Source organism: Aquarana catesbeiana, linkage group LG04 (assembly GCF_042186555.1).
Source record: "Aquarana catesbeiana isolate 2022-GZ linkage group LG04, ASM4218655v1, whole genome shotgun sequence".
NCBI classification, from domain to species: Eukaryota; Metazoa; Chordata; class Amphibia; order Anura; family Ranidae; genus Aquarana; species Aquarana catesbeiana.
This window is the reverse complement of record NC_133327.1, coordinates 138,950,810-139,072,705: the sequence shown is the minus strand read 5'-3', so window position 1 is coordinate 139,072,705 and position 121,896 is coordinate 138,950,810. Positions and strand designations below refer to the sequence as shown.

General features: G+C 43.1%; 1 protein-coding gene across 2 annotated transcripts; it reads right to left on the bottom strand.

The window, feature by feature from the left end:
- Positions 1-887: 887 nt before the first annotated feature.
- HDLBP (high density lipoprotein binding protein) lies at positions 888-95,741 on the bottom strand. 2 transcript variants are annotated; one of them, XM_073625773.1, is made up of 28 exons: positions 95,651-95,741; positions 64,728-64,794; positions 62,101-62,201; positions 61,854-62,023; positions 56,530-56,745; positions 53,667-53,873; positions 53,365-53,580; positions 50,440-50,646; positions 50,249-50,356; positions 50,013-50,117; positions 49,806-49,884; positions 47,060-47,199; positions 41,876-41,980; positions 41,607-41,720; positions 33,024-33,110; positions 32,418-32,549; positions 24,448-24,666; positions 17,034-17,255; positions 8,888-9,106; positions 8,658-8,802; positions 8,417-8,565; positions 8,194-8,298; positions 7,150-7,284; positions 4,545-4,688; positions 3,912-4,091; positions 3,274-3,390; positions 3,001-3,135; positions 888-2,060 (listed from the first exon to the last, which is right to left on the bottom strand). In XM_073625773.1, exons 3-28 carry the CDS (start codon positions 62,174-62,176, stop codon positions 1,926-1,928), a joined length of 3,867 nt encoding a protein of 1,288 aa, XP_073481874.1. In that variant the 5' UTR covers positions 62,177-62,201; positions 64,728-64,794; positions 95,651-95,741; the 3' UTR covers positions 888-1,925. The 2 variants fall into 2 exon arrangements, with proteins under 2 accessions (XP_073481874.1, XP_073481875.1); XM_073625774.1 differs by having other exon boundaries at positions 61,854-62,008.
- Positions 95,742-121,896: the final 26,155 nt, after the last annotated feature.

Sequence of the window (121,896 nt, the reverse complement as noted above, 5' to 3'; positions counted from 1 at the left end):
GTAGATGTGCAAAGCTGGTAGAGACATCCCCAAACAGACTTGCAGCTGTAATTGCAGGGAAAGGTGGTTCTACAAAGTATTGCCTCAGGGGGGCTGAATACAAATGCATGCCACACTTTTCAGATTTGTAAAATATTTTAATAACCTTTATCATTTTCCTTCTACTTCACAATTATGTGCCACTTTGGGTTGGTCTATCACATAAAATCCCAAATACATTTATGTTTTTAGTTGTAACATGATAAAATGTGGAAAATTTCAAGGGGTATGAATACTTTTTCAAGGCACTGTATGTGCTGAATCCCCAACTATGCAGGAAATCCCAAAAGAGATTGGAAAGTACAGCCTATAACACAAAATAAAGAAAATGGTTAAAGTTTGTTTATTCACGGCAAAGGAACGGTGTAAGGGCAGCATTTGCCAGCCTGATAGTAATAGAGGTCCCTTTGCAGCCAATTGCTGCCCGATACTTGGTGAATAAACTCACGTTTCCTGGAATCCTTTTCCCAGGAATTCAATACATCTAGGGGATGTCCGTAGTTCTGTATCTCTTACTCTTAAGCACAGTTTGTGAGCACATTCTCATGACTGGCTATCGTGGTCAACTGGCATTTGGCTCTGTGCAGAAGGCTTGCCATGTAATGTTTCAGGTATTTTCAGGGTGTTAGATGTCCAATTATGAACTCCTACTGAAAAAGGTTTTTGCTCACTGCACCTGAGAAGCCTGCTGAAGCACATACAGATCTCAAGCCATAATTGTAGACACATTCTAGCGCCATTCAGCAATTACATCAGAATTACCCATACGTTCACAAAAGTAAACAAGATATTACCCAAAAGAAATAAAAAAACGGCACGTTTCACATTATTCCAGTAAAGAACAAGACTTTGGCTTTTATAGGATGTTTATTTCCTGAACTTTGTGTACAGGAAGTTGATACTGAGGCACAGTAAGAAGAAATGTCCAAGGGTTAGGGGGGCTGAGGAGAGGTCTGGAAAAACCTGGAGCTAATGTTATCCCCCACCCAAACAGGACAAAACATGATCCCTTTCCCCGGCATCAGAGGTAAGGGGACAAGAGGAAGGGCTGTGACAGGACTATTGAGATGCGGTGGGCTCTCTAACCAAGTCCGCTCATGGCATGTCTTCCATCAGCATCAAAGGGGTAAAATTCAGTTTCAATGCCACCACTGTAAAATTCTAGGCTTCTCCACAGCTTAGAAAACAATTGCCTGTATTGACTTAAAACCGAATGAGAGGAAGCGGGAGAAAGGTGTTCACACCCTCTAAACCCCCATTTGTGCATATCCTACCCCCACAATGGCTCTGGCAGTGACAGGGTTACAGGACACTTTACAATACATTCTGCACTGCAGCAGGACAGCAGTTGTATTAAGACCCAAGTGTATTGAGGACATCAGGATGGCACCCAGGAGACTTATGCAGCTCTCCAAGTCATCCCACCCTCACACTAAACATTCATTTATGTTTTCACTTTTTATTTTAAACACATAACTACCAAGTATATCACAACTTTGGGCCAATGGTTATTTCTTCCAATGGTTTGGTGCATTTTATACTATGCATAGACTTTAACCATTAAAATAGGGAAGAAGTCTTGGTAATCAAGTTAACACCATTTGCATCTCTGGAGAGTAGCAAGATGCTGTGGTGGCAGTTTGCGCTTTCAAGCAAACCACTTTAAATTGCTAAAGCTGTAGGGACAAATAATTTGCTCACTATGGCCTATCCTGTCACTACGTTGCCCATTTATTATTTTTCATGAGGAGCCAGAAACCCAGAAGTGCCAAGTAAACCCCTGCAGCATTGACCGGTTATACAAGATTCTGGGAGGCAAAGGAAAGGGGTGAAGAAGGAGATAAGGAGATGACGGGATGAGTGAATCAGACACAGCAACTGGAGAATTAACAGGAAGCAGACATGTCAGCAGGCATCAGGCCCTTTCCACCGCTGTGTCTCTTGGGGCCCCATGGAGATGTTTTAGGGGGGACCGGAGCCCCAAAACTGGGGAAATCCTCTGAGCTGGTCATGTCAGGAGCCTAGAAGAAAAAAAAAAAAAAAAAAAAAAAAAAAAGAGAATGTAAACTCTTTAAATTGATTGACAAAAACATTCTTATAATAAAACAGGTTTTTATTTACCTGCTCTGTGCAATGGAATTGTACAGAGCAGCCTGATCCATCTCTCCTGTCCCCCCCCCCCCGCTAGTGCTTCTGGCTTCTCTTCTTGGTGTGCACCCCCACAGCAAGCTGCCTATGGGGGCACACCTCCAGGCTCACTCCCAAACCGAGTTGCCTGCATCCACAGACATTGCAGCTCAGACAACGCCACAAGATTTGGACTAACAGCAGCGTAAGCAAATGGCTCCCGCTGCCTCAGTCATCACCTGTGAGCAGGGAAAGCTGCTATAGATGGGCACAGCTTATGAGTATGTATAAGGGGGCATACTGCTACCGCAATATTTTATACCTTAATGCAAGGAATGCATTTAGGTATAAAAAATATTTTGGCTTTGGAACCACTTTGAAAAGAAGCCTTTCACAAAATGGCTGTTCAGGGACAATTATCTGCTGCAAGAGACGTCATTGAAAGGAAGATAAGAGTCAACAGCTAGATGTACAAATTCTTCATAACTACCTAATTTTAGACACATAATGCATTGGTCATTATGTAAAGGCAGCAACAGTTTGAGCTTGGTGTGTGCCAGCGGGTATCAAAATTTCCATATTACATATTAGATTTGAAACAGTTGATTTGCAACCTTGGACTACAACAACATGAGCCAGATTAAAACATTTTAAACTGGTGTGACCCTGCCTTTTTAAATAAAACCACACACTTTAAAAGAAGGAATGTCGGTGCAAATTATCTAAAATGTATTAAAAGCACCCACTTCTCATACTTAAAATGAACCTTTACAGCAACATATGACCATTACATTATAGAAGGCACTTTCTATAGGGGCCCTTGTACAATCTCACCTTCTCATTGTTGCCTGTAGATGCCCAGGGGGCATCACGCACCACAAAGCCCTTGGATGGCTGGGGCTTGGACTCTTCCTGAGAGTGGGGCTTCAGGTATGACTGCATCACTTCATTCTCCACCACATCAGACATCTGAAAAAGTAGTGTCAGATAAAGCTCATTAGTTTCAAAACAATGTTTAACCTGGAAGTATGCAGATCATGGCATCTGAAATTATGAGTACCAGCAGACATAATCCAAGTAGAACAGCCCTGATCTGGATATACTTACATATTCCTCCTCTAAATTCAGTAAGTGATCAATGGCTTCATCTACATCCTCAGGTTTTCCCATTACAGTCACACAGCTGGGGTCAGGGGCACCAGTCTGAGGGAAACGAATATCCACCTGGGGAAAAAGAAGAGATTGTTTAAAAGTGTACCTTTGCATTTTGCTAGCAAGCACACATTGTGAAACCTTATAACCTGCATCTTTGGGTGAAGGAATGCATTTGAAAGTGAGGTTTGGCACAGTTCTTTTTTGAAGTCATCAGATAAGCTCTCATCTCCATAACCAATTTCTCCCCTGGCTGCTGACACACAGCTGTCACAGGAAAGGTAGATGTGTCTGACATGCAAGCCTTGATGGACAGGTTTGCTTCACCTTCTCTATCCTATAGCAGGCATGATGGTACTACCCAATAGGGAAAGACCTGGGTCTCCGTGGACAGACTTTTTGTTCACTTTTCAGGCACCAGCGAGTGATTACAAGCTGAATAGTTAAATTATGGTTGCAGTTTCTGGAAACATTTTCCATAAACGATGGAAAGGGATTGAATACTTCAGGTTTAGGTTTCACAAAGTACAAAAGCAACAAAATACATAGTTTCCAATCCCCTCATCCAGAAATAACCCTCTGAAGGTACTTGCCTTAAATTCATCCATAATTTTGCGTATGGCTTTCCCTCTGGCCCCGATAATGCGGGCATGAACACGGTGGTCCAAAGTAATGTCTTCAGACACCATTTGTTCCAAATCACCAACAATTTGTAGGATTGCTTCTTTAGCAGCCTCTGTGTTTTTCTCATAACCGGTGATTGTGATCTGTTCCTGTAAAGATTACAAATATGGACATTTAATACAGGAATTGTATGATAGGAATAACAAGCAACATGTATACAGGGAAAAATTGGCTACATCTTCTGCACAATCAACTTATGTTGTCACTCACAAAGGAGGTTGTACTTTATCTTGCTCCAGGGAACATAAATACACCAATTCAAAACTCTCTCTGCAACCTTATAAGCCTATAAATACATGATGTGGCACGGCTCAACTTACAAAATAAAGCAAATCTGCCAATTTTTCTATATCCATGTAGATCTAGGATCAAACAGTGCTGAATGCAAACATTACAGCAATCAAATAACCTCCCAATCTCAATTAAGTTACAGTTGTAGCTTTCCAATATTTTATACATTTTTACAATTATAATCATGTTATACTAAATATTTTGGTTGTGATGTTTTGCAGAAACAGACCTCAATGCATCAAAGGTTTTACCTGGCTTTCATCATTCTTGTCTGGAAACTGGATGTTAACATCATGCTCAGTGCGAATCTGGCTGATAACTGCCCCCTTACGACCAATAATCTTAGGATGAAATTTGGGGTCAACAGCGATAACCAGTTTAAAGCTTCTCAAAGCCTGCAAAACAAAATGTTAAAAATAAACTGAGGCCCAGAATATATGGTTACTCCCCTTGCTGATGCCAAGTTGAAATGTATAGGCATCCTCATGTTAGAGAGTGGATAGTTTGAAGAGAAGTAAAAATGGGGAAATTCAAGAAATTCCTAACATGTTTCTGACACTATGGTCCTTTAAAATTGCCTGTGCCAGATTCAAAAGCCCTTTCAGTAGATTTGCCAACATGTGCAACAGATTCAGGTAGTTCCTAACAGAGCCATTTTACAAAAACTGAGCTATTACGGTACTTCACCAAATAAAAAAATGGTTAAAACAAACAAAAAAAAAAAAAAAAAAAAAAAAACAAACTTTGAAGCTGATCTAAGTTTACTGCCCCTTTAACTAGTTCTTTTGGGACAAGCTGACCTAACCAAGCTGTTTTCTACAACAAGCGTGCCCTGTATAAACTGTATGTAGCTTTGGCTACATAGTCTTGTGTTCGCTTGAATACAAAGTTCTCTGATTGGCTAAGTCTGAGATTAACAGATGCCACAGTCTCTCTGCCTCAGCCAGGGGAAGCTTTGTATTTATTCAGAAAATACAAAGCTGCCTATGAATGGCTGAACATTGCTCAATTTTTGTTCCAGGTGTGAGACAAAGTTTTCATCTCACTGCAGAACACAGGGCTATATACTGTATGTTGCAGAGGTTAAATACAGTTTATATAGGACACCCAGAGGGCGGGTAGAAAATAGTGTGTTTGGGCCAGCATGCCTGGAAATCCATTTTAAGTTGGTGTACAGAGATCAGCAGAGTGCCTGTATCTGTATGCTGTGTAGCAGAGTTGTATATCTGCCACATTCAAGGATATAAAAAAATCAAATGGCTTCTTCTTCACAGCAGAAAGGTTGGACTCTGCAACAAAGTTTGTTAAAATCCCTGAAATGTACATAGACCACCCACAGTGAATGTTTTTTTTCTCAAGAGTGGAATTACTTTTTTGTTAAGACCAGTGCTCAGTACATCTCTCTATGCCTTAATGCACACTGACATGCTGGATTTCCATCCATAGTTTCTTACTAAACACGTACTTTGCTTCCACACTGCCCATTCCCTGCACATACGGGTTTCAGATTGTATGGAAGCAGCGTGTACAGTAAAGCTTTTACAAAAAATTTGTTAATCGTTGAACAGCTTCCTTTCGTAATGCAACTGAAGCACCTTTTAGCTCCAAATCTGAGGCCATTAACAGTAACAAGAGTGCTGTCTGCACGTTATGTGCTGGTAGGTTATAAACAAGTTACCAGTATTTTTTGGCATTATTTAATGCCATTGTATAGTCAAAAGGCTTCAGCAATAGTCTAGAATGTAAAAAGTCCACATGCGGCGCTAAATAAGTGAAACAGTCCTTTAAATAGAAAAGAAAGGATGAACTCCCAGCATCAGCTGCAATGTGTAATAGCAGCACACCACACCAGTGACAATCAAATCTCCTTACCAGAAGGGGGAATGATAACAGGCATATAACCAAGATCTGATAAACAGCTCCCACTCCAATCACTTTATGAAAAGCTCAGTGCTGTAGCAGCTTGTTGGAAAGGCTTACATCAATCACCACTCTGGATAGGAAAGTCTTAGGACTGCAGGTAACCAGGTTCACTCGCGTAATCACTCTCAATCATGAGGATGTTACCAGTAAAACAATGATGCAGCACATAGTAAAGCCTTCTTCATACTCTGGTATGTTGGATCCTCTCTATCCAGCCATGCCTGGCCACAATTAGTGATGTCCAGTTCATGAACAAATTGTTCTTTTGAATAGATTCTTTTCAGTCAACTGAAAAGTGAAGGTGACATCATCCTCATGATTGAGAGTGATTACACCTTGGTTACCTGAAGTCCTAGCCAACTTTACTATACAGAGAGGTGATTGATGCAAGCCTTTCCAAAAAGCTGCTACAGCGCGGAGCTTTTCATTAAGTGATTGGAGTGGGAGCTGTTGATCAGATCAGATGGTTACATACCTGTTATCATTCCTGATAAGGATTTGATTGTCACTGTGGTGTGGAGTGCTGATATTACACACTGAAGCTGGTGCTGGGATTTCATCCATCCCTTTCTATTTAAAGGACAGTTTCACTTATTTAGTGCCGCGTGTGGACTTTGTTTTTATTTGTAAGTCAGGCTGTGCTGGCTGCTTTATATTCTGTATTAGGTAGTAGTTGATTTGGTAGCGCAGATACCCCTCATGCTTTTCAATAGTCTAGAATGATGACCAACAGGAAAGTCTGTGTCAGTACTTAACATTAGAAGCAAAGCATCAAAGTCATTAGAAATATTTCCAAACCATTTGCTTACAAAATATTGATTCTAGGAGGATTCTCACAAACATGGTTTGCTTTTTCGAGATGTTAATGCTAACAAGACTGGGAAATGCCCACACAGGACAGCACTGAACAGGTCACATTTTTATAGAACTCACCCGATCCTCCTGCTCAGCCTGAAGTTCCTTCACTCTGTCTAGAAGTCCAGCTTTAGCTCGGTCTAGGTTACTGGAAAGGCCAGTGATGATGATAATGTCAGACTGGAGTTCAGGAGCAGGCACTTGGATGTTCACCTGTAATACGAGAATTTGCATAACGGTGAAGCACTTTTCATTCTAATATATTGCTTAAAATTAATTATAGAAAAAAAAAAAAAAAAAAAAAAAAAAGGGAGAAACAATCATGATCAGGTTCAAACATTTAAATGTGCACTAAAAAGGACAGTAAACTCACTTTAATAAAATAATGCAGTATGTTTAAATACAAAGTAGAACGCGCTATCTTTTGCCCTTGTCTATTTTTTCAAAAGCTAGCTTTTCATTCTGTTCTCCATGCCCCCCTTGTGAACATAGGCACACTTTTCTGCTCACCCCCAAAATGGACTACACATCTTCATGCAGGCACAATTCAGCTCTATGGAGGTAAAAAAAAGTGCAGAGCAGGTGACTAGAAAGGACACCCCTGAATTAAGCAGGTAGCATGTAATATCATCAAATCAAGTCAGCTGTCAGGACAGATAGGGTCAACTCCCAGGATAGCCATACCCGTATAGATATGTCCATTTATAAACAGCAGCGTGTGAAAGTTTGACTTTCAGAACATCATGCTGAACTTTGACTATTCAAGGGCAACATAAATATGTAACACTGTAATCAATCCGTGCCTTTCTGAATGCAGTTTCTAATTCACTTTTACACAAATCAGAGAGGAGATTAAGAAACTTCCACTGCAAGCTACTGTATTCAAGCAGCTACAGAACCCGAAGAGTGACCGCAATAGAGTTATATTAGCAGCCCAAACAAGCCTTGTTTTTGGACAGCAATGTTTCTAGTCTCAGACTAATTGTTCTAGGTAAACCATGCCAATAAAATCACAAGATACAGATAACTGCAGACTGGTTCTTAATTCGCAATAAAGCATTATAAAAAGCAGATACTTCATAAAAGACTTTAGAAGTCTTTCTGCTTTACAAACATACCCACCTCAAACTCATCCATCATCTTACGAATGCCAGACCCCTTCTGTCCAATGATGTAACGATGAAGATCGTATGGGACCTCTACTTCAATACTGACAGGTACAAGAGCCTACAGAAAGGATAGACTAAAGTTAGTAAAAGTAACAAGCAGTTAAAACACAAGGTGTTACTTCGCATGGCATGGGGGTAAATGTTCAAAAACTTAATGAAAAACAGTGTTCACTTACCTTCAGTGCTTCATTGGCTCCATCACATCTCTCCTTCCGGCCAGATATCAATATGATGTCACACTTCTTAGGTGAGCCAGGCTCAGGAGCAACTTTAGCTTCTAGCCCTTCCTCCCCATTCTCCTGTGCTGGTGACTCAGCATTGGGTGCTAGTTAAAAAATATGCAGAATGAGTTAGAGAAAGCCCATGTTTAATTACATTGGTTTTCATACTACAGCACTAGCGGTGAGCTTGCGTTACCTCCCTGAGGGTTCTCCTCACGATCAGGAAACTTAATCTGCACACCATGCTCTCTAGTAATCTGCTGGATTCTAGAGCCTTTAGGTCCCATTATAGAGCGATGGAATTTTTGAGGAATCATGCACTCAATGGTCACTTGAGCCTCCTGGATAATAGTAATAAGCACATTATTGCCACAGTTATTCTTAAATGCTACACAGATAGCAACAAGCTGGTCAGCTGAATCTTACCAAATCTTCAATAATGTCTAGGATCCTCTTCTTTGCAGCTTCAACACATTCTTTTGCACCTTTCAGGGTAACACGATCACTCTGGACGCCAGAGCGAGGAAAGCTGACAGCTACACCGCCATACTCCTCTGCGATATCACGCAGCACTTGTCCTCTCCGGATCACAAAGTAACGATGGTGTTTAGGATCCACAGACATGGAATCTTCTACAATGTTATCCTAAAAAAAAAAAAAACATTTTAATAATATATACAGCTTGTATAACAGTGTAAATTTGCTGTCCCTTCAAAATAACTCAACACACAGCCATTAATGTCTAAACCACTGGCAACAAAAGTGAGTGCACCCCTAAATGAAAATGCCCAAAGTGTCAATATTTTGTGTGGCCACCATTTTTTTCAGCGCTGCCTTAGCCCTTTTGGGCATGGCGTTGACCAGAGCTTCACAGGTTGCCACTGGAGTCCTCTTCCACTCCTCCATGACGACTTAACGGAGCTGGTGGATGTTAGAGACCTTGCACTCCTCCACCTTCCGTTTGAGGATGCCCCACAGATGCTCAATAGGGTTTAGGTCCGGACTCATGCTTGGCCAGTCCATCACCTTTACCCTCAGCTTCTTTAGGAAGGCAGTGGTCGTCTTGGAGGTGTGTTTGGAGTCGTTATGTTGGAATACTGCTCTGCGGCCCAGTCTCCGAAGGCAGGGGATCATGCTCTGCTTCAGTAGGTCACAGTACATGTTGGCATTCATGGTTCCCTCAATGAACTGTAGATCCCCAGTGTCAGCAGCACTTATGCAGCCCTAGACCATGACACTCCCACCACCATGCTTGACTGTAGGCAAGACACACTTGTCTTTGTACTTCTCACCTGGTTGCTGCCACACAAGCGTGACACCATCAAACTCCCCTCTCAGACCACAGGACATGGTTCCAGTAATCCATGTCTTTAGTCTGCTTGTCTTCAGCAAACTGTTTGCGGGCTTTCTTGTGCATCATCTTTAGAAGAGGCTTCCTTCTGGGACGACAGTCATGCAGACCAATTTGATGCAGTGCGGCGCGTATGGTCTGAGCACTGACAAGCTGACACCCCACCCCTTCAACATGTGCAACAATGCTGGCAGCACTCATATGTCCATTTCCCAAAGACAACCTCTAGAAATGACGCTGAGCACGTGCACTCAACTTCTTTGATCAACCACGACGAGGCCTGTTCTGAGTGTCTTGTTAAACCGCTGTATTGTCTTGGCCACCGTGCTGCAGCTCAGTTTCAGGGTCTTGGCAACCTTCTTATAGCCTAGGCCATCTTTATGTAGAGCAACAACAATTTTCAGATCCTCAGAGTTAGTTGCCATGAGGTGCCATTTTGAACTTCCAGTGACCAGTAAGAGTGCAATGACACCAAATTTAACACACGTGCTCCCCATTCACACCTGAGACCTTGTAACACTAGTCAGGTGACATCAGGGAGGGAAAATGGCTAATTGGGCCCAATTTTGGCATTTGGGGGGTGTACTAACTTTTGTTGCCGGCGGTTTAGACATTAATGTCTGTGTGTTGAATTATTGAGGGGACAGCAAATTTACACTGTTATACAAGCTGTACACTCACTACTTTACATTGTAGCAAAGTGGCATTTCTTCAGCGTTGTCACATGAAAAGATATAAAATATTTACAAAAATGTGTGTGTGTGGGGGGGGGGGTATTCAGTTTTGTGAGATACTGTGCATACACACACATATATACATACAGGGCCACCATCAGGGGGGTACAGCCGTTACAACAGTAAGGGGCCCGCCCGGGCCAGAAGGCAGGACGGGTGAAGTGGAGCTGTGCATTACAGAAACAATCTCACAGCATGTGCCCTCTGTGGCATTGTGCTAAGACATCAAGCTCTTTACTGCCACCTCTGGCTACTATGTGCATGTGCACCCCTTGTGTACTGGGCTTTTCTGTGTCAGCAACATGTCAGCTTTGTGAAAATGGGCTGGGACCAGGTAGGAAGAAATGCTTTACAAGTAGGGGCTGTGAAGGAAAGGGAGAGGGGCTGTTTGTGTACAGCGAGGGGCCAGAGCCTTGTGCGTTTACAGATTTGTGTATGTGTGGGGCTGACATATACACACACACACACACACACACGTGTGTGGGGGCTGGCATATATACAGGCAGTGGCGGTGGGCCCATTAAGGGATAATGTGCCCAGGCCTAAAGCTGTTTAAGGGGCCCAAAAATTTCTGATGGCTGTCATCCATCGCTCCGTGCAGTGCTCTGCCTGGTGGATAAAGCCCCCTCCCCTTACTCGCCCACCGCAATATGCAGTGAGATGACACTGAAGCAGAAAGTCCGCTGATGAGCTGACATCCAGGAAAATGAAGGGGGAGGATCTCGAGGAGACCCCACTTCAGGAGAGGCTTTACTGGAGGCACCAGAAGGGAGGGGGGAGGCAGAGACACACTGAGCATGGAGGAGGGGGAACTGACTGACAGAGCAGGTGAGTGCCAGTGTCACTGATCACATCCATCCCACTGCCCCTGATCCCATCCCAAAACGACCATCCCTCTGCCCCTGATCCCATCCACCCCCACCACCATCCCTCTGCCCCTGATTCCATCCACCTCCACCACCATCCCTCTGCCTGATCCCATCTCCCCTACCACCATTCTTCTGCCTGATCCACATTTTCACAGCTCTAACGGCAAATAAGCCTGTTTTTCCTCAAGAGCCCTCCCCAGATGGGATATGGAGCCAACAGCAAATTAAAATAAAAGCATGGAGTTCTGACTGCTGGAATTTTTGAACATACACACACGTTAAAATGGTCAGGTTTCTGATGGAAAGAGATCATTTCAGAACTTTCCACCATTGTGACCTCAAAACTGTACAACTCAGTTGAACAACAAACTGAAATCTTTTAGGTGGAGGGAAATAAAAACAAAATAAAAAATAAAAATATCGTTGCATAAGTGTGCACATCCTTAAATACTTTGTTGAAGCACCTTTTTATTTTATTACAGCACGCAAGTCTTTTTGGGTATGAGTCTATCAGCATGGCACATCTTGACTTGACAATATTTGCAAATCTTTGCAAAAACACTCCAAATCTGTCAGGATTGCGAGCTGTTCTCCTGTGCACAGTCCTCTTCAGGTAACCCCACAGATTTTCAATTGGATTCAGGCCTGGGCTCTGGCTGGGCCATTCCAAAATTTTAATCTTCTGGTGAAGCCATTCCTTTGTTGAATGGATGTATGCCTTGGGTCATTGTTCCTCTTCAAGTTCAGCTTTCTAGCAGAAACCTGAAGGCTTTGTGCCAATATTGACTGGTATTTGGAACTGTTCATAATTCCCTTTACCTTGACTAAGGCCCCAGTTCCAGCTGAAGAAAAACGGCCCCAAAGCATGATGATGCCACCACCATGCTTCACTGTGGGTATGGTGTTCTTTCGGTGCAGTGTTTTTGCGCCAAACATATCTTTTGGAATTATGGCCAAAAAGTTCAACCTTGGTTTCATCAGACCAGGACACATTTTCCCACATGCTTTTGGGAGACTTCAGATGTGTTTTTGCAAAATTTAGCCGGGCTTGGATGTTTCTTCGCAAGAAAAGGCTTAAGTCTTGCCACTCTACCCCATAGTCCAGACAAAGGAAGAATACGGGAGGATTGTCACATGTACCACACAGCCAGTGTTAGCCAGATATTCCCGCAGCTCCTTTAATGTCGCTGGAAATGTCTTGGCAGCCTCCCTCACCAGTTTTCTTTGTCTTTTCATCAATTTTGGAGGGACGTCCAGTTCTTGGTAATGTCACCGTTGTGCCATATTTTCTCCACTTGATGACGGTCTTCACTGTGTTCCGTGGTATATCTAATGCCTTGGAAATTCTTTTGTACCCTTCTCCTGATTGGTACCTTTTAACAATGAGATCCCTCTGATGCTTTGGAAGCTCTCTGCGGACCATGTCTATTGCTGTAGAATGCGACTAAGAAAATGTCAGGAAAGGATTACTAGAACAGCTGAACTTTATTTGGGGTTAATTAGAAGCACTTTAAATGATGGCAGGTGTGCACTGACTCCTATTTAGCATCAGTTTGAATGCAATTACTTAATTCTGAACACAGCTACATCCCCAGTTATAAGAGTGTGTGCACACTTATGCAACCACATTATTTTAGTTTATTCCCCCCCCTTAAAAGATTTCAGTTTGTTTGAGTTGTACGGTTTATAGGTCACATTAAAAAGGTGGAAAAGGTTCTGAAATGATTTATCTTTGGTCTTTTTTTTACTTCACAGAAACCTGACAACATTTTAATGGGGATGTGTAGACTTTTTCTAACATATACACACCCCTCTCTGTCTATCTTCTACCTATCATCTACCTATCTTTATACATTTATACGTTGTATCTTTCCATCTTAGCTTATGTCATTATGTATACACATGTGCTCATTTCTTGTGGATAGCTGTGATTTTTTATTTTTTGTTCAATAGTTTTATTGAAAAAGATTTGTACAAAGAAAACTTGTACAGTAAACCGTATATTAAGGTAAAGAACATAACAGACATCTTACAGATATGTTCTTGGGTTGTACACAAAGTATAGAAAACAACTCGTAATTATATAAGAGGGCTATCCCAGTGTTTCTCAACTCCAGTCCTCAAGGCGCCCCAACAGGTCATGTTTTCAGGATTTCCCTCAGATGACACTGCTGTGGTAAATACCAAGGCAGTGAAACTGATCAAATCACCTGTGCAAAATAATGGTAAGCCTGAAAACATGACCTCTTGGGGTGCCTTGAGTACTGGAGTTGAGAAACACTGGACTATCCAATAGAGCTGCACGATTCTGGATAAAATGAGAACCACTTTTTTTGCTTAGAAAAAAAAAAGATCACGATTCTCGTGGCGCAACATCTTTCACATTATACAAAAAAATGGGCTAACTTTACTGTTTAGTTTTTTTTTTTTTATCATTATTAATTGAAGTGTATTTTTCCCCAAAAAAATGTGTTTGAAAGACCGCTGCGCCAATACAGTGTGACAAAATATTGCAACGTCCGCCATTTTATTCTGTAGGGTCTCTGCTAAAAAAAATATATAATGTTTGGGGGTTCTAAGTAATTTTTAGCAAATACGTTTAACTTGTAAGCAACAAATGTCAGAAAAAACTTTTGTCTTTAAGCGGTTAAGCTGCCCTCATCTACCGACTGAAGTTCATTCCTTTCATCTAAAAGAACCGAGAGATACATTGTACATCTTCTCCATCTCTCAGCGCTGAGGAATGTTGAGATAACAATTTGTCACAGCCGATTAGCATCACTGGGGGGAGGAGGGGTTGAATCGGGATCGTAATTTTTTAACGATTAATCGTGCAGCTCTACTATCAACATTCTGATAATTCAGTATGAAAAATAATAAGTCTCCATGTAGGTTACCATAAAAGGTTTTCAGACAAACAAAAAAAAAAACAAAACAAAAACAAAGCAAAAAAAAAAATAAAAAGGGAGGGTGTCACAGTCCCACCCCCCCTCCCCCCCTCCTCCTACCACCTGCTGCTCCCCTCAGCACCTGCTAAGGCCACAACCTGTTGCCTCAGCTGAGCGCCAGGCAGTTGGCTTCCCCGCGGAACCTGCATGTGGATTCCTCACAGGCATACCACTCTGTGCCTGCTGGAGACAAAGGCCGCGCTCCCTGTGCAGGCCCGGAATGGAAAGGACGGGGCCTGTTGCCAGGGTAACCCGCCGCCAAGTCTCAGGTTACCTGGACACAGAGAACACGCCCCGCTCAGGGAACAAAAGCGCCTGGAGCAGGGCATGGGGCTGCTGTTGTCCTGACCTGGTGCTGCATCCTAGGTGATCCTGAGCTGTGGCTGGAACCCCCCCCCCCCCCCCGATACTGTTTGTCCCCTGGGATATCTGCCTGCCCTGCTGTGCTACTGATCCTGGAGCTCTCCTCCTTCTGCCCGGTGACTGCACTCGCTGTGGTGCCCTCTTCTGTGCTGCTCTGCCAAGGACTGTTAACCCCTGCCGTGCCAACTTCTGCCTTTGTTGCTCTGCCAGTGCCAAGGACAGTTAACCCCTGCCTGTGTCAAAAGCCCTCACCCCTGGTTGGACCAAACTCAGATTTGCCAGTGCGCCATGGATTGTGGACTATCGCCCCCTTCTGCTGGCCCAGATTGCCACCCCGAAGACCTCTCCCTTGCTGTGAACTGTCTGTGATCTGCCTCTGTGTGCTCACCCTGCACTCCTAGTCGCAACAGAGGCTATAAGACATAAGAGGTAGGAAAAAAATGATAAAATAAAGGGAGGGAGGAAAGGTCCTGGTCTCAAACTGCAAAAGACAATCACAATCAATCAAGTAGATAGACACGGAAGGTTGGTAGACAAGACTGAGATAGGTAGACAAGACTGAGATAAGTAGACATGTTAAAAGAATAAAATATCATCTACCTTTTGAGTGATGGACTGAATCGTTTTAGCATAGCAGTGATTTAAATTGGAACCACAGTATTTTCGGGGATAAATATCAATATTTGCAATTTATGTACAATTAATTTTTGATGTGGCTAATTTCCACCTGCATGCTGTTCCATATTTTCAGTAAACAGAGCAGGTCACCACTTGCTAGACTGCAATCTAAACATAGGCAGGGAAACCTAATTAGTATTTACAGAAATCTTTTTTTCTGCAGCAACAATATGATCACGACTAGCAAATATAGGATGGCAAACCTGGTGCAAAATCAACACTAGAGGTCGACCGATATATCGGCCGATATTTGGCGTTTTTTACTTAATCGGCATCGGCCGATTGTGCTGATAAAAAAGGCCGATTGTAACTTCAGCCGTGACTTGCAAATGACTTCTGTAATAGAAGTTAATGCAAGTTTCCTTAAGTTATCTGTGGAGAGGATTCTCTCCTCCTCTGGGCAGCCTGCCAAGTCTGATAAGAAGATACATTTGTATCTTTCAGGTTCTTTTATTAATAGACTGAACTCCGTGGAGAAGTTTTCAGTTTAACCATTTAAAGACTAAATCTTTTCTGACACTTGTTGCTTACAAGTAAAAATCCTGTATTTTCTGCTAGAAAATCACTTAGAACCCCCAAACATTATATATATTTTTTTAGCAGAGACCCTAGGGAATAAAATGGTGATTGTTGCAATATTTTATGTCACAAGGTATTTGCGCAGCGGTCTTTCAAACGCAATTTAAAAAAAAAAAAAAATACAGTAATGAATTAAAAAAAAACCTAAGCAGTAAAGTTAGCCCATTTTTTTTCGTCCAAAAGTTTTGATTACCTGTTTTTGTGTAATATAATATTTAAGATAGTTTTTTTTTTTTTTCTAAATTATACATACAAGTGAACTGATTGGAGGTTTGTTTTGTTTAATGTTTAAATAAAAAAAAAATTCTGTATTACTTAAGGCTGCTTTCACACTGGAGCGGGCAGGCGTTGACGGTAAAACGCTGCTAGTTTTAGCGGCGCTTTACCGTCATTTTAGAGGCGCTATTCGGCTGCTAGCGGGGCGCTTATAACCCAGCTAGCAACTGAGGAAGGGGTTAAATGCGCCCCTGAAGCGCCGCTGCCAAAACGCTTTTCATGCGCTTCGGCAGTGGTGCGCATTCATTTCAATGGGCAGGAGTGGTGGAGGAGCGGTATACACCTCGCCAAAGATGCCGTTTGCAGGACTTTTTTTTACATCCTGCCAGCGCATCGCCTCAGTGTGACAGCACTCAGGATATCACACTGAGACTGCAGGGGAGCCGTTTTACAGGCACTTTACAGGCGCTATTTTTAGCCCAAAAGCGCCTGAAAAACGCCCCATTGTGAAAAGGGTCTAAACTGTTAGATTTTATGAGATGAAGGAAAAAAAAAAAAAAATCGGCCAAATATATCGGCCCAAAAAAATCGGCATCACATATCGGCCATCGGCCACCGCGATTTCTAAATATCGGCATCGGCCAGAGAAAAACCCATATCGGTCGACCTCTAATCAACACTTGGTTTGGAATAGGAAGCCTTTTGGGTTGCCCCTCCCCCTGACCTCTATGTGCTCTGATTGGTAGAGAGCTAGTCATGTGATTGACAGGTCACACGACTATGCCCTTCTCCTGGTATGGCCATACAGTAGTTTTTTTTAAATGCAAGTCTTACCAAGCTTTTGATGAGAAACTCAAGTTCCTTCTGAGCCTCCTTCACTGCCTCCTCTGTGCCCACAATGGTGATGAGCTGCTGGTCTTTATCCTCAGCAGTGGGAAATATTATACGGGCTCCTGTCTGGTCCCGTACTTTACGGATGTTTCCACCACCTTTCCCAATCAGGAATTTGTGGTATTCTGGCTTGGCTCGCAATTCTGTGGTAAAGCTCTTTGTTTGCTGGAAAACAAAATAAACTTTATTACAGCATATGCTAAATACTTTGGTTTTTGCATGACCATCCAAAATTGAGAAGCACACAATATCAGTTAATAAATTAACCATTTCATTTGGCAGCATAAAGTGAATTCTTTCCAAGGTAAGCCTCCACAACAGTGCCACGTGGAGAAAAAAAAAAAAAAAAAATGGGATTTTTGACTTACCGTAAAATGCATTTCTCTGAGTTCATTGACAGACAGCACTCCATTATTCAGAATGATAGGGTTATATCGCCCCCTACAGGAGGACACTAGGCAGAAAAAAAATGCTTGGCTACGCCTATGGGCAATCCTAGGTGACACACACACACACACACCGCTATAGGCCTTCAGTTTAGCAACAAGCAGTGTCAGAAGCATCAACACTCCTAAGAGGGGTGGGTGCTGTGTGTCAATGAACTCAGAGAAATGGATTTTACAGTAAGTTCAAAACCCCATTTTCTCATTCGTTCATTGACAGACAGCGCTCCATTATTCAGAACCATAGGGACGTCCCAAAGCAGTGCCAACATGAGGGGTTGGTTTAATCCCAAGGCTAACACAAGAGCCAACCAGGTAACAGGAGCTCAACAGAAGCCCAACCTGAATAACTAAAGAGGGAATAAACCCTCTAAACAGCAACCTGAAACATCTTGCGGCCAAAAGAAGCATCCGCAGATGCCAGCACATCCACGTTGCAGAATTTTGTAAAAGTATACACAGACGACCAAGTGGCCACCTTGCAAACCAGCGCAGCTGACGCCTGATGATGGAAGGCCCAAGAAGCAATAAGCAGCCAAGTAGAATGTGCCGTAATGGGGAAAGGAGGAACTCAACCCCTGATAGAATAGACCAGAGTAATAGTCTGTCTGATCCATCTAGAAAGGTCACAGAAGAAGCAGAAAGCCCCTTTTTTGACCTGTCCATGAGCACAAACAGTGAGTCTGATCTCCCAAAAAGGCCCTACGACAGCCAAATACACCCGAATCGCCGGAACACATCCAGAGCATGTAAGGCAAATCCCGTAGGATATTTTGACCTGGGACACAGGGAAGGCAATGCAACATCTTTAGTCAAAAGGAATCAGAGGGGGGAACCACGGACAAGGGCGAAGAACCACTTCATCTTGGTGGATCACCAGGTAAGTATGACATGGCAACACCTACAGTTCCGACACTCTGTGAGCAGAGGTGAAAGCAACCAAAAAAAGCTACCTTCTGGGACAGAGCAAGCAGAGGAACCTCCCGAATATTTCCAACGGGAGGTAGAATCCAACGCACCAAGAATAGATCCCACGGCGGTAGAAGCGACCGCATCGGTGGAGGCAGATGTCGAACCCCTTGATTAAAAGTACGCACCAGGGAGTGCGAGACCAAAGAAAACAGCCAAAGCCAACACATGGCCCTTGATGGTACTCAGGCCAAGTTCTGCTTAACACACCCGTGAAGGAAGCTCGAAATCTGAGCCACCGAGAAAAAGGTAAATGGCAAGCGCCTCACACCAGAATGTGTATGCTATGTGCGGTGGTAAATCTTCCCAGGAGCAAGGCTTCCTAGCCTTCAGCAGCATCGTTAACTTCCGCTCCTGGCTCATAACAGCCAGGCCTTCAAAACCAGCGCCTGAAGGATGGAAGATTGGCCCTTGGGACAGTAGAACCTCCCTGAGAGGCAAATCGCCAAGGGACGTTAGCTCTACGCATACCAGGTCAGCGTACCAAGACCAACAAGACCATCCGGGCCCACTAGAATGACCGGAATCCCTTCGGCCTCGATCCTGCGCAAAAGCCGCGGCAGAAGCGCGCCAGAGGAGCCCGTGACCTTGCCAGAAGCCTCAGTACCGTTCCGCCAACAGGTCTACCTCGGGGGTGCCCCATCGGAGACATATCAGATGAAACTGTCCTGGTGAAGCTGGTGAACCAACACTAGCGGACTGAGGCAACTGCCTGCCATTTTTGCACTCCTAGAATGCATATGGCAGAGAGGGCCGGAGCAAGGCGCTCTGCCCACCGGAGGATGCTGGCTACTGTCAGGGCTGCCAACACTCTTCACTCAGCCCTGGTGATTGACAGACCACTGCCGTGGCATCATCCGACTGAATCCGTACCAGGAGCCCCCAAAGTCAACGTCCATGGTCGTACATAGTTTGATCGCTCGAAGTCCCCGGATATCGATCGGCAGTCCGGATTTCTGCAGCGTCCAATGACCCTGAGCAGAACCCAGTCCCAGGACACCTCTCCACCCGGACAGACTGGCATTGGTGGTGACCAGTGTCCAATACAAGGGGAGAAAGGATGTGCCCGGCCAAAATCCCGGAGGGTGAAGCCACCAGACCAGAGACCCCCGGTTTTCTGGCTCAGCCGAATCTGATAGCCCTGAGACCTCGGGCACTTTACACCAGGATCTCACTGGAAGGGAGCTTGTTTGGAACTGCGCAAAAGAAACAGTCTCGTAATTAGATACCATCAGGCCCAAAACCCACATGCAGGACCACAGGGAGGCCCACCTGCGAGAAGACAGTAGTTGAAACGCAGCATGCAACTTCTGGAGTTTGGCCAGAGATGAAACCAGAGTCAGGCCCAGATCAGACTTCAGGTAGTATAGAAGCCAACTAAAAACTGAGGTCTGTATAGCTCGCAGAAGATCGTCCAAGCAGCCCAGCACCGCAATCCCAAGCTAATGTAACCACGCCAGAACTGGGGCCAGCACCTTTGTGAGTATGGGGTGGAGGCGAGACCAAAAGTCAACACCGTGAGCTGAAAATGCTCTTTTCCCACAGTAAAATGGAGGAAGTGTTGGTCACATATTGGAGTAATTAACATCTGTGATGTCGACAGAAGCCCGGAAGTCCCCATGATGAAGGGACGCCACCCACCGTGCGGTTGGACTCCATTCTAACCTTCTGTACCCACTAAAACCAGGAAAAGCACACCCTAAAGCAACAGGGCTTGCACAGCCCCAAGGAGAACTGCCAACATTCCGGTGACAGACGCCAATTGGAAGGAAAAAAAACCAAAAAAACTTCTCGGGGTTCAAGGCCGGAACATTAGGACATAGGTGAGGGCACACCTTCATGCTGAAGGGGCCTTGTCCATGTCTAGGGAGCCCTGCTCTCGGCTCGCCAGACCAGGTCCACTGCGTGCTGAGAAGGACCACATCCGCTACGAGGCCCCCCCGGCCCTCCCCATTGCAGACTATGGAAGAGATGTAAACTTCCCTCTTGTGAGACTCGTATAACAATGTCATCCAGGGTAGCCCCAGACAGACATTGCCTTGAAATGGTAAACCAGTCAGAGTTTTTTTTTTTTTTTTTTTTTTTTTTTTTTAAGCCCAGTCCGCAGACCAACACATGTCTAAGCACCATTGCAGAAACAGAGAGCTTAGTGACCAAGGGAACTGCCTCCAAGAGGCATTGCATACATAATGCAGCCCCCAGACCAACTGGTCCACCAACTCAGCGAAAGCAGAGGGAATCTGCTCCCCCTCCAGGTAAGTCAGCCGGAGACTCCTCTACCAGAATCATTGTCGCCTTGCGCAACCTAGAGACAGGGGGATCCACTACTGGTGCAACAGTCCACTCTGTAAAAAGGGACCCCACAACGAAGCAGCTTTGGAACCATAAAGGGACGCTTTGGACACTCCCAGTCTATATGAACAAATAATCCAAAATAGGAGGGAGAAGGGAACACTTTTGCCGTGCGAGACAGCTTATGGGTGCCACGGGGACCGGCATCTCTGCCACAGCTGCATCATCCATCCAAGTTTCACACACAGATGTAATAAGGGAGACAATCAGCACCTTCTTGTGCGCCACTGCAGTCATGGAGGAACAACCTCACTAACTGACAGGGCAGGGAGTGTGGCCACCAACCCCGCAAGGTGGGCCACATGCACGACAGAAGAGCCAGACATAGGATCAGTCAAGACCGATGACGCAGGGGAGGGCAGGGGGTGCCATTTACTAGCCTATATGCCCAAGCGCCACCTGTGAAAAAAAACAGGGGGCCGCCGACTGAGACCTCCGCCGCCTTAGGCCCCGCACAGGGGTGTCACCGCGGTCCCACGCGGAGGACGTCGACCGAGGCCCCGCACAGGGGGCGCTGACCAAGGCTTCTCACAAGGGGCACCGGCCGATACCCCGCACATTGGGCATCACTGGACCCCTCACAGGGGGCGCCTACGGAAACCCCGCACAGGGGGCATCCACCAAGGCCCCTCACAGGGGGTGCCTACGGAGGGCACACTAAACAAAGCCCCCAAAAATGGGTCGCCCTCAGAGCCCCCACAGCAACGTCCCCCTGGAAGAAGGCATCCGGCGTGGCCGTGAGTGCACAGGTCCATGGGGGGACCAGACCAGGCTAGAGCCGAGGAAGGAGGGTGGATGCCAGCAATGGAAAGTGGCGGCATCGCTGCCCCCCTACACGTCTCCCGGTCAGTAGGCTGCAAAAGCAGGAGTGGAGGGCCGCGGATCTGCGGATGCCTGGTCACCCACCCAACCATTCAGCAAGTGCCAAGGTGTACCCCCCATGGTGACAACTCTGAAGGGGGGTGGACAGTGTCCAAAGCACCTAAGCCAGAGGCCTGGGCCTCAGCCAGGCAAGGGGGGGATGTGGAGAACCCCAGAGGGACCAACCACCCCAGGGAGTACCTGCACCCCACACCACTCCAGGGAAGAAGAAGAGGGGGGCCCCTTAACTACCGCTCCAGCGAGTGCGCGGGTAACACTCCCAGACAGATCCTCCTCGCGACCGAAGTGGGGGGGCTGTTGGCCATGAGGACTGCTGCGACTCAGGCCGAGACTCAGTCGTAAGGCCAGCCCCCATCCAGTGGGGCTATGTCGCAGCTGACCTAACGCATAGCTGTGGTCTCCACGCGCTCGCTGGCCAGACTGGGGAGACCACTGGAACTTAGTCTCCAGCCCGTTGCCCAGTCCGGCAGTTGATTATAGATCACAGAAAAAAATCCAAGAGAAAAAAAGTAGTTTAAAAAGCAAAAACAAAAAATTGCCAGGACCAGCAGGAAACTAGGTCCTTACTCCTGACTAGGCAGAAAAAAAACTGAAGGCCTATAGCAGAGAGGGGTGTATATCACCTAGGACTGCCAATAGGCGTAGCCAAGTCTTTTTTTCTCCCTTGTGTCCTACTCCTGTAAGGGGCGATATAACCCTATGGTTCTGAATAATAGAGCGCTGTGTCTGTCAATGAACGAATGAGAAATCTCTCAAGCTATTAACTGGTACAGGAAGTAGGTAAAAGATGAATTAAGAATCTCTGTAGGTGGAACGGCTTTTGAGATGAGCTGGGAAATACATATATATGACACAGCTGGCTAATACTAATTGTTAATCACTTGTGTTGGCATAATTCACAATCAGTCACCTGCGTAAGTAACAGATGTACTGTACAGATAATGAACGCAGCCTACACATGTGTGTGGCTTACAAGTCCTTTCTTGCTGTTTAATTTTTTTTTTTTTTTCCAATGTTTTTTTATTTCAATTTTTCACATTTTCCATAGCAAAACATAAGTACAAAATATGTAAACCGTTTCATAGTAAAATTTGTAACTTGGCACTGAAGGTGATTATAAACTATCCATCTATGATATGGTACTGACATATCAACCTCCAAGCTGTGATTAATATGGTTATTGCTACATTTGTGTTATTCTATTGGGGCCTGTATCGAAGTTAACATTATGTTTCTAGATTTCAGCAAGATGACCCAGTTTATTTCGTCAGCCCAATTAGAAGTATTGAAGAAGAAAGTTGTACCCAAGGAGAGGTTGTTAAGAAGAAAGAAAGAGAAAGTTAGAAGTTTAGAAAGTGACCCCCATCCCCCGCCCACCGGTCCCCCTATAACAGTGCAGCCCCAGAGCCTCCCGTTAAGTATTGAATCCAGGGGCTCCATATCTTTTCAAACTGTTGCATTTTATCATTTAGAGTTGCTGTCATTCGTTCGTTGAGCATGATCCAGGAGAGTATGTTTGAGCTGGCCAAACGGAACCACCGCCAATTTCCAAGATTTTGCTATTGTGATTTATGCTGCTATAAATATAAACCTTATAAGACGCCTTTGGGACTTTGAAGCTGACTTGACCTCGGCACCCAGTAATGCCTGTCCCGGGATTTAATCAAGTTTACCTGGGTGAGGGTATACACAAAGTTGTACACCCTGATCCAGTAGCACCTCACCTTTGGACACTGCCACCATATGTGGTACATCGTCCCCAGTTGTCCACCATCCACGAAAACATCGAGGGGATGCTTCTGGTATGAAGGTCGCCAATCTTGCCGGGACCATATACCATCTCATGAGGATTTTGAAATTTGCTTCTATTAATGAAGTATTTATGATAGATTTCGTGGCCCCCTGGGCTATTTTGTGCCACTCGTCCAGCTCAATACTCTCCTGGAGGTCTGCCTCCCATCTCTTTTCAGTACAATTCGATAGGATTGTGTATATTTCTGAGATATGTCCTCTGATCTTATCATACTGTACACACAAGTGTTCCATCGGGGTCATCGTAACTATGTCTGAATTTCTTGATATAGTAGATAGGAAATGTGCTATCTGTGTGTATCTAAAGACTTAAGAGGTCGGCAGCTGATGTTTATCTTCTAATGCTTTTTGCGTTAAGATACCCCTATGGTCACATATATCTGCTATTCTCAGTAGCCCCTTGTTCGTCCACCATTCAAATGTTCTGGGGGTGAATTTCACATTTCCCAGTAGTGGGGCTAATGGAGTGTTTAGCTTAGGAGATAACCAAAGGATGGAGGAAATTGAGTATGACTTACAGGGTTCGGCCTCTATCTGCATCCAAATTGGAGGTCGTGAGCTGTGGAATCTAGTAATATGTGCCAGCTGTGCAGCATAATAGTACTTTAGCAGGTCTGGGAAACCTAGTCCACCTTTTCTCTTGGGAGCGTATACTGTACGTATGTTCACCCTAGGTCTCTTATTCCCCCAAATGAATGACAAGAGTTTAGTTTGAAATTATTTTAGGTCTAGTTTGACTAATGCCACTGGTAGCGTTCTGAAGAGCTGTTTAAATTTTTAATCTCAGTGGACCACTAATTACAAATGCTAAAACAAGCATACAATAACTATCCACAAAAGTTAGAGAAATAAATACCTATTACTAGTGCTTATTCATTTCCTGAGACCCCACATCTTACCTTCTCCTCTGCCAGCTGCAGCAGCTGTTTCTTGGCTCTCTCTACATCCTGAGCTGGTCCTCGGATGGTGACTGCATCACTGCCAGAGCCCTCACTTGGGAAGTGAATATGTACACCTCCGCACTCTTCCATGATAGATCTTATGAAGCGTCCCTTGGCTCCAATTAGCGAGTTGTGCAATTTTGATGGAATGCTGACCTCCATTTCTGTGATGTTTGCCTAGAGTTATGAACAAAAAGCAAAATTAAAATAAATCTTCACTCTACTTCAGTGTTGGTGTTAAAGAGGTTTATACCTTTCCTATAAATAAAAATACTGTGGCTAGCTTCAAAATCCATCAACTATTTGAGGCATGCTAGTGACATGGCAGCTGTGAAAATAGAGAAGCTAGCTATAGCTTGTAGAACTGGAAACCATCTAAGTACTATTTACACCTCTTACTCCCTTCACCCCCACCACCCTAGAATCAGACAGCAGAAAAAAAAAAAAAAGACTAAGAGATCAAGTTTGCCCCATTTTTTTTTAAACTTATTTGTCAGTTTAGATCTGTATTTGTCCCAAGCACATTTGAATTCACTTACTGTTGACGACTCACTACCTCTGCTGGAAGTCTATTCCAAGCATTAATTACCCTTTCAGTAAAAATACTTTCTAAGATTAGTTTTAAACTTTTCTTCTGCTAGTTTGAAGTCATGTCCCCATGGCCTTGATCTTGGCTTTATATTGAAAATACTGCCCTCCTGAACCTTATTCACCCCCTTGATGTATTTAACCACTTCAGCCCCGGAAGGTTTTACCCCCTTCCTGACCAGAACATGTTTTACAATTTGGCACTGCGTCGCTTTACCTGGTAATTGTGAAGTCATGCGATGCTGTACCCAAACAAAACTTTTGTCCTTTTTTTTTCAAAAAACAAAATTTCTTCATCGGTTTAGGCCAATATACATTCTTCTACTTTTTTTTTTTTTAACCAAAAATAACACGCAATAAGCACATATTGATTGGTTTGCACAAAAGTTATAGTGTTCACAAACTATGGGAACAATTTATGGGATTTTTTTTTTACACTAGTAATGGCGGTGATCTGCGATTTTTAGGGGTATTGCGACGGACAGATCAGACACTTAACACATTTTTGGGACCATTGACATTTATACAGCGTTCAGTGCTATAAAAACGCACCGATTACTGTGTAAATGACACTGGTAGGGAAGGGGTTAACACTAGGGGTGATCAAGGGGTTAAATGTGTATTCTAACTGTATGGGGATAGGACTGAGTAGGAGAGGAAACATTTCTCTGTTCCTGCTTACTAAGAACAAACGACACATCACCTCTGACAGCACAGAAAATCACTGTGCTGGTGCTCGTGATTGTGTGTGGCTGGCTGGCCATGTGCATCGGGTCCCTCATCATGCAGCAGGCGCGCCCCCTGGCGGCTCTTAAAAAAGGAACCCCGTATATGTATGGGGTTTCGCGCAGTGGTGCCATTGTGCTCTGCAGTATATGTACACAAGCCGGTCGGAAAACGGTTAAAGGTTTCAATTGGGTCTCCCATTTCACTTCTTTCCTCCAGACTGTACATTTTAGGTTCCTGAAGTCGCTCCAGATAAACATATCCAGAGACGGAATAAAACCGATCTTAGTTTTTTTTTGTAAGTAAGGTCTCCAGAACTGGACAGTTTTCTAAATGAGGTCTCACCAAATATCCATATAGGGTAAATCAGAACCTCATTCCTCCTGCTGGTGATCGCTCTAGTGATGCATCCTAGAATTATATTTGCTTTTTCTACTGCCTGGCCACACTGTTTTCTCATTTTGCAATCTGAAATAAGTACCCTCAAATCTTTCTTCTGTAGCGCTGGCAAACACTGTACACTCACAATATTATAATGTCAAGGAATTTGTTCCCTAGGTGCAACATTTTACATTTCAAAACATTAAACTGCAGTTTTCACTGCTTTGCTTAATCTTCCAGCAATGTCAAATCATGTTCCATATTGCAGACACATCTAGGGATATCAACCCTATTATACATTTTTGTGTTGTCGGCAAAAAGCCATACCTTGCCCAACAAATCTTTAACTAGATCACTTACATATAGATTAAATAGAACAGGAAGCAGTATAGAGCCTTGTGGTACGCCTCTAGTGTCTGGTCTTTGTTCTAAATGAACCCCATTTACAACCACACTCTGGTACCTGTTCTTTAGCCAAATGCATATTCACTGAACAACCTAAGGGTTAAGCCCTAGCTTAGACAACTTTTATATCAGATTATGCAAAACTGTATAAAACGCTTTGCTGAAATCAAGATATGACATGTCCACAGCACCACTCTGGTATAAAACATTAGTGATCTAGTTAAAAAAAAAAAAAAAAAAAATTATTAGATTAGTCTGACATATGTCCTCCGTAAAGCCATGCTGCTTTGGGTCAGAAGAGATTGATTAAAAAGATATGTTAATGGTCCAACAACTATAACTCTAAGTTCTCTTACAACTCTGGGATGAATACCATCAGGACCCATTGCTTTATTAAGCTTCAACCAAGCCAGTTTCTCTGCCTCCATAAATTCTGAAAATGAACCATCATTACAAGAACCAATATGATCAACCAATTTGTTATTGTTGGTGCAATTTATTTCTGAGAAAACCGAACAGAAATCCCATCGCTATGTACATAAAAATAGGATTTTTATAACAGCTAACCTGTAAAATCCTTTTCTTTGAAGTACATCACGGAACACAGAGCCATAGTAATTACTACGTGGGTTATAGGCCACCTTCAGGTGATGGACACTGGCACACCCTAAGACAGGAAGTCCACTCCCCATATAACCCCTCCCACTGCTAGGAGTACCTCAGTTTTTGTAGCAAAGCAATACATGTGTATACCAGAAAGAGGGGAGGGACATCTGTCCCGTGACGTACTTCAAAGAAAAGGAAGTTACAGGAAAGCGGTTATAAAAATCCTATTTTCTTAATCGTAATCAAGGGACACAGAGCCATGGTAATTATGTGGGATGTCCCAGAGCAATGCCAACGGAGGGGAGGGAGAAAACAAAAGTAGGGCACCATGAGATCAGGACTTCTACTGCTGCCTGCAGCACACTGCGCCCAAAGGTGATATCCTCATGACTTTTTACATCCACCTGATAGAATCTGGTAAATGTATGGACTGAAGACCAAGTTGCGGCCTTGCAGATTTGAGCCATGGAAGCTTGGTGATGCACTGCCCATGAAGCACTAACAGCCCTGGTGGAGTGTGCTTTGATCTGAAAAGGTGGAATCTTCCTCTTTAAACCATAAGCTTGAACAATCACTTCTCAAATCCATTTAGAAATAGTAGATTTCGATGCTGCCTGTCCTCTTTTAGGACCTTCAGGCAACACAAACAAAACATCCGTTTTTCAAATCTGAGCAGTCACCTTCAAGTAGACTAACTGCTCTCAGCACATCAAGAGAACGTAGTGACTTTTCTTGCGTAGAACAGGGTTCTGGAAAAAAACGAAGGTAGAACAATATCCTGGTTTAGATTAAAACCTGACACTACCTTTGGTAGAAAGTTAGGATGAGGACGCAATACTACCTTATCCTTGTGAATCATTAAATATGGCGCTTTAGAAGAAAGAGCAGCCACCTCCGATACTCTTCTTGCAGAAGATATGGTACCAGAAAAAACTAGTTTCCTTGTCAAAAGGAACAAGGAAATGTCGTATTGGCTCAAAAAGTTGTTTCTGTAATGCCGACAGAATAAATTCAAGTCCCAAGGGTTCAGGGGTGACCTAACCGGAGGATTAAGCCACATTACCCCTAAATAATGCTACAAACCAAAGAATGCGAAGTGGTCGTTGAAATAATACCGATAAGGCCGAGCCCTCGCCTTTGATAGTACTCAAGGCGAGCTTCATTTCTAACCCCATCTGCAGAAAGTCAAAGGATTCTACCTATGACATACTTCCTGGGGTGCCAACCCCTGGATTCACACCAGGAGACATATGCCTTCCAGACTTTATAATATATATGATTCTGGAGGTCGGCTTCCTTGCAATAACCAAGGTAGATACCACTGAACCTGACAGCTCACGCTTCTTCAGAATGTGGGTCTCAATAGCCAAATGGTTAAATTTGGCGTTTGTAAGGTAGGATGGAATACCGGACCTTGCGAGAGAAGGTCTGGACGTGGTGGTAGGGTCCATGTGTCCCCTACCGCCATCCTTATGATCTCTGTATACCAAAGATCTCCTGGGCCACAAGAATCACTGACTTCACTTGCTGCTTGATCCTGCGAAGAAGTTGTGGAAGCAGCAGAATAGGAGGGAATGCATAAATCAGTTAGAAAGGATTCCACGGGAACATCAAGGCATCTGTTCTGCATGCTAGCAGATCCTTTGTTCTTGACACAAAATTGTCAAACTTTTTGTTGAACCTGGACACAAAACAGATCTACATCTGGAATCCCCCATCTTTGACATATTGTCAGGAAGATATCGGGGTGAAGGGACCATTCTCCCGGGAACAACTGCTGGCGACAAGTAGTCCGCCTGCCAATTTTCTATTCCGGAATGAAGACTGCCCATAGGCAAGGTACATTGTTTTCTGCCCAAGTTAGGATATGATTCACCTCTCTGGGCCGCACGACTTCTCGTGCCCCCTTGGTGATTGATATATGCTGCTGCTGTGGCATTGTCGGATTGGATCCTGACAGGACAATTTCATAACCTGAACGTCCAGGCCCTCAAGGCCAAGCACGCTGCCCGAATCTCTAGAATGTTGATGGGCAAGGTCATTTCTGATCTGGACCATTTCCCTTGCACAGTCGCTTCTTCCAGGACTGCTCCCCAACCCGAAAAGACTGGCATCTGTTACCACCTTCCAGGTAACTGGTAGGAAGGATTTTCCCTTGTGAAGATTCTTGGTTATCAACCATCAACTGAAGCTCTGGCGCACCTTTGGAGACAAACACATTGGGAAATCTAGAGCTTGGACCTTCTTGTTCCAAGCCAATAGGATACTGTTTTGCAGCCGTCTCAAATGAAACTGAGCATAGGGAACGGCCTTGAATAAAGCCACCATCTTTCCCAACAACCTCATGCAAAGTCGAATAGAAGGATTCTTCTTTGCCTTGACCACCTGAATCAGTTCCCTTATGGCACGAATACCCTCTTCTGGGCTCTATCTATGATCAGACCCAAGTATTCCAATCTCCTTGATTGTTTTAAGGAAAATTTCTCTAGGTTGAGAATCCAACCTAGGTATTCCAGGTAGTTGACTGTGGTGACCATACTTTGGTCTAAGCGGGCTACCGACTGGTCTATCAAGAGCAGATAGTCTATGTAAGCTAAAATGGTTATACCTTGGGCCCTTAATCTGGCTAGAGGAGGGGCCAGGACCTTTGTAAATAATCGAGGTGCAGTAGCTAGACCGAAAGGCAGAGCTACAAACTGAAAATGAAGATTTTCTACCTCGAAACGTAGATATTTCTGGTGAACGGGAAAAATAGGCACATGGGAGGTATGCATCCTTGATGTCGATTGACGCCAGAAGTTCTCCACCTTGGATGGAGACTACAGATCGGATTGACTCCATGCAAAAAGAGCGGATATTCAAAAACCAGTTTAGATCTTTGAGATCTAGAATGGGTCTGACATCTCCATTTGGTTTTGGTACCGTGGAAAGGTTTGAATAAAACCTTCATCCCTGCTCTTCCATGGGGACCACCAATATTACTACCGATATTACTTTTTGAGACAGTTTGTACCCTAGAGTTATTGAGGAAGCCACCCATCTGTCTCGACACTCTTCCTGCCAGACCCTTGAGAAATGCAGAAGTCTTCCCCCCACTCAAGCGAGCGAGGGCGCCCCTTCATAAGGAGGCTTTAGAATTTTGTTTTATAAGGGTTTCCTTCCGCCGGACTTCTTTTGTCCCTGGGGTTGACCCTGAGGTTTACCTCTTGAACTTGACGGTGGAGGCCGTCGTGACTGCCTGGAGGCCGATGCCCCTGGCACTGGAGAAGAAGCTCATTTAAATTAAATACGCTTACTCCTTTTCCTAACTGGCAAAAGGGTACTTTTTCCCATTAGAAATTCTTTGGATGTATTTATCCAGATCATCCCCAAACAGCCGTTCACCGTGAAAAGAAAAACTAGCCAGAAGCTTTTTGCATGGCGCTACGGCTGACCAATTTTTCAGCCATAGTTTTCTACGCATATGCACCAGCCCAAGCGTAAGGCCCGGAGGCCTGGAGAGTAGTATCTCTCATAGAGTCTATTGCAAAACAGAACGCCACTGGTAGCTCGGCAAAAATCCTGGGCCTGTGATCAGGAATAACCTTGAGCACCTGTTTAAACTGGTCTCTCAAGGATTAACATACACCAATTGCTGCCAGTGCAGGCTGAGTTACTGAACCTGCCAGAGAAAATGTGTTGGAAACAGTTGCAACACTTGATGGCCCTGATGGCTCACTCTGACCAGCCACTTCAGATCTCTCAGGGGAGGATGCCATTGTAGAGATGAGTTTAGGCTTTAGTCCCTCTTGAGCCCTTTTTTTGGGTGTTTCTACCTCCCTTTCTAACCATAGCCCGATGCAGAAATGCAGAGGTACTACAAGAAATTGCATCCACTGCTTGAGCAAATAGTCCAGCAACTGCCGCTGCTATTAATGCTCAGCCTTATGCTCTTAGTAAATGTGCCAAGGTAATGCCTGTGACACCAAACCTCTTACATGCCCTTTTTGCTCTCGTGTCCCTCCGACAGCTGCAGCCAGCAAAATGGAGCTTTTTAAAAAAAAAAAAAAAAAAAAACTCTCGCGCTGGATGTTGCCGCACTCCGCGCCCACCATAATATCGCACCCCCCTCCTTTTCAAAAGAGCTTTCTCCCACACGGGCGCGGGCCTCCGATCCAACTGAATTGGCATGTATGTGGGGGGACGGCGAGGAGGAGCTGGTGACAAACCGCCGTGTAGAGGTGGTGGAGAACGGAGTGGCATCGCCGATCATTCTGGCTTCCCACTATCCAGGGAGAGCTTTGTCCAGGTGGGGGGTGTTTTTGGATAACCCCCCCCCCCCCCATTTTACCGGAGGCCTGGGCTGCTAGCCATAGGGAAGTCTGCAGCATTTGCTGACACAGAGTGTTCTAAAGGAAAGCATGACAAGGTACGTGCTCTATACAGCCCCCAGTGGTAACATTTAGGCATGACAACATTTACTTTTTAAATTCATAAGAAACTTTAAAATTCCTTAGAAATCTCCACTTACCTTTCTCGTCGCAGGGATTCTGTGGTAAAACCAACAGACCTAATCTTCACCCCTCATTGTGGCCTCCGTTAAAAAACCTTAAGGAACCGGGGCCTCTTTTTAAACGGGGGATGCACAATCCAGGACCCGTAAAACACCCTGCCAGAAAAACTTTATGGCTTAAAAAACCAAAGCACTGGATCCCAGGGTCCAGCACTCTAAAAAGAGAAGCGTTACGGGCTAAACCTAGTTTCTTCCACCACGAGGCCCGGGTACCATTCAATTCGGCCTGAAGAGACACTTTGAATGGATCCGGCTGCATAACTAGCCCCAGTGGAGCTCAGCACAGCACATCTTCACTCGTGACCAACACCTAAGACACTGGTGAAAAAACTGAGGTACTCCCAGTAATGGGAGGGGGTTATATAGGGAGTGGACTTCCTGTCTTAGGGTGTGCCAGTGTCCATCACCTGAAGGTGGCCTATAACCCACATAGTAATTACTATGGCTCTGTGTCCCGTGATAAACGATTAAGAAAAATGTTTGGTCTCCTTAATAGATTAATAGGATTTAACAATTTCCTCTTTTCTGTACTTTGGTAACATAATGAATTTGGCCTCCTTTTGCCCATTTTACTTCTTACTCTCTTCCCACCAATCCTCCATTTTACTTCTTATTCTTTCCCCTAGTCTTCCCATTTTACTACAACATGGAAGTCTTTCAAATGAATTACCAGTTCCTTCTGGATAGCCAGGATTCTATCACGTGCAGCCTCGCAGTTGGTTTTCTTCCCGGTGATGACAATCATTTCTGAGTTACTGTTTTCAGCCGGGAGGTCAATCTTAGTGTTACATTCTTCACGAATCTGAACAAGGTGGATGGAAAGGCAATCGCCACAAGAATGAGAAAATATTATAACATTTAAGCCACAAGGTGAAACAGCTTTTTTAAAACCCAAGTGTAGACAAAATAGAAAACAAATCAGCGCTAACGGATACGACTTTCTATTAACGTGTTGTGTCCCTTGTGCTACAGACTTCTGGTTTCCTTAAAATTTTCATCCATTGTTTAAATATTTTAATATTTTGGGGCAGCAGGGGCTAATAGAACTGAGGGAGCCGTCATTTGCACTCAAGAGTGCCTGACTTTGGCCAGCCTTTCCACCCAGCTCCTTCATTCATAGTAACTGTACTACAGCTTCTATGAATGAAACAGGATCACAACGCATTAATACCAAGTCATGTCCCGTGTGCAGATTAGTATTTTTTCTTTTTGATTTTTTGAGACCACTTAGGCTTTAAAAAAAAAAAAAAAAACACAGAAAAAAAAAAATGCATACCTTTTTGATGTTGGCACCACCCTTTCCAATAATGTTCTTGTGAAACTGCTTAAAGATCGGCACAGAGATGGTGTAACTGTTCTCTACCTGCAAGGAGAAGTAGGTTATCCAATCCATATACATAATACTCCATTGATACCACCTTAAACAAAAACTAAGCTTTTTCTAGATTTGCAAAAAAAATTTACAGATTACATTACTGTATCAAATCATTTCACATCCCTTATATCTTTAATGCTTTGTTCAGTGCCCTGCATGCAGTTTTATATATTATATAAATACTGTTCTTTCTGCCTGAAAACTTGAGAATGTCCATGGTAACCAAAAGCGTCCCTTTAAATCAAAAGCAGTTTTAGACCAGCTAGAAAACAGCGATAGTAAATTAGAATCACTTGCAGAATTGAGCGACAGTGATTAGTGGGGAAATTCATCAAACACTGAAAGTAACGACAGCGACAATTCTGCAACTGAGCAAATTTCAGTGTTTTTGATTTGATTACATTGAATAAATTGTATTATTATATTATTTATAGTTATTATCATTTCTGATTTTGGGTTTCAAACTTTGTCATACCCGGGATGTCTACGAGACTCGTTTGGACAGATTTAAGTGAGTTATTACTAAAAATCACAGGCCAATATAAAATGCCAAATTTCCATGAGAAACAATGTACCGCTTTGAGACGCAAAAATCTGACATAATCATACCGCCAGGGAGGTTAAGATAGTATTGACAGCCACAGCGGTTTGCAGAGGGCAGTGTGAACTGCCTGCGGGAGAGATGAAATGCGGGAACCTGTGCTGTAATCGCGCTGGTTCCCGCATCGCACATATGTGAACCTAGGCTCATAGTTCATTGACACTTCCTCCAGCTCAACTGACAGCCTGTACTGAGGTATGGGCAGCGAACTGGTGGAAGACTCTGTAGGAGCCTGGATCCACAGGTTACGGGTGCAATGCTTTGGTTTTATTTTTTTGGCATTTTATTTTTGTGGTCATACAGTAAAAAAAAAAAAAAGTCAAATCTCAACTATCTCAATAACGGTCAAATCCCCCCCATGCTAATCCTACTGCAACTACCCTGAAAAGGTCTATACTTACGCATTTAGGGCGTTCCAGTCCATTCACAGAGCTCTCCAGCGGCCGGTTTCAACGAAGAAGAGATCGCCGACCAAGGCTGCAGAGCCTATGCGATGACGCCATCCATAAGCTAACTATGGGGCATCAGTTGTCGGCTGTCTCTCCTTTACACTGAAGCTGTTGCTGGGAGCTGATCATGGGACCAGAGCACCCTCAGAATAAGTTAGGTATAGACATCTTTCCTTTACAGGGTAGTTAGAATAGGCTTAGAATGGCAGTGGGAGCAGGTTTAGGTATACTTAGGATTTGCCTGGACTCCTAATTTAACTTGGCCTTGGTTCAGGAATAAGTAACCGATACTAGCAGAGAAGAAACTCAAACATAGCCAGATCTCACCACAAAATTGTGGAAATGCTTGTGCATAAAGACATGCTGCATTAAAGGCCAAGTTCACCTTTCATTAAAAATAAAAGCACACCCTTTCACAGGCAAAAATCTGAATTTATTTATTTTTTTTAAAACGGGAGCCTGCAAAGTACTGCACCTGTGATCAGATCATAGGTGCAAGGTCAGGCTCCTGCACACAAACTAACAAAGCATGGCACTATGTGTAACAAATTAAGCTAAAAATTCAGTTATGCATACAATATTCATATACATCTAAAGTGCAAGTATAAAATCCATATATAAAAACTTGTGTAACAAATGTCTATACACACACAATACACTAAGTGAAACAAAAGTCTATACAAAGACGGATACAGGTCAACATGTATGCGGACATCTTGGATTCTAGCATTTTTGCATATTGTGATTACACACAGCTGTGAATGCTTCATACTTTGAGTGCAGTTTTAACTAATAAAAGCTTTTATTTTGAGGTTCTACACTATGGGAAGTGTCTCGTTTTACATCTCTATATGGAATATCGATCCCTCTGAGTTAGGGGAATGTTTTGGGCTTGGATTTTTTTTGGAGTGAGGAGGCCGGAGAAGCTCTAAAGTTGTGGTTTTATCTGTGGAAAAGTTTACCTTCCTAAAGCCTTTGACCACTCTTTATGTGAAGGTCATAACCTTCTGGTAAGCGCTTTGCACACATCATGGGGTGTGCAACAGCACACAATCAGAGTTGGATTTCCCTTCACCGGCAAGATGATTGCAAGATTGTGTCAGTAAACACTCCAGTCTTTGTATTGACTGTGGCTTGCACTTTGTTTCACATTATAGGATAGAGATATTATATATATACACACATATATATATATATATATATATATATATATATACACATATATACATACACACACACACACATATATATATATATATATATATATATATATATACACACACATACACATACATACATACACACACCCCACAAGTTTACACATAGCTTTTGTTACTTGCACTCTAGATGTGTATGATTGTCGCTTATGAACATTTGGGATATACAGTTATTTATATATGTGGTTTGCATTGAAATTTTTATATCTTCTATTGCACTTTCAGGTCACAACATAAATTTTTGCTTAATTACTAGAGGAATGTTTTGGGCTTGGATTTTTTAGAGTGAGGAGGCCGGAAAAAGTGTCAAACATAGGCAGATCTCACCACAAAATTGTAGAAATGTTTGTGCATATATCTGGTATCAATATATATATATATATATATATATATATATATATATATATATATATATATATATATATATATATACACACACATACACATATACATATACAGTATAGGCTGCGGTTTCTGGAATTTTTTAAACCTGAGTGCAAATTATTTTTGTTTGTATCTCCTGCACACACTGCTTGCAGCTCTATATATGGGCTGCCATTTTCAGAATTGTAGGCTGTGTGAAGGAACTGCGAGTGTTCTGATTAGCGCACCCGCAGTTAATTTAAACTACAAGCCCATCTGCCGAGGTGGGGGATAGGCTTGTAGTTTACATTACAGATTCCTGTGAATGAATGATGCGGCTGTGTGGGCAGAGCCCCAAATAGTCACGTTGTTTTCAAAATCTGACAGCAGGTAAGGAAGAGTGTAAGAACCCCCGCCTGCTGTCACACAGAGGGTGTCAGTAAGGGGGTGAGGAGCAGAACAAGAACATGCTTACACCCTAAACGGTTTTTAACATGTTCTACAAAGGTGAACTTATCCTTTACATTTCTAACAGCTTCAGCTCCAGAGCTTTCAAAATGACTTCTGTATAGAAGTCAATGCAAGCCGCTCCAAAGTAGTACAGGTGCCTTTTTTTAAGTCTGAGCGACTTGAGTGGCTCCTATTAGAAAGGTTCCATTGTAATGCATGGAGCGCGACTGCTAAGTCGCCTCTGTGTGAACCGGCACTTAACCACTTCAGCCCCGGAAGAATTTACCCCCTTCCTGACCAGAGCACTTTTTGCGATTCGGCACTGCGCCGCTTTAACTGACAATTGCGCGGTCGTGCGACGTGGCTCTCAAACAAAATTGACGTCCTTGTTTCCCCACAAATAGAGCTTTCTTTTGGTGGTATTTGATCACCTCTGCGATTATTTTTTGCGCTATAAACAAAATAAGAGCGACAATTTTGAAAAAAAACGCATTTTTTATATTTTGCTATAATAACTATCCCCCAAAAATATATATAAAAAAACATTTTTTATCCTCAGTTTAGGCCAATCGTATTCTTCTACATATTTTTGGTATAAAAAAAAAAAAAAAAAAAAAAAAAAAAAAAAAAATCGCAATAAGCGTTTGATTGGTTTGCGCAAAAGTTATAGCGTTTACAAAATTAGGGGATAGTTTTATGGCATTTTTATTAATTTTTTTTTTTTTTTTTTTACTAGTAATGGCGGCGATCATCGATTTTTTATTGTGACTGCGACGTTATGGCGGACATGTCAGACATTTTTGACACATTTTTGGGACCATTGTCATTTATACAGCGATCAGTGCGATTAAAAATGCACTGATTACTGTGTAAATGAAACTGGCAGTGAAGGGGTTAACCACTAAGGGGCGGGGAGGGGGTTAAGTATGTCCTAGGGGAGTGATTCTAACTGTAGGGGGGATGGGCTGTGTGTGTCACTACGCTGATCACTGCTCCCGATGACAGGCAGCTGTGATCAGTGACACTTGTCACTAGGCAGAACGGGGAGATGCTGTTTACAATCAGCATCTCCCCGTTCGTGGGTATCCCCACAGCGATCGAGTCCGCGAGACCTGCGACCCGACTCACGGAGCTCCCGGCCGGCGCGCACGCAATGGCACGGCGGGGAATTCAAATGGACGTACCTGTAAGTCCATTTGCCCAGCCGCGCCATTCTGCCGACGTACATCTGCGCGCGCCGGTCGGGAAGTGGCTAGAGTCACTGGTATCGATTTAAGAGTACTGAAACATGAAGTTGTAATTTCAGTGGAAAAGATGAAACCTGAATGGCTGCTACAGACAGCTACTTTTCCCCTAGGCTTCACAAGTGCCAGCACTACAGTTTAAACACTCCCTGTCCAGCCCTGTAGCAGTTAAACTGCTATGGAGCACTCTCCTGCGCAAGATCACGTATAAATACGTGCTTCTGCACTTCCGCCTGCAGGCCGCTTCTGCTGTGAATATTCACACTAGAATCTGATCTGCAGGTGCCAGGCACACCATGTCCTCTGGCACCCGCTGACTGTCGGCAATACACAGAGAACTGTGGTATGCCTATGTAAACAAGGCTTATCTCAGTTCTGACAGTGGGGAAGGAATGGATTCTGTGTTTCTGCAAAGCAGGGACTAGAAACCATTACTTCCCCCAGTGAAAGAACCACACTGTACACACAAAAATACTGGCTAGGCACACAGTTAAAGTGGATGTAAAACCAATGTCACCGTTCTAAACTACTGCCATAGTGGTTATCTATAAGGTATACATGCCTCCTGCATGTATCTTTACCTGTCAAATGTCTCCCCTCTGTTATGAGAGCCGAAAAACTGCATATTCTGTGGGTGGGTCTGTTGTCTGGAGCTCAGTGGGTGGAGTCCTGATGTCAGTAGACTCCCCGTCCACCTCTATACTCCCCTTGTCAATATGCTTCTCTCCTGTGTATTTCTTACACTGAACTTCTGCTATGATCTCTAACATCCAGTGAAAAGACAGGAAAGTAACCACATGACTTCAGCATGTCAAATCATGCTGAGGTGTGGAACATCCAATCCTTGCAGAGCTGCTGAAGAAAGGAGTAGGAGGGAATTAAAAAGTAATGCATGTCTTAGGCTAGTGCACTAGATATGTAAATCACCTGTCACTCACAGCAAGGGGGAGGATTTGACAAAGTTTTTCTCTGTCAAGATTTATCTCACTGAACAATGAAGGAGGATTGCTCAGAGCTGGATTAACTCTTTGTGGCAAGACTGGGCTCAAATGATAGGAAATCTTATACTCTACAATACATTATGACATCAAAATAAATAAATAAATAAAAATTTCGTGTTTACATCCACTTTAACCCTTTGATCGTCCTAGGTGTTTAACCCCTTCCCAGCCAGTGTCATTAGTACAGTGACTGCATATTTTTTTAGCACTGATCACTGTATCAGTGTCACTGGTTCCCACAAAGTGTCAATTCATGTCCAATTATCCACCGCAATATCGCAGTCCCGCTAGAAGTCGCAGATCACCGCCATAAGAAAAAAAAAAAAAAAATTAAAAATTCCATAATTCTATCCTATAGTTTGTAGATGCTATAACGTTCTCATAAACCAATACATATGTTAAATGGGATTTGTTTGTTGTTTACCAAAAGCATGTTCTAGAATACATATTAGCAAAAGATTTATGATGAAAATTGATTTTTTTTTTTTTTACATTAGATGTGTTTTATAGCAGAAAGTAAAATATATATTATAATATATAATATAATATATATATAAAAAATATATATATATATATATATATATATATATATATATATATATATATATATATATATATATATATATATATATTTTTTTTTTTAATTGTTGGTCTTTTTTTTGTTTATAGCGCAAAAAGTAAAAAACCATGTGATGATCAAACACCACCAAGACAAAAGCTCTATTTATAGGGAAAAAATGTCAGTAACGCAGTGCCGCATTGCAAAAAATGGCCTGGTCATGAAGGAGGGGGTAAATCGAATGCAGAGAACATGTTCTTGCCTACCAAAGATGCTCATTAGCCCATTAAGACAAATCCTAGATGCCCACAACAGGAAGTGTACATGAATTACTTGTCATACAGTGCCTTACAAAAGTACTTAGCCCCCTTGGCATTTTTCGTGTTTTGTTGCCTCACAACCTTGGAATTAACATGGGTTGAGGATTTGCATCATTTAATTTCCAGAACATGCCCACAGCTTTGAAGATTTTTTTTTTTTTTTTTTATTGTGAAGCAAACAAATAGGACAAAATAACAGAAAAAGTCAAAGTGCATAACTATTCACCCCCCTAAAGTCAATACTTTGTAAAGCCACCTTTTGCGGCTATCACAGCTCCAAGTCGCTTTGGATAAGTCTCTACGAGCTTGCCACATCTTACCACTGGGATTTTTGCCCATTCCTCTTTGCAAAACTGCTCCATCTCTTTCAAGTTGGATGGTTTGCACTTGTGAACAGCAATCTTTAAATTCTGACCACAGATTTTCTATTGGATTGAGGTCTGGGTTTTGACTAGGCCATTCCAAGACATTTACATGTTTCCCCGAAATCACTCAAGTGTTGCTTTAGCAATGCGTTTGGGGTCATTGTCCTGCTGGAACGTGAACCTCCGTCCTAGCCTCAAATCACACAGAGTTGTACAGGTTTTGCTCAAGAATATCCCTGTATTTAGCACCATCCATCTTTCCCTCAACTGACCAGTTTCCCAGTCCCGACTGCTGAAAAACATCCCCACAGCATGATGCTGCCACCACCATTTTTCACTGTGGGGATGGTGTTCTATGGGTGATGTGATTTGTTGGGATTGCGCCAGACATGGCGTTTTCTTTGATGGCTAAAAAGTTAAGTTTTAGTCTAATCAGACCAGAGCACCTTCCTCCATACATTTTGGGGGTCTCCCACATGCCTTTTTGCAAACTCAAAACATGCCATTTTGTTTTTTTCTGAAAGTAATAGATTTCTTCTGGCCACTCTGCCATAAAGCCCAACTCTATGGAGCGTACGGCTTATTGTCGTCCTATGTACAGATACTCCAGTCTCTGCTGTGGAACTTTGCAGCTCCTCCAGGGTTATGTTAGGTCTCTGTACTACCTCTCTGATTAATGCCCTCCTTGCCCAGTCCATGAGCTTTGGTGTGGGGCCGTCTCTTGGCAGGTTTGCTGTTGTGCCATGTTCTTCCCATTTGGTTATGATTTAATGGTGCTCCTAGGGATCATCACTGACCCTGACTTGTACTTAACAACATTGTTCCTTACTTGTTTGGAGAGTTCCTTGGTCTTCATGGCAGCGTTTGGTTAATGGTACCTCTTGCTTAGGTGTTGCAGCCTCTGGGGCCTTACAAAAAAGGTGTGTATATGTAATGATAGATCATGCGACACTTAGATTGCACACAGGTGGACATCATTTCACTAATTATGTGACTTCTGAAGGTAATTGGTTGCACCAGAGCTTTTTATGGGCTTTATAACGAAGGGGGTGAATACATAAGCACATGCCAATTATCAGTGCAGTTTCTTTTTATTTCTGAATAGTTTATGTATATATTTTTCAAATTTTACTTCACTAGACTAGACTATTGTGTTCTGATCCATCACATACAATTCAGATTAAAAAAAAAAAATTGGCTGTTTTTGTAATGTAACAAAATCGGTAAAAAGCCGGGGGGGGGGGGGGGGATACTTTTGCAAGGCACTGTAGTAAAAAAAGGTAATTTTTTTAGCTTCAATACAAACATTAAATTGTGTATTTTTTAGGAAAACAAAATCCGGTAACTTATAATCAGTGACTCATTAGGTATTGAAACCATAATAAGGATGGACAGCATCAGAGCCTTAATGTCAAGCCAGCAAAAACTACACCCAGATTTATATTTTTTTGGGTTTAATTGCTAGAAAATCGGGATAAAAAAAAAAAAAAAAAAAAAAAAAAAGAGAAGGTTTTCAAAAATATATGCCCCTAAGTTGCAGTGCTCCACCACCAGCTCTAATCCCAAGAACTAATTCACATGATCGCTCAATTCTTGGTCTTCACAGAGCAGAGAGCAGTGACTGTCAATCACTGCTTTCCTCTTTGCCCCTTCAATGCTCACTGGAGCACTGAGCTGGAGAGGGCGCCATGCGGATCCTAAAAAATATGGTCATGACCCTTTCAGAGCCTGAAGCTGATCTGTGAGGTCATCTGACAGCTGGCTTTTAGCCTGCTCTTCGCTGGCTCTGGGTCACAGGAGAGCAAAAGTGCACCCTTGTGACATAGAAAGGAAGTATAGCCAAAAAAAGCTTTGGCCATACTTTTCTTTTAATGTAAAAGATAATCTAAAGTGGATGTCATAAATCTGCCCATACCATCTCGGTCACCATTTTCTGGAGATACTTTGTGCACTTCTCCACCTCGTTCTTAGGCCCACGCAGCTGTACAATGTCACTCTTGTGAGCTGGATCAGGGAAATTAATGATAACCTAGAAGAAAATTAAAACATACTGTACTAAAGAAACTACAGGAGACAAAAAGGAAGGGGATATATTATTTTTATATAAAAAAAAAAAAAAAAAAAAGAAAAAAAAAAAGGAGAAAGAAGAAGAAGGAGGAGGAGGAGATTGAAGTAGCTACTTACATCAGGGAATTTCTCTCGAATCTCCCGAATTCTTTCACCTTTTTGACCAATTAATGTGCGATGGAACTTCTGATCGATTATCAAGTCCTTTGTGCGCTCATTTTCCTAAAGCAAAATGTTGTGTGGTTAGTGACTGGTCTTGCTTCTGAAGATAAATAATTTCATAGGGTAAAATTGGTATCTAAGGATGGAGAGTTCACTATATACACCACCTCCTTTAAATAAGTACAAAAATTACCAACACAAGTTTGGAGTTTAAAGGTGCAAACAATAAATGAAAATTGATATTACAAAAATAGATTTTATTAAACAGATATACTTAAGAGAAGAACGGTTTTACATATAAAAAAAAGAGCATAATAAAGCTCAGTGGTCACAATACTAAAGAATGGTTGCCTCTACATGTTTCACCACAATCGTGGCTTCTTCTGGAGCTTTTGTAGGACCTTAATACATTACCACTAAAAAACAAAAAATAAAATAAATTTTAATGAAATAAAAAAATAAAAAATTAATGCACATAAATACCTCGAAGAGGTCCTTATCAGGTTCGACAAATCATACTTTTTTTTTTTAATTGAAAAAAAATGTTTTATTGAAACAAAAGTGCATACAGATATGACAAGGTATTCTTAGGTTTACATCCACATAATATAATAGAATATTGTATTATGTAATTATCTATATTCAACTTGTATTATATTCATTTTAGTTTCCTCTTTGGGGTCAATGCATGGAAATAATAACCTAGTACATGAGGATTAATACAACTATATTAAAGATATACATCAGTTATGAGCATGTTTCTGAGTCCTGTATCCATCGATCCCAGATCTTGTTGAATTTATCTGGACAACCTCTGTTAATATATAGAAACCTTTTGTAGGGAAGAGTTACATTTATGTCTGCTCTCCACTCCCCAAAATCTGGGGGCGTCTGTCTCATCCATTTTCTGGCTATTATTTTCCTTCCAGAGAAAAGAGTTTCCTGAAGGAAAATTTTGGTGTACTTATGAGGGGGGTCAGGGAAAATCCCTAGCAAACATTGTTTTGGGTCCATCATTACAGGAGAGCCCATGTTATCATGCAGCAAGGTTACGATTTGTTTCCATAGTCCCTGGATTCGTGGACAGGACCAAATAAGGTGAAAGAATGTACCAGTTGTGGAGTCGCACATTGGACATATAGCAGATTGGTTCTTGTTGTATCTGGCTAATCTGAGTGGGGTTAGGTATGCTCTGTGTAGTACATATATTTGTGATAACCTGTCTGAGAGTTTGGGCGATACTTCTTTACAGGACTCCAGCGCTTCCTCCCATTCCTCATTCTCCATCTGTCCCACATCTCCCTCCCAACGTGGTTTAAGTGCGTACGCTACTCTAGCAGATACTGGTGCATTGAGCATATTATAGAAGCGAGATATTAATTTTTTTGGGTCCGTCTCTTTTATAATTGCTATAATGGGGTTGGCTGGGGGTTGTGGTGGGGATTGTAAAAATTGTGACCGGGTTGCGTGTCTCAATTGAAAGAATCTAAAGAGCATATTGTGGTGTAGTGTAAATTCTTCTTTAAGGGTGTTAAAGTCTTTGAGGGTTCCATTTGATATTATGTGATGTAAATAAAATATACCCTGTCTGATCCACAACCCCGGGTCTTGTATGTGGTGAAACTCTTGGAGGTCTCTGTTATGCCATAAGGGAGTGTGATCATTGTGTGAAGGGATATCTAATTTACCATTGGCAAGCTCCCAAATGTGTCTGTAGTGATAAAGTAAAGACTTCCTGTCTTCTCCTCCCTCCATGGTCTTTGTGCCCATAGTGATAGCATAGATCGGATCTGTAGTTTGTTGTGCCCATTTTGGACAAAGTAGAAGCAAAAATCTTTCACTATCTGTCTTATCCACATGGAAAACTTGAGACAACTGGGAGGTGATGTAATAGTGATTAAAGTCTGGGAGTGCTGTACCTCCCATGTCTGTCGGGTTATTGAGAGCTTGCCATGATATCTTATGTCTATTGTTCCCCCAAACAAAGGGTTTAAGAAGGGCCTCAATTGTCTTAAAGTATTTTAAGGGTATGTATGTCGGGGTGTGCCAAAGTACATATAGTATTTTGGGGAGTAGTACCATCTTAATTAGATTAATGCGACCCCTTACTCCCAAAGGTAAAACGGGTCCACACATTAATTTTGGTTCTAATAAATGGGAATATTGTCTTAATATTTAAAGTTATATAGTCTGATGGAGTTCTGGAAATATATATCCCTAAATATTTAATCGTATCTGCTCTTTGTAATGGTAGATCAGCTTGGAATTCTGTGGGCGGAAAGCTATCAATTGGCAAGATTTGGGATTTCTCCCAATTAATCTTGAGTCCAGAAAATTTCCCAAATTGTTCGATAGTCTGGAGAGCATTGTAAAGTGATTGGCCAGGGTCGGCTAGATATAATAGTGTGTCGTCAGCGTACATGCTGATTTTTTCAGTGAGTGTTCCAAACCCTAGTCCTATGATCTTCGGGTCTGCCCAGATAGATATGGTAAGCGGCTCCGAGGCCAACGCATATAGTAGTGGGGAGAGTGGGCAGCCAATAAAAAAAGAAAAAAAAAAAATATAGGAAAAAAGGTAAAATAGGGGAAACCCGCTTGTCTGGTAGATGATGAGCTTAGTTTGGTAGTGATGCCAGTCTCTTAAGCTGTCCTCTCCTGAGGCGCATGGGGGCAAGTCATGCTGCACTTTACAAGTTGCCAGTAAGACTAACAGTCCAAGGCTCCTGCTACTGCTGTAGCTTGCAAAATACACGGCATGTCCCATTAGGGGCATTCTTGTAGATGTTGCAAATCATTATGTCTTGGTGCTGTCCCACGGATCTAGGATTAATCATAACCCTTTTAGGATAAGAGGTATCTGTGGTTAGATAGGCAGTCTCTGTGGCCTGACACAATTAGTCCACAACGGTAACAACTGGTGGATAATAAAGTTTAATGGAGCAAAGTTTCAGGGGTTTAGGTAACCACAGGTTGCCGCCTTGGGTAAATTAGGGTCTTATTAAGCACAATCCCTGTTATATACCTCATACTCACTTATACCTCAGTCTGCTTTATCAGAAGTGTTTCGGCGCTCTATCCAGGCCATCAGCTCTGTGGGGTCCTCAAAGAAAGATGCACGGCCATCATGTTCCACTCTGAGTGTCGCAGGAAATAGCATTGCATATTTGAAGTGCATATTTCTGAGTTTGCGTTTGGCTTTCATAAAAGGTTTGTCTGCGTCACTGTACCTCAGCCGAAAAGTCCGGGAACAGTGCGATTTTAACATTCCCAAATGGGATGTTACCCCTCTCCCTTGCCAGCCGCAGGGCTGCATCTCTGTCCCTGTAATTCAGTAGTTTTGCGATAAATGTGCGTGGCGGGGCTTCCCTGGGGTGGTGGTCTGGCCGGCATGCGGTGTGCTCTTTGAACTGCCAGCATGTGGGAAAAGGCCTCTCTGCCATATGTATTTGTGAGCAATTGCTCTAGAAAAGTAGTTGGATCTTTACCTTCTGCTCCCTCTGGAAGGCCGATTAAGCGGATGTTACACCTTCTGCTCCTGTTCTCAATGTCATCTTGTTTGGAGAACAGTTGTTGTATTTGTTGTTTCATCTGCTCCATCCCTGTTTGGAGCGGAGGAATGGCGTCTTCTGTATTGCTGATGCGGGTCTCTGTCTCCTTAACTCGATCTCGCAGTTTGTGCATGTCTTGTCTGATTAAAGAGATGTCTACCTTGACCTCTTCTATTTGGGAGGTGAGTGACATGCAGCAAAAAGTTATAGCTTCCAGCAGCTTGTCTGTGTCTCCTGCTGTTCGCTCTTCACCATGCTGAGCGGCGCCGCCATTTTCCTCATGATCCTCATTTTCCTGACAGCGATATTGATCGAGTTTCGCCGTAGCAGATTTTTGTGATTTCGTCTGGGACATATTGCCTGAGGTCCGGTGTGTCTGGGAAGGTACTTTTTGGGTCAGGATGTCTTCCGTGGGTTGTAGGATGCCGAGGATTGCAGGATCAACGTGCGGAGCTACTCGAAACACGTCCTACTCCATGTAACGTCAGGCCACGCCCCCGACAAATCACACATTTACATAATTAAAATGACATATAAAATAGTCTGATGGAAGCACTCTCATCCTTTTAAAAGATCACGGTTCCAATGAATCCTCAGGGCCCGTTAAGAGCTCCAATGAGGTGTCTGTGTGCCAAAAATGAGGGCGGGGGGGGGCACACAATAACCCCGTTATTTAAAACATTTAAAGGGGTTGTAAAGGTAAATTTTTTTTTTTTTTAAAATAACAAACATGTTATACTTACCTTCACTGTGCAGCTCGTTCTGCACAGAGTGACCCCGAACCTGGTCTTCTGGGGTCCCTCGGCGGCTGTTTCAGCTCCTCCCCGCAAGCATTAACCACCTTAATGCGAGCTCCCTCGCACGGTGGTGAGTGCTTGCGGGCGCGCTCCCGTGATACAGCCGGCGGCTATAGCCGCTCGCTGTATCACTCGGCCCCCGCCCCCCCGGCGCGCCGCGTCATCGGATGTGATTGACAGCAGCGCGAGCCAATGGCTGCGCTGCTTTCAATCCATCCACTGCAGCCAATCAGCGACCAGGCTGAGCTGCAATGGAGATGACGAGAACGAGCAGCGGAGATTCGAGGCGTCAGGTAAGTAAAACGGGGGGGCTAGGGGCGGCGGTATTGTCAAAAGTTTTTTCACCTTAATGCATATAATGCATTAAAGTGAAAAAATTTTTACCTTTACAACCCCTTTAAATTTAGATCATTTAAAAGGGTGAGAGTGCTTCCATCAGACGATTTATAAAAGTCAGATTAATTATGTAAATGTATGATTTATCGAACCTGATGAGGACCTCTTAGAGGTCCTTATGTGTATTATTGTTTATTTTTTTTATTTCATTAAAATTTATTTTATAGTTTTTTGTTTTAGTGGTAATGTATTAAGGTCCTACAAAAGCTCCAAAAGAAGCATAGATTGTGGTGAAACATGTAGAGGCAACCATTCTTTTGTATTGTGACCACTGGGCTTTATTATGCTCTTTTTTATATGCAAAACTGTTCGTCTCTTTTTAAGTATAACTGTTTAATATAATCTATATTTTTGTAATATCAATTTTCATAAATAATTTCAAATTCTGCTCAACTTACCATTCGTAATGCCAGCTCCAGCAACTCTTTTTTTGCTTGCTGTACACCCTGGGGATCACCTTCAATCCGGATTGCATTGCTCTTTTCACTGTCCTGGGGAATACGCACTGACACTTTGTATTGTTCCTTGATCCTGTTAACTAAAAAGGAAACACCATAACTCACATAAACTGCTTTCTGAAAGGGTTTTTTGTCAACATGCCAATCTGTCAACGAATGTCTAAAACTGGCCATACACTGTTCGTAAGAAGATTCTCAGTACATCTGAGGACTTGAAAAATGAGGTTCGAAGGCACCTCAAAAACATTCGATTTTGGAATAGAAGTAATTTCCCTAATGAAAACTACATTTATTAGAAGTTCATTCAAGAAAAAAAAATTCCATTCTGCAGCTTCAAAATTTTCTCATAACTAGTCAGAAATAATCAGTTTGACCCCACTAACCATTAGAAAATTAAACAAAACAATTGGAACAAAATTCTACTAGTGTATGGCTAACTTAATGTTCCACAGTAAACTACCTTACTTATTGATTATAAGGATAGTTCCTTGTCACCAAGATTTACAATTACAGTGGGGACAGAAAGTATTTAGACCCCCTTAAATTTTTCACTATGTTATATTGCAGCAATTTGCTAAAATCATTTAAGTTAATTTTTTTCCTCATTAATGTACACACAGCACCCCATATTGACAGAAAAACACAGAATTGTTGACATTTTTGCTGAATTATTAAAAAAGAAAAACTGAAATATCACATGGTCCTAAGTATTCAGTCCCTTTGCTCAGTATTTAGTAGAAACACCCTTTTGATCTAATACAGCCATGAGTCTTTTTGGGAAAGATGCAAAAAGTTTTTCAAACCTGGATTTGGGGATCCTCTGCCATTTCTCCTTGCAGATCCTCTCCAGTTCTGTCAGGTTGGATGGTGAATGTTGGTGGACAGCCATTTTTAGGTCTCTCCAGAGATGCTCAATTGGGTTTAAGTCAGGGCTCTGGCTGGGCCATTGGAGAACAGTCACTGAGTTGTTGTGAAGCCACTCCATTATTTTAGCTGTGTGCTTAGGGTAGTTGTCTTGTTGGAAGGTAAACCTTCGGCCCAGTCTGAGGTCCTGAGCACTCTGGAGAATGTTTTCGTCCAGGATATCCCTGTACTTGGCCGCATTAATCTTTCCTTCGATTGCAACCAGTCGTCCTGTCCCTGCAGCTGAAAAACACCCAAACAGCATGATGCTGCCACCACCATGCTTCACTGTTGGGACTGTATTGGACAGGTGTTTAGCAGTACCTGGTTTTCTCAACACATACCGCTTAGAATTAAGGCCAAAAAGTTCTATCTTGGTCTCATCAGACCAAAGAATCTTATTTCTCACCATCTGGGAGTTCTTCAGGTGTTTTTTTTAGCAAACTCCATATGGGCTTTCATGTGTCTTGCACTGAGGAGAGGCTTCTGTCGGGCCACTCTGCCATAAAGCCCCAACTGGTGTAGGGCTGCAGTGATGGTTGACTTTCTACAACTTTCTCCCATCTCCCGACTGCATCTCTGGAGCTCAGCCACGGTGATCTTTGGGTTCTTCTTTACCTTTCTCACCAAGGCTCTTCTCCCCCGATAGCTCAGTTTGGCCAGACGGCCAGCTCTAGAAAGGGTTCTGGTCGTTCCAAATGTTTTCCATTTAAGGATTATGGAGGCCACTGTGCTCTTAGGAACCTTAAGTGCAGCAGAAATTTTTTTGTAACCTTGGCTAAATCTGTGCCTTGCCACAATTCTGTCTCTGAGCTCTTCAGGCAGTTCCTTTGACCTCATGCTTCTCATTTGCTCTGACATGCACTGTGGAGCTGTAAGGTCTTATATAGACAGGTGTGTGGCTTTCCTAATCAAGTACAATCAGTATAATCAAACACAGGTGGACTCAAAAGATGGTGTAGAACCATCTCAAGGATGATCAGAAGAAATGGACAGCACCTGAGTTAAATATAGGAGTGTCACAGCAAAGGGTCTGAATACTTAGGAGCACTTTGTTTTCTTTAATAAATCTGCAAAAATGTCAACAATTCTGTGTTTTCTGTCAATATAGGGTGCTGTGTGTACATTGATGAGGAAAACAAATGAACTTAAATGATTTTAGCAAATGGCTGCAATATAACAAAGAGTGAAAAATGTAAGGGGGTCTGAATACTTTCTGTCCCCACTGTACACTAGATTGGCCAGCAAGAATCCATATGGCAGAAGACAGACTACTCTGTGCTCTGGAGAGTTAGAATTACAAAGGGTTAGTGGAGACCTGTACTGGGCTGTCCTAGACCGAGTGGTGCTTATATGGTGAACAGCAGCCTAGTACAAGTTTCCAGTAATGTCCGCCTGAGAGTGCCAAAGCTAACTGCACAACTGGCCAATATAAGCCAACTTATAGTTTTAAAAGTTGACTATGCCCACCAATTCTAAAATAAATGTTGCATTTTTGTGTTTACACATAGCAGATCCCTCACAAAACTTCTGCTACCACAAAATGCATATTCTAACATGTAATGTACGGACAAGACTTTTAAAAGTTTCTTAAAAATATATTTCATTTGAATAACTTTGCATGCAGAAAGCAGTTTAATGCACCCAAATGCAGCATGCAGGGCTTAATCTAGCAGCATACTCTTTAGGCAATGAAAAAGTGGCACCAATGCTATAGGAGAAAAGGATAACTGTATCCACCACCTAAACTCGCATGTAAAAATTACAAACTGAATATACATACTGTTTGTTCCGCTCTTCCCAATAAGATGCCTGTGAAATCGATGATCAATGGTTATCTCTGCAAAATCCATTCGAGAAATCTAATAGATTACAAAGATGAAGTCCATAGAAATAAAATTTTTTAATGGAAAAAGTCATAATGCTATGCAACACCAGTGCATTCTATTAATTGCAAAAGTAAGATTTAGTAGCAAAACATGCAACTGACCAGGTCACTGACGAGCACTTCCATCTGCTGTTGGGCAACTGTAACGTCTTCTGTGGGACCCTCCAGGGAGATCTTGTCTTCTCCTTCTGTAAACTCAATGTGCACCTAACAAAGACCACAATAAGAACATTTGTTATTGTAGAACTTTAGAAGTGCAATAAAGTCAATACACTGCAGAGGAGAAAGTATTCAAGCATTCTGGCATGCCAGAGAACCTAACATACAGAAAACCTCACCTTTGGTATCTGCTGTGTGATCTTTGCCAGGTTCTGTCCTTTTTTGCCAATAATGAACCGATGCAACCAGGATGGAGCAGAGACAGTGGCCACTGTAAAGCTGTTAGCCTGGAAAGAGACCACAAACATGTCTGAGGTATTAGATCATCTCTTCTGTAAATAAAGGAAACTATGCACAAACTGGTCTTTACCTTTGCATACACTTCTGTCAATGCCTGACCCAGTTTCTCAGGTTCTCCTCGCAAGATGACAGTCTCTGAACTACTATCACTAGGTGGAATTTCCACAGACACTCCTGTGCGCTCCAGGATCTCCTGCAGGCTGTTGCCCTTCGGACCAATGACATATTTGTGTTGAGACTTCCTCACTTCCACAGCAATGCTGGTGGTTTTCTTCTTCTGCAGGAAGGAAAAGTCATACATTGATCTCAAGTCTACTTCGACTTACTGAACAAATAAGTTACAACATAATTATATCAAAAACAATATTGTGTTAAATGGAGAACATGCTTTAGGAGGTAAATTATAAAACCTATCAGAGATTAAAGCCTTTATTTTAAACTCTCCTAGAAGCCAGCAGCGTTTTAGCACAAAAATGCCTGACACTTGCAAAAGTGCCTAAAGCTTTTACAAGCTTTTTAGGCATGTTTAACAGCTTATAGTAGCGTCAAGCGTGTTTTCTGCCCAAACTCTGCTGCTCCTAGACGCACTGGCTTTTCCCTGCCACTCAACGCTGCTTAAAGCCTGTGTGTGCATGGACACATCGGCTAACATGGACGGGCGTTTAGAGGCAGGAGAAAAAAAAAAAACAAAAAAAAAAAACACAACTTATGGGGTTTCTAGTTACCCTTTAAAGTTTTTCTCTTTATGGGGAGGGGGCGGGGGGGGGGGGGGGAGATCAGTAGAAAGCTAGTTAGTTAGCAGATCTAGACTAGAAAACAAGATATTAAAAATGATAAAAGTCTATTTTTTTTCTTAACAAACATGCTGTATACTTACCCTGCTCTGTGTAATGGTTTTGCACAGAGAAGCCCCAATCCTCCTCTTCTCGGGTCCCCGGCTGGCACTCCTGGCTTCTCCCTCCTGCCAAGTGCCCCCTGAGCAAGCTGATGCAGTGGGGGAACCTGAGCAGGTGCGCTCCCGAGCTGCTGCTCTGCGTGTCTGTTCACACAGAGCTGTGAGTCTGCCTCACCCCCTTCTCTCCTCATTGGCTCAATAGCTGGGATTGGCTACCAATGGCTCCCACTGCTGTCTCAGCCAATGAGGGAGAGACCCAGCAGAACTGAGGCTCTTGTGCACAGTTTTTACCTATAAAGAATGCATGAAGGTAAAAAACCTTGAGCCTTTAGAACCACTTTAAAGCGTTCTGTAGATTCTGACTTCTGATCTTTATACATTAGCAGGCGCCAAGCTGCATTCATGCACACAACTCAGAGCTCTTTCACACAGGTGTTTAAAATAGGCGGTTGGGTCGCGTTTTTAATGCTTCCAGAATGCCTATCAATGCCACTTAAAATTGTTACAATAGGGAGCAGATAGGGGTGTTCACACTGCAGCATTAGCGCTGCTGCGAGGCAAAAATAATGCTGCCTACAGAGTTTGGTAGGTGTTGACACTTTGCAACTGCTTCCATTCACCTCTATTGCAATGCACCACAACCGCATCTTAAAACGCACTGTAAACACGCCTATGTGTTTACAGTGCAGTTACAAAGCGTCAAAAGTGATCATTTCCCATTTTAGCTTTGCTATATATAAAAAAAATAAATAAATAAAAAAAAAAAACCAAACACACACCACACAGGGTGTTTGAGAAGGGTTGCCTGACGCAACATGAATGCCTGAAACACACCAACGCATCGTTAACGCCATCAAAGCTGCGCTTTTAGGCTGCTTTAAAATTTAACACAAGTGTGAAAGAGCGCCAAGTGCCAAGAAGTGGCCACTTTAAGATTAAAATGACTGAATTCTTCAGCACGCATAATATTATAATTCTTATTATTAATAAGAATAATAAGTGGGGGCACAAACTTTTTCACAGAAGTTTTTCGGAAGTTACATTGTGGATATAATTAAAGCTAGTTTCTCTTAAAGTGGTTGTAAAGTCTCAAGGTTCTATGCATGAAGGTGAAAAATCTTCTCTGCTGCATCTGCCCCCCAGAGCCCCCCTTCTCTTAGCTGAGCTCAATCCGATCCAGCGATGTGCACGAGCCCAATCGACCCAGCGACGTGCACGAGCCCAATCGATTCAGCGACGTGCACGAGCCCAATCGATTCAGCGACGTGCACGAGCCCAATCGATTCAGCGACGTGCACGAGCCCAATCGATTCAGCGACGTGCACGAGCCCAATCGATTCAGCGACGTGCACGAGCCCAATCGATTCAGCGACGTGCACGAGCCCAATCGATTCAGCGACGTGCACGAGCCCAATCGATTCAGCGACGTGCACGAGCCCAATCGATTCAGCGACGTGCACGAGCCCAATCGATTCAGCGACGTGCACGAGCCCAATCGATTCAGCGACGTGCACGAGCCCAATCGATTCAGCGACGTGCACGAGCCCAATCGATTCAGCGACGTGCACGAGCCCAATCGATTCAGCGACGTGCACGAGCCCAATCGATTCAGCGACGTGCACGAGCCCAATCGATTCAGCGACGTGCACGAGCCCAATCGATTCAGCGACGTGCACGAGCCCAATCGATTCAGCGACGTGCACGAGCCCAGAGACTCCAGCCGCTGTGTCTCTCCTCATTGGAAAGATTAATAGCAGCAGGAGCCATTAACTCCCACTGACGTCAATCAAATCCTGTAACACAAGAGCAGGGAGCGGAGCCAAATCCTGCTGTCAGTCAATGGACTCAGCAGCAGGACTCGGGAGTGAGCCCGCATGCGTGCCCCCGATGAAGTGAAGGAGCCCGGCGCGCCGGCGGCGCACCCCAGAAGAGGAAGATCGGGGCTGCTCTGTGCAAAACCCTTGCTCAGAGGAGGTAAATAACGGTTTGTTTTTAAAAAAAAAAAAAAAAAAAAAACAAACCTTTTACAAAATACTTTAAATCAGTGGCCTAAACCACCATCTATAACTGAAGCAGGAATTCATAGGGGCATTTTCTCACCTTCTCTTCATAAATTTGCCGGATTTTTGCTACTGCCTGGGCTAACTGATCCTTCTCTCCAGTGCACACGATCTCAGTCTTGTTGACGCTTGGTGGTGGGATGTTAATTCTTGTTCCAGTTTCATGCATGAGCTCATTAACTGTCTTGTTGTAAGGTCCAGCAATGAAAGGGTGGTAGGCCTTTTCGATTTCCAAACGTTCCACTGCTCGTTTATCCTGATGGGTAAGAAAATCCAGGCAATTGATTACATATAATACTAAAAAGGCAACAAGATAAAAACACTTTTTAAACAGTTTCTCACCTGCTCGGCCGAGATGAGCAGAATCTCATGCCGGGCTTTTTCAATGCCCTCTTTGGTGCCAGTGATCTTAATCTGGTTACTGGCATCCTCGGGCCGGGGGATTTGAATCTTGGTAGCGGTTTTCAATTCCAGGTCCTGCAACTTTTCTCCATTCTTACCGATCACAAAACGGTGGTGTTCCTTGGGGATAGCAACTGAAGCTGAAGCCTAGAGAGACATTATAAAACATGGTTCAGATGGGCTTGAATTATCACCAGTAACACGTCAGACAGCAGATTTGCTCATATTACAAAAGAAGCAGTCAAATGTATGTTGTATGAAAGGGAGTGTGTGCATCTTTATCCGCTACACACCAATAATCAAAGCAATTTCAATTTTTTAGAAGTAGGATCCAGGATCATACTTGAATATAGATTTTGTTCAGCTCACTGCAGGTAAACAGGCCCAGTGAAAAAGTAAAGATGGTCACACACTTAAAACCGGAACATATTATTGTACATACTCCTTTATGTTCAGAATTAGGAGACTTTTTAAACCTAATTTAATCTGGTCAAGTATGTTTTTTCCAGTCTAAAGCCCACTCTTTTTAGATATACTAGGGAAGGGTCAGAACATCCGTCAGGTTCTCATTTCTGGTGGATTATTAGGGTGTCACCAGGACAGAAAATGAGGGGGATCTCTAATGCTGACAAACAGCACAAAATAACTAATCTAACAGATCAAATCTTTGTTCTGCATCTTCCTGGTGACACCTGTAGCTTTTGAAAAAGAAAAAAAAAAAAAGAAGGAGAAGGAGAAGGAGAAGGAGAAGAAACACAACTGACAGACGTTCTGAATTTTACCCATTCTAATAAAAAAAATAAATAAAAATAAAATACTGGTGATGTGCTTAAAGGTTAAATTTAGACACACAGACTATAGTACACATGCAAAACAATGATAGAAGTCGCTAAATCCCACATTCTGTGCACACAATGATAATAGTCCATAGATCTGTGCCAAAGTTAAAAAAAAAAAAAAAAAAAAGGCTTTGTTCACAGCCTTTATAACACATCGGACACACTTATCACAGCAACAGATAGAACAGGATCATTTCTAGAGACAGGAGACAAAGGTGTATGAGGCAGGGCAGTGTTATGCAGGATGTAAAGTAAGCAGTTAACACTGTCAACACTGCAGACGCGGGATACTGAAGGTCTGAACTAAGTTGGTTTCTTTTAGCTGTTGTTTTGCGAGCTGAGCTGCATTATGGGAAAAATAGGCTCCCACAAAAATGTAATTTACTACTCGTACAATTGGTTCACCAATGTTGACTGCAATTTTTTTTCCTAATATTTACAACATTGGCTAATGTGACCTTCCCACTCAGAAGTAGAAGCTGTAGAACTTGAGTGGGGGGGGGGGTGATTCTATCTGCAAACCCATAAAAAAAAAAAAAAATGTTTAAGTAAACTTGAGTTAACATCTTAAACCAGGCTTGTAAGCCAAGAAGCCTTATCAATTTCAGAAGATATTTCAGACACACATCTGCTGTAGTTGCATCCTTGTAGCAGGTCACAGCTTCCTAGATCTTTTAAATAAGTACGGTTTTGATTTTTTTTTTTTATCTCCAACCAATATACTTACACCCTTCTCTATCATATGGTCAGTTTGATCTGCCCGGGTATACATGGTCAGTTTGATCTGCCCGGGTATACATGGTCAGTTTGATCTGCCCGGGTATACATGGTCAGTTTGATCTGCCCGGGTATACATGGTCAGTTTGATCTGCCCGGGTATACATGGTCAGTTTGATCTGCCCGGGTATACATGGTCAGTTTGATCTGCCCGGGTATACATGGTCAGTTTGATCTGCCCGGGTATACATGGTCAGTTTGATCTGCCCGGGTATACATGGTCAGTTTGATCTGCCCGGGTATACATGGTCAGTTTGATCTGCCCGGGTATACATGGTCAGTTTGATCTGCCCGGGTATACATGGTCAGTTTGATCTGCCCGGGTATACATGGTCAGTTTGATCTGCCCGGGTATACATGGTCAGTTTGATCTGCCCGGGTATACATGGTCAGTTTGATCTGCCCGGGTATACATGGTCAGTTTGATCTGCCCGGGTATACATGGTCAGTTTGATCTGCCCGGGTATACATGGTCAGTTTGATCTGCCCGGGTATACATGGTCAGTTTGATCTGCCCGGGTATACATGGTCAGTTTGATCTGCCCGGGTATACATGGTCAGTTTGATCTGCCCGGGTATACATGGTCAGTTTGATCTGCCCGGGTATACATGGTCAGTTTGATCTGCCCGGGTATACATGGTCAGTTTGATCTGCCCGGGTATGCGACACGTTTCACAAGGAAATATCCCATCTTGCCTCCAATGACTCATTAGGCTGTGGTACAAACGGCATTTGTGAAAAGCTGTCATTCTCACAGAATAAAATTGTAGCACTGGAGACACTTCAATATAATAGACAGAAAACGTCACAGCAATTTATAACCACAAAGAAACAGCACTCGGATAAGACACAGAGGTGTTTGCGTAACAAAGGGCTTTAAGCAACAAATAAGAAAGCAACTCCCATCCTTCGATACATGGAGCATGGGAAACAATCCTCCACTGACACTAGATGCTGCCAGAATAATCTGTTGATGAACACTATATTAAACACGTTCCCCAGTAAGCATGTAATTTAACCTTAAGGGGATTTTTCTTGCATCATGTGCATGAATAGCATCCCTTTGCAGTATCCCCTTAGAGAATGCACATTTCTCGCCCCCAGCTGATCAGTGCCATGGGGAGTAAGGTGTCAAGGCTACGGCCCAACATCTGCTCTAAAGTGCACAGAACAACAGACACCTTACCTGTGTCTGCAGCCGGGTCACGATCTCTTTTCTTGCCTTCATAACAGAATCGAGTTTTCCAGAAACCATGATGGATAAGCCTTGGTCTTTAGCCAGAGAAAGCTCTAATTGAGCCCCAGTCTTCTGCATGATGTCCAAACAAATCTTTGCCTGCTCACCCTCCCCAAACTGAGCCATGTCCTTGTACCTGCGTTCTTCTAGAGGGACATGGAACACCTAAGAGAATAAACAGACATCTTTCATGGCAGAACAGGAGAAAGAAACGAAAACTAGCTCGTAAATTTGTTAATCTAACAAAACTATTCGTCAAATTTATGCCAAATTGTACACATGAAGCATTTCAGAACAAGTTTGTATACAATGCAGAAGTTTAATATTTCAATACAGGTTACCATTGTCAAGCAAAAAGCAGTGCATAATCAGGTATGTGAAAATTTCAGCACAGCTCTGGGATTACTATAAAGTTGTTTTGTTTTAAAATTTCAATCCATTTTTATTGGTATTTAGAAGACAAAGATACAATAAAAAGGGAAGGCTCATAATTATTGTACATGGGTGGTATGGCAAAAACAAACATAGTACCCCTCATACGGGGAGATCACATCGTAACCTGAAAATTTTGTCTTTAAATTTGACTTAAACAACCGTAAGTACTGAATAAGATGCCATGAGGTGTGGCAATATAACAAGTACCTACAACATGTTTCGCATCTACTTCTAAGTACAGTAAACGGAAATCAAAATATAAACATAAGCAAAACAAGCCTACTGGGGGTAATTTCCCTTGGAAGTTGAGTAATTATCTAAAATGAAAATGCGGAGCCTGAGAGAGGGGGTAGAAATTAAATGGGGTAGAGAGTAGCAACTTGAGGGGGGGGGGGTTGGGTTGTGCACCATATGCATTAGAGAATTAACACCGTCTTATTTAGAGTCTAACATGAGAGTCATACTATAACGACCAAGGTTTCCATGCCTGGATAAATTTGATAGCAGTGCATCTATCAGCAGATAGGGTAGTTTCATATGAAAAGTGGTCCTGGACCCGTTTTATTACACATAGGATTGAAGAAATATTGGGCATCTTCCAACGTTTAGTGATATTTTGTCTGGCAGCAAGTAGAATATGGGTTACTACTTCATGGAATTGGTAAGGGAAAAATGTGATATTTAAGTTTAAGAGTGCTAGGTCAGGTGAAAGTACATGGAATAATGAGCCCTTGTTTCCACAGTTCCTCCAAAACAGATACCACTTGCGTTGTATTATGCTTTGGGTTAGTTCCCATAGTGAAGTGCATTTTGTAGCTTTGTAGGTAGATTGGATGTCCGTTTACCATTGGTGAGAGGAGTAGGGGTGTTCCAAGTCTCGTTTCCAATGGAAAAATGTGTGTGAGTGTTGAAAAACTAGTTTTTCTTGGAGCAAATTGTAAAACAGTGAGATACCTTTAGTTGGCTTAGAGCATAGAATGTAAGGGTTTGGTTAGGTATGAGGAGGTGAGGGTTGTGTTGCAGACAATGGGCAATTTGTAAGTAGGTTGCGGGGGCAATTTAAAATCTGACTAATTGTTGGAATGTTTTTAATGGATCCCTTTGGAGTGATTCATCTAGAAGGATGTGGGGATGGCGAGGCCAGTGTGAGGTTTAGTTCGGGAATAGTAGTTGCAAGCTGGATAAAGGAAGTTTGATGGGTGCTAAAGGGGTGGGTTTTCATAAGGTGGAAGTAAATTTACGCCAAACTCTGGCAGTTGCTAATATGGGGAGGAGAGGAAGGAAGGTATCACAGATTTCCGGGGAAGGCTACATAGCCAGAGCTTGAGATTTTTGTGTGGGAAAAGTTGACGTTCAATAATGCTCCGCAATGACTGGGGATAGGGTAGAAACCAATTTTTAAGCTGAGCTAGGATAGTTGCGTGGTAGTAGTCTGTAATGTCTACTAATCCTGACCCACCCACTGATCTATGTTTGATGAGCCTGGTCCTTGCAGCCCTGGTCTCTTGCCTCTACAAATAAACTTAGCTAGTGTAGATTGTAGGGATTTAAGATAAGAGCTCGAAATAGGTATGGGAAGAGAATGAAATAGATATAAGTTAGGGGAGGGTGGTTATCTTGAAAGCAGTCAATTTGCTGACCCATGAGAATGTGTTTGGAAATTCGCGTGAGAGACTGTTGGAATGTTTGTTTGAAGGGGAGGTAGTTTTCTTAGAATAGATTGTTCGGATTTTTAGTTAGGGTAATCCCCAGGTACTCTATACCCGATTCAGACCACTGAAAAGGATATTGCATAGCTAGGAGGTTTTTAGTGACAATATCTAGACCTAGGTCAAGTATGAGAGATTTTATTTTAACAAGAAAAAGTATGAGATTTGGATGCATTTACCTTATTGTAGGATATTTCATTGAAATTGTGTAGTAATGACTAGGTTGCAGCTAGGGAGGAATGAGGATTCGTGAGCAACAAAATGATGTAATTCGCAAATAGGCCAATCTTATGCTCAGTGGCACCAGAGGGGAAGCCTGAAATCAACTTTGAAGAACAAATATGTTCTGCTAAAGGTTCCATGGCTAGGTCAAATATGAGAGGGGATAGGGGGCATACCCGATGTGTGCCATTGGTAATTTTAAATGGGGATGATAGCATCTCTACCACATATACTTGTGGCGAAGGGCAAGACTATAGAGCCATAATGGCTGACAGGATTTTATCAGAAAAGCCAAATGGATAGTACTGCCCTCAGGTGCCCCCAATGTACTCTGTCGAACGCCTTCTCTGCCTTAATTTAACCAAAACTTAAATTAAGGGAAAAGGCCAAGTTTGCTACTGTAATTCCTAAGAGATGAAAGAAAACCAGTGGATGATTCAAACTGACAGCACCTCCAAATAAAATAGTTTGGGGTAAACAGACCCTGCAAATCATCTGCATTAAAAGTGAAACTCCAGGCAAAAAGTGAAATTGCTGAAGACGGTTTTACCCATTAACGGATCTGAATTTTTTTTATTCAGCCACTGAAATTTACCGCAGAGCCAGAAAGAGCACAAATACTTCCCGGACCACTTTCCTTACTGAATAGATGTGATTAAATTGGCTCATGGTCAAGTGAATAAGCTGATGGTGCACTGGTGACACAGGAAGCTGCATTGCTAAACATGGAAATAAGCGTGCCACCTTCCTGGCTGTACAGGATTACAAATCCTTTGGCAGGTAAACCGTAAAAATAAATAGACTGTAGTCATTTGGCAGTTATTCTCAACCAAAAGCTTAATGAGCTGTGAAGCAGACTACTGCTTATTTACTGATGTGCCTTTGCAAGGTCAAACATATCAACTAAAGTCCATTTGATCCAAATGAAACGTGCAGTGCCACTCTAAGTGGAGACAGATCTGTCCGCCAGTTGCAGTGAAGGTAGCTGGCGTCAGTGCACCATTCAGGAGGTGTACGACTTTTTCTATGTACAAAAAAGGCCCATTTCTCCAAAATATTGTTTACAAATCTGTCTAAATCTGTGTTAATGAGCACTTCTTTGCCGAGATAATCCATCCACCTCACAGATGTGGCATAGCCAGATGCTGATTAGACAGCATTATTATTGTACAGGTGTGCCTTAGGCTGGCCACAATAAAAGGCCACTCTAAAATGTGCAGTTTTATGACAGCACAATGCTACAGATGTCGCAAGATTTAAAGGGAGCGTGCAGTTGGCATGCTGACTGCAGGAATGTCCACCAGAGCTGTTGCTCTTGAATTGAATGTTCATTTCTCTACCATAAGCCGTCTCCAAAGGAGTTTTAGAGAATTTGGCAGTACATCCAACTGGCCTCACAACCGCAGACCACGTGTAACCACACCAGCCCAGGACCTCCACATCCAGCATCTTCACCTCCAAGATCGTCTGAGACCAGCCACCCGGACAGCTGCTGCAACAATCGGTTTGCATGACCAAAGAATTTCACTACAAACTGTCAGAAACCATCTCAGGGAAGCTCATCTGCATGCTCGTAACCGACTTATGTGGGCAAATGCTCACATTCAAGGGCGTGAAGAGGTGTCCTCTTCACGGATTAATCTCGGTTTTCACTGTACAGAGCCAGATGGCAGACAGCGTGTAAGGCACCGTGTGGGTGAGCAGTTTGCTGATGTCAACGTTGTGGATCGTGTGGGCCCATGGTGGCGGTGGGGTTATGGTATGGGCAGGCATATGTTGTTATTGACAACAAACACAGGTGCATTTTATTGATGGCATTTTGAATGCACAGAGATACTGTGATGAGATCCTAAAGCCCATTGTTGTGGCATTAATCCACGACCATCACCTCATGTTGCAGCAAGATATTGCAGCAAGATAATGCATGGCCAATGTTGCAAGGATCTGTACACAATTCCTGGAAGCTGAAAACATCCCAGTTTTTGCATGGCCAGCATACTCAACTGACATGTCACCCATTGAGCATGTTTGGTATGCTCTGGATCGGCGTATATGACAGCGTGTTCCAGTTCCTGCCAATATCCAGCAACTTCGCACAGCCATTGAAGAGGAATGGACCAACATTCCACAGGCCACAATCAACAACCTGATCAACTATGTGAAGGAGATGTGCTGCACTGCTTGAGGCAAATGGCGGTCACACCAGATACTGACTGGTTTTCAGACCCCCCAATACAGTAAAACTGCACATTTTGGAGTGGCCTTTTATAGTGGCCAGCCTAAGACACACCTGTGCAATAATAATGCTGTCTAATCAGCATCTTGCTATGCCACACCTGTGAGGTGGATGGATTATCTCAAAGGAAAAGTGCTCACTAACACAGATTTAGACAGATTTGTGAATATGAGAGAAATAGGCCTTTTGTGTATATAGAAAAAGTAGTAGATTTTTGAGTTTAGCTCATGATAAATAGGGCAAAACACAAAAGTGTTGCATTTATATTTATGCTCAGTGTAGATGAATGTTGCTTCAGCCAGCGCTGCTCCAGCCACACCCCGACATGTTTTGCCCCACTCATTGGGGCTGGTAACTAAGGTGGGCAACATCTATTGCCAGACCGGTGAGCAGGGCGAAACACATCAATAAGACATGGCTGAAGCGGCACTGGCTGAGGCCACATTCATCTACATATCAATGCACTAAGTTGGTGAGCGGCGCCCTTTCTTCTCTGAAATCTGTCCAGGTGACAGCCATTTAAGAAGGGATTTTCCTTCACTATGAGTAGATATGCCTTTACTTCATGTCCTAAAAACACAACAGAAAGTGGTAGAAACCACATACAGAAATACTTTTGAGCCCATCCATGCAACCTCCACATTATCAACATAAAATACTGCTGACCCAACCTGAGTGATAACGGAAGACTTGATAGGCCGGATCTTACTCCATGCACCTGCAGGTTCAGAAGGTGTCTCATTGCCAACTGCCTTTTCTGGGAGGGGTGGGAATGCATCCTTGTAAGTGGGGGGATCAGTTTCCTCCTCTGATCCAATGGTTGCCACTGTAAGACACATACCTAGTCGAGTAAGTTCTAGTCAAATGAAAGTACACAAAAGCTACTGTATAAAAGTTAAAAAAATAAAAGTAACTGACCTCTGACCGCTGGTTGGGTCAGCCCACTGCGATGCTCATCAAAGCTTTCCTGGGTAAGAACCGCCACCGAGCTCATTGTCCCACGCAAATCCGTGTAACCACTGCAAAATGAAACAGGTTTTTCACCAGGACATTATATTAAGTTTAATAAAAAAACCTACAAAATGGTTGTTACTATGGTCTCTAGGAGAAAGGTCCCCTTTGCACATCAAGCCATTTACTAGCAGACACATGCAACAAACTGTTCTTACATAAAAACAAACATATAAAACATTTGATCTAAAAGAATTAAGATTTCAGTCTCTGCTATAGTGTTGAAAGTTACTAAACAGCCATTTAGTCATCAACAAGCTAAGAAACCTCTGAAGGTTAAATGTTTTAATACTCATTAGGCACATTATGCTACCAGAACAAAGCTTTTGTCTGGCACCCAGCCCCCCCCCCCAAATACCCTACTAATAGGATGGCTCAAGAATTACGGCAGGTCTATTAGGCATGTACAATCTCTAGTAATTTTTGGCCCATACCAATTATGTAGGAAATGTTGTAAACCAGAACATATTAGTCTATTGGTCAAATAGTTAAGAATGGAATACTGCCAGCAATATTCATGACCTAAAATATATTCATTTCTGGGCATCCACATGATACATAAAATATACATGAGTATATTTTGGTTGACAATGTGCCTTCCCTAAAGCTAAGCCAAGGTTATCTGCTACACTCCTTCATTCCTATACAGACCCAACTTTCTGAACCTGCTGAAGCCTGAATAATAGGAAAGTGTCTAAAAAGTGAACTGAGGTCAGTGATGACTTTTTAAAAATAATTTTACTGCTTAAAGCAGATCTTCACCCTAAAAGAAAAGTCCCTCATCTCCATTAAGATCAATTTTTGCTCCTTGGATATGCACATATCACATATTCCAGGAGGCATTGTCTTCCATTCACAAGGGAGGATGGTGGGCAGGTCTAGCAGCGCATCAGGAGGCCCGCCAGCTGAACCCAAAAGAGCCAACAGCCGTTGATGACGCCACAAAGAACATGGCACGCAGGATAATAAGGGGAAGAGGATCTCAGAGGGACAACGCTGGATCTGCTGGGTGGGCCAGTATCTGAATTTTGCAGGAGACTGCAACCTAGTAAGCAGGAAAAAAAAAAAAAAACACAACAACATTGGGGGTGTGTATAGATCTGCTTTAAGAATATCTAAACAGATTTCTGTCCATAGTCTGGGCACAGGTGCACTTTTGAGTCTACAGGTACGTTAAAGTGAACCCAAACGGTTTATAATATAGTTTTGCTGATAGACTAAAGATGGCTGATCCATCCTTTCAACGTGTGCCCAAATTGCTCAAGTCTCCAATAATGTGTGAAGCAGTGAAGGCTGCCCAGAGCAACATTTTACTTTAGGAAATAACTTTTAGTCCCCCCTTTGCCCTTTACATATGTATCCAGCCTAACAAGGCTATGTCTAAGCCCCGGTTCACACAGGGGCAGCACGACTTGCAGGTCGCCTCACCGAGGCGACCTGCACACGACTTCCAAGGCGACTTGCAAAACGACTTCTGTATAGAAGTCTATGCAAGTCGCCTCAAGTATCCCCCAAAGTAGTACAGGAACCGTCGTTCCTATTAGAACGATTCCGTAGTACAGAACGGGAGGCGACTTGTCAGGCGCCCCTGTGTGAACCAGCAGTTTCACAGGTCCATTTTCACTCAAGTGCGGTTTTCACTCCCCCAGTCCCCATTTACATTGTACCAAACTAGTTTGGTTTAAACATCAAGTTTAAGCTTTTTGCAGACAGCCAGAAATGTAAGGCGTAAACCTTGTTACAAATGTTATTCTAGACTAGACCAGATGTCAGTTGCAAGCCCCTAAGGGTGTCACATTGACTGCGCTTTTAATGCTTCAGCATTCTGAATACCTCTTATAAAATACATCCAGCAGACATATCTGTTACATACCACAGTACAGATGGATTTCATTATAATAAAGAGACATTGAGTAAAATGACACCCTTATGAATCTTTGCTTTGTGGCCAGTTCACATATTAAAGCCTGTGCTTGTGATATTTACAGTAAGCCTCAACATTAGAATAAACTGCACCAGGTAAGGATTTGCCTACTGAGCCCTCCAATATGTTTCTTCGTAACCAAGACTTTTATTGTTACAGATGCCTGGAAGCATTTAAGTTGTTTTAAATTTTAAAACTTATACATTAATGCATTTCTTGCTTATCAGACTCCTCTCACGGTTCTGGCTGCAGCACTGCTCCTCTTCCTGGTCCCACAGGAGACACTGAGCAACAGGAGCCATAGGCTCCTGCTGCAGTCAGTCTCCTGTGAGGGAGGAGTGAGGGTTACCAGACGCGTACACAGCCCAGCTTGGGATTACACACACACACACACACACACACACACACACACACACACACACACGTGCCCTCTTAGCAACAGGCTTGATATTGAGGCACTTGGAGCATCGAAGAAGAGGACAGCTCCAGCCAGGGACTGCCAAAAGAGGTGGTAAGGGACCACTCTGTGCAATATCAATGCACATAAGTACATCTTTTTTATTTTGAGAAAAATATCCCTTGAGATACACAGAAGCAGTAATCAACTTACCAGCTAAAGGGTCAAAAGCCAGAAAGTCCGTCCGGTGAGCTGAACGCTTCTTTCAGCCTGCCAGCTTCTGAGGGGGGGGAATAAATAAATAAAAAGAACATTAACAACATGAACAATTTAATCACATGTTAGCATGACGACACCTACAAAAACTAAGATGTCAACCCCAAACAGCATCTACGTTGAATTGAGGCTTAAAGGATATAAGGATTCCCGTGGGGAAAATTTGGTAAGACACACAGATGATTTGAGAACTAGAATTTGTGACATTTATATATAAAAAAAAAAAGGATCAAAACACTGGGCAATATATCCATTGCTCAAAGTACATATAGCGATATTGGTTGGGTCACAAATAAATGGAACACCACATGCAACCGTGCTAAAGTGATTGTAAAAGGCAGAAGGTTTTTTTAATCTTAATGCATGCTAGCGGCTCCTCTTTTCATCGGTAAACCCCCTGGGAGAAGCGCTCTCCATAGGGGTTACCTTGTGGGAGCGCTCCGAAGGCCAGCATTTGCGTGCATAGACATAGAATGCTGGACTCGGCCCCACCCCTGTGTTCAAGTCATTGGATTTGATTGACAGCAGTGGGAGCCAATGGCTGCGCTGCTATCAATCTATCCAGTCAAGACCTGAGAACCCTGGGCAGAGAAGAAGGGAACGAGGGCATAGGATGCATTAAGGTGAAAGAACACGAGGGTTTACAACCCCTTTAAGGAAACCTGTACTGAGAAAGATCTGTGAGCTGCCTATGCTTATATTTGAGAAAATGTCACCTGGCATAATACTTTGAATTATTGATACAGAACAAAACATGCAAAAGAATAAATAAGAACACCTGTTTCTGAACAAAAAACATCACATCAAAATTACAGTCTGGCAATTAGCATTGTCAAAGTAACGACCAGCAACCTACAGTATACTTTTCCTTTCATGCCTGTTCACACAGGGACGGCTTAAAAGCCGTCCGACTGAAGCCACCCCGTACAGTACGACTTCAGCGGAGCTTTCAAAACGACTTCTGTATAGAAGTCAATGCAAGCCGCTCCGAAGTCGCTCCAAAGTAGTACAGGTGCCTTTTTCTAAGTCTGAGTGACTTGAGTGGCTCCTATTAGAAAGGTTCCATTGTAATGCATGGAGCGCGACTGCTAAGTCGCCTCTGTGTGAACCGACACTTAACCACTTCAGCCCCGGAAGAATTTACCCCCTTCCTGACCAGAGCACTTTTTGCGATTCGGCACTGCGTCGCTTTAACTGATAATTGCGCGGTTGTGCGACGTGGCTCCCAAACAAAATTGGCATCCTTTTTTCCCACAAATAGAGCTTTCTTTTGGTGGTATTTGATCACCCCTGCGATAGAGAGAATATAATAGAGATAGAGATATATACAGTGGCTTGCGAAAGTATTTGGCCCCCTTGAACTTTTCAACCTTTTGCCACATTTCAGGCTTCAAACATAAAGATATAAAATTTTTATTTTTTGTGAAGAATCACCAACAAGTGGGACACAATTGTGAAGTGGAACGAAATCTTTTGGATTTTTGAAACTTTTTTAACTAATAAAAAAATGAAAAGTGGGGCGTACAAAATTATTCGGCCCCCTTGCGTTAATACTTTGTAGAGCCACCTTTTGCTGCGATTACAGCTGCAAGTCGCTTGGGGTATGTTTCTATCAGTTTTGCACATCGAGAGACTGAAATTCTTGCCCATTCTTCCTTGCAGAACAGCTCGAGCTCAGCGAGGTTGGATGGAGAGCGTTTGTGAACAGCAGTTTTCAGCTCTTTCCACAGATTCTCGATTGGATTCAGGTCTGGACTTTGACTTGGCCATTCTAACACCTGGATACGTTTATTTGTGAACCATTCCTTTGTAGATTTTGCTGTATGTTTGGGATCATTGTCTTGTTGGAAGATAAATCTCCGTCCCAGTTTCAGGTCTTTTGCAGACTCCAACAGGTTGTCATCCAGAATGGTCCTGTATTTGGCTGCATCCATCTTCCCCACAATTTTAACCATCTTCCCTGTCCCTGCTGAAGAAAAGCAGGCCCAAAACCATGATGCTGCCACCATCATGTTTGACAGTGGGGATGGTGTGTTGAGTGTGATGAGCTGTGTTGCTTTTACGCCAAACATATCGTTTTGCATTGTGGCCAAAAAGTTCGATTTTGGTTTCATCGGACCAGAGCACCTTCTTCCACATGTTTGGTGTGTCTCCCAGGTGGCTTGTGGCAAACTTTAGACGAGACTTTTTATGGATATCTTTGAGAAATGGCTTTCTTCTTGCCACTCTTCCATAAAGGCCAGATTTGTGCAGTGTACGACTGATTGTTGTCCTATGGACAGACTCTCCCACCTCAGCTGTAGTTCTCTGCAGTTCATCCAGAGTGATCATGGGCCTCTTGGCTGCATCTCTGATCAGTCTTCTCCTTGTCTGAGCTGAAAGTTTAGGAGGGACAGCCAGGTCTTGGTAGATTTGCAGTGGTCTGATACTCCTTCCATTTCAAAATGATCGCTTGCACAGTGCTCCTTGGGATGTTTAAAGCTTGGGAAATCTTTTTGTATCCAAATCCGGCTTTAAACTTCTCCACAACAGTATTACGGACCTGCCTGGTGTGTTCCTTGGTCTTCATTATGCTCTCTGCGCTTTCAACAGAACCCTGAGGCTCGGTTCACACAGGGGCAACACGACTCTGGCCGCGACTTTGCGAGGCGACCTGGACACGACCTGAGGGCGACACCACAGCGTGACTTGGAGCGACTTGGGGCGACTTACAAGGCGACTTCAAGTCGCCTCCAGGACAGGCGACTTTCCAGTGGCCAATCAAACTACAATCCGCTCTGGGGGAGGGAGGGGTTTGCTTGAAAAAAACATCTTCTCTTCCTGTGAAGTCGCTTCAGTATAGATCACGATCCGACTTGTAGGCGACTTACATTGAAATCAATGGGTACAAGTCGCCTACAAGTCGCCTTGAAGTAGTACAGGGACCTTTTCTGAAGTCGGAGCGACTTCAGTAGCGTACATATAGACGGCTCTCATTCACTTACATGGACTTTCAGATGTCAAGCGACTTGAGGTCTGACAAGTCGGATCCCAAGTCGCGGTAGTGTGAACCGGCACTTCGACTATCACAGAGCAGGTACATTTATACAGAGACTTGATTACACACAGGTGGATTCTATTTATCACCATCAGTCATTTAGGACAACATTGGATCATTCAGAGATCCTCGCTGAACTTCTGGAGTGAGTTTGCTGCACTGAAAGTAAAGGGGCCGAATAATTTTGCATGCACCACTTTTCAGTTTTTTAATTGCGAAAAAAGTTTAAAATATCCAATAGGTTTCGTTCCACTTCACAATTGTGTCCCACTTGTTGGTGATTCTTCACAAAAAATTAAAATGTTATATCTTTATGTTTGAAGCCTGAAATGTGGCAAAAGGTTGAAATGTTCAAGGGGGCCGAATACTTTCGCAAGCCACTGTATATATCTCCCTCAGTTTAGGACGATAAGTATTCTTCTACATATTTTAGGGGGAAAAAAAACAAAACAAAAAAAAAACAAAATCGCAAACAGCATTTATTGATTGGTTTGCACAAAAGTTATAGCGTTTACCAAATAGGGGATAGTTTTATGGCATTTTTATAATTTTTTTTTTTTACTAATAATGGCGGCGATCAGCGATTTATATCGTGACTGCCACATTATGGCGGACACATCAGACATTTTTGGGACCATTTTCATTTATACAGCAATCAGTGCTATACAAATGCACGGATTCCTGTGTAAATGACACTGGCAGTGAAGGGGTTAAGTGTGTCCTGGGGAGTGTTTCTAACTGTGGGGGGGGGGGGGGGGGGGGCTGTGTGTGGCACGTCACTGATCTCTGCTCCCGATCACAGGGAGCAGAGATCAGTGACAGTGTCACTAGGCAGAACGGGGAGATGCTTGTTTACATTAGCATGTCCCCGTTCTTCCTCTCTGTGAGACGAACGCGGGTATCCCCGCGGACATAGAGTCCGCAGGACCCGCGACCCGGTTCACGGAGCTTGCCGTGCACGCCCGCAGGCCGCCTCTTAAAGGGCAACATACAGGTACGCGATTCTGCCTGTACGTGCCCTTCTGCCGCAGTATATCTGCGTGAGGCGGTCGGCAAGCGGTTAAACACTGCAAAAGATCTGATCATACATATAGTAGTTTTGAGTTACCCAGCAATATAAATTTGGTACAACGTTACAAATCATTTAAAACAATGAGATTCATTGGCGATCTGTGGAGCTGTCCATATGGCAATAGAGCCTGTGTATATGCATAAGGATGTGCATAAGGCCTCATGCACACAAAATGTAAAAAAAATAAATATATTCAATACATTCAAACTCATGTTAAATAGGAGTCAGTACACACCTGCCATCATTTAAAGTGCCTCTGATTAACCCCAAATAAAGTTCAGCTGTTCTAGTAGATCTTTCCTGACATTTTCTTAGTCACATCCTACAGCAAAAGCCATGGTCCGCAGAGAGCTTCCAAAGCATCAGAGGGATCACATTGTTAAAAGGCATCAGTCAGGAAAAGGGTACAAAAGAATATCCAAGGCATTAGATATACCATGGAACACAGTGAAGACAGTCATCATCAAGTGGAGAAAATATGGCACAACAGTAATATTACCAAGAGCTGGACGTCCCTCCAAAATTGAGAGAGGCTGCTAAGAGGCCTACAGCAACATTTAAAGGAGCTGCTGGAATATCTAGCAAATAGTGGCTGTGTGGTCCATGTGAAAACAATCTTCCATATTCTTCATATGTCTGGGCTATGGGGTAGAGTGGCAAGACGGAACCTTTTTTTAAGAACATTCAAACTAAACTTTGCAAAAACACATCTGAAGTCTCCCAAAAGCATGTGGGAAAATATGTGTAATGATCTGATGAAACCAAGGTTGAACTTTTTTTGGCCATAATTCCAAAAGATATGTTTGGCACAAAAACAACACTGCATATCACCAAAAGAACACCATACCCACAGTGAAGCACACTTATGCAACCATATTTTTATAGTTTTTTATTTTTACTTCCCTCCACCTAAAAGATTTCAGTTTGTTGTTCAACTGAGTTGTACAATTTTTAGGTCACATTAAAAGGTGGAAATGTTCTGAAATCATTTATCTTTATCTTTGTATATTTTTTTTTTCATCACAGAAACCTGAAATTTAACATGGGTGTGTAGACTTTTTAGATCGTGTGTGTGTGTGTATTTAATATAAATAAAACAATCCGCGCACCGGACACTAGCATAGTATGAAATACTTACCTTAAAATGAAGCCCCCCAGCTGTGCAGTGCCACCGCTCGTCTTCAAGCTGTGGCCGCTTCAGTGGGCGAGTCACGATGGCGCCAGTCCAACGCACGGGAGTCAAGTCCACAGCATAGAGCTCTGAAGGAACGGCACGGGAATGTCGTTCCTTCAAAAAGCAGGCTGGAGTAACACTGAATATCTCAAATGGTGCGTGTTTGAGATATTCCTTGTACCTACAGGTAGTAAGCTTTATTATAAGCATACCTGTAGGGACAAGTAGCCCAGCGGCGTTTAGCACTGGTTTAAGCGGCTTTTCTCCTGCCAGGAGAAAAGGTTCTTAGAGGAGTTGGGCAAACGCCCAATGTGTATGAGGCCTTACAGAGCTTCATACTTTGCATTTGTGGCTCCATCCAGCTAAGAAAACAAATGACACTCAATGGAGGCAAACATAGGGGAAAACAAACTGTTCTGACAAGGACATTTGGATTGAAAAAGGTACTCTCCACTGACATCCTATAGGCCATTTAACAGATCAGATGACGTTAGATCCATTTGTGGAAGCAGTTTTTCCCTGAATTAAATCCGATTAGTACAGAGGTCTGCGGTGCATTACCAGCTAAACTGCAGCAGTAGCCATTATAGCCACATGTAATCTTGCCAAAAAGTCCATCAAGGTGAGGCAAGCTGATCTACAGAACTGTAGTGGTTATGTAAAGATTTCTACATAAACAAACCAAACATCTTATTTTATGCAGGAGATCTATGGGAATAGTGCAGATGTGCTCCAGTATCTCATGAGACTTGATAGGGTGGGATCCCCCAGAGACCAGTACAAAGATCTTCATACACAAGTCCCTCAAGCCTTTGCCTCACATGTACATCACACTCTTTTACACAGCTGTTTTTATAGCACGAGACTACAGAAAAACCCTAATATCCAAAGGATAGAGTGTTGGTCACCAAACAAAGCATTAAAGTGTTACTAAACCCCCACAGCAGTAAAATCGGTCTGTATATGCAGTAAAACGTGCTCGTTATACTCACTGTGGAGCCCTAGGGGTTAATCCTCTGGATTGTGTAAAAAGGCTGTTTGATCCCGTCTTCTGTGATCATCCCCTTCTTTCACTGTCCCCAATCCATCTCCTGATAGAACAGAGCCTTGGGGGCACCCTGCACATGCTCAGTTTGGGGTGTATTGCTAGAGAGTTTTTTGGGAGGGTGCATGTGATCAGCACAGGGGCAATCAGCACTGTCCAAACAGATAGGGTCAGGGGCCACGCAGCCTCACAGGACAGTCAGTCAGAGAAGAATGAAAACTTCTCCTACAAGCTTCAACCAGTGCTCGGCCAGACACTGATGGACGTCACAAGACTGCTAAATACTGCTGATGAGAAAAGGTATTTAGCAGTTTATATTTAGCAAAACAATTGCATTTCCACTTTGTGTACTGTGGGAGACCAGATATAGCGAATGCAGGGTACTGGGTTTAGTAACACTTTAACTAAGGACTTCATCTCCAGATACCACAGACCCCACAAAACAGAATATCTGTGACAAGTTTCTCATAGTTCCTTCAAGCCACAGCCTCATTTGCATATCACACTAGTAACACAACTGCTTCCACAGCATTAGAGAAACTCTATTATACAAAGAATATTTGTGTTGGTGGTCACCAAATAAAACAAAATAACCAGATTGCATCCCCACATACCAGTGCCTCTTCAAAACCGGTCACTTCTGCCATTTAGACATGACTCATGTGCTATACAGTTGCTCACCAATAGAAGATTTATTAGTGTTTCATATAGAAGCCAATGACAGTACAGCTTGGCTAATATTTGGAAATATGGGAAGCCATTAGAGCATCTGAGATTGAGATAGCATGATAAGCAGTTATTACCATGAAGGAATGGCCACGTTCAGGGAGTCTGCAGGAAGCTCAGAACATTAAAAGCCGAGAAGGATACCTTTTGGCATTTAGAGAAGACCGGTGCTGTTCAAGCGGTAATAAAACCCCAAACAAAAAATGTAATATGTGGCAGTCTGTAGCCTCCCTGGCGGTTTTCCCGAGTGTGGCTCGGGGTTAAAATTCAGTACCATTAGCGGTAACCCCGAGCCACACTCGGGATCGCATTGCAGGATCCTGGGGCGGCGTTACTTACCTTGTCCCCGGGATCCTGCGATGTCCCCCGCAGTGTCCGAGGGCTCCGTCCTCCTCCGAAGCCTCTCCGTGCCAGGCTCCGTTCCCTGCGAGCGGCGCGACGCACGGGGGCGGAGCCTGGCGGCAAATTCAAAAAAAGTAAAAATCACAATACATACAGTACACTGTAATCTTACAGATTACAGTACTGTATGAAATGATTTCACATCCCTTTTGTCCCCAGTGCTTTGGCCCATGCCCTGCATGCAGTTTTATATGATATATTCTGTTCTTTCTGCCTGGAAACTGGAGATTGTCCATAGCAACCAAAAAGTGTCCCTTTACGTCAAAAGTGGCTTTAGACCATCTAGAAAACAGCGATAGTAAATTAGAACACTTGCAGAATTGAGCGATAGTGAATTATGGGGAAATTTATTTTATTACTATTTTTTTTTTTTTTTTAATTATTTATTTTTATTTATTATATTATAATTTATGTTTTTGTGTTTCAAACTTTCATACCCGGGATATCTACTAGACTCTGGTTTGGACAGATTTAAGTGTGTTATTGTTAAGATTTACAGACCTACAATATAAAACGCCAAATTTCCATGCAAAATAATGGTACCGCTTTCAGCACCTAAAATCCAAAATAATCATACCGCCAGGGAGGTTAAAACCTTAAAGTGGTGGCTGCATTAGTTTTCCTTTCAGACTTTTTCCTGTTAGGGTGTCTTCACTATGGGTGGAAGAAAGGGGGGAATCTTTCCACAATGATTGGACCTATGACACCTTTGTTTTCTAAGCCCGAATTTCCTCCAGCTATGGAGGTTACAAATTATTTAAAATGGAATAAAATTGAACACGCAAGAATGGTAACAAGTCCTTGCAAATGGGAAACTACCTGGGTTGCAGGAATTGGGATTGGAAAATAAAAATAAATGGCTGCAATACCAAAAATTGCAGACATTTAGAGGCAAAAATATCTAAGATAAATAGACCATTAACTCAATTTGAAAAAATACTTGAAGAACAAGGCCTGATTAAAAAATGATCGAAAATATACGATTAGTTACTCCCTTCCGGTCCCCTTAGAGAGATAACCGGAATAAAGTGGGAAGCAGAAATGGGAAATCCGGTGCTGTTCAAGCGAATTTATCAGTTTATCAGAATTAATCAGAGAATTTATCAGTGCTGTTCAAGCGAATCTATATCAGAGGAAGAATGGAAAATTTTTTTGAAATTATACATAGAACACCTATAGCAAATAGATATCAAGAGAGAAATTATAAGATCGCAATGAGATGGTATAGATGCCCAGTAGCTTTAAATTTAATTAATAAAGGAAACCCAGATTTGTGTTGGAGATGTAAAATAGAAAGAGGAATGTTGGAACATATATGGTATGGTTGTCAGGGGGTGAGAGGATTCTGGAACAAGATATTTGAGATCCATTATAAAGTATCAGGAGTAGAGGAGATCCCAAGTATGGAAATCTCGTTATTATCTTTGACATCAAAATCAATAAAAACAATTAAAACAGATATCCTCCACCACATGACATCCGCAGCCAGAACACTAATAGCAAGAAATTGGAAAGAAACAAGGTGTCCAACAATAGCGGAATGAATATGTGAAATGAACGAAATTCAGTATATGGAAAAACAGATAAGAGATGAAGGGTTTATACTAAACCAAATGCCAGAAGTATGGCAAAAATGGGATGAGTTTCGGTCATCAAAAGAAATGTTAGAATTTCTATAAATGGAAGGAACAGGGTTTTTTTTTCTGTGTGTGTAAATGGTATGTATGTATTAGAGGTATGAATATGGCGGAAATGGGGAAGGTAGGAATATAGAAACAAAGAAATTGAGGGATAATGAAGTTTATTAATTTACGACTTGGTATATTAAAATATCATTATATGTATTTTTTAAGAAGGATATGATGTATAGATGTTGATGTTTAATTGTTATATTTTTTAAAGAAAAGAGTGAAAATCTAATAGAGAGATTGAAAACACTATGGGTGGAAGAGCAACAGAGACTCTTGGACAGCAGCATTGTCAATCTGGGGAGAGGGTAGATTTGAAAGGACAAGATTAACACATTAGAGCAGAGTTCCAGGTAACACCTTTTAAGTAGCTACAGCAACAGTTTTTTCTTTTTCTATAAAGATTTTACATAAAATGAATAGAAGCTGACCACTGTAAGCCCCCTTACCTGTGTTAAAGCGAAACTACAGCCCCACTTCTAATTGAGCAGGCAGGCTCTTTATTGCAGAAGAAACAAGCAATGTCTCTTTTGTAGGGCTGAAAAAATTTGATTTGAATCTTGAATCGAGTTGAGAGGTCAAATCGATTAAAATTTTCAGCAAATCGATTTTTTTTCTTTCACCAGGACCGGCGCTGAGGGCAGGAGTTTTTAGGTGAAGCCGCGGCTTCGGCCTAGTCAACGAGGCCGGACGCCGAACCCACGGCCTCGCCTAAAGACTCCTGCCCGCAGCTCCTCAGGACCGGCGCAGTGTCCATCAGGGAAAAAAAAAAAATTTTTTGATTTTTTTTTTTGGAGAAAATCGCCCAGCTCTACTCTTTTGCAATAAAGGAAACCCATCTGTCTTCTCAGTCTTCTCTGGAATGCACACTAAACTGTTGCACAGCTCACTTTACCTTCTGGCACAATACCTGTGTGACGTATGACTCCATACAGTACTAGGGCTGCAACTAACGATTATTTTCATAATCGGCCGATTATTTTTTCGATTAATCGGATAAAATCATAAAAAACCTAATATGCAATTTTTCCATTTATTTAAAAGTAATAATGAAAAAACTGAGTATTACACTCAAACTGCAGAATAAAACACCAATGATGGGGCACTATTCATCCCGGGAACACCAATGACGGGGCACTATACCCCCCTCCCAGGAACACCAATGGGGCACTATTTCCCCCTCCCAGGAACACCAATGGGGCACTATTCCCCCCCCTCCCAGGAACACCAATGGGGCACTATTCCCCCCCCCCCCTCCCCGGAACACCAATAGGGCACTATTCCTCCCCGGAACACCAATGGGGCACTATCCCCCCCCCTCCCCGGAACACCAATGGGGCACTATTCCCCCCCCTCCCTGGAACACCAATGGGGCACTATTCCCCCCCCTCCCCGGAACACCAATGGGGCACTATTTCCCCCCCCTCCCCGGAACACCAATGGGGCACTATCCCCCCCTCCCAGGAACACCAATGGGGCACTATCCCCCCCCCCCTCCCCGGAACACCAATAGGGCACTATTCCCCCCCTCCCGGAACACCAATGGGGCACTATGACTATTTCCCCCCCTCCCACAAAAAATGATGGGGCACTACTATTCCAGCCAACCCCCGGAACACCCGTATTCCCCCCAGGAATACTTAGGAGTTTGGATGGAGCACTGGTCATAAAAATGAATGTACTGTACGTTTTTACTGTGTTATATATTAGCCGCTACCTTTCACAATGTGCAGCTCTGCTCTCCTCACGGCTGCTTCTCGCCTCTGTTCCCTCGAGGCAGCAGCGGGCAGGGCTGAGAAGATCAGTGGGGAGCTGACGTCAGCGAGGAGAAGAGGCGAGGCGAGGAGAGGCGCGGATGTGCCTGGTCACAGACGGCAGCGCCTTGTACACAGGAGGATTTATTTACCGGGCGGGCAGGGAGGAAGGTGCGGACCAACTAATCGATAATGAAAATCGTTAACGATATTGATTCATATCGATTATTATCGATATATCGTTTCAGCCCTACTGCATACCTGTGCGTGCGCAGGAGTGACGTCATCCCATGCTGGCCAATGAGAGCAGCCACAGTCCAGCACCCAGAAGCCAGGTAGAAGATACCTTAAACATAACATACATGTTATACTCTCCTGCTCTGTGCAAAACCATTGATCCTTATCTTCTCAGGCCCAACCAGCACTCCCAGCTCCTCCCACCCACCAAGTGCCTCCATAGAAAGCTGCTTGCTTGGCCCCACCCCCTCCTCACTGGCTGGGATAGACGCAGTGGGAGCAAATGAGGAGGGAGAGCGCTGTTGCACTTGTACACATTGCTGGATCAAGATGGGGCTCAGGTAAGTATATGGGGGGGCTGCATGCAGAAAGTTTTTTTTTTACCTTAATGCAGAGAAGATTCCAAACACCAAAATCCAGAATCCAGCAAAGCTTCAGGGGTTATTTCTTGACAGACTGACACAACTTTGCAGTCAGGACTCATACAGGATGGCCAGTGATGCCAACAACTGCAACATAAGCTAATGTCTTTAGCCATAGGTGCTGTCAGGAGAGTACAAAACACCAGGTACTTCTTGGTACTGATAATGTGAATTATCAGACCATTCACCAGCACTGTTTCAGGAAAGTCCATAACCCCGAGTAAGCTACAACATAAAAGGGGAAGGGCATACAACGTAGTATAGGATGGAAGGAAACGTAATATATGTTGCAGGGGACAGGAAGATTAAAGGGAGCATGCTGTGAGTAAAAGAATACATATGAATGCCATGTAAAAAGCCTTCCTGGAGGCAGGTTGGCACTATTAAATGAAGACTGATGATTCAGAATCATATCCGGACTACTTCTTTAAAATGGAGTATAGGTTCACCTGAGCCAGGGTCATACCTGATCATCTCTTAGGCCTTGTTCTAAAGAAGTGTACTCTAGCGTACTTGGGGGGGGGGGGGGGGGGTGTAGGGGGGGGAATTCATAGCGAAATGTATGGTGTTTAGAACTTCAGTAATCACTTAGAGAATGGCAAGTGATCAACACTGCACTATTATTCCCTCTTCAGTCAGGAAAAAAAAACCCTGTAGAAACTTGCTGTTGTCCCACTATGCAAAGCTCTGACACTTCCTGAAGAGTCAAAGTTTTCCTGCTCCCTCCCGCCTCCCACACATTCCTAGTGAACCATCACTATAGCAGGCTACCGTTCCTAGTGAACCATTACTATAGCAGGCTACCGTCTTATCTAACAGAAATCCAACAGAATGAGGAAAGAAGGGGCAAACAGGGTTAGCCATTACCAGATATTCAGGAACTTCTGTCCAATCAGAATGATCTGCCATTTGAGTATAGCAAAATACACATTCCTGCAAATATGCCCAGGCACCTCTAAGTGCCTACACTTCATACTTATTAGCATTTTTTTTCCTCCAAAGGCAGCCCCTTTAACACAAACAGTTTAAAGATCTAAAACCAATATCACCGTTGTCCCTAGAGAAAACCACGATTATGGCCCATACACACTATACGAAAATTGGACAAAGAATACCGTTTTCGAAGCGATCGTACAATAAATCGGATCGTTAGTACAGAGCTTTCAAGAGCCGATCACAACAGTTCATCTGATATTATCCGATCAGACAAAGAAAAATTCTCGTATTATACCAGATCATACAATTTTTGTTTAACCACTTGCTTACTGGGCACTTAAATCCCCCTCCTGCCCAGACCAATTTTCAGCTTTCAGCGCTGTCGCACTTTGAATGACAATTGCGCGGTCATACAACACTGTACCCAAATGAAATTTTTATCATTTTTTTCCCACAAATAGAGCTTTCTTTTGGTGGTATTTAATTACAGCTGGGATTTTTATTTTTTGCTAAACAAACAAAAAAAGATGGAAAATTTTGAAAAAAAAAAAAATCATGTTTCATAGTTTGTTATAAAATTTTGCAAACAGGTGATTTTTCTCCTTCATTGATATGCACTGATGAGGCGGCACTGATGGGCACAGTTAAGGCAGCACTGATGGGCACAGTTAAGGCAGCACTGATGGGCACGGATGGGTGGCACGGATAGGTGGCACTGATGCCATATTGCTCCATGCAGCCTAGCCTTAAAACATACATAAGGAAAGGGAGCAGAAGAACCCACTACCTGGAAAGGCTTCCCCAAGGTCTCCTATACACACTGCCATGCATGCTTAAAGTGGGAGTAAACTCCTATCTCTGACTTTTATCTACAGGTAAGCCTATAAAGGCTCTCGGCTGCTGCCGCCGGCATCCTCGGTAGGGTAATCAGAAAGTGAAGCCGTGCGGCTTCACTTCCTGGTTCCCTACTGCGCATGTCGCGCTGCGCGTCCTCACTGGTCCCTGCTGCCTTCTGGGACCTGTGTGTCTCCCAGAAGACAGAGGGGGAGGACAGAGTAGGCGCCGGAAGTGACGTAGATCAACGCTGTGATCTATGCCAGGAAGTGGGAGCAAATACCTGTATTAGACAGGTATCTGCTCCCTCCTCCCCCCTGAAAGGTGCCAAATGTGACACCGGAGGGGGGGGGGGGGGGGGAGGATTCCAAAAAGTGGATGTTCCATTTTTGGGTGGAACTCCACTTTAAGTCATGGGTTGTGGATGAAATTGAAACTAGGTTTTAATAATATCTTAAAAAGGTCCTGGGAGAAGAGCCACAAATTCCTTATACTGCAACTGGCTTTCCACAATCAGAAAACACATGGAAAAACACTGAAACAAACTTTTCCTCCTGAAAGTTCCAGTTGCCTGCTGAACTTCTAGATAAACAATTGTGTAGATCAGTGCTTCTGACTTTAACTGGCCATACACTAATCAAAATTCAGCCAGTTCAGCAATGACCGTCCGAAATCCTATCCGTGTGTGGCCATCCCTGCTCAAAAGAATTGATCGTTTGACTTCTGTTGAAGGGACATGTTGGAAAATGTTTCTCAATCAGCTGATTGGCTGCAGCCAATGAGCAGTGTATTCTGACAGCTGTGGGTGCTGCAGTCAGAATACAATGTACTGGCAGTTGCTGGCTAATGATAAAAAAAAAAAAAAAAAAAACTTCTTATGGCCAAGCTTTACTCTGACCTGCATACTGGTGCTGGCTCAGGGACCCAAAAAAGTACTGAAGTCATTAGTTAAAGCTGAACTATATTCACCTTGGATCCAGCATCCCGGAGCTACCCACCGGCTGGCTTCCAGGTGTCAATTGTCAGCCATAGGTGACATCACTCCCGTGGATGCACATGAGTGCAGTCAACTTTGGCATTGCGGTAAACCTGACAAACAAGTATCAAAATATATATATATATATATATATATATATATCCCATTGCGTCATGGCTGAGAATCTGTCTTGTACTGGCAGAGCTTCGCAGGATAAGTAAAGGGTTTCAGATTAAAAATTCACAGTTCTGTCCTGAAACATGTCTTGACAGGCATGAAGGAAGTTTCTTACAAATGCACATCAAAGACTTCACACTAGTATTTGTATCATTCCCAGTCCCAAGGAATCAAAGATTGTATTGTACAATTGACACAATTCTATCAAATGTATGAAACCATTGCCCTTTTCCCATAGAAAAAAAGAACCGCCTTATCACTACGCAACTATGCATAGTTAGCGATAGTAGTGGCACTACATACAGTACTTATAGAAAAGAATCGTCCCCCTTTAAAATCACATTTTGTTGCTTTGCAGCCTGAAATCAAGAGTTTGTTTTATCCAGCTGTATTTACATCCAAGTGAAAGATATAACACCAACTTGTCAAGAAAAAAAAAACAGAATCACAGAGTTGGAAAAAGGATCGCCCCACGTGTCAGTAATTTGTTGGACCACCTTTTTCTGTATTTACAGCCTTTAGTCTGTTGGGATGTGTCTCTAACTTTGCACATCTAGACTTTACAACATTTGCCCACTCTTTGCAGAACTGCTCAGGTTCAGTTCATTTTTCTTGGGGACCGTTTGAGGACTGCAGTCTTGAAGTCATTCCACAGATTTTGAATGGGGTTTCTGTCTGGGCTCTGACTAGGCCAGTCAAGAACATTCAACTTTTCTATTTCTCCTTCAACCACTGTGTGGTCATTTTTGCTGTGTGCTTTGGGTGACGGGTCATTGTCCTGTTGGAAGGTAAACCTTCTTCCCATTGACAACTTAATGGCAGAGGGCAGCAGATTTTCCTCCTAATTTGATGGTACTTTGCCCCATCCATTTTTCCTTCTAGTCTGACAAGTGTTCCAGTCCCTGCTGCATTGAAACACCCCCATAACAGGATATTACAACCTCCATGCTTTACTGTAGGAATGGTGCTTTTTGGATGGTGAGCTGTATTGGATTTCTGCCAGTTTGGTGTTGAGGCCAAATAATTCAATTTTAGTCACATCTGACCATAACTTTAAGGTGTTTTGGCAAAGCTCAGTCGTGACTGCATGTGGCCTCGAGTGGCTTTTTTTTTGCAACTGTCCCATACAAGCCACCATTTGTGAAGAATGTGCGATATTGTTGTCACATGCACACAACAACCATTCTTTGTCAAAAATTCCTGCAACTGCTTCAGAGTTGCAGTAGGCTTCTTGGTAGCCTCTCCGACCAGTTTCCTCCTGGCTCTTATCCAGTTTGGAGCGATGTCCTGATCCAGGGAGGGTCTGTGTTGTATCAAATACCTTCCACCTCTTAATAGACTTCACTGCGCTTCTAGGAATTGACAAAGCCCTTGAATTTTTTTTTTATCCATCTCCTGACTTGTGCCTGTCCACAACTTTATCCCAGAGACAGTGCCTTGCCACCCGTAGTTGACAGTTTGCTTCAGTTGCATTATCAGGGGCTGAAATGCTTCAGGAAAGCTTTTAAATGCTGAGCTAATCAAAAACGACCACAGCTGATCACAGTTCAAACTCAAAAGACTGTGTGCCATGCTACACTACACTGATTGAGTTTACAAGTCATTTTTAGGAGGAGGGGGGGTGATCTTTTCCAACTCAGTGCTTGTTTTTGAATTAAGTATATACACAACTGGATAAAATAAACTGGGCATTTCCTTTCCTATACGCACTGTATATAAAGTATATATAAAATGTATTCTTAATGCAAAAGATTACCTTCTATTAGCATCCTCCAATTATTTTTTTTTTTGCTGCTGTCATCTGACATCCTGTTAGAGCAGTGGTTCTCAACCTGGGGGTCAAATGATGATTTGCCAGGGGTCACCAAATACTTAGCTGTTCCTGAAGCCTGCGCTGCTCTCCCAGCCTTTTTGCGGCCGCCCAGCAGGGCTGTCCCTGGAGCCCACAGCTGCCCACTCAGTCTCTTTGCAGCCGCCCATTCAGTTCACGGCATGACTGGGGGGCAGAGACTACAGGGCAGCTGACTGGTGAGGAATGTGAAGTGGAAGGGGCTGCAGGAGACCCTATCTTCTGATTTTGGCATAGGTGTCACTGCTACGAGACACCACAAAGTCGGAGACACATTGAGTAACACTACCTGGGATTATAGTTGCCATTAAAAGGTCCCCACTACAGTTCTCAGATCAGCAGATGACCTTGATCAAGAGCACCTAAATTGATCAGAACTCCCCGCCAACACTGCCACTTATCCCATTCCCCCCACCCCCACCCCCCCCCCCACCAAGGAGTAAGAGAAGGAATAAAAATAGAGAATACATGTAAGGGAGAGGAAAGGGGGGGGGGGGGGGGAGAACAAAGAAAAAGGGAGAGAAAGAATAAGAGAAAGAACAAGAAAGATGGCTAGAAAGAGGGATTGGGGGGGGGTCAAGAAATTAGGATAGTGAGAAATAAAAGGGAAAGAAAGGAGAACAAAGACAAAGAGTGGTACATCCTAAAATGTACCATAAGTGGTTTTAATATTGTACGAGTGTTGGGGACTCTAAAGTGTTAGGGAGTGCTAACCCATGTCCATGGGTTAGGGGTACAAATTACTTGTCTTGCCTTGGGTGCTGACAACCCACGCTATGAAAATAATTTTATGGTTGGGGGTCTCCACAACTTGGGAAATTTTATCAAGGGGTCACGGCACTAGAGGGGTTGAGAACCACTATGTTAGAGGGTGTCTATGTCTGTTCTCCATGGTTCTACTGTATGCAGTACCGTAGCCACCCTCTCTTGCTTGAAACCAAGAGAGACTATGGAGGATTTGTAGTGTGTATAGGCAGCGCATATAACCACAAATAATGTGCACTGCTCGTTCCAAACAAACAGAAGTGAGGGGGAAATGGAGGTTTGAGGACTCATGTGGGATATTACGAGGCAGAAATACACAGCAAGAAACCATTTCATGCAAAACGTAGAATAAGGAAATTGTTTTGCATGACTATTACAATGTTCCTTTACTTTATTTCTGTGAGATTTGTTATACTCTTGGGGGCAGAAAACCCAGACAATGCCTCACCATGTTGGTATATGGCCTTCATGGCACATTTACATACAGTAAGCATTTTCGGCACATTATGTTGCAATGATCTGCTACTAGTTTGCATGCTTAACAACTCAAACATGCAGAGTGAAAAAATTACCCCTCTGACCTGATCTTAACCACTTTAAGACCGGCCGCTGTTTGATGACGGCACAAGTCGCACTAAAGCTACGGCGATTCGCGCAGGCTCAGTTGCTGAGGAAGCGTGCCTGCGGATCAGGAGGACTCTATGTCCTCCGGCGGTCCTCAATTGCCTTATACACAGGCAGAACGGGGAAATGTAAACAAGGCATTTCCTCGTTTTGACAGGTGACAGGGATCTACTGTTTCCAGTGGTCAGGAACAGTGATCTGTCATGTCCCAGTAAGCCCACCCACCCCAGTTAGAAACAGTCATAGGGAACAGTTAACCCCTTGATCACCCCTAGTGTTAACCCCTTCCCTGCCAGTGACATTTATACAGTAATCAGTGGCTATTTTTAGCTCTGATCGCTGTATAAATCTCAATGGTCCCAAAAAAAAATGTCAAGTGTCCGATCTGTCAGCCACAATATCAGTTCCGAAAAAATAAAAATGCCATAAATCTACTGCCTATTTTGTAGACGCTATAATAACTTTTGCACAAACCAATCAATATACGGTTAATGCAATTTTGTTTACCAAAAATATGTAGAATACTACATATCGGCCTAAACTGATGAAGAAATTTTTTTAAAAAAATAAACGTGGGATATTATAGCAAAAAGTAAAAAATAGTTTTTTTTTTCAAAATTGTCACTTTTTTTATAGCGCAAAAAATAAAAACCGCAGAGGTGATGCCACCAATAGAAAGCTCTAATTGTGGGGGGGGGGGACACGTCAATTTTGTTTAAGTACAGCGTTGCACAACTGCGCAATTGTCAGTTAAAGTGACACAGTGCCGAATCGCAAAAAATGCTTTGGTCATTAAGGGGGTAAAACCTTCCGGGGCTGAAGTTTTGTAGCGGCTGACTTAAAAAAAAAAAAAAAATAAATTATAAACTAAATCACACATACACATGTCCCAGGATCCAACGATGTCCTCACCCGACCCGGCTCTTTGCTGGGCATCGGGTGCAAGCGTTGGCATCCAAACTGTGGGCAGCCAACTGACTCCTTGTGGCTTGACAGCCGGCTGTCCTTCTGACATGTCCCAAGAAGCTGCAGGGGGGATGGAAAGGGGCTGAACTTTCGTTTAGTCATGGTGAACTGACTGGAAGTTGGAGCAGGTACAGTGCATCCAGAAAGTATTTACAGCGTTTCACTTTTTCCACATTTTGTTACGTTACAGCATTATTTCAAAATTGATTAAATTCATTATTTTCCTCAAAATTCTACAAACAATATCCCATAATGACAATGTGAAAGAAGTTCGTTTGAAATCTTTGCAAAAAAATCCCATGTACATAAGTATTCACAGCCATTGCTCAATACTTTGTTGAAGCACCTTTGGCAACAATTACAGCCTAAATTCTTTTTAAAAACGATGCTACAAGTTTGGCACATCTGGTTTTCAGCAGTTTCTCCTAGCTCAGGACCTCTCAAGCGCCATCAGGTTTGATGGAAAGTGTTGGTGCACAGCCATTTTCAGATCTCTCCAGAGATGTTCAATCGGGTTTAAGCCCAGGTTCACATTTATGCGATTTGCAATTCCCAAAAGTAGTTTCTGTACTACTTTTGGTGACTGTGCGATTTCAATAGACATCTGTGCAGGAACCCACACAGATGTTTCTGAAATTGCCCCCAAAGTCGGAGTGACATGCGGGTATGAAATCGTGCGAGTTCAGCTGAACTCACACAATTTAGTTCCCGCAGCAGTGTAAACCTAGGCTCAGGCTGGGCCACTCAAGGACATTCTTGGCTGTCTGCTTAGGGTCGTTGTCCTTTTGGAAAATTAATTTTCGCCCCAGTGTGAGACCCAGAGCTCTCTGGAGCAGGTTTTCATCAAGGAGGTCCCTGTACATGGCTGCATTCATCTTTCCCTCGATCCTGACTAGTCTCCCAGTTCCTGCCGCTGAAAATCATCCCTACAGCATGATGTTGCCACCACCATGCTTCACTGTAGGGATGGAATTGGCCAGGTGATGAGCAGTGCCTGGTTTCCTCCAGACATGATGCTTGCCATTCAGGCCAAAGAGTTCAATCTTTGTTTCATCAGACCAGAGAATTTTGTTTCTCATGGTCTGAGTCCTTCAGGTGCCTTTTGGCAAACTCCAGGCGGGCGTTCATGTGCCTTTTACTGAGGAGTGAAAAAAAAAAAAAAAAAAAAGAAAGAAAAAAAAATTCCTTACACACAAACTAGGTGGATAGAAGAGTCCCCCTTCCTTACTGGCACATTGTGTTCTGACAGCGGCACCCAGCACTGTCAGAATACACTGATCAGAGTCTGCAGCCGATTGGCTACTGATAAACTGAAAATTTTCCAACAAGTCCCTTCAACAGAAGTTAAACTGTTAAAATGTATCCTGGTATCTACTTATATGCTTCTGGAAGTGTGGTTAGGTGGGAACCGTTATATACTTATGGTGGACAGGCCCCAAAGTTAGATGTTTCTGGATACGCGTTCATGCCCGACTATAACCATGGTATATATTGTCAAGACTGCTCGGGTTGATTTTATTGAGCCGATCAAAAACATTCCCAAACACACTCAAATGTTAATTTGTGTTATATTAGTGGTGGCCAGGATAGCGATTGCCATGGCTTGGAAAAGCCCTGTGGTAGACTCATCCTTGTAGAAACGCAAACTTACTTAGATTATGCTTAAAGCGGGGTTCCACCCAAAAATGAAACTTCCACTTTTCGGACCCCCCCCTCCCCCCCGGTGTCACATTTGGCACCTTTCAGGGGGGAGGGGGGGAGCAGATACCTGTATAATCCAGGTATTTGCTCCCACTTCCAGGCATAGATCAATGCAGTATCGGCGGCTATCTACGCCACGTCTGGCCCCTCCTCTGTTCAACCCCCGCCTTCTGGGAGACACAGGTCCTAGTGAGATCGTGTAGCGCGACTCGAATATGCGCAGTAGGGAACCAGGCTGTGAAGCTGCAAGGCTTGACTTCCCGATTCCCTTCCCAAAGATGCCGGTGCCTCCACCCGGGAGCCGAGGGACAGATCGGCTTCGGGTGAGGACATCGCGGGCACTCTGGGCAGCCAAGTGTCCATATATTAAAAAAAGTCAGTAGCTGCAGTATTTGTAGCTGTTGACTTTTGATTAATTTTTTTTCAGCGGAACTCCGCTTTGATTAAAAAAATTGTTAGTACACTTCGAGATAAACAAAATCGATGTTTTACAACATTTGGAATCCTTGGCTGTCTTACCTACAGCTACCACCTGAATAGTGGTGGACTGGTGGTTGGGTATATATAATGGCTTACAAAAATAAGCCATTATATACCCGATTTCAGAGCACCGCTTACAAGACCGGCCGCCCCTCTCCTCACTCAACCTGACAGCTGCAGCGGACAGACACACTGACGTCAGTCGGGAGGGGAGGAGGAGAGAGGGCGGTGGGTTACGCGAGTGCCGAGCAGCGCTCTGAAATCAGGTATAGAACAACTTATTTTTATAAGGCACAGACACTGGGGCACACATTATTAAACAGAGGATAGTGAGAAACTTTAAAAGTAACTTCAGCAGCAGGAGGGGAGGGGGTGGGCACTGAGGACAGACAGGAGAGCTGCGGATGACGAAGGCACGTAAACTGACCACAGTGTCAGGGCTCAACAGCCATAACAAACCGTGGTCAGTTTACAGGGGGGAGGGGATAGCCAGGCAGGATCATCCAGGTATTGCAGGTGTTACAAAGGGCCAAATGACACAGCACAATCACTGTGCTGTTATTAATGCTTTACATTTTCAATTTTAATTTTGTTATTTTTTTTTAAAGGTAAAAATCCCTTTAAATACTATTTTGTTCTATACACTTTTTTGATTGTTTCGTTGAACACCTGTACACTTGCTTTAGGAAAATCTTGTATTTTACTTTTTGTAAAAAACAAACTATTGAAATAGAAATTTGGACGCTCCTTGCTGGACCAGCAGAGGTTTGATCAGTGTATGGCCAGGTTTAGGATACATTCAAAGGCCAGCGCTGATGCAAATCAGTGGATCCTTGCTGGCAAAGCTAAACTCTGCATGCACACAATGTGTGAAAAGCTGCAGCGGCTGTCAGGTTTGTACTCTGACCTAATCAATGTGTGGCACCACTGCTGTTCACGTGTAACTGCTCTGACTATCCCTGGATACAGACAGTTTGATGGCATGTCAACAATATTTCTGGCCATACATAAACTGGCTGTAGCCAATTGTTATTTGCTTCAGTGCAAGTGTGCACCCCACTACTGTATGTGTGCAGAGGTGCCAGATTGGTAGTTTTCACCTTTATCCTTTGCTGCTTTTCAATGCCGCAGTTGCATCTCCTGCAGCTTCTTTGAAGCCGCACCTTGTCTACATGTACTCTGATGGCTGCAGGTTTCCTAAAGGTGACAACAGCAGACCACACCTGTATAATGGGTGTTGAATTGGTCACTTTTTAGTCTCAATCAGAAACTCATGTGAGGGCTTAACACCAGCAGCCACGTCCACTGGTGTGCACTGATCCAGATCAGTGCAAGGTTTACTTATGAAAATGTTACAAAGGGACAATACATGAATTTCTTTTGGCTTTGGTGTGGTGTTAAAAGTACTGCACGCTATATTTTTTTCAAAGCGCTGCAATGGTGTGAACTGGCATAAGGAAATGGATTTTTGCATTGAGACCATGCCCAATCCCAATGTACCTGGCGCGAATGGGCGCCGACACAGGTACCATGTGGGAGTGCAGAACAAAAAGACAGGAACAGAGTACTGTTGCCCTTTAACAAGAAGCCCCTGAACAAGGACCTTCAATGCAGGGTCCTTGTTCAGGGTCTTTCTGATCAAGGATCCAGATGTCTGAGCCTGAAAACGACTACCATCCAGGCTAGGACACCCATCCATAACCAAAGTCATGCGCTCTGTGTGCGGCTACATGCAAAAAGCAGCAGCCACTGTAAATCCCCCCAATCACTTTAAATAGGCCATCCGGCCGCTGCTGATTGCTTGCATGTCCCAGTCATTGCTGCTGCAAGAATCTGCTGATGCTTGCTGCTGGAATACAGTGGCCGCAGCTACCCGGCCGTGTGAAAGAAGCCTTTTACTTCCCAAAACAAAATTAAAGAGGAAGTCTTATTTTTTACTTGTACCTACAGGTAAGCCTATATATCAAGGCTTGTCAGTAGGTACTGTGAATATCTCCTAAACTTGCAGTTTAGGAGATATTCAGAGGGCATGCAGTCGATGTCACTGTGCCGGACCCTTTAGAGCCCGTACCGTAAACAGGGGTGGCTCTCTCACGCAGTAGTGACGTCATAGAAGCTCTGGCCACTCACAGCGATGTCACTGTGCCGGACCCTTTAGAGCCTGTACCGTAAACAGGGGTGGCTCTCTCACGCAGTAGTGACGTCATAGAAGCTCTGGCCACTCACAGCGATGTCACTGTGCCGGACCCTTTAGAGCCTGTACCGTAAACAGGGGTGGCTCTCTCACGCAGTAGTGACGTCATAGAAGCTCTGGCCACTCACAGCGATGTCACCGTGCCGGACCCTTTAGAGCCCGTACCGTAAATAGGAGTGGCTCTCTCACGCAGTAGTGACGTCATAGCAGCTCTGGCCACTCACAGCGCCGGAACCCGCGAACCTGGAACACACACCGGGGAAGAGATCATCTTTCTCAGTGGTGTGTGGGCACCACTGGAGGGTTTTGTTCTAAGGCATCTCATGCCTTTGTGTCAGTTTTTTTTCTGGGTTTACAACCTCTTTAACTAGCAAGGTACACTTGTTCATATTAGCACTCCCCCTGCCAAACCCCATCTGAAAGGGTATGAAAAAGGAAATCACATTTTTAGCCACTTAGCATGCAAGCTGATGTACATTATGTACAGCCGTTAGGGAACAGTGCCTCATGCTCTCGTGGTTTCCCCTTTTTATTCAACTTTATTGAAACGACAAAAAACAACATTTCATTTTTTTCTGTGCACTACGGCAGAGCTGTGGTTTGGCGACATGAGCCTTTAGGTGCACTGTAACCCACCTCAAGGCAGTAGGGAATACTCAATAATGCCAATTACTGATAACTACTTTTGGTGTCATGCGACAGGTTTTTTTAGACTAATGAAAAACGATTACCGTTTCTTTAGAGTTATGAAGAACGGTTCACATATGTGCGAGAGACGGTATGCAGCGTGATTTCAAAGCTCAGTCTGGTGCGATTTCATTCAACGGTTCAGGTGTGATTCAAATGTGAATTATAGTGTATGAGATTAGGAGTCGCACTTGAACCAGACTGAAATTACACAGGACTTTTACAAAATTGGACTGCGGCCAGCTCGCACATATGTGAATGGGCTCCACAGAAAATCCTTTTGGTTTACATGTCATTCGAAAACGCAGTTCAAAATGCATCCAACTTCACATATGTGAACCGAAGGGGTGGGTTTTAAGCCCCATACACACAGGATGAATATTGGGCGTTATCGGCCGATTCAATAGAAATCAGCTGACATTCATGTGTACGGCAGCCAGTCAGATAGAATCTGGCTGAACATCTGGCTTCTGCCAAAGGGCCATGACTGAAAAGATCTGCCAATCGGCATCCGATCAGCACTTTCAGCCAATGGCTGAGAGCGTGGCTGGAGTGTTCTAGTTGGGGGGCTGTCCCCCCATCAGAACACAATAGCTCAGCGGGGGAGATCGATGTACTAACATCAGAATGTTGGTACAGGATTTTCTCCCGACTCTTCAGTTTTTTTGTTCAGCTCGCTGGGTTGAACGTTAAAAACAAAAAAAACAAAAAAACAACCACCTGATAGTGTGTACTAGGCTTTAGGATCGGAGCATTTGCACAAGTACTCGTGCAAATGCTTAGTGTACAGGAGCTAGGATGAGTGCAGAAGATCTCCAAATCATTATTCAACCGTGATTTCAGGGTATACTGCTTGAATAATGATTTGGAGGGGCGGCTTAACACATAGTATAGGCCCCGATACAAATATCAGGATTGGTGCAACATGACCAGGCACATAGAAAACAATTGTTCAATTGTTTATTGTGTGCCCTGGGGTTTATCTGTACAGATCAAAAAAGCTTAACTAAACTGGTGGGAATGAGCCCTCACCCACCACCACTGTCAAACCAGTGTAACATTTAACAAATTTTCGCAACAAGCTTTGAAGAAACTGTTTCCTTGCTTGAGTAACCTAAATTAAAGGCTGTTACATCTGCATATGTTAGGCTAAATCAGCAGATGTTCCATAATTACTTTGCAAATAAAGATTTACAATTAAGAACAATTTAGCACAAGCACTGAGGCAGAGCTGTAATAAAACATTACTAAAAGACTCCACAACAGTTCACAACCTCTCTTCACAAACGCATTGTGTACTTAACAGGAACAATACAATTTAAAGCCATTAAAAAGAAGAAAAAAAAAAAAACGACTTTTAAGACTGGTGGGCTGACAACTCAGAAAACATTGGTAGATATTGTGTGCTTAAAGTGGACTTTTCTTTCCGGTCTGGAAATAAGGGAAAGGGGAAGACACACTGGGTCACGTTCCGCTTGAGATCTTTATTCAACAACCACCGAGAAATCGTATATGGGAATGGTGGAGTGTCCACCCTGGCTTGCTGTAATCTACCAATTACAAGTAAAGCAGTAAAAACTTTGATTTGTAGGCAGACTTGCTTAGAGAGAAGCAATAAGGAAGTGCTAGATGCATAGACGCTGTACAGCGCACACGAGGGATCAGCGAGGATCAGTGTCACAGGCCACTGAGTTGGCAGGTGTGTATGTGCTGAGAAGGAGGTTCACACTCAGAGCATGGAGCAGTGGAAGGCTGGAGGTTAGTGATCAGCAGGGACAGGCCCCTCTGTACTGCCACCTCAGCACAGCCTGTATTACCGGTATGGGGGAGGGGACGATTTAAAGAGACAGAGCTCCCTGCCAGCTCAGCATACACTACACACTGCTTTCCAGCCCAGATTAACCCTCTGGCTGCTTGAAAATCCACTTAAAAGCTGTTTAGAGAAAGTATCCCTAATTAAAACTCAAACACAGCCAATTAAAACCTATCCACATTCATCTTTTACAAGTCTGGTATTACGAAACTTGAAACAGGTTACCACCATATGCTAAACAAATTCATACATGACCAAAACTGCTCGCAAAAAGTAAAGATCACATTAAGGTTGTCGAAAATTCTCCAAGACTTCCTCTTATTTTTTTAAAAAGGTGTTTATTTTGATTTTTGTAACATAAAAACAATAAAAACACCAAGCCTTCCTCTTAAATAAAACTTTTTCCAACCAATCGCTGAAGTCTTACAATGTTAACCTTTAGATGCATAGAATTCAGCTGGTATAAAAATGTAATAATGTGACAAGATATTACACAAACTAAACTCAAAACTCAGAAACCACAATAAATGTATCCAATTATTGTTGCTTTTATTGCCCAACATGTAAATAGATCTCATTCAATATTGCCATTTAAAATAAGCAAAAGTTAAACGAAAGTCTTAAAAAAAAAAAAAAAAAAAAAAGGAGAGAAGCTTGCTTCTCTAACAGAAAGATTCCTTCATTTGCTAGAATGCTTGGAATTATGGAATGCAAGCCGAAAGAGCAGTACTGCTGCATGAAAATGTCTTCATCAAGCCGGACATGGGGGTGGCTACCCGACGCTACACATGGGACTAGGACCAGCGCAGGGCAACCGGGTGCAGACACAAGTCTACTCTGTCAACGCGATCTGGGCTGGTATTAGAAAGGCAACAAAGATATTCTGAAGGCAGATAATAGATTTTAAGAGGTGATAAACTCTAGAGATAAAATGTTAAACAAAATTTGTTTAACAAAAGGAGGCCTTCATGGCGATAATCTTACCCAAAAATCTATTCCAACAAACCAGTTCTTCCTATACATTAGTCATTCTATAGGACAACAGGTAACTGGACACTATTCCAATATGGCTCATGAATACAAGGAGTGAACAAGCAAGTATATCAAGAAAGATGGACTTCCCATAAATAAGTTAAATACTCACCCCTGCCCAGTCCACTGATTGCTGCAGTAGTAAGGGGTTATCATCCACTGAATTTTTCAGAAAGCAACACTTGCAGGAATGTTTGATTCCTAGTCCCCAACTGAGACCAAATGCACTACAGTGCAGTGTAAATATCTGACAGCACATCACAGATCTTCAAAATAAGTTTGAACTTTTTTTTATTGAAGAAAGGTCAGATAGCAGAAGAGTGCAACTTTTCAAGCCACACAGGACCCCTTCATCAGCCATGTGATTATCATCACATGCTCGAGAAAGGGGTCCTGCACAGCCCCGAAACTTTGAACTCTGATTTGATCTTTCTTCAACTTTCTTCAATAATAATAAAAAAAAAAAAAAAACGTTCAGACTTAAGCCCCTTTTACACATGTGGACAGCAGATCTGCCTGCTCAGGCAGGTGACAGGTCTGCTCCCCATATGAAGGCGGGTGTAAACATACATATCCATTTACATCCGCTGCTCCATAGAGGGCAATGGATAATCCGATCGGGTCCGCCTAAAAAACGGATAGGTGGGCCTGCTCAGTCCACCCAAGTGAAAGGCGGCTTTATTCTAAAGATCCAGGGTGTGCTAGCAAATATTTACCCTGTACTATGCACGTTCCAGTCTCCAGCTAGCGTTTGCCGCAGCACCCAAAACTTTAGAGCCCATTCCAGGAAGATGTACAATAAGAATATGGACAATCAACTTCAGTACAGGACACAGTAGTGTAGTGTAAGGGCCTGAGAATTAAAGCACTGAAAGGGACTCTGGATGGGGGTAGTGTGGGTTGGTTGGGAGACCAGGAATCTGACAATTCTGAACAGTCAGTATCTGAAGACTCTTCAGCGGTTTCCGTTTATTTTATTTATTTATGGTACTTATATATCACATCAGTCCCTACCCTCCAGGAGCTTACAATATAATTGTTTAGCAGGAAGTCCAAAATAAGGAGGGGATGTGATTTATATTGATAAACATAAAACTATAAACTTTGAAAACCAGAGAAATTATTTATTAAACAAAAAAAAAAATCTAGGCAGCACACAAAATGAGTCCAAATCATTTCATCCAGCATAGAAATTTTAAAGCTCAACTAGACAGAGGAGTCCAATACACCTATAAATCAAAGCAAATGTGTTGGGTGACTGCAGACACCCTTCTGAAATTGTAGATTGCCTGGCTGTGCGGTTGTCCCCTATCTAAAACTCCTAGTGCACAGATCAGGAAGCTTATCTGTAGATTTTCCCAGTTCAGTGACAAAGTATAGAGGCAAGAAGACTGGCATGACAGCCAGGCCTCCAAGTATTTTCAGCTAAGTAAACTTTGGCAGCATATGTGTCATGACAGGTTTCCTTTGAATTGGGTCAATGTTATTGACCATTTCCTATTTGCGGTAAAGTGAAAGTAACAAGTCTGAGATAGCATGCAACTCTCCTTATAGGTCTGTTATGCAGGGCTCAACACTTGGAGAGCCAATCATTAGACCCAATAACTGTTACATGGGGGAGAGGCTTAGTCCTGTGTAAGCTTTAACCAAGCACAACTTGGGAACTTACACAGGGCTTTTTTTCAGGAATCCAGTGATTGAACATGACAGTACTACAGTGTGGGTAATACAAGTATGAGCAGTGAAGGTGCTGGGATAACAAGTGAACCTGTGGCTTAATATTCAAAGCAAAATGTCCCTTCAGAAGTACCCGTTAAGATGAACTGCTTCTGGCTCCTAAATTCTATATTCTGACAATCTTAAACAACTTTTAACCCTGCATATGGATCATAAGTCCAACTTCAAGAGGAAAACAGGGGCAAAGTGAACATATACTTCTGAAAAAAAATAATAATAAAAAAATAATAATTAGAGATACCTTTCTAAAGTCAAACTCATTTAAAAACCGACAAATGGAAGGAAACTCGAGAAGCAAACTGAGAAATCAGATACATTTTCAGCAACGTGCTTACAAGTCACAGGGGAAAAGTCCCAGAGTTCACATATTTAAGAAGTCCGGTGCTAGGTTCAATAGCAGAGATTGCAACACAGACTTGTCCCTGGGAGCTGGATTAGGAGGATTTCACCTCCCCCTCCTCTAGCTCTGCATACCCCTCCCACCACAGGCCTCTTTCTATGCCAACGTCACCACTTCAGGCTCAGGTTGAATCTCTGCTTCCAGTTAGGTATGGAGTGGAACACGAAGGTAGCACACAGCAAAAAAAAACACTGAGAGAAAAAATAAAACTTTACAAAGTTACATACAATTCTGAACTTCGCCATTCACAGTTGTCAGTAATATATTGCCTCCAACAATGAGCCAGAGAATATAGGCCATACAAAAACACTGAACATTATATTGACTGAATATCACATCAATATTGACACAGGGTTTTCATTCAGCTGAGTAGATACCAACAGCTTCACGGCTACCATAAAGCCCATATGCTGTATGCAACCCGACTGGCTTTATACATGGTTTAAATAAAGACAATGGGAAGGAGGCTTTCATCTCATCTAATGACTACATACTGGGGGACCAAGGCACAGTCATAAAACCGTGCGCCATAGCTTTACTGGGCAACCCAACAAACATACGCCTATGAATTTAAGCACAAAGCAATGTGCAATACTCTCAAAGCTCTTTAATGGATTTCGCATTCTAGTTAAGTAGTGTGGGAAATTATTAGATAGATAGATAGCAAAACGCTGTGCTTCGTGCAACACAAGATCTGAATTGGAGGTGTGTGAATCAAGCAGGGAAAAGCCGCACATTTAAAAAGAAATGTACAAATATAGAAAGGCAATAAAAATGGTGCTGCACTATCCCTTAAATTAAATTGAACACAAGTTGCATAAAACTGAAGTCTAAATCATAACAATTAACAATACATGGGCTGAATAACCATATGGTTTTGTAACCCATTGACTGTAAACTGTTTTGATATAGACACATTGCACACTTGAGCTTTATGAAAGTGTGTGTATATGTATATATTTCTCCCCCCCCCCCCATTTACTAGCCACTTTAAAGGCCAGGATTACAACCATATGGGTCAGGCTGGATGGCTGACAGATCACTGACTTCTACGAAGAATAAAAATGGCAGCAAAACTACTTTCACAGAAAACATCATGCTAGTGCAGCTTCGACTTGAAGTTATTTCAGTGCGATTTTGTAGTGCATTTTTGAATATTTTATTCATACTTCATTATTTTATAGATGCAGGAGACTGGCAAAAACTGCCACAAATGCACTAAAATGCATACACGTGCATTTTAGGTGCTTTTCTGTTGAAGTCTTAGGGGACAAAATCATTCTGCAATTGCACTAAAGTAGCACACATAAAAACACACTGCGCTGTATTGATGTGAACAGGCACCGATAAAAATAATGTAATATTCCAATGCCCTGCGATTCTGCGGGACTGCAGTCCCATCTGAAAGCACACTAGTGTGAGCCGGGCCTAAAGGATCGAGACGTCCCAAGCTGAGATGTCATGTTTTTGTAGGAAAGCGGAATTAACCAACACCTTCCTGGCCTTTGTGCAGCCTGCAATAATCACGCTGCAGCTTCCATGAGAAATAAGTAGATGGGGAGGGGACAAGTAATGGTGCACAATATCATAATCAGAAATAAATGGAGCACAGCAGGTATCAATCACCTGTATCCATCCAAACCTGAAGGATGAGTTCTGTACATATAAATAGCTGTAGAAGTGTCATGTCTGCTATGGTTGTGCAGATCAGTGGAGTTAAATGGGACCCACGTAGGGATAGCCTGAGGACATTTAAGGACTAATCATCCTACAACATAGGAGGGCTGGCTACAAGTTGTGATATAGATGGGAGAAGCTATGATGGCGATCAGGTGATCGTAGTGCAGAGGACAGGGATCACCAAGGAGAAGGACATGATCACACAGCGGCCATACAGAAGATGAGGCATCGTACACTGCCCTCCATAGCCCAACGACAAGTGCTCCAGTGTACACGCAGTCCTGCCTTGTGTTTACTCCACGTAGGCAGCAGCACCCACCTCCCTCCCTACTACACACTTCCGCTGGCTGCCCCCACTACTAACACCATCCACCGGCCACCACTGCAACACTCCCAGCCCCCCACCTCCCCTTCCCCCGGAACCGTCCTCCCCTGACTCCCTTTACACTCACTCCGCGTCCCGATCCGCTGACTGCCGGGGAAAGCTGCGGCCGTCTCGTCCACCTTTTATATAGAATACGGTCCGGCCTATCAGCTAAGGGAACGTCATCTGCCGCGACACGTCAGCCTGAGGATGGGGCTGGAGAATGCAGGGAGAGAAGGAAGCGGAAACGGATGTGCCCTGACAGGAAATAGATTCTCTTTTTTTTTTTTTTTTTTTTTTTACTACTGAAACTTTACAAACGTGTGCAATTGTGACACGTTGTACTATATGGGCAGGGAGAAAGGTACAGATGGGATTCAGAAGGGTTAGAGGTCATAGCAAGAAGTTTGTATAGTATTGGATATACCAAACAATTTTTTTTTTAACTACTTGACCCCTGGAAGGTTTACCCCCCTTCATGAGCAGGCCATTTTTTTTGTGAAATGGCACTGCGCTACTTTAACTGACAATTGTGCGGTCGTGCGATGCTGTACCCAAATAAAATTGATGTCCTTTTTTTCCCCCACAAATAGAGCTTTTTTTTTTTTGTTTGTGATATTTGATCACCACTGCGTTTTTGCGTTTATAAACTTTTTTTAAATATATTTTTTTACTTTCTGCTAAAAAACATCCAATTAAAAAAATTGGAAAATCAAATTTCGTCATAAAGTTTAGGCCAATATGTATTCTACATATTTTTGATAAAAAAAATCCCAGTAAGCATATATTGATTGGTTTGCACAAAAGTTATAGTGTCTACAAACTAGGGGATATATTTATTTATTTTTATGTTATTTTTTTACCAGTAATGGCGGCAATCAGAGACTTATACCAGGACTGCGATATTGCGGTGGACATTCTGACAATAACTAAAACTTTTGACACTTTTTGGGAACCAATGACACTAATACAGTGATCAGGGCTAAAAAATATGCACTGTCCCTGCACTAATAACACTGGCTGGGAAGGTGACATGCTGGTAGGTTAATTGGCTTCTGTCCAAAATTGTCCCTATTATATGAATGTGAGTTGGGGACCTTGGATTGTGGGCTTCTTGAGGGTAGGGGACCGATGTGAGTGTGCGATGTACGTGTGGAGCGCTGCCTAAATTGACAAAGCTATATGGGTACCTTAAATAAATAATATATAATAGAGGAGAATGAGACACAATGTACAGGGATAGGGACAATTGTAGGCACGCACACTCACTCAGGTTGAACTGGGTGGACTGGTGTCTTTATTCAACCTTACAAACTAAGTAACTATGTGTTAAAAAGGAAATAAACACTGCCTCTTTTTTTTCTGACCTGCAAAGTAAAGGCATAATGTGCTAGTATGCATCACATACTAGAGTTGCCACCTCATCCCTTTAAACCCAAACACATATGAATTACACAGGTTCTGAGGCTAATTTAATGAAGATAAGGAACCAAGTGATTTTAAGTACCACCTTAACCACTTAAGGCCTGAGGCATTTGGCTGGCCAAAGACCAGAGCACTTTTTGCGATTTGGCACTGCGTCACTTTAACTGACAATTGCGCGGTCCTGCCACGTGGCTCCAAAACAAAATTGACGTCCTTTTTTCCCCACAAATAGAGCTTTCTTTTGGTGATATTTGATCACCTCTGTGTTTTTTATTTTTTGCGCTATAAACAAAAAAATAGCGACAATTTGAAAAAAAACGCAATATTTTTTACTTTTTGCTATAATAAATATCCCCAAAAAATATATTTAAAAAAAACATTTTTTTTCCTCAGTTTAGGCCGATATGTATTCTTCTACATATTTTTGGTACAAAAAAAATGATTTATTAAATTTATTTAATTATTATGGTAAAAAAAAAAAATATTGGTTTGCGCAAAAGTTATAGTATCTATAAAATAAGGGATAGTTTATGGCATTTTTATTAATAATTTTTGTTTTTAATAGTAATGGTGGCGATCAGCGATTTTTATCGAGACTGCGACATTATGGTGGACAGATCGGACACTTTTGGCGCCATTTTGGGACCATTCACATTTATACAGTGATCAGTGCGATTAAAAATGCATTTATTACTGTGTAATTGTGACTGGCAGTGAAGGGGTTAACCACTAGGGGGCAGTGAAGTGTGTCCTAGGGAGTGATTCTAACTGTGGGGGGGGCTGGGGTATGTGTGACACAACACTGATCACCGCTCCCGATTACAGGGTGCGGTGATCAGTGTCAAGTGTCACTAGGCAGAACGGGGAAATACTTGTTTACATCAGCATTTCCCCGTTCTTCCTCTCCATGAGACGATCGCAGGTATCCCCGCGGACATCAAGTCCATGGGACCCGCAATCACACTCACAGTGCTTGCGCCCGCAAACCGCTTCTTAAAGGGCAATGTACAGGTACGTTAATATGCCTAACGGCCAAAACTAAGGTTCACTATTCTGTACTCCTACTCCTAGACCTCTCTGCTGCCTTCTATATGGTTAACCACCCCCTCCTCCTCAAAAAACTCCATTCCTTTGGTCTCCGTGACTGTATTCTTCGCTGGTTTTCTACCTACTTATTTAACCGCACCTTTAGCGTTACCTACAATTCTACTGCCTCCTCTCCTCTTCCCTTCCCTTCTCTGTTGGGGTCCCTCAAGATTCTGTTCTTGGACCTCTCCTATTTTCAATCTACACCTCCTCCCCGGGTCAGCTGATAGCCTCCCACGACTTCCAATACCATCTCTACGCTGACGACACTCAAATCTGTTTCTCTACCCCTCAACCCACTCCTTCAGTCTCCTCACGTATCACTATTTTACTATTAGATATATCAGTCTGGATGTCACACCACTTCCTCAAACTTAATCTATCCAAAACCAAACTTATAATTTTTCCTCCCCCACGTGCCTCTTCCCCTGATCTCTCGGTCAAAATTGATGGCACAACTATCAGCCCTTCCCCACATGCCAAGGTACTAGGAGTAGTCCTGGACTCTCCTTTAAGCCCCATGTCCAATCACTGTCCAAATCTTGCTGCCTCAACCTCCGGAACATCTTCAAAATACGCCCCTTTCTAACCAATGACACAACAAAGCTCTTAATTCACTCCCTGGTAATCTCTTGCCTCAATTACTGCAACTCCCTCCTCATTGGTTTACCTCTGCATACTCTATCCCCCCTTCAGTTTATCACGAATGCTGCTGCCAGACTCATCCACCTTACCAACCGCTCTGTCTCTGCTACTCCTCTCTGTCAATCCCTCCACTGGCTTCCACCCAACAAATTAAATTCAAAATACTAACAACTACCTACAAAGCCATCCACAACTCTGGCCCCAGGTACATCACTGACCTAGTTTCAAAATACCAACCTAATCGTTCTCTTCGTTCTTCTCTAAACCTCCTGCTCTCTAGCTCTGTCATCACCTCCTCCCATGCTCGTCTCCAGGACTTTTCCAGAGCCTCTCCAAGCCTATGGAACTCCTTACCCCAATCTGTCCGTCTATCCTCTACTCTATTAGCTTTTAGACGATCCCTGAAAACCCTCCTCTTCAGAGAAGCCTATCCTACCCACACCTAACAACTGTATTTTTATTTTGTCCATCTGATCATCCCCCACAGCTACTCCCCTTTGTTCCACTTGACCCTCCCTTCTAGATTGTAAGCTCTAACGAGCAGGGCCCTCTGATCCCTCCTGTATTGAATTGTATTGTAATTGTACTGTCTTCCCCGATGTTGTAAAGCGCTGCGCAAACTGCTGGCGCTATATAAATCCTGTACAATAATAATAATAATGCCTGTACGCGCCCTTCTGCCGACATATATCGGCGTGAGCCGGTCAGCAAGCGGTTAATCAGCCACAGAACCTGTGTAATTAATATGTGTTCAGATTTAAAGGGATGAGGTGGCAACCCTATTGCATATTAGCACATTATGTGAAACTTACCTGCAAACTAAGCCCTCGTCACCGATGGAGGCCGCATCCATCTTCGCCTGGCTTCCTTCCGGCTCTGTGACTGACCAGAGCCACATGACGTCACTCCTACACATGCACGCAAAAGCCGCCAGTCATGGCACAGGGCTCTGATGAAACGGCACCGGCGGCCGTTCCTTCAGAGCTCATGCGCTGATTACTTCATCGGCGGCGTCTACAGTAAATATCTCCTAAACGGTGCAAATTTAGGAGATATTTACAGTACCTATAGGTAAGCCTTATTATAGGCTTACCTATAGGTACAAACAATCCAGGGAAGTTTACTTCCCCTTTAACATCAGGGGCAATCAAAGGGTTAACTGTGTGCATGTGACCGGTGCGAGGTGATTTTACTAGGGGAGAGATTAAATGTATTCCCTGCTTTGCAGAGACACAAACTCCATCCCTTCCCCCCTGTCAGAACAGCGATCTGCCTTGTTTACATAGACAGATTGCAGTTCTGTGTGTCTGCATAATGATCGGCGGGTACCAGAGGACATTGAGTACCCGGCACCCATTGATGGGCTTCCACTGTGTGTAATCACAGCAAAAGCAAGCCACCGGCAGGACAAACGCGCACCCCCTACCCAGAAGTACGGGATCACGTATAACAACATGATCTGGCGCACCGCAGGGGGCAGCATCAGACATGCATGTGAAGAAACAGCGTATGGACGTGTAATGCATAACAAAACAAAAAACTGTTACCAGGGCCATAGAGGACCAAGTTAAGTATTAGGTAGATATCACGGGCTATAATACTCCACTCCTTGGGGAACAGCAATCTGTAATGATAGCCTTCATATCAAGAATGAAGAGAGAAAAAGGAGGAAAGAGAGAGAGAGAGGAGAAAAGTGAGAGAAAGAAAAGAGAAAAGGAGAGCGGTCCCAGGAGAGGGCGAGCACCAGGGATGCGGGACCCATACAAGCAAGATTTTCAGAAATTTTGCATGTGAGTCCCTCGATATACTGGACATCTGCTCATCAAAGCGGTTATTCTGATTTTCTCCCTCTGGAAGGTAACAGCTGGGGTCATCCAGGCTTGGACGGTGGTCCGCTTGGTAGAAATAAAGTGTTATGAGGCCAATTTCTGCTGGGGTGCAAAGAGGCCTGGTATAGGGCAATGCAAGAGAGCCAACTGGGCATCTGCAATAGGCCAAAGATTGGGTATAATACTTTCAAGTGATGGTTGTGTTTTGCCTGCAAGGGATGCACAGTTGTTCCGGTGCATCCACATGCAGGTGTCCCATTCATGTCATTCTGTGTTAAAATAAAAGTGGGTGCACTGAAGGAATAGGTGGGATGGCCTGTGGGCGGATTCGGTGAGACAACCCGTGGATGGGCAATGGAGAATGTTGGGGGCCGGGGGCCCAGGCCTAAAGCTGTGTAAGGGGCCCCAAAATTTCTGATGGCTGCCCTGGATGTGCACCCCAAAGCTCAAACACACATATGTCTTTCTCTGCAGTCTCAGCTGCACGGGGCAGTGAATGAATGAGACGTGCTCTGTGCTGAGTGGATTCCTGTTCATTCACAAACGGAAACGTAGGAAACACAGTTTACTATACTTTAGTTATGAATGAACACAGTGAGTGAGTGTGTTCATTTAAAAAAGGAAGGGGCCGGTAAATTACATATTTACTGGCCCCTTTCCCTACTCTCCATCCTGAAACATCCCCGCAACAGAGGGGGGAGGGGGGGAGAGAAGAGAGAAGCCAACAGGACTACAGGGCGGGGGGGCGACAAGGCGAGGGGAAGCCCGGCAGTAGAAGGGATCGGCACCACACATAGTGATCAGGGTGTCCCGATAAAGGTGATATATGTGCTGGTATTTTGTGTATAATTGTGAAGGAATAATAAAGTGCAATAAACAAGTATTGAAATCAACCAATATGGCAATTGAGTCATTAGGCTGGTATAATACAAAGGGTGATGCTCGTGGAGTCATTGCAATCCTTTCTGATTTATCTTTGGACCAATTAGCGCTATTCAAGTGGATTTTTGTAAGAGTACACCTGTTTTTACAATAAAACGCATTTTATACAGTTTTACACCATGTGTAACCGTTTATTCCCTACATATATGTCCAGGAGCGGCCTTTCCTATTGATGCCTGCTGTGCATTGAGAACCTATTCGTCACATACCATCTATTCTATCCGATACAGCTGGACATGGTTGAGGTATCACCTCACACATGCTTGTTTGACTCAATACACACCAGTATGAGTCCACATCTTTTGGTAAGCGTGCCCAATTTACTCTATGGTGGCGGACCGCACATTAAGGGAGAAGTTTTTTATTCTACTGTGTTCTCACATGGGTGTCTTCACCTTCACTTCAAGATTATTGATTCAGTGTTATTAATTATAGCACATTTTTTCATCACTCCATTTTGCTTCATTTTTTTGTTGATGGACTTTATATTTTGAATTTTATATGCATTATACCAGCCTAATGACTCAATTGCCATATTGGTTGATTTCAATACTTGTTTATTGCACTTTATTATTCCTCCACATTTATACATGTAGCCAAGGGTTTGCTACTATAGTTATTACAGTTGTTATTTCAAATGAGTTTGGCTCCCTCTGCATATGAATGCAGCAAAGTATTGTGGGAGATGTAGTTTGGAGGAGAAAGTGAATCTATTAGCTGGATCAGCCCTGAACTACAATACAGACAATGCAAAACGTGCAGCACTGCCTGCTGGGAGTAGTAATAAAAGGACGAGCGTGGGCCGTTTTCAGCCTCTCTGGACGCCATTCAACACCTGCCAGAAGGAGGTCTGTGTGTGACCAGGAGTTAGAGACTACGGCCTTTACAGCGGAGATTCGCCTGCCTCTGAGGGATCTTGAAGGACAGCCCTGCTATTCCAGCAAGTGGGCCGGCCTGCGTTTCAGTTGCAACTGGAAGGCACCTGCACTTCAGCTCATCGGGAGTTGCAGCACGGCGTGGCTGCGCCATCTTCACCAGACGGGGACACCAGGAGGGGATTCTGGATGGAGCCTCACAGTCATTCTGAGTCTATTGTGGTGAGAGGGCACCTGCCCATTCCAGTAGAAAGTACAGTATTGCTGAGTGAGTTCTTTTCTACAGACTGCTGGTGAGACCTGTAGTTCCACGGAGGTGAATCTACTTTTCCACAGGCATCATACAGCTGGACTTTGGGGCCTTGTCTGTTCCCCTGCGCTGTAAGTTCAGTACTGTTATTGCACTCACATATAAAGAGGAATCTACAAGTGGTGATATTTCCTCAGTTAAGCCAATCTTCAGCATATCTTTTGTCCTACAGTCATTTATTTTCCTCCGTCTTTGTGGATTACAAATACTGCAGTTTAAACATCAGGCTAGCTGAAGATATCTGGAGTTGAAAGAACTTTTGCCATCTTCCTCTTTTCCTAAGCATTGCTGTTACACTCATAAGCTCATAACTCTGAATTACAACCTAGGGGGAGCCATTGAGTATATGCTAGACTTCATACTGTGTTTCCGAATGTAAAGATTATATACTGTATTTTGGTCTGTGTGTTGAGGCCTCGGTGGGAAGGTATTCAATATATGTTTGAAGATATTGGGTACTTATCCCTCTGTACCCCTGTTCAACATATACCCCTGAAAAGTGAATATAAGGTTATACGTTCTGTATAGCTGCATTAAGTGATAACGGTTGTCAATTACAATTTTGTGTTTATTCATGCTTTCCATTGTGTTCCATTATTTGCTTTAGTAAACTTTCTGAGTGGTTCAGTGACATTGTGTGAGTTTCTCATTGCTAACATCACATTGCAGAATGGAACCCAAGGTGTCAGAGATAAGAGAGGATCTGCAGAGTCGGGGTAGCCAGTGGGGCATAGAGTCATCAATCAGCAGCCCTCATGGGGGTACTGCTACATACACATCAATATTGAGCACTGCACTATTATTTATTTTTTTACATTTTTGCACCATATGTCTAGTGAGTGCCAGCTGCTATCTACAGTCTTAGAGCGCAATTTTCTATCTTCCTTTGTATGTACTGGTATTTGCCCATCTCCCTGTTATGTCAAAATCCATGGTCATTCATTATCATGTCTATGTGGCATGGGCGGCAGGGGTACGCTCTGCCACTATATAACAAATTAGACTGAATTACTGGGGATTTTATGGACATTAGGAATACTCAATCAGAATAATATATAGTAGAATTCCCTCTTGCTATTTTTAGGTATTGGTGTATAGATTCCTCCAACTTTCATCTATATTTGAGGGCTGATTGTAAATAAATAAAAAAAAAAGGTTAACGCTGCGCTTGAAAGTAAAAAACTATATAAAAAATTGAATGAAACAATTTAGATTATAAATAAAGCTGCCAGCACCAAATCTTCAATACAAAACTAAAATCAGTGTAAAATGTGGGGTGGGTGCAGCGCTGAAAATATTAATCAGAAATAATATGAAAAGTAAATGAATTAACATTCAGTAGTGGTGAAAAATGAAAAGTGGAAAACTAAAGCAGTGTCCCTATAAATCAAAATAGGAAAAAATTGAGAAAAATTAACACAAACAATCAATTGAATGATCATGCAGTGGTAATAAAAAAAGTGGAAAACTAAAGCGAAATCTCTACAAAAATAAAAATAGGCAAAAATTTGACAAAAGCAATCTAGTGAAAACAAATGAACAATATAGGAATTAAAAATGCTATAAATGACAATGATGTGAGTCGCAACTTTAAAAGGCACATTGATGCAGAATATAAAATGACAAAACATCAAAAGGAATTCCAAAAAAAGAAGAATGATCATAAAATATGCAAAAAGAAACTCCAAGAGTGATGATAAACAAAAGTTATAACAAATAAAGTCCCAAAGAGGTAACAGAAAATGTTGAAGAATGTTCATGAAAGTGAAAACAGCTGATCGCCGTGAAAAGGATAGTGTTGAGCCTTCATCCAAATAGGTTGTCCACCCAAAGTGAGCATGTAGTCTCCTTACCCGCAGGGATGACCGCAATAGCGGTCTCACCAAGCCCAGGGAATTGGGTCTCCCAGAAACCTGAACGGATATCCTAATCAGCTGGATCTTTATCACTCAAAGATATAAAAAAGAATGTCGCCCATAGTGTAGTATGTAATAAAATGGTTTAATAAAAGTAAGCAAGATTGCACTTACAAAAATCAAGCTGGTATTAGCGCATTGTATGAACAAAGGTATCGGCGTCTACTCGAGCTTCCCCCGCCTGTTTACTGCTGTATCATTGAAAGGCTACGATCTCCAGAGAGACAAACGTGATGACGTCATGATTACAGGCCTGCCCTGCGCGTTTCGTCACAATAGGACGTTGTCAGGGATTGACAGCAGCCAATCCCTGACGACGTCCTATCGTGACGTCAGGCATACAATTCGTCTAAGGAAAAGTATATTAGAATTCGTTTTTTTTTTTTTTTTTTTATAAACTTATTCCATAGACTGGTGTAACCAGTTATTTTCTCTTTTCCGGAAATTACAATTTAGTATTGTTGCAAGCTCCAGAATATTCTCAGATATGTGAATACAGTTGTTTTCTTGTTTTTTTTGTTTTTTTTTGGGGGGGGGCATTACTGTTTATTTTGTCATTGAAGGAGATGAATATAATACCCCTTAAAGCGGTATTAAACCTAAAACCAAAATCAGTATTTTTTTCTTATGCAGCGTACACACGGGCGGACTTTCGACCGGACTGGTCCGACGGAACGAATCCACTGGACAATTTGACTGTGTGTGGGCTCCATCGGACCTGCAGTGGACTTTTTCTGTCGAAAATCTTTAGACTTTAGATTTGGAACATGCTTCAAATCTTTCCAATGGACTTGAGTCCGGTCGAAAAATCTGCTCGTCTGTATGCTAGTCCAACAGACAAAAACCGATGCTAGGGCAGCTATTGGCTACTGGCTATCAACTTCCTTATTTTAGTCCGGTCGTACGTCATCACGTACAAATCCGTCGGACTTTAGTGTGATCATGTGTAGCCAAGTCCGTTCGTTCGACAGTCCGTCAGAAGTCCATTGAAAGTCCGTCGGAAAGACCGTCGGACCAGTACGGTCAAAAAGTCCGCCCGTGTGTACACGGTCTTAGGCTTTTTCCCCTTGTTTATACCTGGTGATCTTGCCACTTTTCAGTATCACCTGGTGATCATGCCACTTGCCTGTATCACCTGGTGATCTGGCCAGTTACACATCTCCTGTATTAATGAGGCACAACTCTGGAGGAATGAGAAAAGGAGGTACAGCAGACGACAGCATTGTCACTGCTGTTTTTTTTTTCCTTTTGCCGGTGGTAAGTGGTTTGTCTCATCTATGTATACTGATAAATTCTGCTGGAGTATCTGTACTGTGAAAAACAACAGTTGCTGGCTGGATCACCAGATGAAAATAGAAAGAAGAAAGCCTAAAAAAGTAAACTAAAACTGCCATCATATCTAAGAACAAATATGCAATATAATAAATGTTTGCTTTTGGGTTTAATACTGTTTTAATTGCCTCCAACATTGCTATTTTTACATCTTGCCGGAGGTTGCCATTTTGCTGAAGCCCAGAGCCCGAGCAATAAATCATAAAGCAGAACTAAAACCATCAATTTACCAGTTTCAAAAAACAGTTACATTCCTGGAATGCTGGAAATGCAAATACATTTGATTGTGTCCTCAACCAAACTGTCAAACCATGAAATGACCGGTGTCACATGTTCAGCACCATAGCAGTTGCAGTTCAAACAGAAGCAGCTTCCTTGGCTGTAAAGGATTGGAGGGTTTAATTCTGCTTTAGGCAGTCAGCAGATTGGCCTCTACTAACTCAGCAGTGCCTAAAAATGGAGAGCAACTGAGCATGTGCAGAGCAGGGTGAGACTAGGGATGGGCCCGATGTTCGAGTCGAACTTAGGTTCAACTCGAATATCGGGTGTTCGCCCATTCGCCAAATACCGAACATTATGGGGCTTTCATGGCAAATTTGAGCGAGGGGGAATGCCCCATAATGCGCTGAGAGATTACAGTGCGTTGACTTCTGATAATTGGCCAAACCATGCACCTGAGCTGCATGCTTTGGCCAATCACAGTGCACTCTGCTGAGAGAGCCATAATTGGCCAAAGGCAGGTAGCCTTTGGCCAATCATGGCACAGAGGGCTAAATCCACGCCCCACACTATATATCTATATGTGTGTGCGTGTGTGTGTGTGTGTGTGTGTGTGTGTGTGTGTGTGTGTGTGTATATATATATATATATATATATATATATATATATATATATACACACACACACACACACACACACACAGTGCATTCAGTGTAGACTTGTCGGCTAATTGTCAGCTCCTGTCTCTACACAGTGACTCACCTGTTAATGATATCCTGCTCGTCAGTCCCGCCTACTTAAGATGTCCAGCCCAGACGATCTCTGCCTTCAGCTTGGTCACATCTCTCGAGACGCTCTCCTGTGTTCCTGTTAAAGACGTTTTGGCTTGTCTGACTATCCGTTTTCGATTCCTGAAATCTGGCTATGTTTTGACTAAGTTTACTCGGTTTACCTTTTATTATTATTAAACAAGTGAGATTTAACTGTACTTCTGTCTCAGTCTGATTCATGGTTTCTGACAGTAGGTGAAGGCCATGAATTCAGAAGATGCGGTCAATCCACTTGTTGGTAATATTTTTTCCAGTTTGGATGAGCAGGATCACCGCATAGATCAGTTTGCCATGGCGTTACAAACGCTCCTGAGTCGCGCGGCTCACCTGGAATCTCCCACTGTGGCTGCTCCGGAACAACCTGTGTTGTAGGCCGTCCCTGCTGCTGCTCCAGTCTCTGTGCAGGCAACAGCCTCGAGTATTACCTCTATAAGAGGTATGTCTGGTTCCCCTCCGCTTCCCCCTGATTTGGGGGCGATCCAGTCCAATGCAGAGGGTTCCTTAACCATGTTGACATATACCTTAAGATGTTGCCGCAGGCTTTTCCCACGGACAGAAGCAAAGTAGGTTTCGTGATATCTTTGCTTTCTGAGAGAGCCTTGGCCTGAGCAAACTCTCTATGGGAGATGCAAAAATCTGTTGTCTTGAGTTACCCTGAGTTTGTGTCCTCCTTTAAAAGGGTATTTGACGTTCCCGCACACTCCGCTTCTGCTGCAAGTGCCTCATGTCCATCAAACAGAGTACGAGAATTGTTGCCGATTACGCCATTGAATTCCGTACTCTGGCAGCAGCGGTTGCTTGGAACAATGAGGCCCTTGTGGCTGCTTTTTTTCATGGTCTCTCGGATACCATCAAGGATGAGATAGCAGCCCGAGATATACCCACTGAGCTTTAGAAGTTGATCACGTTTGCCATCCTCATTGACTCCAGACTCAGAGAAAGACCCTCTTTTAAGGAGCGCTTGCGGAAGCCTCCTGTACATTTGTCTCCGAGCTTTGCAGCCCCACCCTTGCCTCCCTCACCTCCCATGCCACATGGTACCGAGTCGGTCAGTGAAGATGAACCCATGCACTTGGGCTTCATGCATCTCTCTGCGGATGAGAGAACCCTTAGGAGAAGGGAGAGATTGTGCCTTTATTGTGGCCAGGCAGGTCACTTTTTGAAGTCTTGTCCTACCTGTCCAGGGAACGCCCGAACCTTGAGGTCCTGTCATGGACAGACCTTAGGTGGTGTTGTTTCATTCCCAGTTATTCAGAAGGATAAGCCCCTGGTTTTGGTTACCCTTTCTTGAGTCGTCCGTCGAGATACAGGCTCTAATCGACTCTGGGGCTGCAGACCTGTTCATTGATGCTGTCTTTGTATCAAAGCAGTGCATTGATGTCTGATGATTGGGCACACATACACAGTATCTCACAAAAGTGAGTACACCCCTCACATTTTTGTAAATATTTCATTATATCTTTTCATGTGACAACACTGAAGAAATGACACTTTGCTACAATGTAAAGTAGTGAGTATACAGCTTGTATAACAGTTTAAATTTGCTGTCCCCTCAAAATAACTCAACACACAGCCATTAATGTCTAAACCGCTGGCAACAAAAGTGGGTACAAGTGAAAATGTCCACATGGGGCCCAATTAGCCATTTTCCCTCCTCGGTGTCATGTGACTCGTTAGTGTTTACAAGGTCTTAGGTGTGAATAGAGAGCAGGTGTGTTAAATTTGGTGTTATCGCTTTCACTCTCTCATACTGGTCACTGGAAGTTCAACATGGCACCCCATGGCAAAAAACTCTCTGAGGATCTAAAAAAAAGAATTGTTGCTCTACATAAAGATGACCTAGGCCTGTGATGGCGAACTTGGCACCCCAGATGTTTTGGAACTACATTTCACATGATGCTCATGCACTCTGCAGTGTGGTTGAGCATCATGGGAAATATAGTTCCAAAACATCTGGGGTGCCAAGGTTGCCATCACTGGCCTAGGCTATAAGAAGATTGCCAAGACCCTAAAAATGAGCTGCAGCACGCTGGCCAAGACCATACAGCGGTTTAACAGGACAGGTTCCACTCAGAACAGGCCTCGCCATGGTTGACCAAAGAAGTTGTGTGCACGTGCGCAGCGTCATATCCAGAAGTTGTCTTTGAGCAATAGACGTATGAGTACTGCCAGCATTGCTGCAGAGGTTGAAGGGGTGGGGGGTCAGCCTGTCAGTGCTCAGACCATACGCCGCACACTGCATAAAATTGGTCTGCATGGCTGTCGTCCCAGCCTCTTCTAAAGATGATGGACAAGAAAGCCTGCAAATAGTTTGCTGAAGACAAGCAGACAAAGGACATGGATTAATGGAACCATGTCCTGTGGTCTGATGAAACCAAGATAAACTTATTTGGTTCAGATGGTGTCAAGCGTGTGTGGCGGTAACCAGATGAGGAGTACAAAGACAATTGTGTCTTGCCTACAGTCAAGCATGGGGGTGGGAGTGTCATGGTCTGGGGCTGCATGAGTGCTGCCGGCACTGGGGAGCTACAGTTCATTGAGAGAACCAGGAATGCCAACATGTACTGTGACATACTGAAGCAGAGCATGATCCCCTCCCTTCGGAGACTGGGCTACAGGGCAGTATTCCAACATGATAACGACCCCAAATACACCTCCAAGACAACCACTGCCTTGCTAAAGAAGCTAAGGGTGTCAGGGCTGGGATCAGCCCTTCCTTCTCTGAGCTGGCCGCTCAGCTGTCGGCTAATTGCCAGCTCCCATCTCTCTCCACAGTTACCCAGCTGTTGTTGATTCTGCTCATCAGTCCTGCCTACTTAAAGTCGTCCACCTCACTTGATCTCTGCCTTCGCCTTTGTCAACATCACAGAGACTTTCTCCTGCGTTCCTGTTGAAGACTTGCTCGGCTGATGTTCCTTCTGACTCCTGATCCTGCTTGCTGTACTACTACGTTTATCTTTGGCTCTCTGACATTTGCTTGGTTGACTACCCGATCTGGTTACTGAACTCTGGCTTGTTTTGACTACGCTTACACTGTTTACCTTATTATTATTATTATTACTATTAAACAAGTGTGATTTAACTTCTGTCTCGGTCTGAGTCTTGGTTCCTGATAGTAGGCGAAGGCCGTGAATTCAGAAGATACAGTCAATCCACTTGTTGGTAATATTTTTTCCAGATTGGATGAGCAAGATCACCGCATGGATCAGTTTGCCATAGCGTTACAAACGCTCCTGAGTCACACGGCTCACCTGGAAACTCCCACTATGGCTGCTCTGGTACAACCTGAGTTGCAGGCCGTCCCTGCTGCTGCGCCTCGAGTATTACTTCTTTAAGAGGTATGTCTGGTTCCCCCCTGCTTCCCCAGCGATTGGGGGGCGATCTAGTTCAATGCAGAGGGTTTCTCAACCAGGTTGAGATTTACTTTGAGATGCTGCCCCAGGCGTTTCCCACGGACAGAAGCAAAGTAAGTTTTGTGATATCTTTGCTTACTGAGAGAGCCTTGGCCTGTGCAAAGCCTCTATGGGAGACGCAAAAACCTGTTGTCTTGAGTTACCCTGACTTTGTGGCCTCCTTTAAAAGGGTATTTGACGTTCCCGCACGCTCCACTTCTGCTGCAAAGTGCCTCATGTCCTCACGCCTCGTATTCTGTCTACAGTTCGCACCAGTCTTACTTCTCCTTTGGGTGACAAAATTCTTGCTGCTCAGATCCATGCTCCTCCTGAGAAACCTTGTGACTGCTGCTTTGTCACAGAGAGTCTCCGTACTGCCGTGCTCCAGACTTACCATTCTCCCAAGGCAGCTGGCCACCCTGGGAAGAATCAACTCGTTTGGGCCATTTCCCAACAATTCTGGTGGCCTAGTCTACGGCTGATGTAACTGCTTTCGTAGCTGCCTGTTCCGTGTGTGCTCCGAGTAAGACTCCACGACACCTTCCAGTGGGCCTCCTACAATCCATACCCAATGGAGAGAGGCCCTGGACCCACCTGTCTATGGATTTCATTGTGGAGTTACCCAACTCCCAAGACAACACTGTTATCCTTATGGTGGTTGACCAGTTCTCAAAGATGTGTCATTGTATTCCACTTAAGATGCTGCCCACTTCTAAGGAACTGGCTTCCATTTTTGCTCGGGAGATCTTTCGCTTACATGGACTACCCAAGGTGATTGTCTCGGATAGGGGTAGTCAGTTTGTCTCCCAGTTCTGGCGAGCCTTATGTGTACAGTTGGGAATTCAGCTTGCTTTCTCCTCTGCGTATCACCCATAGTCTAATTGGGCCACAGAATAAGCCAATCAGTCCTTGGAGCAATTCTTACGTTGCTATATTTCTGACCATCATAACAACTGGTCAGACCTATTACCATGGGCAGAGTTTGCTCACAACAGTGCCTTGAATTCTGCTTACCGATTGTCCCTGTTTATGGCTTCCAACCTTCCATGTTGCCTGACTCTTTTGTTCTGCAGCATATTCCTGCATTAGAGGAGCATCTCCGTGGTCTTCGTTCCACTTGGGCACAAGTTCAGGAGGCTTTGCAACATGCTAACGATAGGTACAGACTCCATGCTGACCGCAGACGCCTGCCTGCACCCTCCTACCAGGTTGGGGACAGAGTCTGGCTGTCGTCTCGCAACCTCCGACTTCGTGTTTCTTCTTCGAAGTTCGCACCTCGTTTTATTGGGCCTTTCCGTATCCTTTGCAGGATTAACCCAGTGGCTTACGCCTTGGACCTTCCTCCTAGTATGCACATCTCAAATGTGTTTCATGTCTCCTTATTGAAATCTTTGGTCTGCAATTGCTTTACCACCTCGGTGCAATATATATATATACACACACACACATACACACATACACAGTGCAGGCGGTGTACACACTATAGAATACAGTGCAGGCGGTGTACTGTACACAGTATGAAAATATGAGTTCAGTCAGTGCAAAACCAAAAGACAATCCTAATATAAGCAGCTGAACACTCAAAATCAATACATAGCAATCCTTGGATAAGCACATAAAAGGAAAAAAACACTAAAAGCTAGTTAAAATTATATCTGGCAAAGGAGAGCCATATGTATAGTTCCAGTTCATATAATATGATAATATGAGAGCAAAAGATGACGTAGAAAGATAACACCAAAAAAGGTGAATAAATTCTCCTCAGTAGTGATCAGGGTGCTCGGAAAACATATCCTCTACATACGTCCTTATAAGTGCCTCCACCACCGTATATACAGGCCGCTCACCTCAAACTGTAGACCTTCTGAATTAACAGTAAGGTCAATCAAGCTTTTCCCACAAGGGTAATTAAAGGTGAAAATTGCCTCTACAAAGTATGAACAGCGATCTGTCATCTCCCCTAGACAGTCCCCTTCCCCCTTCAGTTAGAACACAGAGAGGGAACACAATTAACCCCTTGATCGCCCCCTAGTGGTTAACCCCTTCCCTGCCAGTGACAATTTTACAGTAATCAGTGTATTTTTATAGCACTGATCGCTGTATAAATGCCAATGGTCCCAAAAATGTGTCAAAAGTGTCCGCCATAATATTGCAGTCCCGACAAAAAACGCAGATCACTGCCATGACTAGTAAAAAAAAAAAAAATTATAATAAAAATGCCATAAAACTATCCCCTATTTTGTAGACGCTATAACTTTTGCGCAAATTAATCAATATATGCTTATTGCGATTTTTTTTTACCAAAAATATGTAGAAGAATACATATCAGCCTAAACTGAGGGAAAAAAAATGTTTTTTTATATATTTTTGGGGGATATTTATTATAGCAAAAAGTAAAAAAATATTGAGTTTTTTCAAAATTGTCGCTATTTTTGTCTGTAGCGCAAAAAATAAAAACCGCAGAGGTGATCAAATACCACCAAAAAAAAGCACTATTTGTGGTAAAAAAAGGACGTTAGTTTTCTTTGGATGCAACGTCGCATGGCCGGGACAGTTACAGTTGTCAGTTACAGCGACACAGTGCTGAATCGCAAAAAGTGCTCTGGTCAGGAAGGGGGTAGAATCTTCCAGGCCTGAAGCGGTTAAATTACATTTTTTCCCTTTAGAAATGTCATTTTGCTGCGGCACTGTAAAACACATCACACAGATCCGCCACTTTACAGGCAGACTAAGGGGACCCCCAGGCACGATATTTAACCGCTTGCTGCCTGCCGGCCATTGTACAATGGCCAGGCGGCGCAGCTCTTGTTCTGGGCGGGCGTCATATGACGTCCGTCCATTTAAACAGGGCATGCGCACGATCCTGTGCGCGCAGCCCTGTACCTTCGGTGGTGGTGTGTCACGGAGACACCGCTCGCCACCGAGGGGGGTGAACAGCCATTGGGCATGGCTGTTTACCACGTGATCGGTCGATCACAGCGTGTTCCCGGGCACACTGCTTGTCACTGATGCTGGTAAACAGCCATTGGCCGGCAGCTGTTTACCACGTGATTGGCTATGATCCCTCCATAGTCGATCACTAAATGTAAACATAGAGCGGTAACGAGATGTTACCGGGTTCTCCTCCTCACACAACGATCGTGTGTGAGAAGGAGGTGGCGGTAACATCTCGTTACCGCCTACAGTGTACACCAAACACACTGACCCCCCCCCAATAAAAAGGACCAGTCACCACCCATCAAAGTACCTATCACAGTCCATCTGAGTACCCGAGTATGTGTCACAGTTCATCTGAGTACCCGAGTACCTGTCACAGTCCATCTGAGTACCTGTCACAGTCCATCTGAGTACCGAGTACCTGTCACCGCCCTTCAGAGTACCCGAATACCAGTCACCAGGCCATCAGAGTACTGGAGTACCTGTCACCAGGCCATCAGAGTACCCGAGTACCTGTCACCAGGCCATCAGAGTACCTGTCACCAGACCATCAGAGTACCTATCTGCAGCCCATACGTTGGGGTGTTTGTTTTCCAAAATGGGGTCATTTTGTGGGTAATTCCACTGTCCTGGTGCTAAAGGACCTTCAAAAGTATGATAAGTAGGAATGAAATGAGATGTGTAATTTATGCTTCTAGAACGCCTGAAGGTACTACGTCAATGTTGGGCCTCTGTATGTGGTTAGGCTGTGTAAAAGTCTCACACATGTTGTATTGCCATATTCAGAAAGAGTAGCAGAATGTATTTTGGGGTGTAATTTTTGCTATATACGTGCTATGTGTTAGAAATATCTTATAAATTGACAACTTTGTGTACATTTTCCAATAACTTCTGGAAAAAAATGAACCGTTCAAAAAACTCATTATGCCTCATAGATTATATGTTGGCGTGTTAGCTTTCCAAAATGGGGTCATTTTGTGGGCAATTCCATTGTCCTGGTGCTCCAGGGCATTCAAAAGTGTAATAGGTGGTTGAGAAATGAGATGTGTCATTTATGCTCCTAGAACGCCTGAAGGTGCTACTTCAGGTATTTACTTCACGGTAAATGGCTGCCGACAGCGACCGTTTACCACGTGGACGCTCAGTCAAATGACGGAGCGATCATTTGTACACAAACCGGCGTCATGTCTGGTTCAACTCTACCGTCTCTGTACCAATCGGTACAGTGTGAGTGGAGAGGGGAGAGATCAGATGCTGCAGCGCTGTGGGCTGGATCTGTAGTGACCACAGCGCTGATATCTGACAATTCCTGCTTCATCCAGCCAGCCCTCCATCTATGCTCAGCCATCCATCCTCATCAACACTTAGCCATCCATCCTCATCAATACTCAGCCATCCATGTTCAGCCTCCATCCTCATCAATACTTAGCCATCCATCTATCCATGCTCAGCCATCCATTCTCATCAATACTCAGCCATCCATGCTCAGCAATTCTCATCCATCCATTCATACTCAGCAATACTCAACCATCCATCCATACTCATCCATCCATCCATACTCAGCAATACTCATCCATCCATGCTCAGCAATACTCATTCATCCATCCTTCCTCATCCATCCATCCATACTCCGCAATACTCATCCATCCATCCATCCATGCTCAGCCATACCCATCTATACCCAGCTGTACTCAGCATACCCAGCCGTACCCGGCTGTACTTAGCCATAATCATTCATGCTCAGGCATCCCCATCCACGGCTCATCCATCCCCATTCATGCTCATCCATGCCACATCAGTTCTCATCCATGCCACATCCATGCCACTACAGTGCCTCACAAAAGTGTAATAGGTAGTCAAATTAGATTTGACATTTATGCCCCTAGAACACCTGACGGTGCTCCCTGCATGTTGGGCCTCTGTATGTGGCCAGGCTGTGTAAAAGTCTCCCACATGTGGTATCGCCATACTCAGGAATCTATTTTGGGGTGTAATTTTTGCTTTGTACATGCTATGTGTTAGAAAAATTGTATAAATGGACAACTTTGTGTAAAAGAAAACGTGTTTTCGTTTTCTTTTTTTCCCAAAAACTTGTAGAAAAAAATGACATGTTCAAAAGACCCATTATGCTTCACAGATTATACATTGGGTTGTTTTCTTTCCAAAATTGGGTCATTTTTGGGGCGTTTCCATTGTCCTGGTGCTTCAGGGCCTTCAAAAATGTAAGAGGTAGTCAAGAAATTATAAGTGTAATTTATGCTCCAAGAACGCCTGATGGTGCTCCCTACATGTTGCTCCTCTGTATGTGGCCACACTGTGTAAAAGTCCCAACACATGTGGTATCACCGTACTCAGGGGGAGGAGCAGAATGTGTTCTGGGGTGTAATTTGTGGTATGCATATGCTGTGTGTGAGAAATCTGCTAATATAACAATTTTGTGAAAAAAAAAATAAAAATCTTGATTTTGCTAAGAATTGTGGGACAAAAATTACAACTTCAAAAAACTCACCATGCCTCTTACTAAATACCTTGGAATGTCTTCTTTCCAAAAAGGGGTCATTTGGGGGGTATTTGTACTTTACTGGCTTGTTAGGGTCTCAAGAATTGAGATACACCTGATGTACTGAAGGCCTGATCAGATGTGATCAATTTTCAGTGATTGGCACCATAGTTTGTAGACTCTATAACTTTCACAAAGACCAAATAGTATATACTAATTTGGGTTATTTTTACCAAAACTATGTAGCAGTATACATTTTGGCAAAAATTTATGAAGAAAAATTACTAATTTGCAAAATTTTATGATAGAAACAAAGAAAAAGGCATTTTTTTTCACAAAATTAATTTTTTTATTTTTTTATTTATAGCACAAAAAATAAAAAATCCAGTGGTGATTAAATACCACCAAAAGAAAGCTCTATTTGTGTGAAAAAAGGACAAAAATTTCATATGGGTACAGTGTTGTATGACAAAGTAACTGTCATTCAAAATGTGAGAGCACCGAAAACTGAAAATTGGTCCGGTTAGGAAGGGAGTTTAAGTGCCCAGTGGGTAAGTGGTTAAACAGTATAGACACTTATTTTTAATGTTTTACATAGCTATACCTGCTAAAGGGGCCAGCCTAAAGTGATCTAGCAGTTCTTAATTTTCTGCCTAAATTCCACTTTAAGGGAGAAGTATAGACAAAGCTATTTTAGCTATACTTCTTCTGTATGTCATAGGAGTGCAGTTCATTCTGTAGTCCTGTGACTCCTTTTCAGCCTATAGCAGGCTAAAATCCGCTGTCGGCTGATGTCACTCAGCTGGTCCAGGCTCGAGAAAGATCCCAACCATATGGTAGGAATCCACCAAGATCCCTGGGACCAGCACCTGGATCAGTGATCTGCTGAGAGCCTGTGTCAGCCCATCTCCCTGTGAGCACTGGAGGGGCAGAGCAGAGAGCCAGTGACTAACTGTCACAGCTCGCTGCTCAGAGCGGAGGGGGAGAACTGAGCGATCAGCGGTGTTTGATCGCTCAGTTCTCACTGCAGAGCTGGTGAGGGACAGATGCAGCATCAGATAGATGCTAGATCCACGTAGGTGAGTATAAATGTTTGTTTTTTTTCTCAGTCCATACTTCTCTTTTAATGTGGAGGGGTATATTTTACTTTAAATACTTTTTTATATAGTAATCGGGGAGACTTTTGTTGATACAATTATTTTAATACAGACAGTGGGTTGGCTTAGGGGACCCTAGTGGATCCAATTATCCCTTAAAAAACAACAGGCAAGCTTGATTTGTTACTGATCCCTATTTAGGGTAACAATTAGGGATCATAGTGTAAAGATATAAAGTTGATATGGTGATCTACATCTAAATTTCATTACAACATCAGGTTGAAGTGGTATCCTCTGTTGGCTCCCCCTCCCTTCCCTTCCCCACTGTTGGAGCGGGTGAGGTTCGTACACAAGAGTATGGCACTGTAATTTTACATTGGCTGGTTACTTTCCGATGTATATAAACCTTGGTTGATCAATTTTTGTTGATTACGTTTATTCGTATACACAGTAATGATTTCATTGACTGTATATTATAGATTAAGACCCCTTTCACACCAAGGCGTTTTTGCAGCGTTTTAGCGCTAAAAATAACGCTATTAAAACGCTCAAAAAAACGATGGCGGGGCGTTGAGAAAAGCGCTTCAAAAACGCCCCTCTCCATTGAAATGAATTAAACGCTGTAAAAACGCCTGAATAGCACCTATAATCCGCCCTGAGCTGTAGAAAATTCACATGATCTCACAAAAAGGTAAACATGCAAGCAGAAAAGAAAGCATCTACAACAACAGGACTGAACTTGTGGGAAGGTCAGAATGATTAAACAGACCATCAAAGTGCCAAAAAAACAAAATTAAAGTGCAAAAAAAAGAATTAATCCCAGAAAAATGAAGATTTGAAGTAAAACAAGACACTGCTTGTTACTTTACAAGACACTGCTTGTTTTACACGATCTCACAAAGGATAAACATGCAAGCAGAAAGATAGCATCAATAACACATGCTTCAATAACGCTTGAAAAACGCTGCTAAAACGCCTGCAGCGTTGTGTTAATTTTACCGCCATCGCCCCTAAAACGCGGTAAAAACGCTGTAATAACGCTAAGGCGTTTTAGGGCATTTTTGAAGCGCCTTGGTGTGAAAGGGGTCTTAGTGCCGGTTCACATATATATGTTCTCGCATCGAATGTCTCCTGCCGGCAGTTCACACTGACATCTGCGAACCACTTCGGGTGTCAAAACAAAGTTAATGCCACCCCCAGATCGATTCACAGATTACAATGCAAACTGCCAAATAGCGCAGGAATCGAATCGCATGGGTGTGAACACCCATGTGATCCAATTCAAGTGCGGACAAAAAAAAGGGACCTGCACCATTTTGGTGCAAATGGGATGCAAATTTAACCATATAATCTGTATGGCTGAAATTGCATCGCACAGACATTGCATTTGATCTGCACAGCAGTGCGGTGCAAATCACATGCAATGTCTAACATCGCACAAGTGTAAACCCAGCCTTATACCCACAATAAAATATTCTCCTGAAAATGTAAAATTAAATGCATAGAAAGAAATCCCGGGTCTACATAATATTTTGCTCATTACAAAAAACAGTGTGAAATTTAGATTAGATGTAATACTAACTTAGACCTGGGAAAATTAGACCCACAACCTTGATTGCTGTGAACAATTAAGTGTGAATGGATAGAGGTACCCTTAATGTGTGGGTTTAACTTTATAATTATATTTACTGTATGTGATGTAAAAAAAAAGCTGTGAAATTTTAGAGGACTTCTTTCATGGTAATTATAACTTGAATGTACCTAGAAAGACCTATTAAATAATCTGTTTATATAATTGACTAACAGGGGTAATGGTACATATATAAGGCGGTTTGCTAATGAAGCCAATAATTATCAATCTAGTACAGTGGGGCTGCGCCCACACTCCAAGGACTGACTGCTCATTTATGCCTAAGGGACTGTGAAACCAGTTTCACTTAATTGATCCTCCTCCTGCAGGATTGCACTGCTACACCATTCCTTGCAACCTCTTCGCTCCTGCGTGTCTAAGGTACTCTGACGTAATCAAAATTGCCGCAGAACCCATAGCATCAAAGCCCCACTACAACAGAGGATGATTTACAAATGTAGTTAGCTCTTTAGACATTCAGGTTTAAGTTTTGTTCTTGTGTTTAGATACTTATTAAAGCGGAGCTCCACCCAAAAGGGGAAGTTCCGCTCTAAGCACTCCTCCCACATATGCCACATTTGGCATGTTATTTTTTTTTGGGGGGGGGGGGGGGACAGATACCTAACTGTTTTGACAGTTTTCCTCTCCCCCTCCCTCCTTGCAATCCTCTGGGACATGTCACAGGTCCCAGAAGATTGCCTGACCAAAGGGGTGGCGCTGCTTGACTCGTGCATGCGCAACGCACATCCGGCTGTAAAGCTGCAAGTTGGCACAGCCGAGTGCCCACACTTGCAATGCCGGTGCCGCGGAGAGGCAAGAAAGAGAAGCGAGGGTTCGGGCGGCCGCATCTCTGGACCGTGCAACAGGTGTGTGTTTAATAATAGTCAGCAGCTACACTTTTTGTAACTGCTGACTTTTAATAAACACAAAAATGAGTGGAACTCGGCTTTAAGATGGAAAATAGACATATAAAAATACTATTTTTTTAACAAAAAAGAGCAGCTGAGATTCCAGTTCCACTAATGGAGCACTCACATTTTCTATTTATTTCATTTACATGGCATCACAGGGTTTCTTCCACCAGCACTTTCTGCAGAATTCTCTTGTGGACCAAGGACGGCTTGGTGGCATGCACCCAGAATATTGAGGGTTATTCTACCTAAAAGAAGACCGGTGGTGGATTGCAGAATGGTGAGTCTGAAGGGTACACTGCCAGAAACATAGCTCCCAACTGTCCCTGACTTCAAGGGACTGTCCCTGATTTGGAACAAAGTCTCTCTGTCCCTCATTTTGGTCTGATCTATATAGTTTTATATAAAATGCACTTTTTATCTTTCAAAAAGTATTTCCCAGTGCTAAAACATTCATCAAATTTTTAAATTGCTGCATTTGAAGATTTCATAAGTCAGTATAAAGGAAAAGTAGTGGTTTAAAAAAAAAAGCACTCGTGGATTTAACTAATTATTTTTTTGTATAATTCTCCTTTAAGGGGGCGTGTCAAGGGGGGGTGTCCTATGCCTACATACTTTTGCTAATAGTCCCTCGCTCCCATCTCAAAAAGTTGGGTGGTATGCCAGAAATAGGGTGCAGGGCAATGTTTTGGATTTTTTAAGCCTAATTGCAGACGGTTTCGGAGAGCAGAACTGCTGTCAGATGATCATTTTCGCTTGGACAAAAGCGATGGAAAATCCAAATGATGGGAAAGGTGAGAGGATATCTTCCAATGGAAACACCTATTATGGTGAGATTGGCTCGGGCGTGTTAGAAAATCCCACATGCTCGATCCCGCTAGGAAGCCGACACTGCACAAGGCTAATCACAGGCAGTTAGACATTTCCCGGTTCGCAGCTGCACAGATCGGGAAATGTCTCACTGCCTGTGAGTAGCCGTGTGCAGCGTCAGCTTCTTGGAGGGATCCGGCGTGTGGGATTTCGAACACGCCCAAGCCCCTCTCTAATTGTGAGATTTCCTCTCACTTCCTCTTGTTTCTCCAGCACAGATAGTCAAGTAAAATTCCTTAATGGAACATACACAGCATAAAAAAATTGACAGAAGTTCTAACACATCTGTATCCATATTTTAAAGACAGGAAGTGATGGAAAAATCATAGAGATAAAAAACACATTAGCTAATTCTATCTAGTGACGCATTTAAAAATGTTCTAATATTACCACTGACAAAAGTGCATTGTCAGAACACATTATCTGCCATTATGTTAACGGTACTATGTGTACATTTCATATACCTGGCAGAGTGCTTAAAGCCCAAGTTTTTAAAAGACTGCAACCAATAAACTGAGAGTGCAAAAAAATTGGATGTTTGTTGCTCACTGTAAAATCCCTTACTCCGAGTTCATTGAGGGACACAGCTCTTCTATGCTTGACCCCAGGGTTGTAGCACCACCAACAGGAGCAGGACACTAGGCAGAAAAGAAACACATTACCGCCTATGGGCAGTCCTAGCTGGTATAAAATCCCCTCTCTGCTAAAGGCAAGCCAGTTATTTCTGTCTAGTTTTTAAGGAGTAAGAACCTAGTTTCCTGCTGAGATCTGTTGTTTCTTAGCTTTCTTTTTCTGGGATTTCTTCCTGTTGAGAGGGGTGTGTGTCTGTCAATGAACTCAGTGAAAAAGAGATTTCATGGTGAGTAACAAAAATCCTGTTTTCTCTTATGTTTATTAATGAACACAGCTCTTAGTTTCTTGACCATAGGGACATATCAAAACGTTGCTCTTAATGAGGGGTGGGAAAACACACAAAATGGAACCACTAAGTAAACATGCCAACCACCCAAATGAACCCCTAAAGGGGAACAAGAACCGCAAGCAGTGAGCTGCAAAACCTTGATGCCAAAACAAGCGTCCAAAGATCCAAAGACACTAACTATGCAAAATTTGTTAAAGGTTTACACAGACGACCTTGCAAACCTTAGACACAGACACCTGATGCTGGAACGCCCAGTAGGCACCAATCACCCTGTTGGAATGTGCCATAACGGGTAAGGGAGGTGCCCGACCCCTAATAGCATATGCCTAAACAATTGACTGCTGAGCCATTAAAAACTGTTGCAGCAGAGGCCACAGGCCTTTCCTTGGACTGTCCACGAGCACAAACAGAAAAACCAAGCTGCCGGTAGGGGCCATAGCTAACAAGTATACACAAACCACCCAGGCCACATACAGTATCTCACAAAAGTGAGTATACCCCTCACTTTTTTGTAAATATTTTATTATATCTTTTCATGTGATAACACTGAAGAAATTACGTAAGTTTAGATAAAGGACCTCTGCGCTATTTGAGTGAACTACAACACCAATAATAAAATAAGAGGAGAAGAAATGCTGCAAAATCCAACAGTGATCACTAATCACC

Bases quoted from the DNA above. Each gene is read 5' to 3' on its own strand.
- HDLBP (XM_073625773.1), bottom strand. From the start codon at position 62,176: ATGAGCTCGGTGGCGGTTCTTACCCAGGAAAGCTTTGATGAGCATCGC. The intron at 56,746-61,853 runs GTTGGGTCAGCA...TTATTCTCTTAG, and splicing joins AGTCTTCCGTTATCACTCAG to GTGTTCCATGTCCCTCTAGA. The intron at 32,550-33,023 runs GTATGCATTTTT...CACCTTGTTCAG, and splicing joins GTGGTGCCAACATCAAAAAG to ATTCGTGAAGAATGTAACAC.